Genomic DNA, 136745 nt, shown 5'->3' with positions numbered 1-136745 from the left:
GCATCCAAAAATAGATGTTGGGGGCCATAACACATATAATTTAATTAGGATTCATACCCTTCCCTTAAATCCGGACCAACTTGGGATTCACGAGATTAATGAGAGGTTATTATAAAACTGAGGAAGCGTACCTGCAAGAACGGGCAGTCGCCTGAACAATCGCTGGTTGGTCCATTTGGTTACTGAATTGCAGCCTTGCAAGCCACATATTAAAATTGGTCATGTGACTGCATCAATAGATAAAATTCTAGAGTCCTATTTGATCAAGACAAATCTTCTCACTTACCAAATGCCTATCTTGCATGAATAAGTGTGTAGTTTAGGAGGATAACCATGGGAGAGAAATAAAAATGAAAATGCTTTGGGGTAGCAACTCAATACTCCACTATAATATATGTAGCATGGGTGATTTTTTGTATGTAGCATTACTCAAATGAATGACACATACGAGGTAAAAAAAATATTTATATAATTCTAGGAAATCTACAACCTTAAAAAATATAAATAAATATAAAAATTTTCAAATTTTCTTATCGCAATATAGGAAAGCAACAACATAGAAATAGCAACCGTAAGAACTCTGAACAAAATTAACCAAGTGATATCAGTGATGACAACCCTATGGTCCTTCCATGTATCCTTGTGATGTCAGGAAAATATGTGAAGATTTTAAAACAGTTAATGAACTATTAAAGATTTCTGCAATACCATACGACATGTCATTAGAATCTGATGGATGAAAAATAATATCATTAAGTAGAAATATTCTAATATAAGGAAAACTATGTGACGGTAGTTTTTGCCATCATCTTGAGCACTAACTTATGTTTCTGAAAAACATGCAATGTATTTCTTAGAGAGGATATCTAAAATTTAGGTTTTCGTAATCATAGTACCTTAATTTCAGATTCAGTAATTATGATTTTACCATCACTGTATCTGCAAGGATTTTTGTGCACCTGTGTGTGATAGAGAATACATAATCTTTATATGAATAGTGTTTTGGTTGTATATCGAATTTTACACAGGCGCACAAGCACGCATGTACACACGTATATACGTACATATAGTATATATTGAGACGAGAATGAGAGGAAACTCAACGGAGTTTTGGTGAGGGCAATATTCAAAGCCAAGTCAATGGTATCAATAATCAGTGACTTTATCAATTAAGTCAATATGTATTGGATTCAATATATCATCGCTCACTTAACAGCTTTCTGCAGTTTAATACAACAAGAGAGATTTTTAGGCCCGGCTACACAAATATAGCCACTGACTTTGGTATAATTGCGAGTAGCAAGGGAAAGAGAGATAACATGAAAAATGATAAAATCTTATAACCCCAATTTTTGTCCAACGTAATAAGAGATCTTAGTAAGAAGAATGGAAGATATACATAAATGGATGTATTTATATATATTTAGTTGGTAGCATGGCCTCGCGTCCTAAATCTGATAGCAAGAATATTTTTACTTAAAACTAATGCACCTATTTTAGAAGCCTCCCCAAAATTGGAACCTTCACCAACTTGCTCAACACTACCTTGCTCCAAATGCTATTGAGGTATCCACTTCTTTGCTTGCACACCTGCACAAGCTCTTAATTCCTATTGCTGCAGCCAAGCCCTAAACTATGCTTTGATGTGTAGGATCAGGATAATATCTTGCATGGTTCGGAAGGACCCAACTAGAAATATATGGACTTAATTGAGACATAAAAGTGAGATCTAATAATTTTGCAACAAATTATACATATTGTGTGAGGACCCGTACGTGCGTGTGTTTAATCTCACATCGGTTATTCGCTGGATAGATCTTGGATACTTATACAGGATTAAAAAATCCAAATAATACATTCCGGTTAGTCATTTTGGGTAAGGTCTTGGGTTGTTACAAATGATATTAGAGCGGATCCGACCCATAACTTATGTGAATTAGGGGAAACTGCAGTACGGATCTATTAGGGCTGACCACGGATCAATCGTGGTATTTGTGATTAGATTTAAATGGATTTGAACCCTTAGCCTGACGAGGACGTCAAATCTTGAATGGGGAGAGTATGTGAGGACTCGTGCGAATGTGTGTTTAGTTCCACATTGGTTATTCGCTGGGTAGATCTTGGGTACTTATATAGGATCAAGAAACCCAAATAATACCTTTCGATTAGCTATTTTAGGTGAGATCCTGGGTTGTTACATATTGGAAGTTCATCAAAGTAGCGGTTGTCGCATCAATTAGATTTTGATTCCCCTCAATGACTATTGCACCTCTTGATTATATTGTTTAGTCAACTATGAGACTGTGCACCTTTCTCAAAATGCTATAGGATGATGTAATTTGCTACCATTGTGTAACATGTTGAAGCATCCAAGCACCCATAAAGTATGGAACCAAAAAAAGCCATCTTCAATCATATTAGATCAATGTCACATCTTGAATTAAATGATGAAAGCAGCTTTTCATGTAGAAAGGAGTAATAGTTATGAACTCCAACAGTAACTCAAGTATGGGTATTGGCATATTGTCGCATTGGTGGACTTATGCTCCAACTTATCTATGGGAGAAAAAAAGCTTCATCCCTTCCAAAATTGAAGAAAAATCCTAAAAAAAAATTATAAAAAAAAATCAAGCATACCATGGCATCAATTTCAAACTAACTGTATTCTTTTTAACAGTTTATTCCCTATTAAAAAATTAGTTTTCCATATTATGAAATTCTTAATAGTTTCCTTTCTAAGCTATTTTCTCTCCATGTTTGAAACTATTATGATTTAAATTTTTGTTTTTCTCCTTATTAGAGTCTTTGTGTCCCACCGTTCCATTGCAGGAGAAAATGGTTCCTAAATTAATGAACGAGCTCGTTAGGTGCCCAAGCCACATGCATGGGATGGAAATCCGACCTCCATTATTGGTGTCTATCTCAACTCTTAACCTTCAATTTTAGGCTTACTACTCCTTTAATTCCTGAGGGTTGTTGACATTGGATCATAATTGATGCACCTAAAAATAAAGTCTCATAGTATGGGATTTTCCAGCTTTGCTTGATCCCCATGTAATTTTTACCATAACTTGTCTTCCTTTCATGATTGCTCTTAGTCTGCTAACTTTCAAACTCCCTATGAATATAATTGGATATATATGGAAAGATAAAAGAGAGATTTGGATGGCTGTGAGGGCTTCTTTCAAAAAGATAAGGGAGATGAGAAAATCAGGGATCTTCAACAATGCCATGCATGTAGTGAAGCTTGGTAGGCCGTCGCCATGAAAATCCTCGACTGGAAGTGCATCCAATTCCTCAAGATCAACAGATATTGATTTTATTACTATTAGAGGCCTTTTTTTGGAAGAAACTTTTCTTTCATTTTAGTTTCTATTCTCAAGATTCTCCTCAAAGTTCAATTGTGAGGAGAGAGAGATGTTGACATGGAGAAAGAAATGAAGGGAGAGCATCGAATTGGAGTTTGTGATTTGGAGGATCCTTGTTTTTGATAGCTAGTGATTGGAGAGATTTTTGGATTATCTGTTGGTACATGTTCCTTAAGTCTTTATAATTTTTAGGGTAAATTAAGCTTTTGGTCCTCCAAATTTAGATCGAATATTTATCCCTAAATTTCAAAAAGCTCAAATTTTGTCCCTATTTTTTTCAACTATTTTAATATGGTTCTTCTCTCACTAGACATCCCCATTGAAATTTTCTAGTGATTACGTAGCCAATTATATAGCTAAAACCGTTTAGATAAGTGGTTACATAGATGATTGGTGATGATATGATATAATAGATAAAAAATTTTATTTTAATGACGCGTCATATAGGTGATGATGTAGTATATAGGTGATAATGTAGCACATAGGTGATAATGTGACACGTGTTTGTGAAATTTTCTGCCTAAAAGTATCCAATTATCAAACACCACATCATCTCCCATATACTATAAATTATGTTTTTGGTCCTCTGAGTTTCATAGATATTCTTACATGGGTGATGACGTAACACTCGGCAACTAGATACTTTTGGATAGAAAATTTCAAAATATATACCATATCATCACCTATATGTCATGTCATCACTTATATGCCACATCATCAAAATAAAAATTTTCATTGTTTCTGCTGCATCATCACCTATTAATCACATATCTAAGCAATTTCCGCTATATAATCGACCATGTAATTATCAGTTAATGCCAACAAAGATTTTTGAAGAGAGAAAGTGGCTAAAATCAGAGGAAAGAACCATATTAAAATAGTTAAGAAAAAATAGAAACCAAATTTAGGCTTTTTGCAATTTAAAAATTTATAAAAAAATGGACCTAAATGTTGGAGGACCAAAAGTATAATTAGCCCTAATTTTTATTTTCTTCTCTTGCTTATTAATGAGACTGTATTGTTTCTAATATAAACCGATTATAATTTTTTTCTCACGAATCCTAAAAATTAGTTTGTATATCACATATTTCATGAAGTATACTATTTTTATATGATATTTAAATCATATTTTATTTTTAATCTTTTATATTATATATTTTTCCTCTTCTGTACCACAGGGGTATTTTGCTTGTATTCCATCAGTCAAATTGGAGCAAATATAAGATTTTATGAGCCTTGCTGGCACTCTTTTTTACCTTTTTGAGTAAATTAACCATGAGGCCAAAATTTATCTATTAAATCGGGTTAACCCTCTTCTAGTTAGTTCAATGGGATGCTCAAAATATAACCTATCCCATGCATGCATCCACTACCTTAAGTACAATAGCAACAATTGAAGCAGCAGTAACAACAACAACAACAAAACAACAATAGCTATGCTCCTAAAAAGAAGGCAAACTATATTAAAGCACATTTTGAGCAAACAATGGGTAATCCTAAACTTCATCTTATTAAAGAAACATGAACTAAAGAAACATATTTGTGAGATCCTTTAAAAAAAAAAAAAAACTTATCCTGGAACACACAAGAATCAAGCCTAGACATTAGCAGCCAGTCCCAAAACAAAACTAGACCCCTTCAAAATATTAGGTTTTGCAGGATCTAATAGAATGGGTAGACAAGAACTTGGGCTAGTCTTTTCTCCTTGTTGGCATCTGTTGGTGAATTAGATACCAGCAAACAGTGCCAGGTAGCAATTAGCTCCATAGCCCCTCAAAACAGCATTCTTCTTCTACAACCAAGTAAATCCAACTACATATGGACACCATATTGTTGTCCTTCATAGTGTTGCAAGCATGCCCAAGAACATGCTTGGACAATAAAAAGAAACATCCCCTTAATCTCTCCATTAAGCAATCAACTGTTCTTGTAAGTATGATACCAAAAAGAAACATGTTGCATGAAACCACGTATTAACACCCGATCGTTATCTCTCGATGAATCGTAACCAATTGTTGCCTTTCGAGTGCTGTACATCTACAGAACATCCCCATGGAGGTGTACATCCACTCTTTCGCATGATTTTGGTGATGTTAGATGGTTAATCTGGACTCAAAGCATCATCTTTGCCATTGGGTGTTTCTGTAAAAATTTTTAGTTTTCATGTCCATGCATTAGCATAAAGCACTAGAACACATCCCTAATATCCAAAAGGGAGATCAACATATGACTTCTTAGGCTCGAGCATAATTCGCCGTCACAACGGTATCATGCTAATTTCCATCAAAAAAAATAATAATAATATCATGCTAATCTGAGTCTTCTGAAGAAAAAAAAAAGATTAAATTCTCGAGCTAGGGTTAGCTAAGAACATTTTTTTTTCTAAACTTGTTGAAGCAATGAAGTTCAAGCATGAGTTACAGTACCGAGGTCTTCTCAATTTCATCACCAGCCATTCATATCAAATCCGATGGCTGCGATGGCCCAACAAGATCCGAAATTCCAGTGAGCCTAAGCATACTTATTACACTTAAAACCCACACTAATCTCTCCCAAGGAGCAGCTGGGGCCTTCCAAAGTAGCCCCTTCTCTCTCTCTCTCTCTCTCTCTCTCTCTCTCTCTAACCGCTGGAGCGAGAGAGCTACGCCCGAATCCACTCCCGTAGCCCTTCACTATATTTTGGGGTGGCGGGGAGCAACCTCCCGGATCCCTCCTCATCGTTTTTCCTCGATCCGGCGGTTAAGTCTCCCGGGGATTTAGACGGGGGTTAACCGCGGAATGCGTTCTCCTTGCCTCGAATCGAAACGAACACACTTAAACCTCTCCGTTTAGATTCCAAGAACTCAGCACCAAAGTACTCTAATGGGGGACTCCGATTGCTCCGTTTCGCTCTCCAACCTCATCTGCCAGGAGGATGGAACAAGTCTTCTCCTTGGCGATGATGGTGAAGAGGCAAGGTGCGATGTGGTAACGGTTTATAATGACGGCTGTATTCTCTCGGAAACGGAGGAGGATGACTACATCGAGATGCTGGTCTCCGAAGAAAGTGGCTGCTTTCATAGCAGAACCCATGATGAATCCTGTGAAGATTGGCTGAAATGCGCTCGCTCTGATGCCATCCGATGGATTCTTAAAGTTGGTATCTATCTGTTCGAATTTATTCACCCCTTCCATCCAGAATCTCTTATCTTCTAATAGCATCTGTTTCTTGCCGTCTTGTGCTTTGTAGCAGACTACGGTTTACTTTGGCTTCTGCTCGAAGACAGCCTACATGGCTGTGACTTATCTCGATCGGTTTCTTATCCGCCGAACGATTGATGATGTAATGATTTGTCTCAGTTTCTGATTCTTTGTGTTGCTTTGTGCGCTTTTAGTTCTGTTTAGTGAATGGTTTTGGTGGATTGATCAGAAGCGGAAGACTTGGGCAGTTCAATTACTGTCGGTGGCTTGTTTGTCCCTGGCGGCGAAGATGGAGGAATGCAAGGTGCCGGCGTTGTCGGAGTTCCGATTGGAAGAATATGATTTTAATAGCAATGCGATACAGAGGATGGAGTTTCTTGTTTTGAATACTTTGGAATGGAGGTTGAGTTCAGCGACTCCATTTGCATATTTAGGTTATTTCGCGTCCAAGTTACAAGAACAAAAATCGAATAATTTCATGGCAAAAGCCACTGGATTTGTTTTTGCAGCCACCAGAGGTTGGTCACCATCGATTTATTAAATTCAAACTCTGGGGGCTGCTCTGTTCTATTTTAGTTTATAGGTCAAAGACTAATATACTCTCTCTCTTGTCTCTCTTTTATTTTCAATGGACACAGTGATAAATTTAGTGGATTATCGCCCATCAGTCATAGCAGCAGCAGCAGTTCTAGCCGCATTTGATGAAAGATTAACCCAAAAGTTGGTGGAGTTTGAGATGAGAACAATCTCTCTATGTGGATCATTGCAAACCGTAAGTTTTGATATTTGCTTGAAATTTATGTTGATTTAATGTCTCCATGGGGACAGGAGAAAAAGGAAGTGATGAGTAAATGCATTATTATTATCCTCTGCAGGAGCATGTGTTATCCTGCTATAGACTGATGATTCAGGAGTCCCACAAGGAGGCGCTGAAACCATCAAGGAATTTATTTTCCTCGGATCTATCGGCAGCCAATTGTGTGGGCACCAACAGCTCCTCTGTTGATGCAAATGACACCACCTCTTTCACAGCGAGAAGCAGCAAGAGGAGAAGGTTAGAATCGCCGCATGCAGAGTAGAAATCAGAGACCCAGGCACTGGTTTTTAGTTTGACAGTCAATGGGGCATGATTTGATTCTCTAGTTAAGGCAGATTTGTAGTTTTGGATGATTGACTTAGCTCGAAGAAGGTTTGGCTTTGAGGTTCTGAGAACGTCTTTCCCACACAAGTTGGTGTAAAAAGAAGGGAAAGACAAGAAAAAGAAAGGCAAAAGTAACTGCTCGAAGTGAAAAAAAAAAAAAAAAGTCTGACTGAAGTTTAAAAAAAGCTAGGAGGAGATCAACCCCAACAGGCTACAGAGGAGTGGTTTTTGGTTCATAGTGTTGCAAGTAATCCTTTTGGTTTATAGCCCTTGTTATTCATTTATGAATACTTAAACAGTATTCATTGGAATTCCTTCTTTGTATTTGTTTCTCCCTAATGTGTGATGTGGTGAGACCCATGAGGCCAGTGGAGAGAGTCTTGTAAACTGTAGTCTACAATGAGAGAGAGCTGGTATGATCAGATGCACTTGGGATGCATGCTGGCCAGCTGGAAGTTTGTAAAAAGGTGGGTGAAACCGTGATTGGATTTGGTTGTGTCTTGGGAATGAGATGGTACTGTCTCTATTGTTTTGCTTTGTGTTGTGCCATTAATCAGAACCTAGCTTTGCTTGTGGTATCCAAGTAACTGTTCAGGAATGTGGATTGAAGTATTTGTCTCTTTTATGATTCATGGCATCCCTCATGATGTTTCAGCAAAAGATAATCTGTATCGAGATCAAATTTCTCCTTTTTTTTTTAAACTCCCACACAAAGAGTAAAAGAACGATGGTGAAAGCCATACAAAGTTTCTGACAAAAAACGAAAGCAAAACATACAAAGCCTTACTGAAAAAAGAAAGCCATGCAAAAAGGACTCAACTTTATAGCATTACGAGATATAGATGCCTCTCTCCATGGCTAAAAAATAGTCCACTAGTACCACCCTTCAAAACATTGAACATATCATCCATATGATGATTGATTACTATTGGTTACTAGTTTACATCTTTTTTATAAATAGTCCATCTAGGGTTTGGTCCGCTATCCTAGGGTGGCAATGCTTAACCCATCTAACTTGATTCAACTTACTGTAAGTCAGATTAGATTATCTATTCAATAAAGTGATCGAATCTGGATTTGAATTTTTGATTTGTTTAATAAACAAGTTAGGTCTAGATTGATAAATTTTTGACTTATCTTTTATCTGATCCAACCCGATTGCCAACCCTAACTTAACCATACTTAACCATCTCAGCCTTACCTTAGGTTTCATCGTACGAAAGCACTGGATGATGGGTGATGAAAAAAGCCGAAGGACGACTTCCGAGAATCTCCCACCTGCTGCCTAGTTTCTTTTTTATCTGAGGTTTATTGACCAGTACAGCATGTGGGTGTGCTGTTTTTTTTTTACTTACTTCAATAAGGACACTGAATCTCTGTGAGTCTTCCATGCCTCAAAGTTCGTGTGGGTCCTTGTCCCTCACCACTGTCTGATCTTTGATCAGATAGCTGGGAATGAGATGGACTTGTTTAATCCCTATGGGATCCCTTTTTTCCATGCAGTCAAAAGCAAAACTCAAGACGTAAAATGGTTGGATTCAATGGAGTACCACCTTGGTAGTGAGTGGTACCTCTCTTGCGGGTTGGCTGGCTCTGGCACAGCAGCAGGGAAAAGAGATAATAAAAACAAGAAGAAGAAGAAGAAGAAGAAGAAGAAGAAGGAGAAGAAGAGGTGCCTAGCCTGTGGCAGCTGGAATTTATGCATGAAGCGTGCGGCTCTAAACAAAAGTCTACTTCAAATGCTGGCCTGCCCATCACTGCAGACCAAGGACAGTAAATAAACAACCGAATCTAACAAGGCTCAAAAGGAAAAAGTGTTACAATGCCTCACTTTTAGGGCTGTGGTGAATGATGAACTGTTGTTATATAATGATAATAATAATTCAGCAAAGCTGGAGATGTTATTGCATCATTGCTAAGATTGTTTGTGATGGTTGCTTGCTAATATATATAGGGGTTCTGAGTGCTATTCAAATAGTTAGCAATCTGGTGTTTCATGAGCGTGTCAAATATAATGAGATTGATCATCATTTCACTCAGCATCATTACATTGCTCGGGTGCTCTCTATGCCATCTATCTCTTCTATACACCAGTGTTCTGACGACTTCATCAATTGCACACCAAGCAAAGATTGTCTTTCCTCCCTAGCAAACTCTCGAATGATCCATGATGAGTTTGAGGGAGGTATTAGAACATGCATGCATGGCTTCAGTATTTGTTTGGTGGTATGTCACCATGGTGGTGGCTATAAATCTTGTGTATGTAGATCATAAGTTATAGCTTGAAATGAATTGCACTGTTAATCTTAAACTTACGGCTCATGTTCTCTAACCTAACATGGTATCAGGGCCAAAGGTCATGAATTCAATTCTATCCAAAGGTCTCGATTTGTTCCCGGTTGAGTCATTCTTAACCCGTTCATATCTTTAGTCATTTTTTTACTCATTGTTAACCTCTTTCCTGATAGCTAAAGCTAGCACGTCATGGTGCCAGTTACTGATACTCCTCTGGAACAGTAGCAGAAAGAGAAGAAGAGGAGGAAAAGAATTTCATTTCATTTCAGTCATCCCAGAATGGAATACAGGGGAGATGCTTATATAGACTGAAAGATGAATCTTCCGGAAGAAAGATCTGTTACAGTTTGTTAAGGGAAACTGATTCAGTTGTTGAATTCCCATGTGAGGAAGATGCTAGAAGGTGTGATGCTTGCTATGCAGCAGAGGTTGATTTGGATGAGTGCATCTATGAGGCTGGTGACAAACCGGAGGGTTGTAACATCCCCCTGCAAGCTGAAGATTGGTTGGCCAATTTCAGCTTGGAGCAGAGTGCACGATGACGTTGGACAGATAATGACTTTGTAAAGATATCTGCCGGTTGATCATCGGAAGCAATGTGTGACATTCGAAGCTCGCCGGAGTGCACTTTTTCCCGAACGAAGTGATAATCCACTTCGATATGTTTAGTTCTGGCATGAAATATAGGATTTGAGGCAAGGGCGAGAGCAGATATATGGTCACAGTGTATTGGTGTTGGTAGGGATGAAGAGATCTGAAATTCAGAAAGCAAGCGGCGAAGCCAAATGACTTCGGAGGCAGTCACGGCCAGTGCTCTATACTCTGCCTCTGTGGACGATCGAGCTACTGTTGGTTGCTTCTTGGCGAGCCAGGAGATGAGATTAGGGCCTAGATAAACACAGTAGCCAGTGGTCGACTGTCGATCCGTTGAATCTCCTGCCCGGTCAGAGTCAGAGAATGCAGCAAGCTGAAGAGACCCTGGTTGAAAAAACAGAGTTTGTGCTGTTGTTCCCTTGATGTATCGAAGAACTCTCTTAAGTAGTTGAAAGTGAACCTCAAGTGGATTGTGCATAAACTGACACAGGTAATTGACTGCAAAAGATAGATCTGGCCGTGTAACAGTTAGATATTGTAGTGACCCTGCGAGGCTTCTGTAAAGTTCTGGATTAGAGAATGGAGCTGAGTCGAGTGAGGTGACTAAGCTTTTCAGGGGAAGAGGTGAAGCAACTGGTTTGCAATCCGCCATCCCTGCCTTGTTGAGAATTTCGAGAGCATAGGAATGCTGACTGAGAGTGATGCTAGATGCTGTAATGGAGGCCTAGATTCCGAGAAAATGAGACAGCATACCTAGATCTTTCATCTGAAATCTACCTTGCAATTGGAAGAACAACTGTGACATAGCTTCAGGGCAGTTCCCAGTGAGTAGAATATCATCTACATAGATTAAAATGTAGATGGAGATGTTATTCCTATGGAACAGAAATAATGATGGGTCGGCCACACTTGCAGTGAAGCCCTGTTGAAGTAGGAAGCCAGTGAAGGTGGCAAACCATTGCCTAGGCGCTTGCTTAAGACCATAGATTGCTTTGTGAAGTTTGCAGACATAATCGGGATGAAGGGAATCAATAAATCCCTAAGGTTGTTCCATGTAAACAGATTCTTGTAAATCCCCATGTAGAAAGGCATTGGACACATCCAGTTGCCTTATTTTCCACTGCTTTGTGATGGCTATGGCAAGTAGCAGCCTGATCGTTTGAAACTTAGCAACAGGACTGAATGTCTCTGTGTAATCAACTCCAAATTGTTACTTGAAGCCCTGAGCCATAAGACGTGCTTTATACCTAGCCAGTGATCCATCTGAGTTTCGTTTAAGTATGTATGTCCAGCGACATCCCAGAACTTGTTGGGAAGAAGGTCGTGGAACAAGCTCCCATGTGTGCTGATGGAGCAGTGCATCAAACTCAACAGACATGGCTTTTCTCCACTCTATATTAGTGACAGCTTTGGTGTAACAAGTGGGTTCAGATGAGTCGGACGATGTACTCAGAAGGGAGAAGATTCGTTTTGGCTTTAAGGAGCCGGTTTGCTGTCTGGTAACCATTGGGTGATGGATGGCTGGCAGTGTAGTGGGAGGAGGAGAGGAGGACGGTGGAGAGGGTAGTAATGGGGGAGAATTGACAGGAGATGGATTGACTGGAGTGGCCGATTGTGTGGAATAAGAGAAGGTAAGAGTAGGAGACAAAGATGAAGGAACTAAGCAGGAAATGGGTAGCAGTGGAGGCTGAGTTGAGGTGATAGATTTGGCTAAGAAAAAAGGAAAACAGCTCTCATCAAAGCATACATGTCTAGAGATGATAATGTTGCCAGTTGTTGGGTTGTAACACCGGTACGCTTTATGTTAAGAGGAGTAGCCCACAAAGACGCAAGGAGCTGACCGAGGGGAGAGTTTGCTGGAAGCTTGAGGGCGGAGCCAGGAAAAACAGTGGCAACCAAAAATTTTAAGGGAGTTGTAGTCTGGGGAACGATGGTAAAGAGCTTCAAAAGGTGATATATGTCCAAGAGATGGTGTAGGTAGCCTGTTTATAAGAAAGGTTGCAGTGAGTAAGGCATCTACCCAAAATTTATCAGGTAGAGATGAGTGAAGGAGAAGACATCGAAGAGTTTTAAGAAGATGTCTATGTTTTCTTTCAGCTAACCTGTTTTGTTCAGGAGTATAAGGAGTTGAAAATTGATGAACGATCCCAAGTGAAGAAAAAAGGGATCTGAATTTGCTGTTTGCAAACTCACCTCCTCCATCAGACCTAAACAGTTTAATTGAATGAGGGAGTTGTTTTTCTACAAGAGTCTTGAATGTAAGAAAGGTATTATATACATCTGATTTAAAAGCAATAGGATAAACCCAGGAGAAGCGTGTGAAATCATCCACAAACAGAACATAAAAACGAAAACCATTATCATTGCTGAGAGGAGATGGGCCTCAGACGTCAACATGAACAAGTTCCAGTGGATGGTTTGTGGATACAGAGTGGGAACTGAAAGGAAGACGGTGACTCTTAGCTCTGCAGCATGATTCGCAAAGACTGGAAGAGGTGGAAGGCTTGGAAAGTGGAAGACGTCTTGACAAATGAGTGAGCATTGCATCAACTGGGTGTCCCAAGCGATGATGCCATAGAGTGCGAGAGGTAGTAGTTGATGCTAAGTAGGCTTGAGGGGAAGAACACAGCTGAACGAATGTGAAAGGGATTTTGTATAGTCCCTCAGAGCATCATCCTTAAAAGAGAATCTGATTGGTTGTCTTGTCCTTGATAACACAACCATGGGAGTCAAATGTAAGAATACAGTTGTTATCAGAGGCTAACTTATGAACAGAGAGCAGGTTATGAGAGATGTGGGGAGTATGTAGCAATGTGGAAAGATGAAATATGTGAGAGGGAGAGTGAAGAGTACCAGAACCTGTATGACTGATAGAGGTGGAGGAGCCATCGCCCAGAGTGACAGATTCTGAACCGGAGTATGCATGGAGTCGAGTGATGAACCAGGGAGGAGTCCGGTGTCATATGTATGGAGGCGCCACTGTCCATGATCCATTCACCCGGGGACGATCTGGAGGATGATTGAGCTAAATTGGCCCGAGGACGAGAATTTGGCTGTGGAAGACTCTGATAGCTGGTATCCAGTCGAAACCAGCATCAAACTGCAGAATGTCCCCTCTTATGGCAGATCTGACATTCAACAGGAGTTCTGTATCTTTAGCCTGTCCAGAATTGACCCATCCTCCTTGTCGAGCTCGACCGCGTCCCCGATTTGCATAAGAGAACCGTCCACTACCTCATCCTCTGATAGCCATTAAGGCGAAGGAGGAATCAACTGCAGATGTTTGTTTTTCCTTTGTGTTCATGATGATTTCTTCACTGCACAGGAGAGCATATAGCTCATCCAGTGAAATGGACGAGGACCGGACTCGAATTGCAGTGGCAAATGAGTCGTAAGAGGGAGGTAAACCATTGAGGATGTGAAGAATGATATCTTCTACCTCAGGATTGGATCCAGCCGTTGCCAGTGCATCAACTCTAGAGCGAACTTCATTCAAGAATTGTTGCATTGACAAGTTGTTTTTTCTGATGTTGTGAAGTTCGTTTTTCCATTGAATTATATGAGTTCTGGTAGCTGAATTCAACCTGTTGTCTAGAGTGGACCATATTTGATGACAGTGATCAAGGTTGATCACAAAAGGCAGTAATGGCGAGGAAATGGTAGAATTTAGTGCAGAAGATAGGAATTGGTCTGTAAACGACCAAACATCATATTCCGCCGAGTTGGAAGCAGACGGAATTGATGTTCCAAGCAAAAACCCAAGAAATCCACTTGCCTTGAAGATTCGAATGATCTGGGAACGCTATGTGAGGTAGTTGTCAGCTGCTAGCTGGATTGGAACCAGTGATTGAATCCTGGTAATGAGAAACCTAAGATTTGGAGAGATGGCTGGGTTGGAAAAGCTTTGGGCTGCTTCGTCGGATCTATTTATGGATCCTGGAGACGCCATTTCGTCATCAAGAAGGGTGGGAAGAACTACTTCAAGCTCAATTGATTCTGAGGTCATGAACTCTCTGCAAGGAAGAATGGAAGGAACTTGACCGTCACAGGTTCAGGGACCTGCTCTGATACCATGATAGAATAAGGAAACTGAGAAGTTCACAGCTGAAACATTAGTGAACAGTAACTAGCACGACATGGTGCCAGTTACTGATACTCCTCTGGAACAGTAGCAGAAAGAGAAGAGGAGGAAAAGAATTTCATTTCATTTCAGTCATCCCAGAATGGAATACAGGGGAGATGCTTATATAGACTGAAAGATGAATCTTCCGGAAGGAAGATCTGTTACAGTTTGTTAAGGGAAACTGATTCAGTTGTTGAATTCCCATGTGAGGAAGATGCTAGAAGGTGTGATGCTTGCTGTGCAGCAGAGGTTGATTTGGATGAGTGCATCTGTGAGGCTGGTGACAAACCGGAGGGTTGTAACAGTTCTAAGGCAAAGGTTGGCTTTCTCTTCCACAACAGTATAACATCAAAGCACAATTTTTAAAATAGTTTAAAAAATATTATAAACACATCATTTTAATTTTTCGCGATTTGCACTTATGTCTCAAAAATTTTATTTTTTAAAAAATAGACCGTAAAAGTTACGAATTAGTTGCAATGCAGGGTTGAGAAAATGTATTTTGGCGAGAACTGAAGAAGATCATATGGCGAGAAAATGTTCCTTTTTCTCGTGAAGCCCTCCAAAGTGTATCAGCAACAGCTTTAACACCTGGGTTCTCAAGGATTAGCTTGGATGGTGCAGTAGTATCATAGATGGTTGTCTTTAAACTGGGTGAGATAAAAGAAGTGCTCTTGCACATTGAAAGGGGGAAAATGTCAGGAAAAAAATACATGCAGCAGGCAATTTCAATTTCCATGTCTAACTCGGCCCTGCAACAAAATCTCAACTTCACCTTACCGGATCCAAGATTGCGAAGCCTAATCTCAACTATTTGTGCTCTGATTTTTATTGGTTCCTTTTTAACCAAACATTTATATCAAACATTACATCAGGCATCGCCATTTCCTATGATCGGAATCAGTCCTGGTGCTTCTTGTCTCTGACATTTCATACCATGGTGCCTGACAAGCACTCAGTTTTCATATTATAATGAATCATACAATGAACCAGTTTGATTTGCTTCAATTTGCAATTTGCTTCTGAACTAACAAATTAGTCAACTTCCTGCGCTTCTCTTTCTACTCCAGTATACTCAATTCTCATCTTTTTGTAACGCCACAACAAATCTGCCTTGACATGAAGCACAAACTAAGTCAATGTGTGCCAAAGACATGGCACCACCAAATAAAACATGGTGAATGCCGAATCATGCAAATCAGAATTATCTCTTATTGGTTCATCTCTCAGCTATGACCCTGAAGCGTGAGGACATATGTAAGCATAGAAGTTGAAGTGGTGTGAGGTCAAGCAAATTGTTATACAAAGAGAACAGCGGAATGGAAGTGAGAAAGCACGATAATGAACAGGAGGTCAATTAACAGAATTCTGTCTTTGGTTTCTTTCCAAGCACATACACAATCAGAGAGCAAATCAAGAAAATGCACCGAGAAAAAACAAGGCCTTTTACAAGTTTGAAATTCATCACTTAACAATAGAAAAGAATGTATCTTTTAAGGAAATTTGAGCCTTCTTTTATGAATGGCTGCTCAAAAACCTAGGATTGTTAGCTCTCTAGGCCTAAGTCCAGTACAAAATGAATTCCGATGACATGGTATTTCATAAGAAATCGTTAAGACAAGCTCCAAAATATGAGCAGATTATTTTCTTTGTTTTCATGGCCTTTCTACATGGCTTGCTTCATAATCATCTCTGCTACCCCAGTCATGGAAAAGGCCATAGAGCTAGTAATCTGAAAACGCCTTGAAAGCATGAAAACACTTCGCAGGCACCAGTTTTTTGTCATTGTCGATCTTTCACTTGGATCCCACAGGAATCGTTTTGATGGCAGCAGCAATAGGCATGCCAAGAAAACCGATGAACACAGTAAAAAGCCACTGCTTGAATGTAAGTGGAGTTGTGCTGGCAAAATCCCCAAGGAATTGAACGATAACAAATTGGAAGATAATGGTGCTAGTAATGACAGCCAAAAACACATAGTTCTCCAAGATGCCATGAAACACATCTATTTTCTCCATCTCTCTAGAGCTAATCTCATTGAAAACCTGCACAAGAAGCTCTAGAAATCAGTGTAGTTTAAGTGTCTTTGTTTAATCCATCAAGAACCACTTGCCAGCCATTACTAGCTAAATGCATGTACTGATATAATAATATGAATATATTCTTTAAGTTAATGGCAAACATATAAGATGATGCACATAGTATCTTCCAGTCAGGTCAACAACTCAGCTATTCTCATGTCCATCCAGACCGTGTTCAAGTTTCCAGTAATGTAATTATGATGAGGTATATTATTTAGGGCAAAAGCTAAAAGAATAGTTTATCAAATAGACTTTAAGATTCATTATCTAGTCTAAGGTGAATACCATATTAAATGTGTTTATTTGGTCCATCCAAACCGTGTTCAAGTTTCAAGTGATGTAATTATGATGAGGTATATTTTTTAGGGTAATAGCAAAAAGAATAGTTTATCAAATAGACTTTAAGATTCATAATCTAGTCTAAGGTCAATAATGTATCAATTTGTGTTTATTTGGTTTAAACACTGTTAAATGGAACTTTGATAAGAGAAAATAAATTCTATGTTGGATTTCATGAGTAAGGTTCTAAGCATATGGATCATATCTTTTGCTCACTATTCAACATAATTTGGAGAAACTGATAGACCTGAAACCAAAAAGATGAGAAAGTTCCAAAGAAAAACCGCAGATGTCATGATTTACCTGACAAAAGACAAAGGAATTGAAAATAAGCGTATTAAGAATAAGATCAGAATCAGGGCCCTCAAGTTGAAATAGCCCTTTTCCTTCTGTCTGGAGATACCATATTACGATAAATTGATAGAAGGCTTGTCCCAGGATATTTCTCCACATTATGTTGCTGATAAAATTTCCATTCCTTCCTACAGGAGCTCTTTTCATCAAGCCCTCATTAGGTGGCTCAGTTGCTAATGCAAGAGCTCCAAGTGTATCCATAATCATGTTGACCCAAAGCAGTTGAACGGCGGTTAAAGGAGCATTTCCTATAACGAGATATAGCAAGATCAAAATAACTATGAGGATTAATTCAAAGCATGTGAATACTCAATAACTTTTTAACAGAGGTATTATCTACCTGTTAGGCAGGCTGAGGAGAAATTAACAACGAGAGCGACCACATTAACAGTCAACTGGAACTGCACAAACTTTTGAATATTTATGTACACAGAACGTCCCCATCTTGCCACAGTTACAATGGTTGAAAAGTTGTCATCAAGAATAATGACATCAGCACTCTCTTTTGCCACCTGCATATGAGAATACGGTTGAAAACATGTGGATGACAAGGCTCAGTAGAATCCTCCTAAACAAGTGCACTAAAAGATGCAAGAATTTACTGCATAAATGAGAATTTTGCTTCATTAGTAGCAAAGTTAATTACTGAAAAAGTTGAACCACTGGAAAGCAAATTTTATACATGAAGGGACAATATTCAATATTCATGAGGAACATTTTCAAAGCACCAGCAGTATCATGCCCCTAGTTCAAGCCATGGTTTGAAAATGGCGAGTGCTAAAATAATTGAAAGACATGTAAGGATGCAAAAGTGAGTTCCTAGCATGTAATAGATAATTTACAAGGTATATGTGATTCAAAGAAGACAATTATGTAAATAATAGCCGAATAACTGGCGCATTTTCACTCTTCTGGCTGTAACAGATAAAGAAGCTTCCATGCGGGATATATAACAGCAAAACCAAAAAGGGAGTAAAAATACCTCAGTTCCTGCAATACCCATAGCAAGTCCAATATCTGCCTCGTGAAGTGCTGGAGCATCATTTGTGCCATCACCAGTCACAGCAACAACTTCATTAAGTATGGTGCGCAGGTGTTTTACCAAGGTATGTTTGTCTAATGGTGAAGATCTAGCCATTACCTGGTAAATTAAAATATTAGAAAGTCGATGAGGACTAATTAACTAACAAAAAATATAGTATATAGATTATTATGCAAATAAAAGAAACTGAAACCTGAAGTTTTGGAATCAAATCATTCATTTCCTCTGGAGTCTTATTTCTGAACTCTGGACCTTCAATAGCTATTCCGTCAGCAGTAAGAATACCACATTCCCGAGCAATCGCCTTTGCTGTGTTTATGTTATCTCCGGTAACCATTCTCACAGTTATTCCAGCAGACCTGCAGATTGCAACTGACTCCTTCACACCTGGACGGACAGGATCTTTAATACCCACAATTCCAATACAAGTATAACCTTTAACTGGAATTTGATCCTCAGCTGAAAAATTATTTGCAATTTCTGTATAGGCAAGGCACAATGTACGAAGAGCTTCACTGGCAAAACTTTCGATTATATTATTGAGATGACGGACTGCTGCTTCATCAAGGGGAACAGCATTACCTGCAGGATCTAAAACTTTATCACAAGCAGCCAATATAATTTCTGAAGCACCTTTAGAATGGGCACGGAGTTCTCCTCTAGGAAGTTGGATAACCACCCCCATTCTCTTCTTTGTGGAATTGAAAGGTTCCACTTTTACCAGTTTAGTTTCTTGGCGCACTGCCTGAAAATCTCCTCCAAGTGATAAGGCAAACTCCAACAAAGCAGTCTCAGTTGGTGTTCCAAGAATTTCGAGCTTCCCATATTGGTTGATCACAACTTCTCCACCGGTGTTATTGAAAATAGACTGCAGAAGAATTTTCACTACAACATCTGGAAGTTGGGAGCCCATACTGCTCACCATCTCAGGATTTCTTACTTCTTTAATATCTCCACAAATACAAGCCTTCACAACAGTCATGTGATTGGTTGTCAGTGTACCTGTCTTATCACTGCAGATGGATGTTGCTGAGCCCATAGTTTCACAAGCAGCAAGATGCCGCACCAGTGCTTTATCATTCATCATCTTCTTCATGGCAAAAGCAAGGCTCAAGGTCACAGCTAAGGGCAGCCCTTCGGGAACTGCGACAACAACTATCGTCACAGCAATGGCAAAAAACTCCAACAACTCCAATGCATCATCTCCTGACCAGCTCAAGTATGAACCATCTAGAATTTTGTGGCTAATTAGGCCCTTTGCAAGCACTGCAAATGTCACAACTGCAAAGAAAAGACCAATTTTCCCAATGATAGTTGCCACTCCATTCAGTTTGACCTGCAATGGAGTTTCATCATCTCCTCCTTCACTAAGCGTGGCCATCAGCTTACCCCATTGGGTTCTCATACCAACAGTTGTTACCAACATTATACATGATCCATCTTGGACCTTAGTTCCAGACAAAAGAAAAGGATTTTCTTTATTTACAACGACAGGTTCGCTCTCTCCTGTTAAACTGGATTCATCAATCAATACAGAGAATCCAGAGACAAACAACCCATCAGCAGGGACTTGATCTCCAATTGATAAATGCACAATGTCACCTGGAAGAAGATCGTATATCGACATCTTCTGTCTGAATCCATCCCGTGTAACTTGTATGGATATCTTCTTCTTCTCCTTATCCAAATCCTTGAACTGTAAAGATTGCCGGTAATCACTTGTTGCAGTGACAAAGACAACTAGAAGAATGCTTGCAGCAATACCAAGGCCATCATGGGCACCTTTTGGCCATCCTTCTGTGGAAATGCCAACAATTAGAGATACAAAGGCACAGACAGCAAGAATAATAAGAGTCATGTCCTGAAGTGCTTCCCATACAAATACCCAAAAACTTCGAACTGGGATTTCAGTAAATTTATTTATTCCATAAATCTCTTGCCTGCATTTCAGCCTATCCTCAGAAGCAACAAGTCCATTAGTTGTTGATGTACAAAGCTTATTTGCAATACCATCAATACCACCATGCACTTTTAATTTCTTCACATCATGGCCTTCAACAATTGAACCCAATTCATCAGCACAAATTTGAAAGCCTGCTGCCTTGACTTCTTCAGGTACAGTGTACTCACTATGTAATGTGATACCTAAACACATTTGCCGATGTCAAACTTACAGAGACTTCTATATGAAGCTAAGAAAATATGACACAGTCAGCTTGAAGACTAGAACTTGAGAGAAATTGCAATTTACCATGTATAAACTGAAGTGCCGCTTTTGAAACCAAAACAGCGACCCGCAACTTCTCCTGAACAACACCATATTTCTATGTCAGTATATGCCAAAGGTAAGAACTACCACTAATTCATACAATAACAAGTGTGCTAGGCTGCTAGTGATCTACTCGGAAAGTAGCATCATAGTAGTTACTCGAGATAGATCCCTTGTTGATACTGACAGTGAATGGTGCAGGAGTAAAGCATATCCTGTGCTAATTAGGGCTAATGACGCTGCAATTTTTGAATAAAGATGGATGATGGGAATTAGGGTTTGAATTTTATTGATTTTTTACATCTGAAGTTGAAGTCAGGTCCTTTGAGTGCTGGGAGAAACAAATTAAATATATTTGGCTTCATATCAAGACTTCAAAGGGTTGAAAATATGGTAAATGTTAACCAAAAATAATGGTTTAATGGGATTGAGAGTTTAACCAGAAAATTTTAATGGTTTAAAGGGATTGAGAGTTTAACCAGAAAATTTGAAGTATCAAAAAATATAACCAAGGTAAAAGATCATGAGAAGTAAAACTAAAGTATTTGTGAATCATTTTAGTTTCACACAACTTATATAAAACTCTAAAACTAATCCTAGAATCAACCATAATAGAAGAGGCATTTTGGTAACCAAAATTCATAGAATACAGATGAGATGCTCTGATTGCTTGCTAAACCTTTATTGCAACGATATAACTTCTTTTATCAGCAGGGGTATGCATGCTGACCTTTTTTCCATTCGCAGTATCAAATGAATGCATAAAAGGAATGTTGGAATCCTTTCTGGTTCAGCTTTCACATTGGGAGGTTCATTAGCCTTCAAACACTTGAGAGTAGCATGACAACTCAACATTCCAAATTATATCGTACCTTTTGAGTTCATGATCATACTCATACTCCCATGACATAAAGATGGTAAATTTGTTGCTTTTGTGTGAATTACATGATATATGAAGAAACTAGGTGACAATATCCTCCTCACATCACGATAAATATGTAAAAGGTCCTAAGTTCAACAAGCAATTTTGACTTGAACATGTACAACAACTTGATCTGCAAGTGCTTGCAAGCTTCTTCTCCTCGTTCTGAATAATTCATCCCATCTAAGTAGTTAAGCTCTCATATTGCTAATTTCTTGTTCAAGTTAATAAACACTTCAACATATGTTTATCTCCAAGTTTATTATTGAAGTTCTTATCACTTCCTGTGGCCATGACCAAAGCCCAAACCTAAGCTTTTAAATCAAAACTAAAGCAGGAATAGAACTTACATGTGCAATTAAAGTATAAAATGTTTAATTATTTGGCTAAGATGAAGGCCAAGGGATGGTTCTACAGATTCTATAATTTGGATGCTAAAATGTTGTGAATTTCTGATTTCCGGATAAGTACAGTAATAATGAGCATGAAAGCTGTTGTCAGAAATTTGGAAATATAGCGTAAAACATAATGGCATAGTTAGAAATAAAGTATGCTGTACCGGTACCTGTAGGTGTACCGGTCGCCTACCGGACCGGTACAGTACCAATTTGGACCGGTTTATACCGGTACCGAATCGGCTAACAGCAAACAGCACGCGCGGCGCGCTGTGGCCACTCTTGCCACTCGGTGGCATTTAATGCCACTGTGGCATTGTGGCAAATGCTGCAAAGTGGCATTAAAGCCACTCTATGGGATTAAATGCCACTCTTTGGCGAACCGGATGCCACAGAGTAGCATTAAATGCGATTCTGTGGCGCACTGTGAAATGCCACTCTGTAGCATCCAGTTCGCAGGCTGAACCGGACGGAACCGGTCCACGCTCTTGCACCGGCCGGTTCAGGCCAATACAGGCTCTGTACCACTCGATTTTGGCCTCATTGAGGCCGAAACCATTTTTCACTACGGAACCGGACCAGTCCGATATGGGCTGAACCAGCTGATACAGGCCGGTTCAGCATACCATGGTTAGAAAGATGTGCTACATCATAATGAAGAGTTAAAAGCACCATAGATAAATTGCCTGTCTCAATTTGAAGAGAGGCATTCCGTACCTCTTGCTATTTGATTAACAGGTTTTGATCAAATTCTCTAGACACATTCCAAAAGGATGAGTTTTAAGTTGTATGAGAAAGTACCATCATGCATTTATCTAGGGTATGTTGATGAGAAATCTATACGTACTACTGAAAATAAGAACTTTGCTAAGATAATTTTCTTTCTTGATGAGCAAAATGTGAAAAACTCAAAGAAGTCTAACGAAAACCACATGATGAACTATCAAGTGCAGTTAAGGATCTTCACAAGTTGTGCAGAAAAATGATTGGCAAGGAGTGCAGGAAGAAGGAATGAAGCACATGATGTAGGTGAACCAACATTGAGAATACGTAGCTTGAGGAACTATTTGTTGGAGAAAACTCACTTATAGATCAGTCAAGGATATCTTAGAGACAATTTAAGCTTTTTGTAGCTACTTTCCTATTAAATAACCAGCTCACAGATGCATCTGAACTAGAAAGCCCCAAGTAAGCCAGGCTGATGAACAAAAAAAAAATATACCAAAAAAAAAACACATGAAAGAAGGAGATGGAGACTAACATGGAAATCACAAAACATAACCTGGTTAAATAGTCGGATGGTAAGAAAGTACTTACTAGAAGGTAACTTAAATTGTTGAATGAACAAAAGAGCTTGCTACGAAGTAATAGAATATGACTTTCTGACCTATAATGAGAGTGCCAACTTGTTGAGTACTATCAAGCTTGACCAAAGCATGTATGGCAAAATTGAACAACTGTGGGAAGTTTGGAGGAAAATATATAATGAATCGTCCAAAAATTTTCAAATCAAAGGCGCCCTAATTATCTGAAAGTCAGAACCAAGTGAATATAGTATTCATGGTACGGTAGATTCTATACAAACCTACAGCAAACACTGAGAAATGGTCCAATAGTTTTGACTTCATGCTGTTGGTAAAGAGAAATTTGTTAGTCGTTATAATACATTAGTTATAAAGAGAAATTTGTTGGTCATTATAATACATCAGTTAAATTTCCCAACGGATTTCCTTGGTCACTTGTTTATAAGACACTTAGAGTTCGAATTGTTCAATATGAACAATGCAAAATCCATCAGATGTCATCTTATTTATCATTGCAAGTCCCTTTTTCTTTTCCTTTATGAGGTGTAGAAACCCAACCACTCTAAGAACAATACAACTCACTGCATCAGCCTGTAACATGGGAACCAGCTCAGGATGTCAGGATGTAAGCCCTTGAACCACTGGAAACTGAATGCCAAGTCGGTGTCAAATAAACTAATTCAAGTAAATTAAAAGGTGTTCCCCGAAATCATAAGCCGCTGTGGTTACAAGACTGAAAATAGCACACGTTTCAGTTTTATTAGTAGATTTTTCACCAATTTGGTAAGGAACATTTGACAACGACGAGATTTTTTTGATATCTAACAGATCCTTTTAGGTGTCCTAATCAAACTGGTAATACACATACAGATATGGCTGAAGATGTTAAGTGGGAAACATTTACTTTGGTTTTTCATCTTTTTCTGCAGGATAGATCTGTCTTGGGAGTGCAATTGCAAACTGTCAAGCATGTTTTTAAGCTTGCAAGAAGAATTTGTGGAGGAGATCTTTAACTTGGTTTGCTATGAGGATAATATTTCATCATGATAATCAAAGCATTCACTTGTGCAAGAGTTTACATTTTCACCTGTTGATTGCAACACCTTAATATAGAAAGTAACATGCAGACCCAGGGGGAGAGGCATAAATGGGAATGCAGGGCCTTAGAATTGTTCAGTACAATAGGATGAGAGAGAGAAAAGAAAACTAGGGAAGAGATAGAATGCAAGGTAAAATGAGTTAGGAAAAAGACAGCAAGGCAACATTTGGTCGAAGGGATAACTTTCGGAGGGGTATTCCTGCTAATGTTAAAGGGATAGGCTATTCCTTGGAATAGCAATTCCTTGCTTTTGGCTGCAGAGATAATTCGTAAGTAAGTGCATCAGTTTTCACAATGATATGTATTTTATAAAAGGACAAAATCGCCCCATCTCATACGACTCCCAACCTTCCAAAATGAGAGACTACTTCAATCTGCCAATTTGTTCTCATTGGCTTGATGCATTCATGGAACAATGTAACCATAAATGGGATCGAGTTCCAAACCAGTATCTAAGATTGAACTATTAATTCTCCCAACAATATCTAGCAAATGAAGTACTAAACATTTCATGGCAAATTCACCAACCTAACCAACCAAAACCAGACAAATTCAGCACAGGGCACGGGCAGGATTCGAACCTTGTTGGTTTTCTTCATGGCGGCCGCCTCGTAGCGCTTCGAGAGGTTGGCGGTGAAGCGGAACCGGCGCTTCGGGTTCTTGACAACGCCGCAGAGCTTCCGCCATCGCTCGAGGGTCTCGGCCGACGAGTTCTTGGACTTCACCCCACCAAAGTTCTGGTTCAGATAGCTCTCCATTTCTGCTCTCCCTTCCCAAAATCCAATCTTTCTTCCCCCCCTCTACCTCCGGGGCCTTGTTAGGCTCTTGTAGACGGCTTGGAAGAGCTCTCTCTCTTTTCAAGAGGGTTCCAAGAAAGATAGGCAAAGCGCGTGGAATGGCAGCAAAATGGCTTCTTGGCAGAAACGTCCATGCGGATGCTTCAATTTGCTGTCGCTCAAGGAGTTGATGGGAAGCGGAAAATGAGAAGCCTCACGGCATGTGGTTGGAAAGAGGAGAGAAAAGGAGGAAACTTTGGAACGGCGAGAGCCGAGGAGAGAGAGGAAGGAGGAAGGAGGAATGGGATCCGAAATAAGTTGAGAGGAAGGATTGGTGGCAAAGTTTCCTTGGGTTTTGGGAACAGACCGGAAAATTGGGGTTCAAAACTGACCGTTATGAGGAAGAAGGTAAAAAAAAAAAGCAAGAAAAAGGACATGCATTATTTTTAGCTTCCAGCGATAGTGTCTGCAAACTTTCTCGGTCTTTGCAAATCGTCCTTTAATTGCCGTGAGAGCATGTGGCTTTTTTCCCGCATGCTTCCATTGCCCCTTCTTAGTGAGTCCTTTTTACACCATGACCATGTCGTGTAGGCCTTCCCGTCATCCCATGGAAGTAGTGGGATTGGTTTCCTTTTATTTTTTTTGTACGAGTTGTAAGTGAATCGAAAGTGACAGGCAATTATAGTATTGTATATTGTGTTGCCGTCGGATCAAGGCCGGAATACAGTTAGGATGACTTTGAGATCGGTAGGAATCGAAATGAACCGGCTGACTGAGATGTGGATAGCTGATCTTCTTCGAGAATGGTTTACAAAAAGTCTATTTACCGGAGAGTTTCCGACGGAGAACCCTCTGATACGTAAGTTAGGATAGAAAAAAAGCAATATGAAAAGAAAAGATTTCAGCATAGTTGAATGATATTGCATACCTGAGATCCTTCGGGTTGTCCCTTTATATGTAGAATAGCCAATAGTACGAATACGGTGTAGGCATCATTCTATGTGGGCAGCATGCGGCATTTATTGTGCATCGAATGCAGAGCTGCCATAATTGTAAGTGGCTGAAACTGTTAGTTCCTATCGGCTCTTGCTGATTGGCTCCTCAGCTGATCGGCTCCTCAGCTAATTGGCTCCTCAGTTGGGGCCAACATTGTTTACCTCGATTTATACTGAGGTCAAGAATGTCGGTTTGGTTAGAGATTGAGGTGCCCAATATTTTCACCATCATTTTGGACTCATGGGAGCAAGATATTTTATATTGGTTTAGCCAAAGACGCTAGTTCACAATGCCTTTTATATCAACCAAACCTCTCTCATTGAAAAACTAGGAATTTTGAATGCGATTCTTGAATGGTATATCTCTAAAATACTGGATCTAAATACCTATAGCATATATGAGTCCCACCTTTCTCTTTAAAAAAAAAAAAAATAGAAACAAAAAAAGTCTATCATATCCCTATAGCATATATGAGTCCCACCTTTCTCTTTTTCGATATTAATAGGCTAAACATGACAACACTCCTAAATCTCCATAATCTGGATAAAGGCAGGAATCGATCCTAAACACTACATTTGTACATTCGTTAAGATACTTACAAGACTCCTAAATCTCCATAATCTGGGTAAAGGCAGGAAATGATCGTAAACACTACATATGTACAATAGTTAAGATACTTGCAAGCAGGTTAGCTTGCACCTTCAAATCAAGTATATTGTTGTTTGCCAACCAAAATCGTCTGCGTTATTGATAACTGGATTATGAACAGATTAGAATAGAATTAGGACTAATTAATGCTAGTCATATATGTACAAGTAGGGCTTTATATAGGTGGTGAGATCACTAACAGTTGTAGCTGAAACAATTTTAGTTTTTATTCAGATTGAGTGCACAGCAAATCAGCAATTATAAATGCTTCCAAACGAAAGTTTAAATTCTAGGATTTAATTTAACGGTTCATATTTCTACATAATAATAGCCTGCTTTAAAGTGGTTAAAACAACAGTTCAAGCAAAGGTATAGCCAACATTCATAAAGGAGACAACATCCTCAACAAAGACTCTGTGAGAGATTCAGTTATAAAAGTATAACCTATTACAGTTACATGTTGCTACCTCTTTATTCTTCGTTACAACTCTATTTCTTTCCACTTTCTGGCTTATCTGAGGATTTTTGAAGTATAAGATATTTTCTTATCATAAATTAAAGTATGGTAACAAATCCAATAGCAAGAGCACTTTGCCAGCCGTTGTCACGCATTTAAACTTCCACATTAAAGTATAAAAGTCGTTTACTAAATTTGCCAGTGTTTGGATGATCTTTTCTAGTGTTGCTTTAAAATATAAATTAAAAAAAAAAATTAGTGGTTAAGCTTCCCTTATTGATGCTATAAAGTAGTGTCAAAAGATCACCAAACTTGATGTAGATCATTTTGGCTATACTATAGGTTGGGTTGAACAGGATTCAAAAGCAAAATCCGCTATATCAAAAAGACGAACCACAAGCCAAATTTCTAAAGGCCATAACTTGATCATACAATATCCGATTAAGATGATCTTTTGTTTTGAAATCGGATAACTTTTTGAAACCTATGACATAGTGTTATCCTTAAAAAGAGTTGTGCCTACAATGATCAAGCTTAAATTCCATTATTTGGATCCTAAAATGGGTCAACCAAACCGAAAGTTTGCTTTTTGGGAAAAACTTTAACCGGATTTAACTCTCAATCCTAAAAGAATTTGGCAAAATGACAGAAAAAAAAGTTCATGTAAGAATCGGGATCTATCTCCTATAGAATTTTAATTTTTTTCCAATTTATTTTTACTATGTATGTCCATTTAGGAAAGTGAGTTTATTTTTCTAAACTTCTTTTAAGAGATTCGAGTTAAGCAGGTTGAGAAAAAATTTTCTTCCTCCCAATGGGATAAAAAATTTAGCTATCTCTTTATGACTAAAAAAATATTAATTGATAATCAAATATAAAATTATTGGTAAGTTTTAAATAAAAGTAAATAATACCAACCTAAACATACATTTTCATCCAAAAGCTTTTTAATATAATTTAAGATAATAAACATTCTTAAGCTAACAAACTCTACTTTTAGATAATACATACTGCTATGTTTGAAAATTTTAATGAAGAACCAAACAAAAAATATTTATATATAATTGAGGCTACTTGAATGAACAAATAGGAATAAATAGCCGTTGGGGTTCCAGGTTTAATTGTTGCTCCAAGCACAGTCTATTGAAGTATTAATTGGGTCGGGTTTGGATTCGAGCAACAAATATATACACTGGATTCTGGTCGGGTGGGAATCGAGCCTAGGTATCCATTGAGCATCAAACAATGTAGATAGAGACTTAATCAATTCATGTTTTTTTTTTTTTCAATGAAACATCCAATACATGGTAGGAAGATGAAATTATGAACAACTCCACCCTGTGCAACCTTCGTCCAACCCTTAGAAACCAATATATTATCAGAAATACGTGGCGTTCTCCCTCCCTCTCCTCCCTAACGGATCATTGTATGGGAAAATAGGGAGGGAGGAGTGTGGGACCCAGAGGACGAGGTATCTGCGTCCAGATGTGTCTCGGTCACAACAATTATCCTGGAGCACCAAAGAGCCAATGGTATCTAATGTGCATGCAAGTTGGCACTTGAAGCTTATCATGAAGGAGATGGGAGAAAATAGAAGAAGGACCACCACGCATTTACTAGAAAGGCTTTCTGTAGTTCCTGGGATTCTCTTTCTTTTGAGATAGTATTACTTATGGATTAATTGAAGTTTTTTTTTTTTTTTTTTGGTCTTAGGCGATTCAGCTCTCATCTCATCCTAAAGAAAAAATCACATTCTTTCATAGCACATAAAAAAGAAAAAGAAAAGAAGAGAAAAAAACATTTTAGGAAGGTGGAAGAAGAAGAAGAGGATACCTTTCTCTTGGTTTGCTGCACTAGAGGAGAAGTCCATGGTTTTCGATTGTTGTGAAGCGGAAACCTACAGTATGCAACACCAAAAGAAAAGATGCATTAGATTTCTTGAAGGTTGACACATGGAAGAAGATTTGGGGAAGAAGAAGAAGAAAACACCTTCCTCTTGATAATTTGTTGTCGAGGAGAAGCTGGAACTCTCTTCTGCTATTCTTTATTTGTTGCTGTGTGAGACTTAAATCAGCTGGAGGGGAAAGAAATTTTTTTTAAAAAAAAAAGTACAGTAAAAAGAAAATAAAAAAGGATAAGAAGGGTCCACTTTTTCACCCAAAAATCTTTTTTGCTTGCCGTGGATGAGAAACTCAGAGCTTTTCCTCCCCTCTTGTGATGTGGTGGAGAAACTTAACATCCATAATTTCTCTCGGTTTATTGTATTGGAGGAGAAACAGAATGCTTTATTGTAACTTCGACTGCCATGGAGGAGAAACCGCATCTTTCCTTTTCTTGTTGTTTCTTGTGGAAGAGAAACCCGTCTCTACCTCCTCTCCGTTTTCTATGAAGGAATAGTTTAAACGTCACCGAACAATACATGCTATTTTCCTTCTATAAGATTTAGAAGTGTTAGGAAAGATAAATTGAGGAGAGAACATGGTCAGGATATGTTGATTTAATGGAGAGCACACACGGTCATGAGATGAAGACCACCATCCTATGGATGGGGAAGATCCTGCATGTAGGTGAAGTTGTCAAGATGGTTGCGGAGATTATTTTTTTTGGTGAAATTGATTTATTATATCAATCCAAAAAATACATTTATGAGCATGAGAAAATAAAATATATAAAAATTAAGAAAGGATATATATCCTAAACATTCAAAATGTGGATTCCATATAATTAACAGCATATATGATGTCATCCAGTAGCATTGATAGCTTCTCTACAAACAAATTTTATAATAAAAGAATGAAGAGCTACTACTATTCTCCAACAATCTTGATGCAAAAGATGGTTAATGATGCCTGAAGTAGTCTAACCAGAAAGCTACCTAATAACTATCAAGAAGTCTCATTCTAGTATAATGTGTGAAGCTTTTAATATTTTTGTGGCGTATGCCATAACTTTAGTACGAGAATTTTTTGTTTCATAATACAGCACTACAACCACAATCTCTTTATTTTGATTTATATTTGTATTTTTGTTTTTATTGAAGCTATTGCCAAGTTATAAGCTAGGTTTATTATAAAAGTCGTTGGAAGGATGGAAACCACCAGCCAGTTATTGGTAGGAGTGGACAATTCCCCTTAAATGATGATGGATAGATGTTGAAGGAAGGAATCCAGTGGTTGTCTTAAACTTTTTTTATCTTTTTTTTTTGGATAGATTAAGAAATGGCCATATTAGATCAAAGAGACAAAATATGGAATTACTTCACATATAGAGTTGCACCCATTATATATGGAAGATAGGTTAAATTTGGCGTGAGATGCATGTGAAAAGAAACATGGATGATTGTAATATCTCTATTTGATTAAAGAGAATTTTTCATTTATACTTTTGTTTAATTAATAAAGAGAGAAGAGAGAGAGTTTACTAAGATCACATAAAATGTTAATCTATGGAAAATTCTATACCTTGGAGATTTCACTACCTCGATCATCTTATTTAAGATTATGCCATTTTTTCTCATGGAATATTGATCTAGTTTGTTTCTAAGAAAAATATGTGACAGAACTGAATGTTCACAATTGATGTTGTCATAAAAAATCTGCTGCATAAAGCAATACAAATTGGCATGCCTAGAGTTGGATAGCTGATCATATGTATATCCCAAGATGAAAATTTTTATGATCAAAGCATGTGGCAAATTACTATTGGTTGTGCAACTTGGACCCCCGGCCAATACTTGTAGATGGTTGTTTCAAATAGAAATTGAATCTTACTGATGTAATTGTTTGGTCTATCAAAATATATCAAGCACAAAATGAATATTTTGAAAAATATTATTTTTGCAAATATATTTAGGTTGATATGGGATTAGACTCAGACGTTGAGATTAGTGCAAGCAGTATTACCTATTTCATTAATTTGTTTGTATTCTATCAACTTTAGGCAGATGCACATCCTTCGAGCTTTCCCAATTGCCTACTTTGGGCAGATGAATGGTCATACCCATCCATTTAGCAGCAAAAGGTTCTAATTCGAGTCTTTAATAATATATTTTCAATGATTTAGGTATAAATAATTATAATATTATAAATGCCCCTTCTTTTATCTCAAAATTAAACACCGGCACAGCACACTTAGAAAGACCAAAAAAGAAAATATTTATTTTATTTATTTTTGAAAATGTTGACTTAGCTAGCTATTTTAATTTTTTAGAAATGCCACTAGGCTTCCCATCGAGGTTGTAATGTTAAACCGAGAATAAAATGCCAACTTTCAGCTTGTTGGTTGCTTTTAAACTTTAAACCATGGTTAAAATCATTCCTGGAACAATATTGAGGGAGACTGCCGGAAATGTAGAAAGATACCTTGGTGACATTGGTTAACATGATTGCCTTGTTTGTAAAGTAACAATGTTTCTCCTCTTTTCTAGGTATACAATAGAATTGATTAAAATTTTGAATTGTGGATATCTTTTCATATTATGTTTCACAAAACCCACTAACAATCACTATGGACCATGCATAGAACTCATGATCATATTTTTATCATTACTTCTTTACATATAATTAAACTTTATCTGAATGATGCAAGGATGGAAAATCTAAGGATGAGTCTCAGTGTAATGGTAAAGTTGCTCCAGATAGTGTAATAGTAAGGTTGCTCTATTGTGATCTGGAGGTTATAATTTCGAGATATGAAAACACATCTAACTCTTTTCAAGCCTTGCCAGGGCAAAAACAATGTGTAATGAAAAATTCTCTCTTCCCCTAATGCTGGCCCACAACTTAGACTATTAGCCACCTTAACACCAATTGTTTGCACCATTTGACAGGAGGCAATTTTCATGTGCATGAAACGAGTGCCGAATAGCACATTTCCATTAGGGACATAGGTATAAACTTATACTAGCTAGAAAATAAAGCATGTTGCCTAATTTTAGAAAGTCTGATCCCTTGATAGAATCTTGAACTTTTAATTAAATTTTAATACTTCATTAATACAACTATCTTTATAGTTTAGGAACGCCTTGGTGGCATCGACTGATTAGATCCACTTGTGTTTGACTGTATGTATCTCTTATGAAACTGCAAGCAATGCAAATAGGATCCTTTTTGTCTCTCAAGCTTTTTTATTATTATTATTTTTAGAAGAACAGGGAGGGGCTTCTTCTCGTCTACATATTTTGCACTGCAGAGATTGGTACACCATTTGGCTGGTCGCCACGTTGCCGATGTTAGAGATGGACAATTGTCACCCATGTTTGTACCATACCAAACAAGGCAAGTTGAGATATTTGCTAAGCCATCCATCTCTATAAGTCACCTATCCAAACATGCACATGACCATGGTGCAAGACACCTAGTGCATAAGACTCCTTTATAGTGCAAAACTAGAAAAGACTTCAAACAAATAAAAGTTAATGATGGCATATGATGACATGACTAGATCTGTTTATGCACCGAGCCAAGTTGGGCTCAGATCGGGCTTTACCTAATGATCAATACAATTATTTAGGCCTGGCCCATCTTTCCCTTCAAGCCTACCTTGCAAGCCCAAGCCCTCAAGCCCTTACTCAGGCTCGAAGCTTTGGGCTAAATCTGAGACTTTATCTCTTTTTAAAAAAATTCCCAAAATGCTTTAAAATATTTTTAAAAATATTAAATATAAAATATATATCATATTTATTATCTCATTTAGTTGACATATCAATAATAATTATCAATTAAGTGTAAAAATCTATAAAATATAAATAAACAACATAAGAAAAATAATCTTGAAGTCTGAGCTTCGCCCATTTATTAAACAGGCATATTTTCTAGGCGAAGCCGGGGCCAGCCCATTAGGCATAAAATTTTTGCCCAATCCTGCCCAAAAGGCTTGGGCGTGAGCGGCCGGGCAGGCCACTAGCCCGTGAACAAGTCTTGATGGGATAAAAATTAACTTGTTCGCATACAAGAATGCTCGCATTCACTTATCATCTATTCCATGCACACTAGCATACACCTAAGCGGCAAAAGTTGTGAATGTAGGGCCAAAACTGCTAGTCCCTTGAAAATCCAAATGCTGTGAGGCATGCTCCTACAGCTATTGGGTGGTCCCCCAAACAACTGACCCCATTGAAGGGCACTATGTGGGACTATTTATTCACACCAAGGTATTGCTTCACGCAATCTTAGCCAACCTAAATGTTGAAATATTTGAAGAAGAAAAGAGAAAAAAATAGTGATTTTATTTTCCTGTTTCATCGCATTCGATATATCTCAAAACTTATATATACTCGTATATATGATCATGCTAACAAAGAAAAATATTATGGGTGATACAGGTTGTTATGTGATCTCTAAAATCACTCTAATAAAATCATGCTAACAAAAATATATATATATATATATATGTTAATATAGGACCACGCTAATAAAAAAAAATTATGGGCGTTGCAGGTTATTACGTGATCTCTAAAATTATGTTAATATCCTCCCTCAAACTTAAGATGGTTCTGTAGGTGCCAACTTGAGTTTGGAAACTAGATTATGAATGTACCTATAAACTGTAGATCAAAAGCTGAAGTAGCAGCTCAAAAACTGACATGATAGACTAGAAGCTGACATAGCAACTCAGAGGCTGACGTGGTGATAGATCAAGAGCTGATGTGGCAACATAGAGCATGATATGACATAACATAAGCTATTATAGTAGCTTAGAAGCCAATGAGTAGATAGGAGTTGACATAACAACTTGGAGGCTAATATGATAGACTGATGTGTCAAATTAATGTGCCGATACAGAATTTGATATGGAAAAATGGAAGCTAGCATAGCATCTTAGAAATTAATACGACAAATTAGAAAATTAATATGGCAAACAGATGTGTTTGGCAATACTGATATAGCAAACTGACACAACAGACTAATGCGTCCATTGATATGACTGACTAACATAATAAACTAGTGTATCTGTCCATGTGTCTGATTGACATGACAGATTGATGTGTTTGCTGATGTGGCTGATTGATTTGTCTGATAATGTGGAAATGAGAAGACACATAGAAGATGGTAGTTGCAATGAGAACAGAGCTTCGAGAGAAAACAACCGAAAGTCGACGATCCTTGTAGATGGAGGCATCATGAAAGAGGAGTAAGAAACCTCGAATTCGACGATGAAAGAATCGGAGGTAACAAATAAAATTGAAGATAGAGAGAAAGGGCCTGAGTGATTGAGAGAAGAGACGACCGAAGATCTAAAGTTGGGGAGAAAAGTGGTGGAAAAGAGTTATGGATCTATAGAAAATAAAAAATCTCCGGATATTAATCTACCAAAAATAGAAAATATACTGATCTACCAAGAAATATGAGATCTTCGAATGATGATTCACTAGAAAATAGAGGATCTGTAGGAAAATAGAGGATATGCGGATCCACTGAAAAATAGAAAATCTTCGGATGTTGATTCACTCAGAAACAGATATTGATAGATTGGCAATGGGGGATCTTCAAAGCTTCTAGATATGGCAATGACGGCTACAAAAAAGGCGGAAGAGATGGTGACAACAAATTAGATGATCGGTGGTTTTGATACGATGTTGAAATCTTGGCAGAAGAAAAGAAAAACAAGAGAGAAAAAAAAGAGAAAAGTGATTTTATTTCTTTATTCCATCACATTTTGTACATCTCAAAGGTTATATATACTCGTATATATAAGAAAAATAATATAGGCTGATATGTGATCACGCTAACAAAGAAAAATATTATGGGCGATACAGGTTGTTATGTGATCCCTAAAATTATTTTGACAAAATCATGCTAAGAATAGAAGATAATATAGGTTGACACAGGATTACGCTAATAAAAAAAATGCTATGTTGGAGTATTTATTCTCATATGAAGGTATTACTTTAGGCAATCTTAGCCAACCCAAACTTAATGATGAAGTGACCAACCCACTAGGAAAGCTTTCCATGGGACTAGAGACGGTATTGGAAAACATGTTGTGCATGAGCACAGAGATGGAACCCCATCTATCTGCAAATGGAATTTCCAAGGCCTTGTTCTTTAAGGAATTAATGTTGGGATCTCGTCAAGTTGTGGCCCACATTGACAAATGGCGTCAATATGGCCCATGAATCAAGGTATGATTTATAATTCATTAAGTTAATCATTCCATCAATTAAAAGATGCAAGGCGCCAAAAAAAAAACCACTCAATTTTTCTCAAGCATTTTCCAACATAAGTCAGCTTCTGCTTCTTGATTAGCAAGGAACAACCATTAAGCAAGAGGATTTAATCTATCGAATTGTGTGTAGCCCCATATGCTTCTCATCTCTAAGGACTTTTTATATCTTTCAAGCCATAATCTCCAAATAACTTTTATTAAGGTGAATAACTATAAGACACACATAGAAACCTCTAGAGTTCTTTGTCCTCCTTGGTGCAACCAGGAACCCCATGAGTTTATGGAGACGATTCTTCTGTATTTCTCTTCCACTTCTGTTGCTAAATATTCTGTATATTTTATTCTTCGATCGATAAAACTGGAGGAAGTGTCTCATTAATTTCCTCTATTGTTCTTTGACAAAAAAAGACTAGAAATCTAATTGAGGAATTAAGTAGGGTGATGTTGATGATGAAAAAGGAGGTCATTCACTAGCTGGCCACTCACTAATAAATGTAAGGGTTCTCTTCTTTCCACTAGTCCTTTACCTGTGACTCTATTCCAACATAAGAGACACTCGAATCTCTAGATGCTTAAACTAGTTTTAAAGTAGAAAAAGGATAGAGAGTGGCCCATGTGGAAGATAAGGCAGATGAGTCATCCAACCATTCAAAACCAATACCTTACATAAAGGGCTCTCTCTTTCAACCAGTAAGGTCTTTGTCTGGCTAAATGGAAGGGCGAGGGGTGGGACCCAGAGGGCAAGGTTATCAGCATGAGGCACCCATCCACTTCGAGAGGCTTGGCCGGCATTATCTTGAAGAGCACCAAAGAGCCAATGGGATCTGAAGTCGAAGTTTCTACTTGGTGGACAATCTTGCATTGGATTCGTCTCAGAAGTCTACTGATAAAGAGAACAAGGAAGCGCATCAAAACTCATATATTAGGTAGAGGGAAGATCTATGCAAAAACTGGCATCTAAAATCTGATGCATGGAATTGATAGAATGGTGCTGGCGATCCACACATAATGCTCTTTAACTTCCAAGTTGCACCAAGAGGTCGGTCGGTATGCAAGGCAGCATTGTGACCAGGATGTGATGGCTTGTTTGAGAGAAAATTATATCACATAAGTCACTTTAAATAAGAAATTAATTATATCCTACACGGCTTACACCATGCACCACATCAATCACCTTGTCTCTTTTTCGTGATCTTTTTCATCATGCGCTCATTTCAATGATTGGCTCATAAAAAGAAGACGAGCTGATTAGCATGGTGTATAGCCATGCTGGTTACGCAGTGTAGGGTGTAATTTACACCTTAAATGCATGCTCGAAGCTTGATGTATGTTTGCCAAAGTATTCATAACATCGACCTAACGCGGCTTGCATTAGCAAAAATTTGATTAATTCTTCCATTTTGGTGGAGATAACTACCCTTATCCTCACTTTGGACACTATAGTGCTGCCATGCATGGAGGGTGAGGTGTGACTTCACCCCACCACTAAGGGCACAATTGCACCAAATATGTACCTTTTTCATAAACTATATATCTAAAAGCTGTACGTGATTAAAAGGTCATGACATGCAATGCGGCCTTATTGCTATGGAGATAGGCATGGTTTATGGAATGATCATGCCTTTGTCTTCTCAAAAAAGAAAAGAAAGTGCCCTAGACATCCACTCTAGGTGTGACCACCTATGGTCAATGACATTACTCCCCATATGAATTCCCTAGTCTCTGGTGAACGGGATGCCTTTTTGGAGCTCTTTTCTGGATGTCTCAAGCATTGCTCCATTGATAGATTAAAGTGCCTTTATTCACCACATAAAACAGTACCTAGGTCTATACCTATCCTACAACCTCCATCCGAAACACTAGATGATTGATGGCACTAAAAGGCTTGCACAGCCATGTGTCATTATAAACAATTAAGCACTTGTATTCACTTGTTTTTTTTTTTTTGAGTCATTTTTTGGATCATTAGCAATTTTTTTATCACTTGCAAAGTACAATATTATTCTAGATTTTCAAAAAGATGCAAGTCAATTAGGAAACACAATCTAGCGACCAGACTGCATAGAACTAGAACTATAGAATAGTATCAATCAGCATAAATTTGGTTACAGATGAAGATAGCAAAGCCCTTGCCTGTGCCTCAATTACTTCAGCTAAACATGCATTAGATTTAATGTTAGCCTGGCTTTTTGGCAGAATATTAATGTTAGTTCGGCTTGCAGCTCAGCTGCAGTAACTGAACTTGCACATTCTGCTACTTAAATTATCATCTAATAGTTAGAAAAATTAACTCTAATATGGTAGATTTTCCATGGAGAAAAGTAGCCCAGCTGATAAATGCGAGTCTCTCTCTCTGTATAGTATGAGAGTGGTACTGTGGTACTGTTTAAAGTTTCTCCTGGCTAGAAAGCGAAGGCCCACCTTCCACTATGCTCACTTTTTTTGGTAGTACATATCATGTGCTAATTTGTCTAGAGGGCCGTCAACCTTGCGTTAACATGAAGCTGAGTCTGACCTTGTACTGTTGCACTGCGAGCAGTTTGCAGATAAGGAATAGAATGGACAAGGTGATCTTGATAAGGAGAAATAATGGTGGTCCTTCAGGAATCAAGTCTATATATACCACCAACAAAGAAGAAGAGGGAAAGAAAGTGGAAAGAAAAAAGTGAACATGTGAGGACAGGAGTGAAAGGGTCAATCCCCATCAACGGTCATGGTAAGAGAAGGAAGTGGTGAAGAAAATAACTGGAAGAATGGAGTGAAGTGGTGTGCTTTTCTGGTGGGAATTTAGGTGGATGCGGCTACAAGACGGGGAGGGACCAAAAGCAGTGGGCACTATGAGGGAGGGGGCATGTGATCAGACTCTTGTGAACGTCATCCATTTCCTGCCGTCAGTACTCTTATGTTGGTTTTCTATTGACCATTTATTTCACTTTTCATGCATCCTGGGTCCTATGATCATCTATTAATTCACTTTACATGTTGTAAGTGCCATGGTTCCCATGACTAGATTGTTAGGAAGCATCATCTGAGCTTGGTTAAAGATGAACTAACTGTGCCCTTATCTGAGGATATGTATAAACTTTAGTAAAAGCTAAGCTTAAGTTTGTAAGCCTAATGTATTCATAACGATGCACCTATCTAATTGTAGTATGCTCATCTATAATTAATGAGAAGTTCATTAAAGATCTCATGATTCTTTTGATAGGTGCGTTTAGTTTATATATCAAAAAAAAAATTCTATGGCAAAATTGTGGTAAATGTTGGACTGTAGTTCTTGTTTTGAGCATAAAGTGCTACTAAAAATTTTTACATACAGTGTATTTAGCTTTTATTGCGATTCTGATCAGGAATCTCATTTTATCAGGATAAGTGGAAATAAAGAAACAAAAATTTTATATGTGATTGGACTTTACCTAACTTCTATAGGGCTGGGTTACTGGTGGGGCCAGAGAAGAGCAAATGCCTCTCCTTCTTCTTACAATTGCAAAAACCTAATGCTGCCACTCATTTGGTTCGAAGGATATGGCTATTTTTTGAAGGAAAATTTAGTCTCTCTGAATTGTTCAGCATTGGCGAGTATATTTTGATTCTTATTGAGTCATCATATGCATAACCAGGATTGATCCTAACAACGGTTATAGTTGAAGCTATTTCATCTAACAAGATTAAAACTCTCCTACTAGAACTCTATAAACGTGCATTATCAGAATTCTATCTTGATCTTTGATCATATCTCGCATTTAGAGTACCCCTTTTTACTCTCTCCCTCCAAATACATCTTATCCATTGGGTATCACAACCAAGGGTCTTAAACATGAACTTTCATTTAGAGATTAGTGTTGTTTTGGTACTGGTTTCATGATTGAGGTCATTCAAAAATAAGTTGCTTATTTCAAGAACAATTCTTTGTCACACTAGATCGGTGCCTATGGCAATGTTGACTATAGGAATGCAACTTGTGAAACAATATCTATTGGCTTATCTCTGGTTTGCTAGAGGCGACTCTATCATAGTCATTTCTTAGATTAATGGCATGAGAGCTCTATATATATATATTGGTAGAATTAAAATTGTGGTATTCTAAATAGCAACTTTTTAACCGTCTCCAATCCTTACAAAAGGTGATCAAATAGATAGCCATGTAGAATGATGGGTTGTTTTACTAATTGAAGCATTATTTGGAAATGTAACTTTCCATCTAGTCCAGGAGCCAAACACTACTTGTAGTCTGTATGGCCATTTTAAAAAGGGTTCACACTCCTCTTATACCTTATCATTTACAACCCCCAAATGGCATATATATCAAGATAGCGACTTTTTAAGCGTCTCTTATCCTTAGAGAAGGTGATCAAATAGATAACCATGTAGAATGATGGTTTGTTTTACTAATCGAAGCATTATTTGGACATGTAACTTTCCATCTAGTCCAAGAGCCAAACACTACTTGTAGTCTGCATGGCCATTTTTAAAAAGGTTCACCCTCCTCTACCTTACCACCTACAACCCCCACATGGCCACATCCTCAAAGAGTGGGGAAAAAAAGAAAATGAAGAAGACAAAAAGGGAAGAAGGATGTGAGGGGTAAAATAGCAGGCTTTTATCATCCTTTCATATTTATAGCATTTTAAATTTAATTGTTGATACAATGAAATCTTTTTTTTCCCCCTATGCAGTAAAGTTAGTTTTTGCATATAGTTATATTTGTTTATATTTTCTTTATAAATAAACTATTTCTATATATGTTTATATACGAATCGATGATTAAGTAGAAAATGATAATAAAAATTTAAAAATAGCATAAAATTTTAATTCAACAAAAATTTGGACAAAAAATGGTAGTCAATTGGAACCTCAATTTTTTAAAAAGAAATCCAAAAGGTATAGTTATATTTTTATAATATAAAAGCTAAATTTCTGATCCAACATGATCACAATTACGAAGATGTCTCGTCCAATCAAGAGATTTTGTCTTTGTATTCTATATCCTCTCTATTTTTTTTTTGCTCTCCTTCACCTCTTGGTCCTATGTACGTCACCTCTCATTTTAATCTTTCATGAAATTGCGGCCAAGCACCTCCAACGGCCACATTTTCATTTGGCCATGCAACTCCTTGCAATCCACGTGAGACGGTCTTCTTATATGCCAACTTTAATTAGTATCTTCAAACCTTAAAAGTGATACTAAAAATTTTCAATATAATGTTATTGAGTCCACTTGAAAATTAAACTAGCAAAGCAGCTTGGCTCTCCAAATTTTCGAGCCAATGCAAACCTTGATTCACTATGTACAGATAATTATTATTATTATTATTATTATTATTATTATGATAAATTATATTTTATTATATCAATTTAGAGTAAATATATTCATAAAAATTAGAAAATAAAATATACAAAAATTTAAATAAAAATATCTATCACAACAATGCACAATATCAATCATGTTATCTCATATGAACGTAAACATGTTTTTATTCATAAGAATCTTGGTTATAGGCGCCAGCTTTTCTAAAAGAAAATAAAAGTAATTTAAGTGCCAATTATGCCAATACGGCCAGTTTCATTTAGAAAAGTATTACTTTCTTTTCACTTTTTCTACGACAAAAATGAGTGGTTGCAATTTATGGAACAGAAGTATAAATGGAGCTACCCACAGAATTCTGTTCCCAGGATTTCTGGCCGTCGATGGTTGTCCTCCAATGAGGCGAAGGTCACGCTACTCGTGAGCCATTGGAAAAAGAGGGAACTTTCAGTCAATCATGGTGAGCAAAAGGAAGCTTTGTCTTTGCAGGTTGCCAGGTACGGTGATGCCGGGTTTCGGACTGAGGTGGCCTTTTGAGGGGCAAACTGATTGATTGCACGGGACAGTTGATTTGATAGGCCAATCGGCTGCTGACTCATACTCTCCAATTTTGTGGAGTGTCACCAGCCGTTTGGTTACTATATTAAGCTTCATCCTATAAACTTAAAAATGAGATTATAAAGTAAGTGCATGGATACAAAAGTTTCGAAGTATAGAGATTTTTTTTCCCTAAAAATATAGAAAAATAGTCTTGTTTAAATAAGAGGCTACATTAACAAGCCTCAGCCCAAATACAGCTGCTCAAGTGGAGACTAGCGTATAGTATCGTCGGACGTATAAAAGGCTATCCAATTTATGGTACTCTTGATCTTACCGTCAACTTGGTTGTTTTTGAAGAAGGTGAACAAGGAAATAAGTTTCGAGATATCTAATTATAATTGATGAGCATCCTTCTTTTGATTCGTTCGGCTGGTTATCTAAGTATTATTTTTGAATCTCCTTCCAATACTATTTTATCTACTCTAAGGATAAAAGTAGCATGGATTAGATCTTCCCATACAACTTTCAATTTAATCGAAGAAATCGCGGTACTGTAAAGATGAATCTTGCTTGCAGCCATAAAAAATGAGTAAAAGTTTTATGTAAAAAAATCAATACCATCATTCGGTGCTCTTTTCTCCCCACTATCATCAAGTTAATTTTAAGAAGGCTAGAGGATGAGAACTTTCAAGTAAGCTGTATCACTTGAGAAGGTGAAAAAAACTAGAAAAATAAAGTTCCATGTTTTCCTAGCTATGGAGCTCCTTCCTCGAGCATGCTACGAGCATGAATTCAAAAGCAGGAGAAATAGTTTATTTCATAGGTTTCTACCTGTTGCAAGCATGGCCTCTTCTGTTTGAAAAACATGATTAGCGCATGTTGTAGCCCTATATATATGTATATTCTAATTTTAAATTTATTTCTTATATTTTATATATATATAATATAATTTTTATGTTTAAACTTAGCCTAGTCTATTTAGTCTAGTCTATTAAAGTTCAATTCTATATAAAATAAAATTTTATGTTTAGATATAGCTCAGTCGATTTAGTTCAATCCATTAAACATCAACTCAATAAACCGAATCGAAGCGAATCAAAATTTTTAGATTGATTTCAAATGATTCTTATAAAGTATCAGTTCAATTTCGATTTTGATATCAAACAATCGGTTTAAATTGCTTTAATTTCAAATATATATCTCCAAACCAATCCGACACACACACCAGTACTCCCCACACTGTTATTCTTGTTGGCAAATGATAATTGTACCTTGGAGTTTCATGCTAGGCTGGTGAAGGCATGGATTTTCTTACAATGGGGCCATATTGCTATTTAATAAAGAATTATTTTGCAAATGATGATCAGATTCGTTAGCTCCCTACCATCAAACCTAGTTTATTAGGAGCTTTTATATGTTCTTGACACAACATCAATAAAAAAATGCAAATTATGGAGGTCTTTGTCGTCGAGTTATGACTTATGACTCTTCAACCAATTAAAGAGACGAAGTTCCATGAGGGAAGACCAGAATTGCCCAAGTTTTTATTATCTCTGGTGATGGATGATGAGGGGAACAAGTCCTAGGTGGATATATTTTTAACCCAAAACAAATAGCAAGTAGTTCGTACCATTTTTTTCTCTAGAATTTCGTGCCAGTGTCCTCGCACCCATGTGAAAGTGAGGGAGGGACGGGACAGTTTCTCAGAGCCTTGTACCCCCTGGTAGGTCATTTATACCTTTATCTCTGCCCCATCTCTAAAGATATGGAAAAAAAAAAAAAAAAAAAACTTTGAAGGCATTTTTAAAATAAATTATAAAAAGCTCCTTAGGGTTACGTTTACTATATTTACATTTATCTATAATAAAAAATTAAAATTATCTTTAGATAGACAGGACTTAGAGGAGAATACACATTTTTTTAAAAAAAATTTGGATGGCTATCATGTCATTTAAAATTATTTTAATTATTTTTTAATTTTTTATTATGATTTTTAGATTTTATTTAAAATTAACGATTTGATTAATATTTTGTTAAATTACGATATAGAATATTAGATAAAATAAATCTTAAAAAGGTAAGGAACGATTTTTCAAACTATATAGTATAAATATAATTTATATATAATCTTGGAAAAAAATTTAGAATTTATTTTTTAAATTTTTAAATGAGAGAATTAAAATTTTTGATGTTACTGTTTTAGACTATGTAAAAGACTTCAACCTATAAATTATATAATTAGTGTACATAATTTATTTTTGTCATAGCTAGCCTCTTTTGCTTTTTTTTATAATAGAAGAAGGAGATGAATCAGAGAAATAATGGACAAAGTTATAGAAATCAGACAACTGGAATGGCTGGCAGAGCTCGATCAATACCACCACTTCCACCATGGTTATTATCAATACTTAACTATTATATCTCTAGGAATCGTGCAAAAATCTATGATGTCTCGATTTCTGAAGTAGAGATGAGGATTGTATAAAAGAGTATCGCCTATGCAAAAAATATAATAAGAGCTGACAGTATCAAACTTGAGGGGGGATTCAGCGACGATGACTGGCTGGATTCAGAATCTGATGGAAGCATGGGAAGCATCTGCTATTGTAGAATATCTGCAAGATAGTGATGGATCGTGTCGATTTTCTGATCAACCATGTGTATCGGGTAGCGAACAAAGCGGCTGATTGGCTTATCTTCTACGTGGCACAATATCCGGATGGTTGTTTGTGAGATAGATTTGAGGGTCCTCCTTTTTCTTTTTATCTTATTGTATTCTCTAACTTAGTTAAATATATGGTTGCATGATATATTCTATTATAAAAAATAAAAACCCGGTACCTCTGCTCTCAGAGAATAACGAAATAACGGGAAAAACCGGACATGAAAGTGGGTGGAAAGGAGCAGGTGGGGCGAGGTGCACTACTTTAATTTTATCTAGATCTAATTAGGGACATCTGAGGATCCACAGGGTCATGGCCTGTTCTCACATGGACCGTACTCTAATCGATGTGCATTATAGGCATAAATTCGAATATAAGGATCACTGGATTAATGATAATAGCTTTCCATACGTATAAAGAACAATTCTGCTCAAGTTAGGTGATGTCCGAACTCAACTTTGCTAAGAAGCTACTTGTGATATGGATGATGGGAGGCCTTTTTTTTTTTTTGGTTTGCTGTGTTGCATTGTTATCTAGAGGTAACTCTTTTCCCTTCCAAAAAAGAAGGAACCCTTCTCCACTGGTGGAGAAAAAAAATTAGAAAGTTATATATGCTTTCCACATGGAATTTCTCTAACTCCATATCATTTATATATATCTGAGTGCGCGCACGCGTGTTTGTGTGCGTGTGTTTTTGAAAATCAATATAATTTTTAACCGCCATCAATAACTCACTCTCTATTTCTAATCTATGATTAGAAATTAATAAGATGCATGAGATTTTTGACGGTACTCCTAGTCAATGGTGTAACCAATAAGAAGCAAATATTGCTTCTCAAAGTACACAATTTATATGATTGTCGGTCGGATAAAAGAAAAATCACTCATGTGCCTTTATGTGCTAACACTACTTCTAATCAGAAAGATGTATATATGAAAGCAGCATCATGTTAGTACCATCCTATGCTGGAACTATATCTCTTGTGCTTGATAAGATTTTGAGGAATATATATATATATATATATATATATATATATATATATATATATATATATATATATATATATATATATGACATGTCTTTATGTAAGAAGTCAATCATCAACTAAATCTTCTTCACAAAGGAAACTAACCCAAAAAAGAAAAAAAAGAAAAAGAAAAAGTGGACCCTTTGGTGTAGAGGCCAGAGGAATAGAAGGGAAGGACAGATAAGAAAGATACTGTGGTTTAGATAATTAGCCATAAAAAGCTGGGAGAACAGGAATAAAAGGGTGGGGGAGCAGCAGCAGCCCTCTATCCCACCCCCCCAAATCCCTCTTCCTCCCCCCAGTATATATGCCCCCTCCCTCCTGATGCCTATCTAAGCACCAACCAATCTAGACCAAAAAATTTGAGACGATAGAGATCAATCAGTAGGAAGGGAGTCATATAGAGGGAGATGGGAGGCAGCAGCAACTGGAGCGGCGGCGGCGGACCCGCCGGCAGCAAGCTGCTGGAGATCCTGAACGTGAGGGTGGTCGGAAACCCCGACCGACCGGCGCTGGTGCTGTCCCACGGCTTCGGCACCGACCAGTCGGCGTGGAACCGCGTCGTCCCTTACTTCCAGCGCGACTACCGCATCGTCCTCTACGATCTCGTCTGCGCCGGCAGCGTCAACCCCGACCACTTCGACTTCCGCCGCTACACCACCCTCGATGCCTACGTCGATGACCTCCTCGCCATCCTCGACGCCCTCCGCATCGACCGCTGCTTCTTCGTCGGCCATTCCGTCTCCGCCATGATCGGCATCCTCGCCGCCATCCGCCGCTCCGACGCCTTCCTCAAGCTTATCCTCATCGGCGCCTCTCCCAGGTACGGTATATCATATCTACTAGTTATCTAGGCTACCAGTTTAATTGATCTGGTTTTTTTTTTTTAGCTCGAAAAGAAAGTAAGCTCATCGATTCTATTAATGTTGATGAAGGTTTTTGAATGATAAGGACTATCACGGAGGATTCGAGAAGGGGGAGATAGAGAGGGTGTTCGAGGCGATGGAGTCGAACTACGAGGCCTGGGTGAGGGGGTTTGCGCCGCTGGCGGTGGGAGCGGACGTGCCGGCGGCGGTGAGGGAGTTCAGCCGGACGCTGTTCAACATGCGGCCGGACATCTCCTTGTTCGTGTCGAGGACGGTGTTCAACAGCGACCTGCGGGGGGTGCTGGGTCTGGTGCGGGTGCCCTGCGTCGTCGTCCAGACGGCCAAGGACGTGTCGGTGCCGCTTTCCGTCGCCGCCTACCTCAAGGCCCACCTCGGCGGCCGGACCACCGTCGAGATCCTCAACACCGAAGGCCACCTTCCCCACCTCAGCGCCCCCGCCGCCTTCATCACCGCCCTCCGCCGCTCGCTCTCCCGGTGACCGGCGGCGGTGGTCGTGCAGTCTGGGGCCCGCCCCCCCCCCCCCCCACCGCGGAGGCCACCATTTAATTGATGAAGTGCCGGACTTTTTGGCTGATGACACGTGGAGAATAAGGTGCGGTGCTTGCCGGTTGTGCCTGATAATTTGAGAGAGGACCCCACGTGGAGGTCACGTCATCTCCTTTGTTTTTTTTTCTTCTTTATTTTGTTTGTGCTTATCTTTTTCTCAATGAATAAGGTGGAAGAAACGGTTGGGATTTCCTTATCCTTTACCTTTGAACCTACCTTGGTACAGGAACTTCTTCCGTTCGCAGGAAGAAGAATAGGAAGAGTACAATTAATAGAAAAATAAAAAAATATTTTATATCTAATTAATTTTTTAAAAAATAATATTTTTATAGAAATATTTTTTATATTTTATAGAAAATAAAAATTTTTGTGGAATATAGAAAAATTCAATTGTATTGATTGTAAATTGTGATAATTTTTTTTCCAAAATTCTTGAATAGAATAAGATTTTTTATATTAAAAATATAATAGATATTTCACTTTTTTTAAAAAAAATATATGCTCGACTAAATATAAGCTATTTTAGAATGTTATCACCAACTAAATATTAACTTCTTAGAAAAAAATAATATTGAGTGGAAATTTTTTCCAAGTCCGATCAGAAATATCAAGCAGAAATAGATGTATGAATTTGCCTAGTGATTTGATGACCAGGGTGGCCATAAACTTCAGTTTTCCTTGGGGGGCCACCATTGGTGCAAACCTTATCCCTTTGTGGGGTTCATTGATAGCTTTTACTTTAGGAAGGTGGATGGCTATGAGGGGCAAATTTGGTGGTACCACTGCTTAGGTAGTTTTCTCCCCTTCCTTTGGACTACCTAGGTTTAGTTTAGAATCAGGGCATTCAATAGTCAAGAGGGTGGAGGTTGTAATCTATGGGATTTATGTCAACCTAGATTAGATGCAAATGTCCATCTTTAACCAAGACAACTCATCTTTTAATGGTGGAAGTGAGTCACTTGCGCCGATTTTAGTATAATCTTCTATAGTTCTATCACTGATTCATCTTGACTATAGTTTTATGTGGATGATAGTGCTATGCATCTGCTTGAATTAGAGTTGCTCCCTGCTCTTTTCTTTCAAGCTTTGTCATGATTTCTTAGGTAATGGCTTTGAAAGTAGTGGTCCATGATTCTTGTAGATGAAATTTTTGGACCTACCTTTGGTTTTTGAAATTCCAAACTATCTTCTTTCTTGGCCATGTAATGCCTTCAAAGAGAGCCCAAGGAGAGAAAATTGATATCCTTGCTCTGGTGAGACCATTTGCCCACAAATCTTCTTGTATAGAGTTAGATATGTGTCAGATATTGAGACTTTGAGTAGATACTTGCCTCTAAGCACTAGGGTGACAGCTGATATATCTGACCAACGTGTGATTCTCTAGGATTTGGCATAATGTATTTTTGGACATTGATACAAACCACGTTGCAAGACAATGTTAGAGGGACGGTCAATGTTTAGCCAATACAAGGGATAACTGTTAACTCGGGGCCGGCCCAACCCTTAGGCAAGGCTTTAGCCCCAAAAAGGCCCACTGCAGGAAAGGTCTCAAAGACAAAAAAGAAAGAAAAAAAGATCCTCCTGTGAGTTTGCTTTAGGCCGGCCCACTGCAAGAAAGGCCTCAAATACGAATGGCCTTAGGCCCCCAAATATATTGGGCCACTTCTACGTCAAATTATAGGAGAGATGGCAAGACTCTTGACAACAATTCAACTATTCATCAACATATATATTAAAGTATTAGAATTGTTCTTCGACACAATTGATTACATATTGATCTATCTACAAAGAAGGCACAAGTTGTCAGAAGCCATTCAGGCTATTGCACTGGATAAATCTTAGGTAGTCGTACAGGTTTAAGGAATCCGAATAACATTTTCTAACTAGTTTTTTTAGGTGAAGTTTTGAATTATTACAAATGATATTAGAGCAGATCTGACTAATAGTCCATGTGGACTAAAAAAACACAGCAGCACGTGCCTAGATAGATTAATCACAGACCGAACGTGATCTTTATAATTGAATTTGTGGTATTTGATTTTGGATTTAAATGAATTTGGACTCTTAGCTCAGCAAGGATATTTGGGCTTCAATAAGGATCCATGCGGGCATGAGTTTAGCTATGCACTGCATAGATCTTTGCTACTTATACAAGTTTACTATAAAAATTTTGCATGAGTTCTTGGGTTGTTATACAAGTTTCCCATAAAAAAATTGATTTCCAACCAACCAAATTTGCCATCTTACCCTGGGTACAAGGCATCGAATCCATGTATTCCTGGTGCTCTCAAAATTCTCTAGAAAGCATCCACCAATGTTACACGCTGCAGTATCTGAACCCCCTATGCCTCTTTAAAAAAACTCCCAGCAAGCTCGGCTATATGAGTCGTATCCTTATCCATATTGGAGCATCTGGCATATGAACCATCTACAGACTACAATTATACCTCCACTCTGAAAGAGTGAAGTTGAAGGCAGTTTTCCCCAAGTAGCTTTCCACATAAACTCTTGGGCTCATATTCACTTTCCAGATCATCTAAAATCTTGTGCTTCAATCTCTCATCAATCTGTTCCAGCAGTATAAATTGGTAAGCTTCCTTTCCCACCACCCTGGTAACTGGTAAGATTTTGTTTGCCCCATCCTATTGTATCAGATGCAGAGAATCAATTTTCGGGCTCACTTTGCTATATTTCTTATACTTTTGATTCCTAATCCACCTTCCTTCTTCTGCTTAGAACAGTGTCCCTGATAACTAGGCAATGGAAGCCAGCAATAGGTTCTTTCCCTTTTTAAAGGAATGCTTGTCTCATTTGATCAACGCTCTTACAAACCCATGTTGGAAGCTTGAAAATAGACATGTAATAGGATGGAAGGCTAGGTAAAACCGAATTGATCAAAGCGATTCTACCACCAATAGAAAGAAGATTCCTTCCCAAGATGCTAATCTTGAAGCAAATTTTTCAAGAAGAGACAATCATAGATGTTAGGAGTTTTCCACCACTAAGTGGGAGGCTGAGGTAACTGAAAGGCAAGTGACTCTATCTAAAGTTTATTAGGGTGGCCATACAATTTGTTTCCTCCTCTTCCATGTTGATGCAAATAACTGAGCTTTTGCCAAAATTAATCTTTAATCCAGATGCACTTTCAAAAGCTAGAAAATTTGCTTGGATAGCCAAAGTACAATTCCTTTGTCTTTCACAAAATAAAAGTGTGCCATCCACAAAATGGAGGCTTCATGAACATGAAAAGCTTTGATTGTTGCGAATGCCTTCGACGAGTCCAATGTCTCTGGCTTGCTTAGGAAAATATCTATCACAAGAATGAAAAGAGATGGCGAAAAGGAGTCCCTTTTTCTTAATCCTCACCTACATTTGATCTGATTACCTCGGGAGCTATTAATACAAATTGCAACTAAGGAAGAAGAGAGGAGATTAGAAATCCATAAGAACAATTTTGAAGGAAAAACATCTAGCCTTCATCATATCAAGAACAAAATCCCAACTGATGCTATCAAAAGCTTTCTCAAAGTCCAATTTGCATAGAACTCCTTTGCTCCTTGATCTTTTGCAGTAGGCAAGAGTCTCATGGGCATAAGAAAGTTTTCAACTATAGGTATGCCTCTTATAAATGCTAACTGAGACTCATTCACCAAAATAGGCACATACTTGGCGGGACATGCAGCCAAAAAAAATTGATGATGATTTTATAGAGGCTATTAAGCAGGCTTATAGGATGGAGATCTCGAATTGTGGGGCCTTCATTATTTGGTATGAGAGTCACATAGGCAAAGTTGAATGTAGATAAATCCAATTTGCCTTCATGGAAATTATCAAGTAACACTTGCAAGTCATCACAAACAAGATTCCAGCATCTCTAAAAAATATAAGTGAGAAACTATCAGGATCCAAGCAGAGATTTCTAATACACCGCATTCCTACGAAATCTTTTTGGCTTCTCTTGCTCTTCTTCCTTCTCAATAAATTGAACCCTTCTTTATGCTGACTCTTTAGTTGATTTATCTTCTATGGATAAGTTTCTCTTTAGATAAAATCATGCAGGCAGTCTTTCTCTTACTTAAAAAGTTTACTTGATATGTGACATATAGCTTTATCCTTATATTTTTACTAATTATACAAAAAGATCATGCCATTAATGAATAATTTTGAGCATATAGAGTGGATTTGGGATTTTTTAAATAATACGACTCACTTGAAATGCTAACCTAATTTATGCCTGAGCTAGTTTAACAGTGACTAAATCCTCGCTAAATCGAAACCCAAGCTAATTCTTAGATATATAAGTTCTAGATTAAAATTTAGAACTGATTAAAATTTAGAGTTGACTGCCTAAAAAGATGTTGATTTAAGATCAATAATTACCCAAACTTTAGCCAATATGATAGAACCCTTGACATAAACCTGATTTTGATGAAATTACCATAGCAACCATAAATTTTAATTAGACAAAATGCCAACTTTACCATTTGTGGTTCCTGAAAAATTTTGCAGCAGGTGTGATGCTAAGAAACTATGACATATAAATGTGGAACTTGTCCTTGTAGTAAAGATTAGGGATATTTGTAACTTTTCTTGTCATAACATAGGGATGGGTATCAATTGGGTTTATTTGGGGTTTGATTAGGTCATGTTGGATGGGTCAAAAACTCCTTCAAATTGAACCCACCAACAAAGTCAACACTTTATTATCAATTACATATCTTACCATACAAAATGAAAATGATCAAAAATAGGAGATATAGAGTTGCATATCCAAATAAAGTGAGAGTAGGAAAAAATTTAAGTGGATTAGTATATATGATAAATCCTAATAAAAGTGGATTAATTTCCCAACTTTTGAATTCCCATAGTAACCTTAATTATATTTTTTTTAGAAATTCAAAAAACAATAAATTGTAAAAAAAGATCCTAAAATTTCTGGAATTTTAGAAGTCCATGAGAGAAACTTGACACGTATAATAATGGTCCTGCATCTTCCAAAAATAAAAATTTGTAACATTTATTAATCATAGAAAACTTAAACTTATTTAGATTAAAAGCAAAACATATCAAGTAAATCCTAAATAATTTTACAAAAAAGGTATGCTAGAACATGATCCATGCTAAAATTATTTAAAAAATATATTATTTATCCATATTTTTCTAGTATTCATATGTATTTCATGTGTATTATAACTAGTCTTAAAATGTTTTCTTTTCTTGATTCATCATCACTTACCTAAAGATTTAGTAATAAATTTTAGGGATTTATCACTCCATCCCTATTCCTATCACCTTATTGGGCTCCGAGGCCCACTACGTGGGAATGTGGACCCATCTAGGTGGGTTGGCGGGTACCAGTCAAAAAAAAAAAAATCCAAATTTACAAGTCCACACGAGCGTCGGTTAACACACGTGTGACTGAGCAAGGGAAGCAATAGAGGAGAGATGAAGGCGTGAAGCGACGGAGCCCTAGCTTCTGTTGTTTAGCTACTGGGGAGTAGAGCCGGAAGAGGAGCGCGTCGGAGGCGGTCATGTCGTCTCGACGGGAGGGCCGCGATTCCCACGCCAAACGCCCCCATTCCCGGTCCGAACGAGAATCCAGGTGCCGCCACCCCCCCAACTCCTCTCTCTCTCTCTCTCTCATTTTTTTTTTGTTCCTCTTTCGAATCGGTAGGGCAAGGAAGAAAGAGAGCCTTTGGAGGCACTGAAATTTAATCAACCCATCTCGTTTTCGACCACCAAATCCGATCCCTTGCGGTGTTAATTGGTTGTTCCTGTATTAATAGGGCGCGTAAACCGATAGATTTAAGCGGTTCCTGAAATGTGTCGTGAAGTCGAATTCATCTCCGTGTTTGCTTGATCCTTTCTTTACCTTTGTCTTTGTGAAGAGAGATTCTTTTGTTGGTTTTGGCGCAACAGAAGCCAATTCACGTTTAGATTTCGGCCTTGTGGTTTAATATTTCAACTAGGTTGATCAGCTTTTCAAGTTTTTGGCTAGGATCAGCTAACTGTGCCATCCTTCTTTTTCTCCTGAGATTCTCTAGATTTTTTGATACATGATTGTATCCATGGGTTCATGATGCTTTAGAAATTGAAAGAGAGAATTATTACTCACTTGAATTCTAAATAATAATGTGGTGATGATTAACTTTATCTTGTGAGAAAATATTGATTTCGCTGATATTTAGAAATGGTTCAGATTTTGAACGGCATAATTGTGAAATTGGGTGTCAAAAAGTTTTCACCTTGTCATAGAGTTATTTGATTCATGTTGTTCAGACCACATTATTTTCATCTGCTTACGTGATTGGTCAGTTTATTTTGATGGACTATTGCAGTTGCAACAAAAAAAAGAAAAAAAAAAGTCAAGGCAAACCAGAATTGGCTCTGAAACCGAAATTTTATCTTGGGTTCAAGGGGAAAGACATTGTCCATGTTGTTCCAAAAAGACAAATATGATCACGTCGATGAGAATGCTGGAAAAAATAATATCTAATAGAAAATGAGCTAGTATAAGATAATAGCTTGGTTTCATGAATTTTTGTTGGGTGAATTTGATGGTTCCCTTATAATCCTCCTCTTTGTTACTTTATGCTTTTAGTGCATCATTTGAGGTCACAAACTTAAAGCTTTGGACGATTGAAGCACTTTGATATATCAATACATTGACATCCACATGCTGCTTGATCTAATGATTAATAACTATTGTTATGTCTAGTAGTTGCTAAGACTATCAGCAATAAGGACCCTCGAGCAACGATGCCTTCTATCTATTGATTTGTGGGTTGTGAATGCGATCTGAGCGAAATGCATATCTGACACGATGAATTATTTTCATTTTTCAAAGATAGACCCATGACTAATGCGTGCTTGGACACTCTGAACAATGAAAGAGTATTTTTTTTTCTCTGTTGTTATTAGTGATGTATGCGTGTTTCAATCCATGCAATATTTTGAGGTTAGGGTTTAAGGTTACATAGAATTATAAAGTTGAGAATGCACTTGAAATAGTTGAAAAAGACCAGTAGAGGACAATTTTCTAAACTTTTTGGATTTCCATATTTTGCTACTTCCCAAAGACAAAACGTGGTGGAAACTCATTCTTTTGATGTGCTAACTGTTTGTTAAACATCTAGAAATTTCTTCTTGAAGGCAAAACTCACTGGAAACTCAGTCGGTGCTTGTTTATTTCATCAGTCAATCAATATTGAAAAGCTGATTTCTTTCCTTGGGACTTTAGAATTTTGAATACATGGTTAGCACACAAGTTTCAGTCATATCAGAAGTTTTGCTTTAGTGCAAGCTGAAAAATATATACTAATCTTTCTTGTGGTAAAATGCATCAATAGATCAGAGGAGTTCTTATTTTGCATGGAAAGATTTTAAAGGGATAGGGGATGATATAGGCTTCTTTATGACCACCGTACGGGTGAGTTTGTTTTTAAAGTAATTGAGTTTCCTTGGAGTTGTTGCTTGTCTTTGTATCTAGGGAAGCTACATCTACACATATATGGTGATTGCCCGCTGTTCCCAAGAATGTATGGTGATTCTACAAATGCTTCTAATTTTATTGTTTATGATAATATCTTCTGCTGGATTAATGGCACTATATCTCCTATTGTTTTCTTTCTTTTCTTCTTATTTATAGTGATCTGTTATTTTTTGCAACCATTTTTATGGAGGATCCCCATTGTGAGCCCACTGGTTTAGCTAGTTGTTGATTAAATACGGAATCTTGCTAGGAGCAATAACAAGCTCTTCACAGAAGCTAAATAATTTTTTGAAAGAAAAACTTTTATAAAAGAGTTCGTAAACAAATTATCTCTTATAAGCTTAAGATTTTTCTTCAAATATTCATTCTTATAGAGAACAACTCACTCAATAGGTTTATTTGTTCGCTATAGGTTTTTCTTGGAGCACATCATGACCATCTCAACTATTGAGATTTTAATAGTCTTTTGGCTTTCATCATTGCAAGCAATGTCTGTTGTGCCGATATCAGGCCCCGTACCGGTTGTCTGACGGCACAGGTCAATACGGCCCAGTACCGACACAGTAGAGGCGGGAGAGAGGGAGAATGAGAGAGAAAGAGAGAGAGGGAGAGGGAGGGAGAGGGAGAGGAAGAGAGAGGCCGGCTGGCGATCCGCGTCTCCCTGGCCTCCGCCTCCTTCGCGCGGAGGCTCCCCGGTCTCGGCCGGCCTCTCTTCCTTCCTCTCCCTCTCCCTCTCCCTCCCTCCCCCACTCTCTCTCTCTTTTCTTTTTTTTCCTTCTCCTTCTCTCCATTCGGCGACGGCGTCTTGGTTTTGTTGCCGAAACCGTCCCGTTACCGCTCGGGACGCCCGGAACCGGATGGTTCGGGATAGTTCCGCCGATCATGATTGCAAGTTTCCTTTTTATGAACATATTTCACTATCAGTACTTGTATATTTGATAGAGATATGCATATTGCCAATGAAGATCAAAACTTCTTCGATACAAATAACTATAACACAATGATTTCGCTTTCTAGAGAGTGTGCGCTAGGTTTATCAACCGGCCAAGCTAAGCTTGGTTTGACACTGCTTGTCTCCAGCTTAGAATCACAAGGATGCTTGGCTCTAGATCAACTTGATTTTTCTGGTTTCCATCTTTCTTAGCTCAAGGCAGGGCTTATTTAAATCTTTGGTCTTTTCTAGGCTCAAGCTGGGTATGACTGCAGCTCGTAAGATATTTAGACATGCTTAAGCCAATTCTATTTTAGAGAAATAGTAACACTGATGACCAAACATCATCAATGATAATTAAAGTAATCAATAAAATTAGGCACGTGCAACATGCATGATTCTTCAGCTAAGAATATTCGCAGCTATGTGTGGCTACATCACAATCATCACCAGAGTTGAAGGTTTTTATGTCATAATATTAAAGGTATAGCTGAATGCATCTGAAAACAAATTTCAAGTTCTAAATTATACAAGTAAAGGTGCTCTCTAGTCACTGTTACTATGTTAGCAACATGTTTATGTGCACACGTTGTATGTTAGTCTACCCTAGCATCTTGACATAATTTAAACTTTGTCCATGAGGACCCTCAAAGTGCTATAAATTTTATTGTTGGTTTGTAGGTTGTGATGCAATCTGAGCCAAACACATATATGACATCATGTATGCTTATTCAGATTTCCAAGATAGACACATGACAAAAGCATTCTTGTTTAATGCTGTATGCTCTTATGGATCGATGTGTTATTTCAAGGCTAGGTTTAAATTTGCATTGAATTATAAACTGGAGGATGAGCTTGAAACAGTATACAAGACTGGTGCAGGACAGTTTTCGGCACCTTTGGATTTCTTTAGGAGTTATATTTTGGGTAACCTCCATCCACAAATTTATCTTGATTTGCTTCATATACAGGACCATCTGTTGCCAAGAAGATAAGGTGATTTTAAATATGATTTTAATTCTATTAATTATGATAATATCTTCTACTGGATTAGTGGCACTGATTTTTCCTATTCTTTTCTTCCTATTTGTAATGATCAGTTATTTTTGGGCAACCTTTTTCATGTAGGACCTGCTGACCTAGCTAGCTGTTGATCAAATATTGAATCTTGCTAGGAGCAATAACGAGCTCTCTAAAGAAGCTGAATAATTTTTTGAATGAACATATTTCATAAAAGAGTCTGTAAAAGAAATTATCTCTTATAAGATTAAGATTTTTCTTCAAAATATTTGTTCTTATAGAGAAAAGCTCGCTTGATAGCTTTATTTATTCACTAGGGGTTTTTCTTGGAGCACACTGCAACCATCTTGACTATTGAGATTTTCAGTTTTGGTTTGCATCATTCAAAGTTTCCTTTTGGTGAACTTATTTCACTAACAGTACTTGAACATTCTATAGAGATAAGTCCTTTCATTTTTTTCATCCAGAAGTGCAAATTGCCAGCGAAGATTTAAAATTCTTTGACATTTGCTAGAGATAATTGCCAACATGATGTTTTTCTTTCTAAAAAGTATGAGTTAGGTGCGTGGCTCTAGATTAACTTGAGCTAGTCTCTTTTCTAGTTTGTTAGGTTACAGCATGGCTTATTTGGATGTTCATTCTTTTCTAGGATCAAGCTGGGTATTGTGCAGCTCATAAGATATTTATAAATGCTGAAGCCAATTCCGTTTTAGATAAATTGTAACACTCTTGACCAAGCATCATTAGGAAAAATTAAAGTAATTAATAAATTACACATGTGCAGTGCACATAATTGTTCAGCTAAGAATATCCGTTGCTATTTGTGGCTTCACTACAGCATATGAAGTTTCATGTCACAATATTGAGGTATAGCTGTATGCATCTTGAAAAATCCAAGTTCTAAATCATACAAATACAGGTGCTTTTTAGTAACCGTTATTTATTGGTGATTATGTGTATATTATTGCTTATTAGTCTATCCTGGCATCTTATTATAAAGTAAACTTAGTCCAGCCTAGCTTAGCTTAGGTTCTATTGCATTTAAGTCACCAGAAGTTGGTGCAAGTTTGGGTGTGGGGAAGCAGCAAGGTTTAAAAGTTAGGGGGTGGAAGTGTCTAGGAAGCATCCGTGCAAATTTATATGTTTAAAAATTATTATATATAACTTATTACAATTTTAGCTTTTTCCCTATGTTTAGAATGGCCAGCTTGTAAAAATTTGTCGTTTAATAACCATTAAAATACGAAGGTAAATTTGCAAAAAGGCATTTTTTTAATAAATAAAAGAAATCCTATTAATCAAATCAGCTATGTATATTTTATTCTTGATATTTTGTCTGCTGCTGCAGTCAAATAAAAAAAGGCTGTGCATATTTCTATAACATAACATCAATCCTTTTTTCTTCCCTAGTGCACCTAATCTCATTAAATAAATCAGCATGCTACCATCACCATCAAACCTTCTCTCATTGCATCATTTCCTTTTTCCAAAGAAAGAAGAAATATCCATGCTTGCCGACCTAACCCCACTCGCCAATCTTGGAGAAAACATGGCTTGTGGGGTTGACCCCTCCCCTTCCCACTCTCTTCCCTTTCCCTCCCTCCCTCCCTCCCTCTCTCTCTCTCTCTCTCTAAAACCTAATAGCTTCAAGCCTCCGAAAGTGTCCCACTTTAGGATCCCATTGCAGCAGCCATGGTCGACATCATTGAAACCCCTATCCACATCGCTTACTGATACTGATCTTTGTAGCAGTTTTATCCTAGAATATTACAGTACTGGTGCAATCAGTAAGTATCGAGATTATCTGAATCAATAAAAATGAAAAACAATTGGTAAGCCATCGGTACAAACTTTTAGTACTGTCTAGTACGGTTGATATGCAGTGGCCAATCAGTTTTGGCATCCCCGAGTGTGATATCTTTTTTCCATTTAAATTGTATGGTACCAATGGTATCATCCCATCCCAATCGTATTTCATTCCTTGTCGCCGGCCTCTGCTATCTGTCCACCCATGTTATCCTTTTGCATATCTTAGATGAATATATCCCTTACGCTATTGCTTTAATTGCCTGTTGATCAAATCCCCAGTCTCTCTCACCCACCTTGCTAAGTGGACATGATTTGGGTAGTTCTTCAGACTAGCAATGTGGGATGGTCAGATTTGCATGTCCTAGCTAAATATGATTCGGAAGTGTGGAATTGCAGTTTGGAGTTGGGTGCAATAGGGTTATTAGGTGGCTGTGTCTTCTACGGCCTAACAGACTCATGCATGTCTCATAAGCCTGATATGTTTGCTTAAGTTTTAATTGTTGTTGGAGATATTGCATTTGTGATGCTATCATCAGCTTAAATGTTCGAAAGTCTATCTATATAGGTGTAGTAACTAGTAATGTTGTTGTCCCAATATTCATCTCTGGCACTGTGATTTGAGAAGACTTGATCGTATCAGAACCTAACTGTTTGGATGTGATAATTAGATGTCCATACATGGATTTTCTATGGAACTGTATAACATGCCCCTCCATATTCTAATTTTCATATGGTGTGACCTGATTGATTGAAAGGTGCAGTGGAATTTTTCAGACGAATTGATGCTGGATCTGATCCACAATAGAAGAATGGTTGAGAGAGAAGAATGTTGAAGAAAGAATAAAGAACAAAGATTTAATGCCCTGGGGATATGGTTTAGTGAGTGATGGGGAAATCACTCTAGAGAGATGGTTTTAGATACACTAAGACACAAGATATTATTTAATATGTTCAATTTATTTATTTATTATTATTATTTTTGCATATAACCTCTCCCTTTGTAGATTAATTGTATGTAAAGACTCTTTTACATAATTTTGCATATCAAGACCTTCCTTATCCCAGATTTTGCACAATAAGACGTCGCTTTAACTTTCCATAATCTGTAATGGTATATTTACTGCAAGCCTGTTGGAGCTTCTAACTATTCTGCCATGCTATTTGTCAACACTGGTCTTCAAATTGAAATCTAGCATTGGTGATAATGAGATGCTCGAATCCAACAATGCTAATGTCAGAAATCATGACTAGTTACTAGCTATAAGCTCCAAAGGGATGAGAAAAGAGTGGCATGGGAAGAAACACAATAAATATTGTATTATAGCCGATGGAAAGTGAATGTGGGGTCCTACTTAGGAATTTCTGGTATGAACGATATGTTGAAAAGAGGGGTCTTTATTTGCAATTTATCTATAAAGAGAGGGGGGGGGGGGGGGGGGCTTATATGCAAAACAAATCTTTAAGTTTGCATTTTGGTGGCTAAAATCTAATCACCTACATAACATGCCTAAAACATGCCTGATGTTACTCAATCACATATGAGGTTTGCACTGTATGTCATCGGCATTTGAAGACATTGAGAGCAACCCTAAAAATGATTTATAAACAACTTTGTTATTCAATTTCCCTAGGTGCTTCAATTTAGACCTTGAGAAACCTTTTTAGACTCTTTTAGGAAATTTTGGAATTAGACCAAATAATAGTATAGTCCAGAAATGTGACAGAATAAGTAAAAATTCCTAAACGATTCCCAATGACAGATCTTGCAGGTATTGCAAATTTATTCATAATCAGTGTAAAGGGAGAGATACCTAAGTTTTCATAGTTGTCTATATGGGTCAGCTTGTCATATGCAGTAGTGATAGATATCTCCGATGGTATTGATGCTCTTGTGAATGCTGATTTTTTTGCTTAATAATTTTTTGTAGCCATAAATTGGTTTTCTATATTTGAAATTTTCCTGTACTTCGATATGTTAAGGTTCTTGACTTTTATAACCTCGTGTTTGGTTTCTGTATGTGCGTGAATGTGCATACATATTTTGTTATATAGATATATAAATTTCATACCACTCTCCCTCAGGTTGATCTGACTGATTTTTGTGATATATTTTTCAAATTTTATTGCTTTATGGCCATGTAATTTCATTTGTTTTAAGGGGTCATATATTTCATTCTTTTAATTCTGCAGCTTAGTTATGTTTTATGTTATTAAATGATAGAAGATACCTCATTATGGGCAATGTATGCCTACAGTACAATATTCTCATTATAATAATTATGTTGCAACTTGTGACCATTGACACAGCGGACTTCATGGATAAACTTTTTGAATATGAAAGTGTTTGTAAATCAAAAAAAAAATCATGATAGTGATATTCTTGCATATGTATGCATGCAGGCAGGCAGGCATGCATGTACAGTTCACCTTCCTTGCAATATTCTGTTTTGAAATGTTCTTAAGGGGAATGGTATTTTTACTCTTTTTTACTTCTTTTCTCTGTTTATTTTTCATCTGTATTTCTGGTAATCATGCTTGGTTCTTCTTTTCCGTCTTCATTTTTCACTTGTGGTCATTCCTGATGGTCATGCTACTGATTATTAAATAGATCCTGACTTTTGTTTTTCTTTCTCACTTGTCAGTATGCCTATTCTTTAGAGTCTAATCTGCGGTGTGCTGGTTTTAACCATTAAGTGCCGCATTGGATGCTGTGACATGTTTTTATTGACAGCAGGACACCTTAGTATGACTTGTTTTTGATCTTAATCCCCACTTGACCATTTTTCTCAACTTTGGCACTAGAAAACATGATTGTTGTATCAAACTTCATTTTATCGTGTGCCAGTTATGCACAAGGAAGCAGATTTTCTAACTGTCAGACATTCCTTTTTCACATTGTGGTTGTCATGATTACAAAAAATTGGAATTATAGTATCATACATTGAGTTACTCGAACATGTTCTTATTTGTAGGTAAAAGTGTTGTAGCTTGCCTTAATTTACCTTTTTTTTTCTTTCACTGGTCTGAGGTATCATACTAAATTACTAATCATTAATTTTGTTTTATCCATTCTTTGTATCTGAACTTCTACTCTGTTAGCCTTACTACTGAATATGTTGTTAATTTTTTATTTAAAGATTTTGTTATTCTTTGATTTATGTTAAAGTTTAAATGATCAGAATGCTGCATGGATTAAAATCTTGATACTGTGTAGAGTCTGGATTCTGAGCTGTGCTAGGATTTGATTTGGGCTTCGAAAGATATTGTGTTTAAGCTTAAAAGCACTTTTCGTTCCTAAAATTTTAGGAGTATGCGGGGCCTACTTTATGCTCCCTGTCAAGTTAGAATTAGTTTAAAATCTTGTAAAACTAATGGGCCACAAGAATGGCAATTAGTAGTTTGTAGATTGTAAAATAAAATTCCTTCCCTTTTTAGTAACCCTTAGAGCTTATCTATTTTCTGCTCTTGCCATCTTTTTGCCAGCAGTACAATTTTCAGATCCAACACTTTGGTTTGAAAGTATGCCATATGCATTAATTTGTCTTTAATTGTTATATGGTATGTAGTCCAAAGAAAACAAGAAGAGATGGAAAACCAGCAACAGAGAGAACGAACCGTGATTTGTACGCTGACGGCACAGCTGATCAGGATCAAAAGCAACGTAGGCGTCTGCAAGATGTTTTGCCACTTGAGGCCCCTCCAGCAATTGAAACCAAGTTGCAGCCTGATAATGTAAAAAAAGGTTCAGACAGAAAGTTTGATGAAATCTCTGATGGAACGAAACACTCTTCTGACCCAGCTGAAGTGCCACGTTCTCGATCATATTTTCAGGTGGACATCCATTTCATAACTTATGAAACTGTTTCTTTTTTTAAAAGAAACTGTATCCTCCCCACTATCAATTGCTTCAGCATGTTTCCCAACTAATGCAATTTGGTGTTTCTTGAGTATGAATAATCTAATCTTTGAGTGCTTTTCTATAGTTTAAGCCAAGTGAGGGCAGCTTGAAGTGAGGGTTGTTCAATTCTCAAGTGTGGCTTGTTTCTTAAAGGCTGAGGTTGGTTGTGGAGTAGGCTAGCCTAGAGTAAATGAGTTTACTTACAGCCTATTTCACTCTGGAATGACCAATATTTTGAACCTAGTGACCTAGACCAAACTATTATGGTCGCTTGGTCTTGGTTCCTGGCTCAACCTCAAGTGAACCGAGGTCATACCAGCCCCCATATATAATCTAACTAGTTTATTCTCCTTATGAAACTCCTCACTAACCCATCCACCTCCTCCTAGCAATTAAGGGCAGCAATTTATGACCCAAGATGTCAACCTGACTTGTAAACTTCCTGCTTTAAGCAATTTCGGATTTGATATAAATAAGTTTGGATCTTAAATAAGTCAACACGTCTAGACCCATTTATTAAGTGGGTCAGGTTCAGGTTTAGACCTTTGATCTGTTTAATCTATTTTGATTCGTTTAATGATTGGGTTGGATCATAACCTGACCCATTTAACCCGTTTAAGGATTGATTAACCTGCTTTTGTCCTATTTAACCCAACCTGCTTAACTTGTTTAATCTGTTAAAAGCCTACTTAACCTGTTTAATCCGTTTAACCTAACTTGATCTATTTAATAAACGGGTTATGTGAGTCGAGTCAGGTTACATGTTTAATAAACAGGTCGGATTCAGATTTGAATTTTTTAACTTATTTAATAAACAGGTCGGGTTCGGGTTGACAAATTGTTTACCCAATTTAGCTCCCTTCTCTAGATGCTCTTCCTCTCGTTCTCTTTTTTGACTGCGCCACCTCCATTTCCTCTATTTTGGCTTTGCCATCTTTATTCTTTATAGATATGTTAGTGCTTCCCTCATTCCAATTGAATTGGATCACATCGCCTTAGATTTTGTCGTGACACCTCTATTGGCCAAGGGAATAGGTTAAAGATCGAGAAAGAAAGGAGTGAGAAGGGAAGAAGTCCGATCATGTTCCCTTTTTTTTGTTTTGGACAGGTTGAGATGTTTTTACTCGGATGTTTCAAACAATTCAACTGTCTGATTCACAAAGTCAAACGGGCTTTGTTAGGTGTGATGGATGGCCCGGTCAACCCATTTAGGTCTTAGAACATTTGAATAAACTACATTTTGTATCGTGGAGTAGATCACTCCAATTCAAGTGGAAAAATAGCTCTACTTTTTAAAATACCTATTTTGCTCTTAGAATAAATAGCCTGCTTTTCTAGTATTTGGCAAGTTAGAGTAAAGGGGCCTTATTCCACCAGCTAAATGCATCCTCGAGATTCAATTCTAATGTTCCAACATAATTTTCTGTGCCAGTGTAATCTTTTTAGATCGCACAAATTATAGAGTTTGAAACTTGAATTTCGTTTGAAGACATACAAGATCGTGAGAAAGTGAAAAGTAAACCATAACTAAAATTTTAAAAAAAGCAGTCTTGATTGATTGATATATCCAAGGCCATCAATCAAATATGCCTGCAAATATCACCACTTTGCAAAGTTGTAGTGTATCACGTAACATTTTACTAACTACCCACAACATTTTTCTCTTAGTAATAAGTAGGTTCTTCTTGATTTCTGATTAATTTAACAATAAGAAAAATGGAGTTATTTAACAATATTTTGAATGATTAAAAGGAAAGAATGCATTGCATATAATCCTAATCAGTTTGGACCTAGCAAAAGTGATTGACACACGCAAACTGCACATGTTGACTCTTTCAATATAATTAAACATTAAGATGCATTCAAGGTTTGCTGTACCGGTTGATACCGTACTGTATCAGACGTACCGTACTGACACTCGGTGCGCCTCACCGCCTCGTACTGTATCACATATCAATATTGTAGTAGAATACTATCGGTACGGGGTCCGGTACATATTATAATTGTTGAACAGTCGTGGTATCTCATATGAGTGTGAACTACAATATTTTTTTTGTCAATTTTCACCTCAATATATGTTAGCTTTACTTATTAAAGAATTTATTTTAACACTATTCTTGGTAATTGGGCCACTATGTAACTGCACTTAGACTTATCGGTTGTATTTGGAAATTGCTTGAGTGGCTAGAAATTTGGTGTGCCATCGTTAACCATCTTAAATATGCCACTCATTTGTTCATAGATAGTTGAGGTTGCATGCTTCATGGGGAATGCCATTGTTAACCATCTTAAATATGTTACCCCTCATTTGTTTTTAGATGGTTGAGGTTGCATGCTTCATGGCGGTTCACTTTGTGCTATGTTGTCATTTATTTGGGACTAGTTTGGTTCGCAGAAAAAAGAAGTGGGGAAAGTGTGGTCAACGGAAAAATGAAGAAAGACCTCTTGTTTGGTTGGAATTTTCAAAGGAGAGAGATGAGTAAGTAGCATTCCCATGGAAATAAGATTTTCATGTTTCATAGAAAAGAAAAACCCATGGAGACATGGGAAAGCTACCTTCCCATTGGTTGGGAATTGGTATCGTTTTTTTTTCCAAAATTACCGTTAAGCCATCAAAATCCATGGATAAAGTCTTTCCCTTTATTAAGGGTATAATAAGTATTTCACACAACTTTTTCAGAAAGTATATGCTCAACCAAATATAAGCCACTCTGGAATGCGCCACTTTTCCATGGTCAATCAAACATGGCAAAACTATTTTCCCAACATCATATTCCTAGGAAAAATATTTGAGAAAAAATTCTTCCTACGGATCAAACCAGTCCTTGAAGTATCAGTTTGTTCTCTTAGAATTACATTATTTTTCGTCATTGAAAGTGGGATGTGACCCATTGTTGACTCATTGTGCAGGTTACTTAACGTCACCAAGTGTTTATTCTTCATACTTTGCAACTATGCTTCTTTGGTCCACAATTTTTGACCATTTTTTTATGATCAGTGGGCATATGTTGCAACATGATGATATTAATAGTTGGCTCCCCATCATATGTATATTTTATTGATGGAAAAAACTTTAAATTCAACTATACTTATTGTCAACAGGGAACCATTTTCACAATAGCTTTCAGTTTTTTATTCTCCTATCTGATCCAAGATTGTAGGACATGAATAGTTGAGGTGAGAATTAAAAGGCCCACATAACATTTTTAAATATGTTAACTATGCATTGTAGCTGTAAAAAGCACATTAGATTCTGAAAAAAATAAGTGCATATGGTGGAAAAAATCAAGAAAGGAACTTGATGAGTAAGATGCTGTAGTAGAGTTAGATCACATTGGTACAATCCAAGTGTTATTTGGAATAATCTGTCCATGAATAAAAATACACCTTTCTGAATCTTATGGAATGGACATTCAGACTATTAGAAACTGTTGATTGCTAAAAAAAAAGAAATCTTATTCATAAACTAATAGAAAGTGCAAAAATGAAAAAAGTGAACTTCTTAAGCATGCTAAAAACATCAATATGGTAGATAAGAATACAATGAATTAAGATGTTAGTTTCTTTTCTTTCAATTAAGGCCTATATCTTTCATCAGATTTTTGGATTTTGTTTTATCTTGTATTGAATAAAAAATGACTTTTGAAACCCTAATTTCGTGCTTCTGTTGAGTCTTATTTTTTGAAAACCTGATAGAATTTGGTTAATTCCCGTCTCCATACAATATATAACATAACATCAATATATACAGTTTCTTCAGATTCAAACACAATTTTAAGCCATCATGTCAGAACCTACATATACGCTCTGCAATATGCAACCCATGTACAAACTCATTCAGAGAATAAAAAAGCACATATTAAATAGCACATGAAGCATGCATATGGCGAAACCCATCTAGACAGCTAATGCAGAGTGATACTCGAATTACTTTCTCCTGAGATCTTGATATTAATTTTTGGTCTAGTCTCTTAGATCTATCTTTCCTGAGATTTTAGACAGAAGTCAACAAAGAAAAATGCCTACATCACTTAAGAGGCAAATTCTCAGTCGGCAGGTTTGACCTTAAAGAAAGATACGGGAGGGGAAAAAGGGTTTAGAGAGAAAGAAGATTGAATTTGCTTTTCAAGAAATGCTAAGTTACACCACTTTATCTCCAATTTTAGAGCTCAAATTTGACATAATATTAAAATACTGTGATTAGATAGTTCCAAATAGAAGTAGGGATGCCTCAGGGGGCCATGGTTCACCAGTTTGATTTTTCTTTTTTGCCCTCCTTTTATCTTTTACCTTTTCCAATGCCTCTTCGGATATGCTCCTTGCATTCCTTCTTTCCTTCCCTCTGTTTCCTCCCCTTCTTGTATGTTCTTTGTATCTGAATCCCTCATCTGCAAACCTCCTTGGCTGCAGTATGACGGGCATGTGGCTTCTAATGCTGAAAAGTGAGACAGACAACAGGCAGGCTTCATATACCATCTGGCCTTATATAGCTAATGCGTATAGGCTCTATCCCTTAATCTAAAACATGGATTGAACCTAGTAAAAGCAATTGCTGTGAGATGGTAAATCTCAGTTGCAATCACTGGATGAAAACAGCTTAAATCTTCCGGTTAAGTCCATCAAACATAAACTAAATCATGGAAGAACATTCTTAGCTCTCAAAAACACCTCTAATAGCGGGTTCAATTTCAAATAAAGGAACATACCAAACCTAGGTTTGAACTTGAGTGCCCATTATCAAACTTCTATTATCCCAATTATGGAAGGTGATACTACCCTGACCCGCTCGGTTGGGTTGTACTGAATCATACTGGAGGTGGACCGGCATGGTTCCATCTCTTGGTTCAAGAAGTCCAGCAAGGAAGGGGTAGAGGGAGAAGGAGAGGAAGAGAGAGAGAAAGAGAGAGAGGAGGGAGGAAGAGAGAGAGGAAGGGGGAAGGGGGGGAGGCCAAGAGAGGGAGAGAGGGCTTTCAAGCTTCTTGCAGGCTTCATTTAAAAAGAAATTCAAAAAGAGGGGGTAGAGCCCATGTTTCGTTTCAAAATAGGGGCTCCGCTCCTGTTTTCGTATAGCTGGAGGAGATGGGGGCTCAAGAATCCTCTCTCTCTCTCTCTCTCTCTCTCTCGTTTCTTCTTCCTTCTCCCTCCCCCCTCCCTCTCCCTCTCCTTCTCCCTCTCTCCCTCCCTTCCTTCTTCCCTCTCCCTCCTTTCCCTCTCTCTCTTCTTCTTTCCTTCTTCCTCTCCCCCTCGTCGGCTCAGGCTGTCGGTACAGGCTTTGAATGGAACGGCACGATACCATACCGCCGGGTAACTGGTATGGGTTCCACTATCGGTACAATGTACCTTGGTCCCAAGTGCATTATCTTTAGTTTGGACTACATCATCAACACGAGAACATGTTGTAGGCTCGCTATAACCATGGTCTACAAACTTGGTTTTCGGTTATGGTAAAATGTATTGGAAAGATCTTCCTCATCAAATCCAGTGTGTTTTCATGAGCATGAGTCAATGCACACTAAATAACATTTGAGGCTGTAAATGAAGAAGCTCTAACAAAAATGCAGAAGATTAGCATCCTGCAAACAATGCTCTTGGCAATCAACATTGTTTCCACTATTGCTGCCTTCATTACTAGTCAATTTCATCCCAGTGTCCAAGCAAACTAATAATTTATGTTCTCTGCAACATTGTCTGCCAATTCTCTTTTTGACCAAGCAATGGTGTCTTTACCTTTACATTCTAAATGATTGCTTTCTTTTCTTATCACTCTTATCTCCTGAGTATCAGCTTTCACTAGTTTTATGGTGATAAGGAAGTTCCATATCTTTTGGTGCACACCTTCATTGCGGATTCTTGAAGTTTCCAATAGAGTCCTTTCTTGCAAACTCCAAATTTATTTAAGAGGGAAAAGTAGGGGGTCTTTAAACGATTCAAGATTTATCCATTTCATTTAACAAACATGCTCTTACCTTTTGAAGTTATTCAATAATCAGGAATGCTCCAAAATATCCTCTGACAGTAAGAAACTTTCGTATTTATGTTCTCTTGTAAGAGAATGGAGAGCGCCGCCATAGTGAGTCATTATCATTTTACAACTTGATGATGGTATGAAGGTTCTGTCATGTACTTAGTTTTGCTAGTTAATGATTATATTCTCATGGAAAATCTAGGTTTTAATAACAGTAATTCATGTTTATAATTTGTGATTTCAAGGAATTACTCATTGTGGGGAGGGGGAATCAATAATCTTGTTTGCCTACATCAATAGAAGAGAATATACAATATGGAGACTGTAATTTTCTTACAGCAAAGGACTAATACAAATAGCGAGGCGTTTTGAGAATACATTGATTGTTAGCCACCATTTAGAATTGAACCCTCGAGAACCCTCATTTGAACATAAGTATCCTCGAGATCCACTATAGAGGAATCATAAAAATTGCCACCAAATCCCCTAGATATGGATGACCTGACCAAGGTACGCCATCTCGGTACCAAGCTCAGTACCGGTACCATCTTGTGATTGTGTCGGTACACTCGGTACCGAGGCCTGTCCGGTGTACTGAGTATCGGTGTGCCTTCCATACTGTGTATCGATACCGAACCGGTATGGTACGATACGCCTTGTACTGTCCGGTTTGGCATGATATGGCGTACCATGGATCTGACTCTGATACTTCATTTCATGTTTTTTGGTTGTCATGTATAAAGTTCTTGGCTCTTAGTAGATGACTTTTATAATATTCATCTTGTTTATATGCATTGTTGTTATGTGCTAATATTTTGTTGCAGAATAAATAATCTGGGTGCTGGGCTAACTAATACCATTATTTTGTTACTATTGTCATTTGTTACCTGCAAACCATATTTTTCTCCTGATGTAGTGGGGATTCTTGTTTGCACCCATGCTTTCAAGTGCCTCATTGTATATAACAATTTTAGGCTACCTATGCAGCATGATGAACGTGGCAGTGCTGGGCAAGGTGGTCGAAGTTACCGCAAATCAAATGGTGATTAACCATTGTATTGAACAGTGTTTTTGTTTGAATTCCTTATTTCTTTATGCTCATGTATCTCTTTCTTAATTTGTTTAGTGATGTGTATGATTTTTCACAGATCATGGATGGCGGAGTGATCCGAAGGAGCAATCTGGTGACAGGGTTAAAGACAAGGCCGAACCATATGATTTGCAGAAAAAAGATGAGAGGACCCGAGCACGTGCAATTGAAAATAATGAATGGAAACATGATGGATTCTTTGAACTGGAGGCTGAGAAACCACCTGCTCGGAAAAGACCGGCATTCAGGGAACAGAAGATGCCGGCGGAATCAGAATCTGCAGCAGCTGAAGCAGCGCTAGAATCAAGGTTACCTCGTCGTGATCAACCTGTTTCAGGTTCTTCAAGGAGGGAAGAAAGGGGTGGTAATTATTCTCGTGGACTGGATAAGCCTGAAAGACCATTCAACAGAGATGATGAGAGAAATGATAGGAGGGGAGATGTGCATAGAGCTGGCTATCAATCTAGGGATAGGTTTGGTGGCAGGGGCATGAGGGGGAGGGAAAGGTTTAGTGGAAGGTATGGCGAGGGAAGCACCTACCGCCAAGGTGGTTTTCAAGTAGAAAAATGGAAGCATGATTTGTTTGACGAAGCAAATAGGAGCCCAACTCCAAAGAACGAGGAAGAGCAGATTGCGAAGGTTGAAGCACTGTTAGCATTGTAGTGCTTGTTTGTGTTAGGTTGATGGATTGATGGTGTGCCTAATGTTCCTTGTAGAAGTTGACAAGCTAAACTGGGTGCCTGGCCTACTCGATGTTGCCTGTTCATTCTCTCAAGTAATGTGATAATGATCTTAAGTTTAATGCTTCTAGCCTCTCCAAAAGAAAAATCATCTTCATTTTTCTTGAAACAGTTTCTAAAGAGGCCACTTCTGTTACTAGAAGAGTTGATTGTTTTGAACTGTTGATGTTTTGTTGATTTTGCTTATCATGTGATTCTTGGCTCCAAATTTTTCTTCTTTCTACTTTTGCCATTTCCTTTGATTTGATGAACACCCTAATGTTGCAGAAGGCATTGACCTATGTGAAACACTGTTGGGTAGTTATTAATCCCTTGTAGTTGTCTTAAATTTGTGATTCTTTCACAAATTTCAAAAGGCAAGCGTTTTTGTGAAGCTTATGGAAGGCAGGGCATTGTTGCCATTCTTCAGCCAATTAGCCATTCAGAGATTGGGCTGGTGATGGAAGCTTGCTGCCTGGTATCTGCGCCGCTTGCTGCCCTTCTCGTGGTACTGCCTACTGAATGCTGTTTTGAAGTTTTGTTGGAACAACTAATGGTGCTCTCGTGGAAAATTCTTTGGGTCCCCTGTATTGCACCTATTGCCAGAAGTCACACCAATCCTCACTTCTGATATGGCAGGAGAAACTCTTTGTTGACTAAGGATTTCCCCTAGCATCAATCATGGAATTCTTGTCATAAATATACCACTTAAATCTCCTTCCTTTTCCGTCCTTGGACTCAGGAGTAACCATTGTGTTTCCCAGCATCCAGAACTTCTTGTATGACTAAACTGTGTGCAGCTTCCAAAGCTTTTATGCCGTATGATTGGTCTTCTTAGGCATCAATTCCTTTTGAGTTCTTGTTCTTGTGTGACAGTTTCAGAGCGTTTGCCTTCAAATGGGGTTCTAATCCTCTACATATTTATATTGGGTCAAAATTTCGACTTAAACCTTCTTTTATATATATATATATATTTTTTTTTTTTGTGTGTGTGTGTGGGGGGGGGGGGGGGGGGGGGGGGGGGGGGGGAGATCCACTGTGAGCATCAATCTTTGGACAGAAAAGGCAAGGAAATTCTTTGGCCTGGTGTGATTACACAAACAAATTTTACACACAATGGTGCTTCCCATGAATTACTCCCTATCTTCAAAAGTTGATGTATTTTGATTATCTTTAATATAATGGCCTTGCATGCCCAATCAAGGAGTTGTTATACAAGGTCCGGCTTTAAAAGCTGGTCATAACCAGAAAAGGGCCTTTTCTTCAAATTAGACTTTAAAATCACATCCTAAAACTAATTTTTAAAGCCAACTAGCCTCTGCAAGGAAATATAATGGAATAGGGCCAATATGCCAACTCCATTCCAAAGATCAGTTTGATGAAATGGGCCTCAATGTATTACTTCCGAAGCGGGTTCATTTTGGAGATCAAAAAGAAAAAGAAATTCTACATATGTGCCATTATTTTAAAGTTTTTTAATGTCATTTCAGTGGATATTTTTTTTAATTTTTTATCAAGCTTTATATGCTGAATTCTCATCCGATATCTAAAAGAAGTTTACCCACCACTCTACTTTATCAACGTTCTCCACACATGCCGGCAAGGGTATTTTATGCAAATTGAAAAATTTACCCCTTAAGCGGGTTTATTGGATTAAAGGAAGAGGTTGCCGAGGGACACGAAGAGAGAGAGCACTAGCAATGGAGGCATTGGAGATGGAGTCCAGATTTGGGGCAGGGGACTGGGGTGGGTGAAGTTGGCGACATGGTCAGAGGCAAGATGGCAAGCCATGTCTCCCAGAAGGAACACCGGCACTATATTTTTCATGAAGCTAATGGGGTTACAGACTGAGTGGTTGCTTATATAGCCAATCACTCGGGTAGTATCCTGTGAGCTGAAGATGGAAAGTTGCCTCTGGCACTTCGAGGTATTTTATTTTTTGATTTTATTGGGTGCATCCATACTCGTCAGGTATGATTCATCCATCATAGTAAAAAAAAAAAAAAAAAAGTGAGGAGCATTTGCATTGTCATAGTGCTTGTATATCGTGGAATGATTTGCTAGGTCTAAAATTTTTTCTATGAGTCTGAGTTGATTCGATAAAGCCGGCTCATGAGTTGAGTTTGGGCTCGAAATCATGGTCCTAATATGAAATCTGGTCGGGCCTAGGTCGAGCGTGCGCAGGCCCGACCCTCCCGTGTGCTTTCGTTACTTGTTCCAGCCTCGAGAAAGAGAGAGAGCGCGCTCTCCGCAGCAAAGAAAGCAAGTCTCCTCCCTCCGGCCAATGGCGTTCAGCTCCGTTTTCGACTACGGAGCTCTCCGAACCGAGTTCGAGAATGCCGGCATCAGAGCTCACTTCATCCCCGTCATATGGAAGTAATCCCCTTTCCCTTCTCTCTCTATGAAATCCTAGCTACTTCGAGTCCCTAATCTAGGGTTTCTTCTTCTAATGGCGTCCCAGGTACGTCCTCCAGAATCCTAGTTGCGAGCTGGACGAGGTACCCTCCCTTCCTTCTTCGGCCTACCCTCTCCTCCGCTCCAAGTTCCGGGCCATGACGTCGGCCATCTCCTCCACCGTGGACTCCACGGATCGGGTCACCACCAAGCTCCTCATCAACCTCCAGGTGCTCCCGATATTTCTCATCCACCAAAATCTCTCTCTAATCTTTCTTTCTTGCTGTTCTTTCCTATGTTTTGCTTTCCCTGTTGGTGAATAATGGTGTTTTACGATGTTTTACTCCTCACCGGATGAATGGTTTGAGTTCCCTTGGATATCTCAAATGGAATCTTCTCTCTACCTCTTTTTTCTGGATTTTTTTTTTTTTTGAAGATTGGTTTATTTGATTAGTGGTATCGAACATGAGTTTACATTTTAATTGAAATCTTGAAATATTTAGGGTTTCAGTTCGCTTCATTTCGTCTTAGTCAGGTTTATTGGTTTCTTGAGTAGTTGGGATGGATTGCTCGTCTTTCTCTGAGCAGTGTAAGAAATGTCGAATGGAGAATGGCATTACACTAGAGATTTTTGAGGTGTTGTAAGAGGTTATGTTGGAGCTGAGCAATTTCTTTGGAGGATTGTTTCTCTGTGGAGACAGATTTTAGCAAACATAGACTCGTGTTAGAGTTAGATTTTTAATTTTCATGCTCTTATGACATGTCAATTTGTTTAGATTTTAATTAAGGTAAGCTACCTCTGGAAGAACCATTGTTGGTGCTCATTGCCTAAAATATGAACCAATTGATGTTTTGAATTCCGAGTCTGTGAGATGACAAAATCTTCTTATTTGTAGGATGAAATTGTCTTTCTGAATTTTTATTTTGTAGGCTTCATGGCAGTAAAGAGTTGTAAACATTAGGCACTTGCACTAAGAAGACCATGGAGATAGGCTTTCTGTATTTTGAACTTTAATTGTGATCCGTTATGTGTTGCTTTAAAAAGTGTATATCATTGACAATATGATATAATGTGGAAATTATGGTGAAATATTTTAGTTGTCTCTCCTGGTTGTGCTAATGCAGATGAGAATGTTCCCTGCTTTCTTCGTATAACAATCTATGTAACAATTTACCTTGTTGTCATTTGTATAATTGACAAACTTTAACTTCAGCAAAAAAAAAGGATTTCTCTTAGTTAGGTGGTATATCATGATTATTGTTACACTTATAACACCATCTGTGGCTAGGCGGTGGTCTGCTTTGGCTTGTTGAGTGTGAGAGAAGGATGCATCTGTAGGAAAGTACAAATTGGGGTATTTGTTTTTGTAGTTTATTGTTCTCCACCACATTTATTGCAAGATATTATTGACTTTATAACTAATGCATAACCATTGGTCATTTCAAGCTACTCAATGGATACCTGAAAATCTTAGTAAACCAAACCAGCCCATTCCAGTGGCTGAAGGTTATTCAGATTTTTTTGGATTTCCATGGTCCAGGATGTGACATAGTCCTGTTGGAGTTCTGATAAATTTTGGACTTCAATCTGATTCTTGAATCCTTCTTATCAATCCTTTAAGGACATCGTAGATCAGTCGTATATGCATCTGGCATGTTTGAGCTTGGTTCCTTAGTTAGAACTTTTCCTTTATTTTCTTTATTCTGCTGTGAAAGCAAAAGGAAGAGAAAAAAAAAATCAAAACTTACAATTTTCCTGTTACCAGAATGGCACTTCTGTCGAAGCTGTAATTATGAGGTATGATACGCGATTGGGGAAATATGATGGGAAACCTCGACCTGGAGGTCCAAGATCAACCTTGTGTGTGTCATCTCAGGTAGGCTTTTGTTAATGAAATGCTTCTTTTGATTTTATTAACACTATTATCAGGTTAACTAGACAAAGTTTTCTGCTTCAACTTATGATTTATGAGATTAGTTATCTTTTCCCTCCAGATCATTAACTTTCTGCTTTTGCTATTTTTTTAAGGTGGGTTGCAAGATGGGTTGTAAATTCTGTGCCACTGGGACTATGGGTTTTAAAAAATAATCTGTCATCTGGAGAGATTGTGGAGGCAATTGGTCCATGCACATCGCTTCTCACACATACGAAATGTTGTTTTCATGGTATGGTATATGTAACATTTGTTGGTCCTTGTTACTTGTTCCTGCTGTGACTCATGTTGAAAGTGTCAATGTAACAGGGATAATTTCTGATTGACTTCCTTTGGAAAAAATTAGTATGCAAAGGGTTTAATGAAACAAGGGGTGCGTTGTTATGGCATACTTTTTCTGAAGTAATTTTCATGTGGATACTGTGTTTTTTCTGTTCATCTTGGTTCTGTCTTGCATTTACACTTAAACATTTTGTTTTTTCAATCATAAATATTATTTATATTAAAGAAGATTCTGTATAACTTTTTATTTTGCTCCTGAATGGTGTAAAATATTGATCTTAAGGGCTTTTTGTGGCTGAGATGCATTAGCTTGTATTTTTTCTTTCTTCTGTAGCTTTAAATTTTCTTTCAACATGCTGTTAGCTGCATAAGCTTCTGTTCTGCTATTCTAAAATCCCTACTCTAGCACATGTGACAAATAAACACAAAGTTGTATTTGCATATTGAAAGTGCTTCCTGGGTTTATATTATATCATGCTTTATAACCTTGGTACAGCTATGATGGATATGCAGGGAATGGGCGAGCCATTAAACAACTATGCTACTGTTGTGGAAGCTATCCAGATCATGACAGGATTTCCATTTCAGCTGTCACCTAAAAGAATTACAGTTTCAACTGTACGTTCTATGAACTGATTCACTTTTGGAATGTTAGACTTATAGTTATGCAAAAGCATTTGTTTATTATATGTATCTGGTGTTTGGATTTGTTTCTTCAAAATCTTCTTTAGGGTTTTAGATGGATTGATCAAATAAAAAAAATCTAGATACTCCCTATCCCTGCACATGATTTCATCAGAACTGATGATTATCATACTGTTGTGAAGTATTTGTTAGAAAAGTTTCCTCCTATTGAAGAGTCAATGAAATATGGGAAAGTTGGATTAGTTTGATAATTAAGGATCAATTGTTTAATACAAATGGTGAAGTCAATTTCCACTGCAATTGTCCTTGATCTGATCATCTTTCGCCAAAAGCTTTAAGAAAAGAACAAAAAATCTTTCACAAGAAAATGTTACTTCATTATTAATAGCAAATTATCTGATCAATCTCTGTACTCATCCATCCTCCTTCTATGTCATTTTGTAGATATCCTCCTCAGCTTCTCATTTGCAAGTTGTATAATCTACTTTATTATTTTTTACAGCCTTAGCTTTGTAATAGCCTTAGACGTTCTTTTTTTTACATTATTAATATTATATGTTCTTTTGCCCATTCTTTCAAATGGCCTTAACACAATCAGAGAATATGTATATTTTTGTACCAGTTGCTAGTAGAATAAGTATCACTGAAAGGAGGCCTAGGTGAGATTTGGAGAATGAGAAGTTTGCAATTGTTTTTCAAATGTTAGTCTTGTTGGTTTTGCCGTAGCCAAAGTTTTGAGCACTGAATGGAACATAAAATGAAAACAAAGCGAGGCACAAATTTTTCTTTGTTTGTGTTTCAAAATTATGCTTGATGACAATTTCTAGGGGATTTATTTCTACTCCGAAGAGGCATATAATTGGAAGCTTCTTTTAGATCGGGTATGGAATGAGTTTTCTCTGAAACATAGAACTATTTACAGTTTTTTCGCATGTCGTTAAAATCTTAAGATTCACAATCTAGATCAAAATGTCCCTAAACAATTCCGGATTCCATCCTTGGATCAGTATCAGTGTATTTAGATTCATATTTGTGAGACATCATCATTAAAGACATGAAAGTGCTAGTATAAGGTTTACTAGACTGGTCAATACATTAGTATACAATGTCTGGAGGCATAAATTGGATGTTATATTGAACTCTATAATTATTAAAGATAACCACCGTTGCTTGTGTTCTTCATGACATTTTCAAGAAACCAGGTTAGACACAGGTGTTTAACTGTTTTTTCCCATTATTACGTGGACATTGGGTTTGCACTATAAATGTGTAAGAAGTGTGCTTTTGATCTCCTATGGATGATTCTTTATTTAGTAGTAGTTAAATGCTGTATAAGTTGATATCTTTATATGCGCAGAACTCTAGCATGAATTTTTATTTTAGATGTTCTCTAGGTTGGGATCATTCATTCCATCAACAAGCTCCATGATGACTTGCCCAAGGTAAACCTGGCTGTATCACTGCATGCGCCAGATCAAGACATCCGTTGTCGAATAATGCCTGCAGCACGGGCTTTTCCCCTAGGAAAGCTTATGGATGCATTACAGACATATCAAAAGAACAGGTGAGAAATAGGAAAGTTGTGGTTATATCCCCTGTCTATGGACTTTTTGTTTTGTACATATCTATAGACATTGTTTAATGGTGAAATCTTATGCATGATCCTTGTGCAGTCAACAGAAAATCTTTATTGAGTACATCATGCTGGATGGGGTTAATGATCAGGAGCAGCACGCACATCAGCTTGGTAATCTACTAGAAATGCTTAAAGTGGTGAGCCTTTTCTTCCCCCCTTTTTATCTCTGTTTTTTTTTTCTTTTTAATTTCAAGCACTGCATTTTTTTCTATATGAAAGCTTGACACAACGATTTGCTGAAATTGATCAAATCTTCTGGTGATAAATGAGTTAGCAAATTCAATTTTATGCTTTTGAGTAGTATATGTTGTTAACACTTGAGGTAGACTTTATTTGGGTGTTGATTATATTTGCATGGTTGCTTGTGCAATGAGCCATCTGTTTTTGAATTTAGGATTTGCACTGGAGGGTGTTATGTTATTGTGCAGTTTACATGCATGCTTGTGCAATTGGCTCATTTTCTTCGGTTTGGTTTGTTGGATTTACTGGTGTGATTATGCCTATTTCCCTGCATGCATGTATTAATAGATCTACTGAATGATGGTTCAGTGCTTATGTTTCTGTGGGATGGCTTTTGGTTGGATGCTTTGAATATATGCTCCGTTTATGTACTGTCAGCTAGATATTTTGCATATTTGCTGTCATATTGATTGAAATGATCGCTATAGATGGGAGCATAGACTTAAAAAAGGATTACCTTCTGGTCTCTGTATTTGTATGTATAGACTTCCTGTTTTGTTCTTCTGTACATACATTCCAGCTGGTCTGATTTTGAAAAGAAATCTTAGCAAACATTTTATTGACTTAGACTACTAGCTGTTTTATGTTGACTTCACTGTCTAGTGGCTATAACATGGTGATGACAATCTTTATGGTGGATCAGATTTTTGTTAGAATTGCAATTCTTCTAGTTTTCGGCACCTATTTGAGCTTAAGTTATGCACATTGTCAGATAATGACGAACCTGTACATTAGAACTATAATGATTCATCTTAATTAGTTGTTGTCTTCATTTGATTTTTGATCTGATGCTGGAGAATTCTTAGTATATCTTCAATTATCACCTCCACATTTGTTAATGCAATTGTTTCTTGATGGAAACAGGTTGTAAACTTAATACCTTTCAATCCAATTGGTACTAAAAGTTGTTTCAGGACCAGCACTGAACAGAATGTGAGGAAGTTCCAGAAAGTCCTAAGAGACATCTATAATATCCGGACAACAGTTCGTCAGGAAATGGGTCAAGATATAAGTGGGGCTTGTGGCCAGCTGGTGGTGAACCTTTCAGAACAGAGGTCGGTTGGTAGCGCAAGTCTTTTAACTGATATTGAGGATTTTCATATCTAGTGTTGCTATTTGCTGTTGTCCAAGTTTATTTCAGCAGGGCTCTTCCTTTTCGTAAGTAGCTGTGACTCACCTTTTTTTTTTTGGGGGTTGGTGTTCTCTATAACCGTGCCTATGCAAATTTGGCATGCTTCATACCAGTTTCGTTTCTTCATTCATAACTGAAAGAATACAAAAGAAACAAAACTTTTTGGAGTCCATGCTGATCTCTTCTGTAAGAATGTAGATGCAAATTTTGTCTGTTTGTTTAGATGAATCCAAAGACTGTAATTGCTATGATGAGACCTTCGTGCAATCATAATACTTCATTGAAGATTTCGATGAGTTAATCTTCTGGCCAAAATTTTTGTTAACAATGGGTGTGGGCACTAATGTTGTGCTAAAAAGGTAAAGAGAGAGAGGACATTTTGCTTAGTTATTTGTACTCTTATCTTGACATGTGTCACTTACTCTTTTGCATTTATCTGACAGGTAGCTCCTACTCTATTTACAAGTTAGAGCACTTCAGTTTTACCATTGGAGCTTCCATGTAGTTTTAGGTATGATCATGGGATTTACATAAGATAAAAGAAAGTTCTCTTCTTCCTATAATTTCCCAAAAAAAAAGCCATCTCCGGGCATGACGCTGCTGCCAGCTCTTTTGCATTTATCTGACTGGTAACTCCTACTCCATATACATGTTAGAGCACTTCAGTTTTACCACTGGAGCTTCCATATAGTTTTAGGTATGATCATGGGATGTTACATAGGATAAAAATGTTCTTTTCTTCCTAGAATTTTCCAAAAGAAGCATTCCAGTGCATGATGGTGCGAATAGATTGTTTCCGTGTTTCGAACCTGTGACACAGGTTACAATGGAGCAATTTTATTGTTGTGCCAACGTCGGCCCTCGCCTCCTTGAATTTCACTATGGATTATATTTCTTTCAATTGAATTTCTTGGAACAAACTTGCATGATGTTAGAATGCATTACTGCTGAAGGGGGAAAAAATCTATCATACCAGGTTAATTGCTGCACCTGCACCATGCTTCGACTGGTGGTGGAACCTTAGTTGATATTAATGATTTCATCATCTTGAAAGAATCTACTACTTCAGGAAATTTAACTAATAAGCCTCCTAATTTGCAATGCTCTCTGCATTTTTCTTAGAGCAGGTTAGGTTGACTCAGAACATGTATTGGTATACAACAAGTTTTAAGTCTTTATATTGTATGACAAGTCAATAGGAGAATTTTGCAGCATTGCGTTCTTATGTGAATAAGTGGGAGTATTTTTGAAGGTGGTGTTGCATAAAGCCATGTGAATTTCTGTTCATCTCTCATCAGAAGGTTTTGTTTTCGTTCTTGTTTGTCTCCTCTTGTATCAATTTTATTTCTAAACAAAATACGGGTTTGCTCGAAAGATTCTCTCATCAGAAGGTAGGTATATATTTTAACAGCGTGTTTTATAATCAGACGAATGTGGTATGGTGCAGTCTGGTGTTTGGCAGAGTATCCATGGTGCAGGTTTTCTAGTGCTTACCCTAAAGGCACATAAGCTTTTTGGTAGCTGTAAGGAATTCGAACAGCTGGTAAAGAACACGGAATGTTTCCTTTTCTATGAAAATATATGCTTTGCAGGTATATTGGCTGCATTTGGCACAATAATTGTTAAATTATCAGGATCTTGATCAATGGGATCCTATGTGGAAAATTCCTGTGTTGATGATTAATTGCCTGGATCAACAGAAAACTGTTTGCTTCTGTTCTGAGTATCCTCGTGGATTGGCCTCAATGACTTTGATCATGCTTTTCATATTTTCGTTATAGTTTGTTGAAGTGACACTCCATGTTATTCGTGTCAAGTGGTTTTAGCAACTAAGATAACTGCAGTTCATTACAATGTTCTTGTATTGGCATCATCATTTTCTAGGAAAAAAAAGTCTACCTTTTTTGTGTGTGTGTGTGTGTTTGTGCATGGTAGTTTATGATCAAGTGCGTTGATTTCCTTATAGAAAGATCATATAATGAGACTTCAATCTTCTAGGGGGGAAAGTGAGAGAAGATTGATGACCAATGTGGAGGTTATCTTCATGCGTTGTGAGCCTCACTTGTTCCACTCTTACATGGGCTTTGTTCATCCATTATGGAGGGTCCGCATACGAAGGGAGAAGGGTGACAGGAAAGGTTTAACCCTATGAAGATGAGACCACATCAACATGCTTGTAAATTTTGCACCACTCTGGAAGCAGTAGCCTACGACGTTATTCTCCTGGTTCTTACAAGAATTCAGGTGGCAATCAGCTGGTCACTGTGTTCTTTTCTACCCTTTTTTTGACTTGATGCCTATTCATTTTGAATGAGGCTACAACATAGCCAGTAGCAAAGGGCCATATGGCTTGGTAATGTTCTTCTCAGTTTTTGCACCCCACCTAACAACTGATCAGTCCATCCTCCCAAGTTGCAGCTAGTTGAGAGGTTATTTAGTAGCTGTGAGTTTCACAAAACTAATGTCTCAGGTTTTTTATTAGCAAGCATATGGTGTTCTCATAAAACTAACCATGGTTTCATGGTAAAGGGATCAAATAATATATCTTCGGGTAGCACTGCTAGAAAATAAAAAGTGGTTACACTCCGCTGCTTGAAAATATGTACATGTTTTTAAGGGAATTGAGATTATGTTTCTAGGATCCTCCTTTCCAACCAATTAAGTTATAACATAATAGAAAACTAATTGATTTTTTTTTTTTTTTGTTGTTTCGTTTTGGATAAAGTGCTACATGCCCGACTTCCATGGAAAGAATTTTTACCCTATGAATTTTCTCATTAAGTATTTGGCTAGAGACATGCTGCCACCCCTCCTAGCTGTAATAGAAATGCCTTGCATGGATCATCTCGTGACGTCCATAATACCAGCGCTAGACCTACTTATACACATTCACAATTATTTCAGAGTGTGCACACCCTTCCCCACGTAATATGTGTACCTAGTGTGAATTAAGTGTGACATCCTACTTTGAGAGGAATGTGTGTATAGCTCAGACATGCGGATGGCTATTCGCTAGTGTAGACGGCAACACCATGTTTTTTTTTTTTTTTAAGAAATAAATAACACCATGTGAAGTCTAGCCTTCTAGGAAAGAAAATAATATATTGCCACTGAGGTGGTAGCTCAGTGGAACTGGGCCTTACTTTCAATCATGTGGTTTCGAGTTCGAAACGCACGGACGTTGATTAAATTAAGAAGACCGGATACTTTCTGCTCGGACATGTGGATTGGGAGGGCTTATTGGTCCGCTGATAGCCTTGGTGGTGCTGAGGTGACGTACTCACATGTGAATGTTGATCCCAGTGGGGAGAGCCCACGGGTCGGGGATGGCACGCGGAAACTTGCAACTCGCATTGAACATTTTCTGATAGAATGGGGGCCCAGTGGGGGCTGTTATGCGGATGGGTTCATCCCTCCATCCCTCCTATTTTTTACCAAAAAAAAAGAAAAAAAAAAGAAAAGAAAGTAATATATTGAAGAAGACAGGCACCTAATCAAAATGTGGTACCACGATCGAAAGTGGAAAGATGTCCTCAGTATGCCCACCCCGGAGAAAGAAGAGAGACAGAGAAGTCTCCGGTTGAGTGAACTGGTCAACTAAAAGCTAAAGCTTTCCTTTTTCAATTGTTTCTAAAAGGAAGCACACATGTTTGCTTTTTATCCGTATGCATTTATGATGAAGGTAAGCCGCACCAAGCTGGAGTAGTTCTATTTCTGCCGGTTGCCTTTAAGATTAAGAATTTTTTTGCCTCTGTTCTCTATACAAAGTACAATGATAACAAACACATTATATGCAATTCTTTAACCATTATGGCCTCTAATTTATGCATCAAGGAGACATAGCTTTTATAGTGCTGGCATACTGAACTGCACGAAAAAAAAAAAATAAATTAAAAATTCATCTTGTTGATCATAATCTATATATTTAATATATATATAATTGAAGAGCAATAAATAATAATGTTAGATTATTGAAAAAAATAATTTTATATTATTTTAACTGTACATTCATTTTTGCACTCACTTGATGTGTAGACTAGAGGCTTTCCAAGCATGTCATTTTTGCTCTTTATGCATTTTCAGTAGTATAAATCATAATCAACAGTATGGATTCTCACATTTAGATCCGATCAATCTAAGAGGAGTAAATAATCTCTTTGCTCGAGTGGAGAGTAGTCCATCTCAAAATATAATCTACTTATGCTTAGAATATGATGCTTGTTTCAGCAAATCTATAGGCTAGACAATAATCAATTTGTCCATCTAAGGGAAGTTAAGTGCTTTGTGTTTCCTAATTCTAATGGTTTTGATGATGTTGTAGGTGATTGCAATATGATGGCACATGATCGATGCAGGGGCTAATAGAGCTGACATGGGCTGAGCCTATTTCTTCTAAAGGACATATAAAAAGCATAGTCCCAAGATTTATAGCCCTTGTGTGCTTATTAAAATGATAGATCCAAAAAAAAAAAAATCATGTTGTTAACTCAATTCTCCACATCATCTTAGCATACTTTACCTATCATGCTGTAGTCAAAGTACCAATCGAAAGACATTCCAATTATCTTTCACTTTCTAGCACCATTTTTTCCCAGACCCATATTCCCTTAAAATAAAAAAACAAAACAATCATATATTGACTAAATACAGTTGCCTTTTTTTTTTTCTAAATGGAAAAACGCACGGCAATCAACACGGCAATAAAGGGACGAGCAGATACATATCTCCTACTACAAAAGTGACCCTCTCAGATAATAATCTGCATCCATATTGGAAGCCACAACTTTTGTGTGAATAGTTTCAAATTTTATAACTCGGAGATGTGATTCCTTTCTTCGCGTTTTTCACGAAAAGTGTTTTCCTGCATTAATCAATCCCAAGTTGGAGCTTCAATCAAGCAGTCAAGCCAAAAGAGGCCAAACTGCCAAACTGCCTCCCCTACCATTGGTTGCTATATGGGGGTTACATCATCTTATTATTTTATAGCTTTTGGAAGAGTTAGTGGGCGGCTCCATCTCAATAATGTCACAGGTTTCGCCTAACACATACAAAGCTGAAAGAAAAGTCTAAGAAGACACGATCTTCACATTTTTGAAGTGCTCATGATTGTAGCCGTTTGAGCACCAACTTCATTCTACTTTTCATCTAATTCTTGGCAACCTACCATATCATCTATATGACAGCAAGTGAGGTGCTCAAGTTGGTTCTGAAGGCAAATTCTAAGTTTATCCCTGGATTCCAATTTCCATGTACAAGTTTATTCCATATAAGGATTATGAGAGGTTGGAAAGGAAGGCAAGCCAAGAAACCAGTTGATTTCAGCTTCATTTGTAAGATGACCATTTCTTTTTCAGTGAATTGAGTGAAAAATTTCTACCCTCTCTTCTTGAATGAGAAGATGGGTTAGCAGGGATAGCCCCTAGTGCTCGAGTAGGATGAGGCAATCTAGTTGGATAAGCGGCTGATCAACTGACTCTTATACATGTTTGCATGCCATTTGGATATTCAGTGAAGGATTGGCATCTCTTCCTTTGTGTTGGCTTGAGATTTGGATAATTCCATCTTGATAAAATGATGTTCCTCCATCATCCTGTCCGTTCGAGGTGCAAATTATTCAAGAGGAGATTTTTTGCTTTTTCTTCCATCTCCTTAGATGGGTTCGAGGATGCTTTTAATCCAATCAAAGCACTTAAATTTAAGTGTTTCAGATAGCAATTAAACTTCAAATTCTATAAATATCAATGTCGCTGAATTCATGCCTAGACTAAAATATATGATAACCATATAATCATCAGAATAGATTTTGATACAAGGAATCTTTTAGGATAAAGTTTCAAATGGTTTGGACATCAGAGATGTTGTTGGATTTTTCCTTTTTTTTCCCCACAAAACCAGAAGGGGAGGATGGAGCCTAACAAGATGATGGATGTTAATTAAGGTGGTTAGTCATGAATTCAAATTCCATTTAAGCCATGTTTTCTTCAAAACTAGCTTGAATGCCTACACATGACACCATCCAAATAATTTTCTGTTTCTTTTATTTAATATGCCATGTTAAAAATTGTAATTACTCTTGCGATTCATGGAAATACCAAGGAGCAATATCAAAGAATCATGGATGAACTTAAATTGAAGGCTAAGCATGAATGTGAGGAGTGTTGAATTAAATCAAATAATTTAAAATTTGAAAACCAAAATTGGTTAACGGCTAAGTGGCAAGCATCCGTGCACAAGCAAGGGAGCAAACATGGAAGAATTTCTAATGAAAGCAAACCATGACAAGTGTCATGTATCCAGCGCAGGAGCAAACATGGAAAGGCCCCTCGAAGAAGGAAGGAAGCATGAACGGCCAAGATGCAATAAGCCGAAGAATCAAAGGAGCACAAGAAGACACGTCATCAATCCGCGGGAGGGGAATCTTCTTCTTTTTGACGTGCCTGAGCCTATATAAAGGGCTCTAGGGATCATTTCAAAGTACAATCAAAATTTTCTCTTCTCCCTATTCCAAGAGTCTAGATAAAAAAAAGGCTCTAAGGATTATTGGGGAGAAAAGAAATAAAGAAAATTTTTCTTCTCCTCATAATTTTTCTAAGTTTCTTTTGAGCTATCTGCAAGCGTGAACGTGCTCTTCTTTCTTCCCTGGAGGCGCACTGACGGGAAAGACGTGGTTCTGTATTGGGTCGTCGTATCTCTAGGAGATCTGTGCCAGCAGACCCGTGCGTGGGGGGCATAAACTTTCCTGGGACAGCGCATCAGCGTGCTTCGATCCACAGGCCATCTTCTCTCTCTTTCTTCATTTTATTATTATATTGTCAAGTTAGTTATTTGCTAGTTTATTCTTCTTATTTATTGTTTTTGAATATTAGAAATATTTAATTATATTTGTGCATCTAGGCTAACAAGGAGGAACTTAATTCATAGGTCTCCAAGAAGCTCAAATATTTACAGTGATATATCATTGGTAGCAGCCATCTTAAAAGTTCACCAATACTTCAGATATAATTTCGGTACGAAACTACTTCTATCAAATCCAATGTTGAGTAAGACTTCTAATGTATCCTGAATCACATTAATCAAAGATCAGACAAGAAAAATTTATAGGTGAAAAATCGAATACACCTGACGGAAATACGATTATCACCAGAACAGTTTAGATGACAAAAACTTGCTGTCATTTGGGTTAGAGTTTGGATGATTCTTTTGGTCTTTTAGTACAAGGTTTGTGCAGGTTAAGGGCGGGTACCATTGAAATTTCAAAAAAGGTGGCAGACGCAATTCTTTCTTTAATCCATTTTAACCATTTGACTAAGATGTTCGAGTAGTTTTACATTGATTTTATCCAAATTTATTCCTCCATTTTTGCTTTAAATTTCTCTCCTATGCGAATGCTTTAAAACAAATTATGCAATGGCTAATATAGCCTACCCCACTTTGTAATAAACTAAAAATAATGTAACAACCCAAGATCTTACCTAAAAAGATTAGCCGGAAGGTATTTCTTGGCCCAGTATAAATATCCTGATCTTTCCAATGCATAGCTGATGGAGTAAATACACACGTGATGGTCCTTATATATTTATTTAATTTTAAGCCTAAACATCCTGGCTAAGGGTCTAAATTAATTCAAATTAAATTATAATTATCACAAATCCGATCATAATTACTACGACCAGCTTGTGGTCAATTAATCTAAAATGGACTCATGTTATGGTATTTCCTAATTCATATAGACCATAGGCCGAGAGCTCTGGCACCATTAGTAAAGATTTAGAATTTCACCCAAAAAATTAGTGGAAGTGCTACTTGAGTTTCTTGGTCCTGAAATAAACATATGCATGGTCCTAAAAAGGAAAACTAAGATTAGCTATAGCATTTTCCATAGAAAGAGCATTGCCAATATATTGTAAGAAAGTATTAAAGTAAACTAAATTATTATTATAATCTTATATATAATGAAATGGCTATTTGGAGCCGTGGTCTATTGGAACTCAAGAATGAATCGAAAAGATCCGATTCTATAATCCACGGCTTTCGGGTATTGTCAATACATGGACGGTGGGCCCTCACTGAATCACAAGTTATAAAAGGCATCCTTTAATTTAAAACCAGACATCTCGATTTTAATAGTAAGAATAGCTTAACTCGCATCAAAAAATACTGCTTCGTAAGACATTTAATAGTAAGACATTTAATGTTCCGATTGATGCTATGCTGATCTAAACTATTGGTTAATAGTATTGTTAACCTGACTGCACCATGTTAAAATTTTTGGTGAATGTTACCTAACATATCCAAATTTAAAACATGATCGTCTATAAAACATTACTCCCTCTTTTTTTTTTCAGAAAGCAAGGGGGGATTGGAAGGAACATATTTATGTGTTCGTTTAAAAAGATTTTATAGTCATAGTGCTAAGTAAGAAGTTGCAACATCATTTCAAGTTTGTCCCATTTTAATTACTTACAAAAGTGCCTCTCATTTAATCTATTTAACATGCTATCCCATGGATAGAGGAAGTAAGATATTGTGGGTAGGTAAAGAAGGGCAAATCGCAAGGTTATCAAAGAATTTATGAACAAGTTTACTATGTTGGATGTCCATTACTTGTTCTACTTATATTAGAATTTTTTTCTGAGTTTATCTTTGTTTCTTATTCCTACACTAGTTAGAATATTTTGTTTTTTAGTGCTAGTCCACTTTAAGTTAGATTAAGTCTCAAGATTAATATAATTGAGTGTTTTTTAGTTGGAGTATGATATTAATATTTTTATCTTTAGTGGGAGAGAGGGGATGGTTATATATATAGGAGAAGAGATAGGGCTAAACACGGATCGGATATGGATCGAAAACAGATCGGATATTGATATATTTATATTTGTATCCATATTTTTCAATTAATATGGATATGGATACGGATATTAAATAGATATCAAAATTAATATCTATATTTATTCTAAATAGATACAGATATGAATCGGATATTAAGTATATCTATATTTATTATAAACGAACACAGATACGAATCAGATATTAAACATATCCATATTTTTTTATTCGAATACGGATATAGATCAAATATTTTTTTGGATATTAATCAAATTTGAGCAAAATTGAAGAATGGAAACAAACAATAAAGATATGATCATAAAAGAATAAATTAATTTAAAAATATAATTTTAACAAGTATTATCAATAATAAAAACTAACATTTTTATAAAGAATATACTATTCAAGGATGCTTGTCATCGAAGTAGAGGAGATCAACGGCACCTCCAAGGTATCTCATGGCTATTGCCAATTGTAATTGCCGGGTCGAAACTAAAAAATGGACAGACCTTCAAAACCTTAGTTGGTTGAAGACGATGAAGAGAAAAAAGGGATGAAACAGATGGATGAGAAGTTGGTACTTTTCAGGCATGTGGGGTGATTTGAAGGATCTTATTCGAATCAGGTATTCCATATTTGGGTTATTATTTTAAGTGACGGTCATCCGATATCTGGATTTTTTTTAGTTAAGGTTTGGTTAATTTCTTATTTGGTTCTCTGATTTAACTTAACTTAATCTTCTTCTTTTCACTTATCCATATTATACGGATATCCGAATCTAGATCTAAACAAAAAAAAAAATCAAGTATATTTGCATCTTTATCCATATCCGAAAGATTTTTGAACTAACTATTCGAAGAATTTCAGAAATTCAAGATGCCGCAACTTCATCATCCCCTGAGTCACAGGCAGTCCCACGACAGGACCTGATTTGTATCCAGATCTGATCGGATTAAAACAATAATAGCTGAATTCGATCTGAATTAGATATGGAAATGGATACGGTCAGATATAATCCGACCCATTTTCATCCCTAGAAGGAGAGTTATGTGAAATAATACGGAGAGAATTCTTTTTGTGTGTGGAGCCCCTTTTATGAGACCTCTTTCTAATAGGGAGCCAAACTATCAAATATCATGAAGGCTTCATTTTTTCGGCCTATATTTTCTTTTGAACAGATTTATTTTTTCTTCCAAATTTTTTCTTTCACTATTATTTTCTTCTCATAATTCTTTGTAAATATTTTTTTGTGTTTGGTATTTATTTTAGATCTTGGGTTGGTACTGTCAATCTACTTTGGGTAGCATACCATTCCACATGGTATCAAAGCCATAGATTTTGAGATTGGTGATTTATGTGTTTATCATTCTATATTGTATCAGAGTCATAGGCTTTAAGGTTGGAAAGTAACCAGACGGTATGCATCTTCGATTAGATTTTTCAGAGCTCAATTTTTGAAACGGCAAGTTGATTATTGATGGTTACTATGTTCGTAGACCAGCCTGGTTAAAAAAACTTCCAATCATTCTCTCTACAGTGGTGCAAGCATATGAACTCTTATTTTAGTGATTCAAGAGGTGATCATTATGGCTGATGCTACTACTATCTATCTCAATGGGTTCAACATGTCTAACCTTACCAATATCAATATGATTGTTTTCGCTACAATCACTTTTTGCAATAAGTTAAGAAATATACGTTTTTCCAATTTGGAAATCTATTGTTAAGCTTTATTTGATAGAACAAGATTTGTTGATCATTTTGAATGAGTCAGAGAGAGTGCTAATAGATACTCTCAACAATGAGGTTGCGAGAATAAAGTGGAATTTAAAACTAGAAAGGTGATGTAAATTATTCAAGATTTAGTCGATACAGAAAATTATCTCTATATTCAGAATGTAAAGGAGCCGAAAAAATGTTGGATATTTTTGCGGTCGTCCACTCAAATTTTAGCAAGATCAGACATCACAAACAAAAGTTGCTTGAAGAGTGGATGTTCATCGGGATAAGCTGGATGCTAGGAATTTCAATATAGTGACAATGGAGTCAGTGCTAAGGAGAAAAATTGGAGGACATCGGCAATTTCAATATATGTATCAAAGAGTATGAGCTAACAAAAAATTATTGTTTGAGCCACTAAAAAAGTTCCGCTATTCAATTGTTTGTTCGACAAGTTGTTATGTATTGTTGTTACTGTAGCAATGATGGTAATAGCTACTATGGCGTTTCATAATATCAACAAGTTCAACACTATTGGCATGGACTTCACAATGGTGAGGAGTGTTGGAAGTCTATTGCTTGTCCTACTTATATTAAGATTCTATTCTTAGTTTATCTTTGTAAACTATTCCAATACCAATTAGAATAGTTTGTCTTTTAATGTTAGTCCACTTTAAGTTAGGTTGAGTCTTAGGCTTAATATATTTGAATTTATTTTTTAATTAGCGCATGATATTAATATTTTGATCTTTTAGTGGGAGAGAGTGTGTGGTTTTATAAATAAGGGGAGAAAGTTAAATTAAAAAATTGGAGAGAAATCATTTTGCATGTGGAACCGCTTTTACTAAGCCTTTTTGTGAGATGGAACTGAACTCATTGTTTCAGCCTTTATTTTCTTAAATAGATTTATTTTCTATCCCAAATTTAACTTTTCACTATTCTTTTCTTCTTGTAATTCTCTATAAATATTTTTTGTGTTTGGTGTTTGTTCTAGATCTGATCCAGCATGGTTCATTTACTCGCGTGTTATTCTACATACTCCACCCAAGGATTTAAATAGGTTGGAGATATAGACAATTCAACTTTACACAAAATTATTTTGATTTTAACTATTTTTCTATTTATTTTTTTTATTAGGAAAAGGGGATAACTGGGCTGGTCTCTTGCGTGTCTCTCGTGATATCATCTATAATTCTTGATACGGTTAATCTACTCCAATCCTGTGACTCTTGAAAAATAAATGACCCAAGTCAAGCTCAAAAAGAAGCACTTGACCTAGTAAACCAGCCATTGAGCTGTTTGGTTTGTTTCTGTGCAAGTATGTGTACCTATGAAGTAGTCCAATTATTGTTCCAAATTTCCAATTAGTACACTAGACCAATGATGTGAAAGGTACCAATTTGACTCAAAACCGAAGTATGAAAGGACTACATTCCTAGATTCATTGTAAGGAGAAAAGTACAAGATACTTAATCATAGGAGTAAGGTGAAATTATGTAGGTGTATAGGAAAACTATTAAGATATGGGAATAGATACTATGATGAGGTCATATGAACGTGTGTACATAAGCTAAATATTCAAGTGGAGAGAAAGGGTCCCGATTAGAGGGTCAATGAGGGAAATTGGGTAAGTGACCAAATACATAGCAAGACATGGAGCCGAACCACATAAATATATGGAGAAAGACTTCTTTACCTTTTGTCATTACATGCTTGGCTTCACCTCTCTTACGTTGTTAATGCTAGTATCACTACTCTTATTAAAGGAGGTGGTGAGTTGAGTGCCGATTGATGGGGACATCAGAGCCCTTCATCCAGATGATCCTGAGCCTCCGGATTGAGCCAGACGCATTTATTTGCATATTTATTTTATTTTATTTCTGGATTTATTTGCATTTAGGGATTTATTTGTGGTTTATTTTATTTCTGGGTTTATTTGCATTTTAGGGCTTATTTATGGTTTATTTGTGTTATTTGTGGGCTTATTAGGATTTATTGTTGTGTAAGGGGGTTTATGCAAATTGTGTATTTGGGCCCTATATAAAAGGGACTATTCTCATGATGAGGGTTTAATGAAGAATTAAAGATTTCTTTCCCCCACGTTTCCTCTTCTTCTCTTCTCCTCCCTTCTCCTTCTTCTCTTCTTCTTCCTCCTTCTCTTCCCCTCTTCTCCTTCTTCCATTTAAAATTTGGTCCGGCATCAACTTGGTATCAGAGCCTTGGCTTTGCCACTGCTGCCAAAGCCACGATCCAGCGTTGTCTTTTTTTTTTTTTCTCCCTCTTTCTCGGTGTTCACCAGGCCCTCCCTCCCCTCTGCCGGTTTTCACTAGAAAAAAAAAAAAAAAAGAATCTCTCTCTTTCTCTCTCGGTTCAAACCAGAGGAGAAAGGAAAACCCCCTTTCCACCGTCAAGCCGCACCACCTCCATCCTCCGCCTGCGCCACCGCCAGACCTCACCCGAGCTCCAGACGTCACCCGAGCTCTTGTGCAACCTGCTCGTGCCGCCGCTCTCTTCCACGACCACCTTCGCCGACGTCCCAGTCGACGCCGCCGCCGCCCGCCGCGCTCCGCCTCATCTTCTGCACCACCGCCGCCATCTGTCGCCAAAAGTCCGCAGCCGCCACCAGCCGGAGCTCGTGACCGGTTGCCGTCCGCGCCTGTGACCGCCTGCCCGAGGTCGGCCGCCCCCGTCGCCGCAGAGCCGCGGCCGAGATCTCCGCTCCGCCCGCAAGCGCCGCCGCGAAGAGCGGCACGCCCTCCTGAATCCGTCGGGAGGTTGAAGAAGACCGGCGTTAACGGGTAAGGGCCAAACCCATTAGCCTGTTACCCGCTAGCCCGAGTCCGGCCCCAACAAATCAAAAAAAAAAAAAATCGCACGTGACCTGCACGTGTTCACCTCACGGTTATCGGAGCGGGTTGCAACCGAAAACCCGTACCCGTTAATCCGAACCCGTTAAGGTTCAAAAAAAAAAAAAAAAAAAACTGCTTACCTTTGTTCCTGCCGAAAGGAAACTCTGGGGGTTTCCACCCGCACCGCCTCTCCCGTCGCCGCCGAGGCCTCCGCCGCGGCTTCCTCGCCACCGCCTATGCCGCCGCCACCCCGCCATCTCAACTGCCGATCCGCGCCGTCTACGCACGACTCGCCGCGCCGTCACCGAAGCCGAGCTCCGCCTCCTCTTTCAAGTCGCCGCCGCTGCTGCCGCTCTATTTCTTTTTGCGCCACCTCCGCCGGGCTCCGTCTCCACCGAGCCTCGTCCGCCGCCGTCGCCGAGGCCGTCTCCTTCTCGCCTGCGCCGTTGTACCCACCGCCGTGCACCACCTCCTCGGCCGCCTCCTTCTCGCGGTCGACCGCAGACGACCATCGCCGAGTCGCCACCGCCGTTGCCGAGCCGTGTCACCTCCGTCCGGACGCCGCCTACGCCGAGCGCTCCTCTGACGCATCCACCTGAGCCGTTGCCGCCCGAAGAACCTCCTGCACTGTTTCTAGCCGTCACGCCTCCGCAGCATCTTCCCGATTTCGGCCACCATCTCCGCCGTCACCTCCCTCATCTCCTCTCCCTCTCTCACTTTCCCCAAATTTCCTCCTCTCCAAAGCTCCGCCATCTTCCCCGGCCCTTCCACGCTGCCGACCACCCCTTTGTGTTCCTCCCATCCAACCCCCCCCATCTCCCGTTTAGACTACACCCGAGCCCAACACTAGAGCCCCTCTTTTCCCCCACTCCACTCCAGCTACCCCATATTCACAGGTCCACCCGCTTAGCCATTCATCAGGCCCAACAAACCCGAAGCCCAACCCCACAGTAACACCCCTCCTCACGGGCTTAATTCCTTAGGGTCGCGCCAACCTCGCTGCCTGTTCCCCTTTTCATTACACGGGCCTAACTGCAGCCACAGGCCCGCAGACCTTTCAGGCTCACACTGTACAACTACTACAGGCCCACAGCAGCATCCTCTTAGTGTCCATTTCAACTCAACAGCTCGGATTCAGTAATCAGCCCCCACTGAGTGTCGGCACTGTGTCATCATCTCCACTGCTTGGGAAGCCACGAGCAAACAATTTTGGTCGACTACTTCACGACAGGTGATAGGTTTCTACTTTTCTTGGGCTTGTTTATCTAATTATGTTCTAGTTCTCTTGCATGACAGTCCTATTTTGAAAACTTACTTTCCTGTCAAACTGCAAAACCTAGAACATCTACTTTCAAACCCATCCTATTCGCTTTTTAAAATCTAGATATTAAATTAGCACACCCTAGCAACTGGACATTTCTCAACATTCTTTGATCAGATTGATTTAGGATCAGAACAACTGTACTATTTGATTGCAATCTAATTTCTTAAATTGAATAATCTTAATCCTTAATTCTGAATAACCGAAGTAAAAATCAGCAACATTTAAACTTTAAGTTATTGTTGTGACAACTTGCTGATCTCTGAAATCATAATAGATTGCATTAGTAGGTTGTCGTGCATCAAATTTGATCTTGCATTTTATTAGGGTTTCATTAGTGACACTGTATTTCACATCATCACCCAGTGTCATCATTGCATGCCAACCTGTAGTGATATGGAGTACTATCTCAATCAACCTAAAACCCCTGTAGCTACCATGAATTCCGACATTTTAAGGTCTCTCCTAGAACAGATCGTTGCCATGCGGGCTGGATACAAGGAATTCAAACAAGAGATCCGTGAGCTCGTGCAAAATTCTAGGACCCCTAAATCGCCAACCTCTGTTACAAATCAACCTAAAATCGGTTTGGTCGCACCACCTGTAGTCCTTCCCCACTCTCCTAGGCACCAAACCCAATACTCTAGGTGTCAACAATTCGGCCACATAGCGCCCCAATGTTCCTCTAAGACCTACCCGATTACTGAACCAGATGTTAGGAACCAAGAGGCCGAATATGTCGAAGAAGTCTATGAACCAAATATAGAAGACTATGAAGAAGACTTTGAAGACGAACCTACAGAATTAGACTTTGTCCAAAATGATTCCCAAAGGGAGACTATTGATCTAAGTACAACCAAGCCACTTCACATCACTACTGTGGAAGAGGTAGTGACAGATATTGAGAGCCAGACACCTGAATTGGCACTTGTAGCTAAAGATACCCGTGTGGAGTCCAATCTTGAACATTCCCCTATAGTAGTTTCCCTTCTAGAGGAGTTTAATAATGTAGTCCCTGATGATCTTCCAGATGCACTTTCTCCGATGTGTGATATCCAACACGCAATTGATCTAGTTCCCGGAGTATTTCTGCCCAACCTTCCACATCATAGGCTCAACCCAAAGGCATATGCTAGGACTTGGGATTTAATATTACCGACAGTTGAGTTTGCATATAATAGTTCAGTTCATAAGTCCATAGGCATGAATCCATTCGAAGTGGTGCTTGATTACAAACCTAGGCAACCCATAGACCTGTTTTTCATGTCTCATCAGTATAGAGTCGTTGAGTCTGCACAATCAATTGCATCACATCCACATTCATTGCATCAAGAAATCAGCAATTGTAGTCACTTTAATAACTTAAAATATAAATTTCTTGCTGATTTACACGGACGTTATACAGAGTTAAGTGAAAAAGATTACGTCATGATAAGAATTAGGCTTGAACGTTTTTCTTCGGAAACATTTAAGAAATTGCAAATTTGTAGTGCAGAACCGTTCAAAATCTTAAAGAAAACCAGTTCGAATGCATATGTTGTAGATCTTTCTGATGACTATGGGATTAGTGCGACATTTAATATTGAAGATTTAGTCCCATACAAAAATTTAATATTCATGCCTTCTGACCCCTTTATTGATTTACCTACTCATGTTGGACACCCTGACCTCTTACCTGCTGTTGAGCCACCACCTTCTAAATCTCATGCACGTAGAGAACAAATAGAACATATATTGGATGAGCAGGTTATTTCAACCAGGAATGGTAGTTACCAATGTTACCTTGTTCGGTGGAAAGGTCGACCAAAGTCTGATGTGACGTGGATTTTCAGAGCACAGTTGCAGCGCCTTGACCCCGATCTTATGGAGCAGTACGACAGCCGGCCAGACTTGTACTCGACGGGGTCGAGTTTTTCTCACCCGGGAGGAGTTGATGGGGACATCAGAGCCCTTCATCCAGATGATCCTGAGCCTCCGGATTGAGCCAGACGCATTTATTTGCATATTTATTTTATTTTATTTCTGGGTTTATTTGCATTTAGGGATTTATTTGTGGTTTATTTTATTTCTGGGTTTATTTGCATTTTAGGGCTTATTTGTGGTTTATTTGTGTTATTTGTGGGCTTATTAGGATTTATTGTTGTGTAAGGGGGTTTATGCAAATTGTGTATTTGGGCCCTATATAAAAGGGACTATTCTCATGATGAGGGTTTAATGAAGAATTAAAGATTTCTTTCCCCCACGTTTCCTCTTCTTCTCTTCTCCTCCCTTCTCCTTCTTCTCTTCTTCTTCCTCCTTCTCTTCCCCTCTTCTCCTTCTTCCATTTAAAATTTGGTCCGGCATCACCGATTCTTTTTTAAGAGTAAGGGGAGCATGCATTCAATCCTATCTTTTTAATCTTATAATAAGAACTATCTTCTTTTTCGAAATGGCATATAGGGTTAAAAATTTTGTCTTGGTTGTCACTGTGTCGTCAACAACATTTAGCGGTTAATGTGTATGTAAATTATTATCTCGAACAACCTGATGAAGGCAGTCCCTCTAGTATTAAACTATTTTTTTCTTGAATTAGAAAATCTGAGGACCATTATTTTTGCTCCTCTTGAAAATGTCAATTGTAATGTTAGTCATGCCAAAGGGACCTATCTTATGCTTTTTTGAATGATGGAGAAGTAGATTTTGTTCTAGTAACACACCCCCCCCCCCCTCCTTTTTTTTGATAACAAATGGTCAACCTGATGTAATTCTTGATGACCATATTTGCTGATATTTGAAGTTAATATTGATTACCATCTCACCATATTAATATTTTTGGAGTTTTGCTTAGCACAAGTTTTAGATATTAAAATGGGCTATGTTTTTTTGATGAATGACAAATATAATTGATGTATTATGTAGACAGAAAAATGAACATTTTCGTCATGCTAGTAGGTTAAAATATATAATAAAGAATTTAAATTGAAAATCCACCTAATTAATCATGAGCTATACGTGTTAAACTATATAGATTAAAAATCAATAGATTTTAATACTTGCATCACAGCAAAACAAGATCTCATATCATTTTAATAATGGGTTAGATACTATCAAAACACATTATTTTTTATTTCTAAATATTTTCAATAGTATAGAACATGTTTAATAGTATAGATATTTGATTTGGATGCCTCATGATTCATTTTGGAGCCATGAAGAGTAGTTATCCTCTCTTCTTGATAAAAGCATGTGAGAAGATTAATAGTTAGGCCAACATTTAGCAATAAAATCTCATAAAAAATACTATGAAGATGTAAAAAAGTTGAGAAATATTTATTTTATATATTATTAAGAGGATAGTTTTAGATAAGCTCTAGAACTAGAACTAATATAAGCTGATCATCTCTTTGTCGGTTGACCTCAAACAATCTAGCTCAGCTCAAGATATGTTATTTATGAGCAGCTCAACTTATTTCCCATCCGTTCTTTGCTGCTCTTTGGTGTAATATGATATTCTCTTTAATTGCGTAATCTTGAATAAAATTGGAAGCATGTGTATATAAATATATGTATATATGTATGTATGTATGTATGTATGTATCTGATCTGAACAGGCAAAGAGCATGAAGCCAAAGGGACGGCCATATCTACATCAACTAGAGAAGACAAAGAATGGCTCTGAGACGACATAGTTGACACGCACTCATTAAATTAATAACCATGAAATAAATAGACCTTCACTTTCATACTGAAAAGGCCAGAGGGACGAGACTTCAGCATTTTTCTTGCAAGAAGAAGATATTTGCCTCCCAGTATCAATATTCCAAAACAGAGGACAAGAGAACGAAGACCCTGCGAAATGTCCGCATGCACTTTGTCAGGTCCCTTCTACTTTTCCACAGCTGAAACCCGCGGCAGGTAGTAGACGCCTTGCTTTCTTTTCTACCGTTGAAAGATAAGCTGATAAAGAAGGCCCCGGTCACGAGCCAAGTTTTCCAGAAAAGTAGAAGACCGGGACCCACCACTCGGCATTGGATTTGGTTAAGTAGACCATGGATTGAATGCTTCCATCAGTGTAAAATATCAGCCACAACGTCTCGTTCCATGGATTCTGATGCAACAACTACTGAAGACTGAGATGGATGGGTGAACAGATTTGTGGGTCTCACAAGAATCTATAATTAAAGAGATGACTACTCCATTGTTCCTACTTCCTACTCTACAACGCTTGCCCCCAATTGGCTGAGGCTTTCTTGTGTGGTCAGGAATAGGAAATTTGGGTCAGCACATAATAACTTGATTTAATTTTGTGGGGATTGATGTTTTGGCACATACAAGTGAATAGGAGACCGAAGATTACCACATGGGTAGTAGCGTGGTTCCAGAAATTGATTGCAGTTTAAGAAGCAACATGGGGCAACTTTTTGAGATTGGTTCAAGGCAGAGGCATCTCCAACAGTTCGACAAGCATCTAGTCTCTGTACTAAGAACTTCCATGGAGTGTACTTGTATTCATCGATCAAATTAGCTTCACTTATCTATGAGTTGTTACTCTCATCCTACTAGAAATTGTGATGCCCTCTTACTAAAGCAAGACTAAACCTTGTCTCATGGTAGATCGAAACCACCGATCACCTGCTCGATCTAGCATGCTGATGATCCAGTGGACCAATGTTTACTTTCTCAAGAGACAATAGATAAGTCCCATTCTTACTATCAATCACTAAGAAATGAATAGTATAGTAACATAGAAATGCGACAAAAAAAATGCATCAGGATTATCCATTCCTGATAATTTAGGCACATAAATCAGGGTTGAGAACGAATAATAATGGTAAAGCAGATTCACTAATGGACAATCTGAGTATAGTTGTTCCCTCATACAAAACATTAGATCTACATAAACATCATGGGACCCCCCTCAAGCCATGGGATCAACCCAAGCATAAGACCAGAGTGTTGACTCAGTCATACCTCTCTGTTTATGGATGGTGGTTCCAAGGTTTGAGAGATGTTATCTCTTAAGATTTCCACCTCAAATACAAGTGGAGTGAAAATCCTGATTCGAGTCTTGGAGTAGCTCAGATACTCGTACATGCATGAGACTTCCTCCTGAAAGGAAACCGCATCAAAGAATTGAGATGCAGGCCTTTATGAGCCGAAGCATATATAGCTGCCATCTGAAATTTAGACGTCTAAACTATTCCCCTTTTTTTTATTTATTTACTTAAAATAGAAGTATCATACATATACGAATACGATCAAAAAAATTAAAAGGTAAAATATTTCCGAGCGCACTTCTTTCTACCGTACAACACCTTCCATTGAATACTCACCAAGTATCCACCAACCACAGAATCAAATATTTGATAGCAAACGCACCATCAGTATCCATGGCGGTTGCTCCTCCCTCGCCAGGCCAACTGTGTCCCACCATGCCCCAGTATCAACCAAAGAGTAGAAAGGATAAATCCCATGCCCCAGTGATGAGATAAAAAACAAACAACCTTTTTTTTTTTCCCTTTCTTACTCTTCATTTTCTTCTTCTTCTTCTTCTTTTTTGTTTTTGTTTTTTTTTTGTTGGTACAACGGTGGCGCCGTGGCGGACTGGCGGGCGAGTATAGCCAATCGAGTCAGAAAGGTACGACCACCTTGGTAATGGGAAATCCTGTGCTACTAGTAAAAGTGGCATAAATGTCTCTAGAATCTTATCAACCTTATAAATTCCTTCAAACGTGGCTTCTCCTCCACTTCCCCCCACTCATCCCATCCGATAATAAAAAGGAATTCAAAGCTTAGAGTCCCAGAGTAATGGGCAAGGCTACGGCTCTGGCCCTCGTCATTTATAGCAATTTAAAAGCCCCCGCATAACGCCTCTCATGCGGACACGTTCCCCACCCACCTCGCACACCATATACATCGACCCAATTTTTTCTTTTTATTTAAAATTTCAGCTAGTAGTAATCACAAACTAACAAAATATCTCAAACAGTATCACAAATTCACAATGTTTTCAACCCTCACTTGAGAATCCTCCTCCTCTTTTTTGTTCAGAATTACACAAAAAAAAAAGTAAGAAAGAAAAAGTCCTTTCAGCGCTCTGGAAATGTACACTCACTCTCTCGGTCGCACATTTACATTAAAGTACCCAGCCACGTGGCACCACCGAGCCGCCGGGGAGCTCATCCCCTCCACTGCCGCCCTTCCCCGCCCTCCGCCGCCCTCGGCCGCCGTAACATCTCGATCAACGCCTCCACCTATAACAATTTCCATCCCAATAAAATCAATCAATGAATCGATTAATTAAAGCGCATGAAAAATAAAAAACGAACAAAGAAAGCGAGAAAGTATTAAATTGGCTAACGGAGACGTTACCTGCTCGGGCTGGGTGGTGCCGGACTGGGAGAGTGCGACGAGCGGCGGGATGGCGCCTTCCCGGGAGACCATCGTCCGGTAGGTGACGCTCTCCTCGCAGATCTGGAGGAGCGTCGACGTTGCCTTCTCTTTCTGTCGCCGGCTGCCGAGCTCCACCATCTCGACGAGCACCGGAATCGCCGCTTCCTCCACCGCCGCCGCCCGCCCCTCCGCCACCTCCACCACGGAGTTCAGCACGTACGCCGCCTTGTCCACCATCCCGGACCCCGGGTCCGCCATCAGCTCCAGCAGAGGTCGCACGATCCCCTCCTTGACGGCCCGGAGCTTGTTCTCCCGGGCGGAGCACAACAAGAAGAGCGCCGTGGAGGCGTCCTTCTTCCCCCTCAGGCCGCCGGTCTCGAGGAGGTCGACGAGGTGGGGGATTGCGCCGGCGCGGCCGATGGCGATCTTGTGCTCCTCGACCTTGGAGAGGCGGATGAGAGCGCAGGCGGCGTTCTCGCGAGCCGCGGGGGTACCGGTCTTGAGGGCGAGGATGAGGGGGCGTATGGCGCCGGCGGCGGCGATGGGATCCTTGTTCTCGTCGCAGAGGGAGAGGTTGAGGATGGCGGTGACGCCGTGCTCCTGGAGCTGGGGGTCATGGTGGGAGAGGAGGGCGACGAGGGGGCGGATGGCGCCGGCACGGGCCATCTTAAGGCGGTTCTCCGATTTGTGTTTAGCGAGGAGGCGGAGGACCATGGCGGCGTGTCGCTGGGATTCGATGGGGACGGAGGGGGATTCGAGGTCTGAGATGAGGCCGTGGACGACATCGTCGGAGTATTCGACGTCGCAGGAGATGAGTAGGCGGTGGTGGGCGGCGACGCTGTTGGCGGCGGGGATTAACTCGCCGGAACGGTCGCTGTTGCATTCGCTGAAGGCGCCGGAGGGGTCGACGCCGTCGCTGAAGGAGCGACCCATGTACCTATAATTCGCGAGGCTCTCCGTGTCGATACAGCTCGATCGAGAGAGAAGAGCAGGGGATGCCACGCGTTGGAGAAGGGGAGAGGAGATATATAACTATATAAAGAAATAAGAGAGGAGGGATGCATGGAACGGGGTGGGGGGAGAGGTGACACGTGCGAGGGGGCCGATCCGTTCGGAATCTCAGTGGCGGGCGCACGTGGGGAGGAGGGAACGCGTGGGACTTTTTCCTTTGGCGAGAAGGATTAAAGGGTGGGAGTGGGGCCGGCAAGGGCAACCGCGTCTGCAAGCAAACCATCAACCGTGGCAAGATGACCTCTCCCTTTCGTTCTCACTCTTCCACACAGAATCTCTGAGACTACCACCTTCATGGTCTTAGAAGATAATAAATGAAGATCTGTGACGATGAGAGCTCGGATTGACTGTGACCGAACCCAAGCTTAAATAAGAGAAAAATTTCTGATAGAAATAAAGGAAGAAGAAAGAATAGCAAAAACATAAAATCTTCCCTAGTTCAAATGAGTTCCCTCCTCCTCCCTCTTGAGAAATTTTGGACCTAATCTTTTTTGCTGGAGCCTGGAATCTCCTGAAATTGTATTCCAACAAGCTTGAAGTCGTGCCGCAACATACGGTTGATGTGGCATAACAATTTTGGGGATATGCTGTAACAACCTAGCACATGATAGAATTGTACATGCTTTTCAGATGAAATAATTGAGGTGCTTTTTTTCACAGGGATGGTTTTGCTCGGCTTCGATCAGTAGCCAAAGTCGCTAAGGTAGGCTGAGAGGTGTTGGCCTTAGAGTTTGGCCACTTCTGGTCTGCTTAGCTCAGCTTTCGGGTTTACTCGACGAGGCCCAACCAGAACATGTTGAAAAATTTTCAGGTGCATCGAGATTGCCGCATGAGTTATAAAGTAGACAAATATTTGCGCACCATACCATCCCAGATATTTGCTACCACAATAAGTTCATTAAACTAAATTTTCCACAATGTTTGCTTCATTGCAAGGCAAAAGACCAAGCTAATTATCTTCTAAAGATGCTTATTCATTGTTGTTTGTTCATATTTATTGAAAATTTTATCTTTTTGCTAAAACAGAAAGTTACAATTTTCTAAATTATAATGATAGTCTTTTCATTTCTCAAAAGAAAAAACTTTTTAACAAATCAAACAACGAGAAAATGGTTGACATTCTATTTTTCGAGGTAAGCTAGTTGGATTGGAGCATTTTATTCCATGATCTTAGGAATGTCTTACTCCTTCCAAAGTACTTTATAGACCAATAATACTTTCAAGACTGAATTCAATAGAAGCCCATAATTTCATTAGAAACAAGCACAAAAAATATATGAAATATCGTAATTTTATGATCCATGAACATTTATTATACTTTATCCTTCAGAAAGAACCGCGTATAATTGCTATAGCTCAGGAATTTTATATTCCCTCCATGCAAATCATAAAATTAAATGGTTGAAACTAGCCTCTTTGTCAGTCATCTGTATCAATTGATATCCCCCAAATCCACACACTGTTTGATGTGGTAGCTAGTAGGAGCTGTTGTGGTTGAAATTTGGCCTGAGGGTGTCCAAGCCGGAGGAAGCCGAGAAGATGCCGGCCGGGATGGAGAAAAATAGAGCCACCTCCTGCGCTCCGGAGTACTTGCACAAAGCCTTGGCCGGAAATTCCGGCGAAGGTCCTCCGATGGTTAAGTTAGCAGAGTTTCTGAAAAGGTACTCCCTCTTTTTTGAATTGCTTTGTATTGCTATTAATAGCTTTCTATTGCTTGTAATGGCTTACCGAGGGCCTTTGCCTACCTTCTTTTTATAGGGTGAGGGTCTCGACCGTTACTTGAAGTCTAGGGCCGAACTATGACCAGCTGGCCATTAGCTGGAGGCGGTGTGAATCCCAGAGATCAATCCCGCTGGCGGAGGATTTAGAAAATATCTTTTTAAATTATTTTGAGGATCCGCAGAATCTTTGACGGAATCAAGGTTGATAGGGCTGAGGTCGGCTCGGCCTTCGTCGGGGTTCGAGGTCAGCCTGACCTCTGGCCGAGGTCGGCTCAGCCTTCGACAGGGTCCGAGGTCGGCCTGGCTCTTAGCGGGACCGAGGTCTAGCCTGCTTAGCTCTGATATCTGTAAAGCCGGAATTAGGTGGCTCCACACTAGAGTAGGACTATGCATTTTGCCTCCCATCAGATGCTATGATTAGTTGGACTACCCCGATTTTCACAAGAATTAGTGAGTTGAGCAAAGCCTTCGACAACCAAATTTTGTTCATTCTTCCTATGTATTTTTCAATAGAAACATCCCTGAACTTTGTAGAATTTCTATTTTTGGATTAAGTAATTTTAGTTTGTTTTTTATTGCTAATATTAATGTGATTTATGTATCTAGTTTAATGCCCAAACTAGGGGTTAGGGTATTTTATATATATATTTGATATATTATAATAAGACTTGGCTAAGTATTGCATATTAATAAAATCTTTTTGAAGCCCAACTTTTTTATTGAGCAAAAATTCTTTAATCTAATTTCTCTTCAATTGAGCGTTTGACTCTAAGAACTACGGTTCCCTTCACTTGCATTACCCTCCAACTGCACACTATCGAAGAGAAAAAGAAGAATATGCATTTTTTATAAATTATTTTTTTCACATTTCTCCTTAATGAATCATTTCTTTATTTTTTTCTTTTCTTTTTACTTTTTTATATTTGAAATGTAGGATGGGAGAAAGCTGGGTCTAAGTTGAGTGAGGGTGACATCCAAATCCGGATCACTTTATCAACACCTAATAACTTTACCAACTAAACCAATTGGCAACCTCAATTTATTTTGACAAAAATAGGCCTATTGGTCAGTTGAAATTTATAAGTTCTAAACCCACGTTGAATCAGATCTCGCTGTAGTTTTTAGCAATCAGGGAACTCTTTGAGGTGAAGTAATAATACTTTTTTTTCTCTTTTTTTTTTATATTTTTCATTTTAGATTTATAGCAACAGAGAGATCGATTACATATAAGAAGGCGTGAGGCAATGAGAGAAAGATAAACATGGGGCATCAAATAGTGATGGACAAGGGATCCAAATGGTTAATTACTTAGGCTGGTGTCAAGTGATGGAGTGGGCATCAAATAGTTTTGGGCAAGGGATCGATCTAAATGGTTACTTAAGAGGTGGTAGGTGTCAAGTGAGGGAGTGCAAACGCCTTAAATAATAAATTAGTGGAATTAAGTCCAAATTAGATGGATAGTACTGCAGTAGAAATCTCTAAACTATAATGATCGGAAATCCTTTCCATTTAAGTATTTAAAATTTGATTATTTTTTCAAGAACTGCAATACTTAATATTGGTTTTTCTATAATTATTATTGATACTATTTGACCGCACAAATGTTGAACGTCTAACTTTATATCAGGACTTGTTGAACTTAAGAAAGTTTTGTTCTTTCGCACAAATAAAATCCCATTCCTTTCATTGAGAGATATTATCACATAAAGTGAAGATAGACAACAATCTATGCAATTTGAAACACCCCGGTTGCCTAATATGAGGTTAAATAGTCTTCTAGGAGGTGGCAATAATTAATTTGTGTGGTAATAAAATCCTGGTTATGATAATTATATTAATTTTAAAATATTACAATTTGATAAATCTTTTTTACAAATCCACTTTGATATCTAAATAATTCATATATCCTAGAATGAAGTGCTATAGTTTGGAGGGTTGTATAAAACATCTTATGTGTTTCTCTTTGTATAAAACATCTCGATGTGAAGAGAATTTTGAAATCACTGGCTTAAACTTTGTCATCTTCCTGAAGGAGGATGCCAAATTGATTTTTGTCCCTTATCCACATGTCCACTTCAACTATTTCTCCACTAAATTTTCTCAAAAAAAATATTTCGAGAGAAACTTTTTTCAAAAACTATTTCTCTGCTAAATAGGTCTTAGATTAGTCAAGCCCTAAAGAATTAATTACCTTATAAAACATCTTATGTGTTTCTCTTTGACAACCACTCACAATAAAAAGGTAAAAAGAGAAGACTTGAGGTCCACTGCAACTTATTGAAAAGTGAAGATAAGATCTTTTATTTTACAAGTGGTAGAATGAGTCATTCTTCCTCCTATTACAAATAAAAAGTAAAAACAGGCAACGTTTTTCTTGAGAAGGGGAGTAAAAAAATATGGAATTTTTATAAAGGTAAAAGAGTATCGAGAAACCCTGGATACTTTTTAACCCTGACTTGACCCCAGGATCGATCTTTGATGGAGTCGTTTGCCGCGTCGTCAACCCGGCTGAACCTCACTCTCGGGTTAGATTTGGATTTGGAATTTGTCAGCTTCTTTTTATCGCAGGAAGTGTTAATTAATTGATGCTGGTGTAATGGTGTCGGACCTTGCAAAGCTAATTAGGATACTTTATTGACTATGAGCAGAAGTGTACGTGTACATCTTTTTTGGAGCAATGCTACGTGACATTGGTATGATTTAATAAAAAATGTTCCACAGACAAATGGCTGAGTTTTTGCTAGAATCGCAGCATTGCAAGTGGGTCAGATCAGGTTGGTTTGGGTCTGGCTTTTATAAATTTTATATTAGTTAGAGTGGAATGTAAAGATTTGGAGTTTAGACTAAGTTGCATTGGCTTCTTATAGATAGATTTATCTAATTATTCCTAGTATATTGATGGTAGGACTTCGAGCTTAAGGGGACCAAAAAATGACGTGCTACAATCCATGCATAAGCTAATAAAAAGGTGTCGACATCTATATATGTTCCTAAGGGAAAACTTCATTAGCCTCAATTTTCCTAGGATAATGAAAGAAAAGTATTAGAGGACCTTAAAATTCAAACAAAAGCAAGTCATGGTTAGAGAATAACCTCCCAAAAAGCAAAAACTGAGCAATTGCTTAGCTTTTTCTTAACCTATGAAGAAAAAATTCGTGATTTTCATATTATGTAAACCTTCAGACCTTCGTCCACACATAAAATGAATGGCCACTGGTAAACATCGCATATCAGCATGCATTTACATTGGATTTTCTTGGTAGGGATTTGCATACTTAGTAGTGTTTGACTAGTAGTCTTGTTATAAGATGCTTCGAAACTATATGATCGTGTAACACACACTCACACACACAAACTATATATGTACATACGTACGTACATATGTATAAAAGATCTTTTATCGGATAGAATTTAAGTTAGAAAAGCTTTTATATTCTGATGGATACTTGCAATTATCTTCATTTTGGGTTATGCCAGTCTATTGTGAATCTACCGAAGCATGAAGCTCTTCCACAAATTGGATGATGCTCAAACCACAATTATCACGTTCTTGCAAATAGTCAGTGCATACTGCATATAGAACTGCTTTTAGCAAAGTTTTGAATTGGGTGCTACTTGGAAAGTACTTTTTCCAAAACATAACATGATTGAGTTTATAAAAGTCAAAAGGATCATTGACGTTTGCATATTAACATATCCTAAGAGTCATATAAAACTCATATAGCAGGTGACACAGGATTTTCCTTTGCAATCCGAGAAATTCATTAAATATGAAGTCCAACATATACATTGTAATGAAACAAATAAAGTTGTCGATTGGCTGGTAAATAAGGAGGAAGAAAGAGTGTAGACTAGAGAGGGCCAGTCTATCAATCATAGCCATCAATGTATCGCAGGATAATCTTGATTGAGTAGATCCTGCACAATATATGGACAGCATATTGTGTGAGGCCTACTCAATCATGGTAGACTACACCATGACCAGAAGGTTGTGATTGGGTTGGCTCTCTTGACTCGAGGATAGAAGCTAGATCATGGTTGATCTCACCTACATGTCTAATTAATTACATGAGTTTTTTGTTTTGTTTTTATTTTTTTATTTTTTTGAAAGAAGTAATTAACTACAGCAACACTTGAAATTTCTTCAAGACCTTTTGAAACAAATTTTTTTTGGAAAATATTTTATAATTGCAACACACTCAAGTTTAGAATCTTTTAATAAATTTGCCGAACTACCAAGAGTCCGCATGAAGACATGCCAAGCCACCATCTGCGATAGTTGAAACCATCTCAATGAATGATTCAACTAGAAATACTGGCCTATCAAACTCCATCCCCAAGTTGGATCATCAAGTACTGAAACACTGGATCAAGCCACCAACTAAGCTTTTATTTCAGTTGCTTTTGTTATTAATATATATGCTTGCCTCGCAAAATAAGTATGTGCACCCCAAACGTCCTCAGAAAGGCCATGCAAGACTTTGACGTGTGGGTTCTCCGCCCGTCGACCTCTCAGCATCAGTGTCACGGGGTCTCCCTCTGAGTCCTCCTCTTCACGGCTTTCAGGACGCCATTGCTTACTTGCGCAGCAAGATGCCAAGATCTAACGCAAGACATTATTTCTCACAAAAGTCAGTGCTTCAATTCACACCACATTTTCCACTAGAAAGCTCCCTTTGAGAAGACTACTCTTTTCCCAGCCACGTCCTACTCCTGCCCCTGGAATAGAGCCAACCTCGTGGTATAACTACGTCAAGGATGACATCCAGACCCTGCAAGCCACTGGAGACCATTCTCCCAGAATGGAGCTTCTCTTCTAGTCCACAAGTGAAGTGAGTAGCTGTTGGGACCATTTGAACCGATCCAAGATGCTTTTAACTTGCTAACGTCCGAACGCTCCTGCATGCATCTTGACGGGCACTGGATTGCTGCTCGTCCGTTGATGGTCATCTTTTGGAAACTTGTTCTAGTTTTGCGTTGGTGGCTTCTGACGCCACTCGATGCAAGTTGCTGTTATTCCATGGCCGTATGAAATCAGAGCTGACCGTGCTGCCACTACAGAAACATTTGGCATTGCTGAGACATTTCAATGTATTTGGCGACACAGAGAAGCGTTGTCTGATAGATACCGAACGCTTTCTAAAATGTCGCAAAAGCATCGGCAGTGCAGTCATGAAAAAACAATTTTACTACATTTTTGGTTTGCATCATGCGTTAAGAAGAATGAGGCATTTAGGCGTCGCTAATTGACGACGCTTTAGCAAGGATTGGCAATAAAGTGGATGGATCTAATAAATGATGCTTATTTACATTGCTAATTAATGATGCAAATTAGCATCGTTAATTATCAACTGATGACACTTATTTGCATCATCTGTGTATCTTTTAACGTTGTTTTATAGTGTTATTAACTTTAAATATATGCATTAAGTAATATGAGGTCAAATATAATAAAATATTTAAATCATAATAGGAATAAAAATATAATATTTTAATTAAATTATTCTGGATCTAGCTGCAAGTCATCCATACTAACCTTCTTGCTTGAAAAATTAGTAGGAGCTCGTGCTGAGACTAGGGCTCATGTTGTTGGGTCCTAGGACTGCAAGGATTAATCAAAAGCCTGAGAATGTTGAAACTCCACATCTCTAAATCATTTCTCTCGGCGCATGATATTATCTAGGATGCATAAATAAAAATTAATATTAGCTAAATAAAAATCAATACTAAATAAAATGCTAACAAGATTTGATATCTATTAAACAAACATGATAAAAGAAAATAATATTTCATACAAGGTATACATCATAAATATTTCTTACTAATAAGAATCAAGAATTATTACTCTCTCCTTCAGCATCCATCCTAACCAAACTTATTATAGCATTTAGTCATTAGTTAGCACAATATTATAAGGCATACACTGAGTATAAATCTCATCATCCTTTTGTTCCAACTCTTTCTCCATATCATATAAGTCTTTAGGTTTAGTCTTAATGATAATAGCACATTCCTTATCTTTTGAGTCTTGCACAAAAAAACACTTGTTGAGCTTGAGATGAAAAAATGAATGAGTTATCCTTCAATAACACACCAGTATATACCAACCTTAGAAGATTCACAAGTGTGAACTCATTTATGTCTTGCTTCAAACATCTAGATAAGTTTATATCAACTCAATCACATCAAAATAATACTACCTTAAACTTTTCATAATAATCCAACTCATAAATATCTATAAGGGTACCATAATAAGTTTTTCCATCCGCTTCTACCATAACTCTACTATTTTAGGCTTTTCTAAATTTCTCACGTTATTTAGTATAAAATTTAATGCCATTGATGATGAAACCATTATCTGTTGACAATATCGTTCGGACCTCGAGTAATGACTATTAATTCATCGAAACAATTTCTCTCCATCATCATTGGTACCTAAAAATATGATACAAGTAATGATTAATTATTCAATGTTAATGTCCACCAAAATTCAAAAAAAAATCCTAATGTATTATACGTCTAACTTGTTTGAAAAGCCATTTAGAAAATAACTCAAACAACCATTGTTGCTCAATCTTTGGGTTAGGATGAATTTTATGGTTGACTCATCACTGAGCAACTAAAAATTCTCTGCAAAATTATTAAATCTTTAGTTAAGAATATTATATATGATATGACATTAAATTAAATTATCTTATAACACTACAAGAAAATACATATTCAGCGACTAAGATTCTAGTCGCCGAATAACCATATTTGGTCGCCGAAACCTTTTCGCGACTAGCATACCCTTCGTCGCCGAACCCTAGTCACTGAAAGGTTTTGGCGACCAATATTGTGTGGTCACCTAAGGTACACCAACAACGACCAACATTTGGTTGCCGAAGAAAATTATCAGCGACCAAATCTGTTGTCGCTAATTTCAACACCGACCAAATAGTTGGTCGTGGAAGGTTTGTCTTCCGCTACCAAAAAAATGGTCACTGAATGTCTATCTTCCCCCACCAATAGTTTGGTCGCAGAATGTATTTGAATGCATTGGCAACAAACATTTTTTAGTGGCAGAAAGTATTAACCTGTATTTAATTAACAATTCAAATTATAAGCTTAATATTTATTTTTGGGCTCGTTCCAAATTCTGTACAACCAACACAGCCTATCCAATATCCATATTGCACAATACATTTTCTCATCCAAATAGAAGTATACATAATGTTGGAGAATCCATAATCATTCATTATAAATATCATCATCTATAAGTCTAAAGTCAAGCATACCTATTAACCATACATCACAATGTTTCATCCATACCATATGTTAAGGTGATAATCATCACCAAACACATTAAAATATAAATTAAAAATTCCAAAAATATCTGATCTTGCTATTCATCCAAGTGCCTGCCTATACATCTCCTCTGATGTTAATTGCACACCGGATTGGGAAGATTCTTCTCGCAAGCTCAACATCTTTGACTGTCCATGCAAAGGTAACAACAGAATTAAATGTATATAACCTTACAAAAGCAGAAACTGATTTAAATAATTATTGAGATTTTAGATACCTACATGTTTCACGGCGCAAATAGGATCAATTCACTCTTTATTCTTCTTGGTATGAGTTTTCTTATAGAATTCTGAAAATTCAAGATTTTCAGAACTATTAAACTCCAGCTGCAAAGTGTAATTTAGATTAGCATATAGCCACTACAAAATAAGAAAACTAGAATAACTATCAGATCTACTTGCATAAAAGGATTCCAAAAATATACTTGCAGCAAACTAGAATAAAAAATCTACTTGCAGCAAATTGTCTATCTTACAATAGCCAAAACTATCCCATAGACTGTTTCACAGGCAGTTCACTAAAAATATAACCAGTACATACTCAAAAACATATTACCGGTATAATCATTGTTGTAACAAATGACCGAGATCCTGAACAATGATTGTACTCAAACCCAGCTGAGCCTTCTCCAAGTCTGATGGCTATAACCACAAAGACAAAATAAACAGAACAACATCATCTTTACATGAAAACCCAGTATAACTTATAGCAGATATAAACTACTCAATCAGGTGACAAAAATCCAACCTTTAAGTCTTTAATGAACCTATCAAAGTGCAACCTGACACCATGAAGGAGCTCGAGAACAAACTCATTGCTCTGGCAAGGAATCTTGGTCACTTCCTGAGACCCAAACTTGGGCTCTGCAACGCCGAGGCTGAACTTAGCCTTCTTCCCCTCTTTTGGTTTCAGAAGGTTGATTTCCAAGAAGTTCCTCAACGCATCGGTCATGAGCCCTAGAAGCCCGCAACAAAATCGAATAAATTTAACTTCGAACCCCAAATGGGCAGCAGATGGGGGGGAAGGTAGGGTTCGGAGCTCACCTTCGGAGATGGCGCTGCATTGGTTCAGGGCATCGAGGGCGGAGGAGAAAGGGTGGAAGGCGACGAGCTTGACCACCTTGCCAAAGCGCGTGAGGTCGAGGACCGAGTTCCGGATGGCCTCGGTGTTCTGGCCGATCTCGTCGAGGCCGTACGCGTGGAAGAGGGTGTAGCCGGAGGCGGATTCAAAGAGGAGGTAGAGCGCCATCGCCCGACGGAGCGAGGCTTTGACGAGGAGAAGGTTGGAATTCTAGGGTTTCTCCTCCCTCTCCCCTCTGGTTTTCAGCTAGGGTTTTGGAGGCGCGAGGAAGGAGAAGTGGAGGTAGGGTTTTGAGGAGAAAGGGGAAGGGAGCTAGGTTTTTACGGGCCTCAGTTCTCCTCCCAGTTTCCCGCCAGGAAACTTTAACTCGATCAAGAAGGGGGTTGGGGGGGGGCGGGGGTTGGGGGGGAGGGCAGGGTTTGGGGGGGGGGGGGCGCGGGTTGAGGGGCGGCTGCAGGGTTTGGGGAGGGGGTGGGGGTGGGGGGGGGGGGGGGGTGGGTGGTGGAGCGGCTCGTGAAACCGCTTCGTCGTGCAGGGGGTTTGGGATTTTTGTCGAAAATCGGAAAGGAAAGGCCAGCGGGCGTCCCACACAAGCACGTGGCGTCCACCAACACTAACCCTAGCACCCCACCCCACCCCACCCCTTCTTTTTTTTCTTCTTCTTTTTACCTATTTTTCTTTATGGCAGTTTGTCGTGTTCACATTTTTGCAAAGCAAAAAATGCATAGGCTTTTTCTAGACATAAGCATTCCATGGGCATTGATTCCGTTAAAATATAGGAATTATGATTAGAAACAATCTTGCTGTGTTTTGTGATTTGGGGGGCATGGTGTTTTGTGATTTTTGGGGGGGGGGGGGGGGTGCAAATTATTCAAAAATAATATTTTTAATATTTTTAGAATTAGAAATTAAATTTGGTGACGGAAATTTCTGTCAATAATCCGTCACTACCAAAAATAATTTTTTAAAAATTTATAAACACTTGGATTACAATTTGTGTGACGGCTGAATTTGTCACTGTCTGGTTGCAATTTTGGTTACCAGTTTTGTGACAGATACCCCGTCACTACGATGCAGACTAAGTTTTAGGGTCCATCCTACCCGCACATTCTGTGACCGGTCTGTCATTAATCTGTCACTAAGTTCATACTACGATGACTAAATTCCTATCTGTCACTACTCCGTCACAAATAGTGACTGATAACGGGCCGTCACTAGTTTTCCGTCACTATATGCTTGTTTTCTGGTAGTGTGTTAAACGGCACCGTTTGAAAATAAACAGTTCTTTTTTTTGAACTTAGAAATTAGCATCTTACAGGGGCTAGTACAACATCGTTCGGTTTTACGGGAACCTTCCACTACCAAAAGTTTGGTCACTAAAAAACTCAAACTTTCTGCCCAATTTTTTCATTGGAAAAAGGCGCTATTCGTAAAAGTTTTCCTGGACTAATTTTTTTTTTAGTCGCTGGAGGTGAACCTTTAAGGACCAAAATTTAGTCGCCAAAAGTTTTACCTCCAGCCCGCGCGAAATATTGGACTCGTGCCAACTTGGTATTGCTTTTTCGCGACCAAATATGCATTTAGTCGGTGTATGACAATTATTCAGTAACTAACAAGAATGTTGGTCGCAGATAGCCTTATTTTCAGCGACCAAACTTTAGTCGCCAAACGTTTTACCTCCACCCCGCCAACTTGGTTTTGATTTTCCGCGACCAAATATGCATTTAGTCGGTGTAGGACAATCATTCAGTAACTAACAAGGATGTTGGTCGCAAATAGCTTATTTGCAGCGACCGCTATTCATTTAGTCGCCGAAAGTGGTCGCTGAAAGTGTATTTTCTTGTAGTGTAACCATACTTGCGGGTACTAGGATATTATGTCACTCTGAAGTAAGGCATAACAATGTGCTTGTGCCAACAATTTTTGGTCAAGAACAACACTTTAGATCTTCCTTAAAACTATTCCAATCAGACGGCGAATTACTCTGATATCATAGTTTGATGCGGACTGTGCAGGGAAAAAAAACAGCAGTAAAGATTTTTTTTTAAGTTTTAGTTTTACTATAAGGTTCAACCTAAATACTAAGGTACTAATTAAATCTAAAATTATACTAATAACTCAGCTGTTCCCCAGCAACGGCGCCAAAAACTTGACGCGTTCGTAAAAATGCTTTCGCGAAACTAATCTCCCAAGTATAGGAGAATCATGCAAGTAGTAAATTATCAGAAGTTCGAGGTCGAATCCTCAAGGAACAAAATATATATGAGATTATTTAGTATAATTTCAGATTAATTAATTCAATAATTTGTGGATTAAGATGATGTTTTGCAAACAGAAAATAAATCAGTAAATAGAGAATCGAAGTTTGGATAGATTAAGATGGTGTAGGGATCCAGAATCTCCTTTGATAATATCAAATTCATGCGATAAATTCTATGATTCTTTTGTTTTTTTTAGAATTATAAACATATAAAATTTAATTATGGAGTATGTTCTTGATAATACGAATTCTCTTTCTAAGTATTCAACGTGCCTTATAACGTCAACGATGAATCAAATAATCGAGGAAGACATGTATCAATAAGCATAAATCATAAAAGAATTTTCAATATATAAGAATCATGGCATAATCAAAAAGATAAATCGTATAAAGCTAAGGAGTAGAATTTACATCATGAACTCGGTACATCAAAGGATCTTCCTTCACCCATCACCTAGGAAATCGGCATCTCATTAAAGACATTAGCCTCCCTCTTTTTTTTCTTTTATTTTTGGAAAACAGAGCATTGCTCTGTTTCTCCCTTTTCTTTTTTTGAATGGCAGAGCTCTATTTTTTTTTCGAATGAGAGATGAGCTCCCCTCAGCCGAGGGAGAGATCTCGCTATCTACCCCCGATGGATTTCCTGATCACACGGGATGCTCCTCTCGTGCTAGCTGCCGAGTATCCCGGACGCTGGGATGGAAGGATGGGAACGCATGAGAGCTGGACGTGGATGTTGATCGCGTGCGAAAGATTTGGACTGCTAGCGCTTGGGATGAGATGCGGAAGAGGCAGACGGCGGAGGAAGCTGGGACTCGTGAAGATCGCGATCACCTGGGGGATCTGATCATGGATCTTGAAGCATGGGATGCGGAAGGGAAGATAGGACTCGGATGGACACGTGTGACCTTTGCTGGGGGCTGAGACACAGATGCTTCGGGCGGACGCGTGTGACATGGGCTCGACTGAAGCACGGATGGCTGAATATGGAAGGAAAGTCGATCGCAGGATGAAGTCGGGACTCAGGGCTTGGGAAATCCACACGCGGATGGCTGGAGGTGCTCGCGAACGCTGTGGATCACTCGCAGGAGAAGAGGATGGGCTGCATGAGGGCTCCATTGGGATGAGATGCACGGGCTGCTGGCTGCTGGAAATTGGTTGCAGTGAATTGGATGGCTGAACTTAGCCTCCTTTCAGTGTGCAACTGGGGTTGACCCATGTGGTTGGCCGGTCACTTGCGGTGATGCATCTTTTTGGATCCAATGCGTATTTTAGCTTTGATTTACGATCACCTGCATCCCACAAAAATATAATATTAATGTAGCACTTTTATCATTATTTGTTAGCAATAATACTAAATTAAGTGATGTGTAGATCGCACTTTTGTTCTCTCATCAACAACACTTGAAATTTCTTCAAGACCTTTTGAAACAAATTTTTTTTGAAAAATATTTTATAATTGCAACACACTGAAGTTTAGAATCTTTTAATAAATTTGCCGAACTACCAAGAGTCCACATGAAGACATGCCAAGCCACCATCTGCTATAGTTGAAACCATCTCAATGAAACCATCTCAATGAATGATTCAACTAGAAATACTGGCCAATCAAACTCCATCCCGAAGTTGGATCATCAAGTACTGAAACACTGGATCAAGCCACCAACTAAGCTTTTATTTCAGTTGCTTTTGTTATTAATATATATGCTTGCCTTGCAAAATAAGTATGTGCACCCCAAACGTCCTCAGAAAGGCCATGCAAGACTTTGACGTGTGGGTTCTCCGCCCGTCGACCTCTCAGCATCAGTGTCACGGGGTCTCCCTCTGAGTCCTCCTCTTCACAGCTTCCAGTATGCCATTGCTTACTTACGCAGCAAGATCTAACGCAAAACATTTCTCACAAAAGTCAGTGCTTCAATTCACACCACAATTTCCACTAGAAAGCTCCCTGTGAGAAGGCTCTTTTCCCAGCCACGTCCTACTCCTGCCCCTGGAATAGAGCCAACCTCGTGGTATAACTACGTCAAGGATGACATCCAGACCCTGCAAGCCACTGGAGACCATTCTCCCAGAATGGAGCTTCTCTTCTAGTCCACAAGTGAAGTGAGTAGCTGTTGGGACCATTTGAACCGATCCAAGATGCTTTTAACTTGCTAACGTCCGAACGCTCCTGCATGCATCTTGACGGGCACTGGGTTGCTGCTCGTCCGTTGATGGTCATCTTTTGGAAACTTGTTCTAGTTTTGCGTTGGTGGCTTCTGACGCCACTGATGGAATGATTAACTTAATGAATTATAAATCATACCTTGATTCGCTAAATCCATCTGGATTAAACTTTGAAATGCGTGCGCAGCCTCGATCACCGATGATCTGAACAAAGATTAGCGAGAGACCTTCTGGAGAGAGAGCTCTTAATGCGTGTATTAGAGAAGGGGTCTGACAGGCTATTTATAGCCCTCTCCAGGGACCAAACGCCGTGATTAGTTACACACGTGAAGAGTCACCCCCCATCAAGGCAACCTTTCACTGCCGTGCAATTACCTTAATGCCCTTGTGATTATCAGGATTTACAAGTGACACTTGTCAAGATGTGGGTTCTAATTAAACGGGATCAAGGTTTAATTAAACGGGATCCAACATTCTCCCACTTGGACCATATTGACGTCATTTGTCAATGTGGGCCACAACTTGACGAGATCCCAACATTCTCCCACTTGGACCATATTGACAAGTGAAATATCCTTAGCACTTGAATGTTATAATCTTTATACGCGTGTTCTTTCTATCCTGATATCAATTTGGGCAAACTTTATGTTTGATTACTTTGAGAATAATAATACGAACCATGGCGGAAATAACACCTATTTGATCGGCGTATAACCTTCCATGATCACTATATTACTAAACCATCATAACCAAACCCTTATGAATGAACTTCTCATAAAATTCATTCTTTGGTCACAATTTCTGCTACCATAGTATGCATAAACCATATGAATTCATTAAAGCAGAAAATACAATATATGTGATTTACAACTGTTACGGGGGAACTAAGCCGCCATGCTCCACGTGACCGGCACGCGCGCCCATGAAGACTACGGCTGTCCTTTGATCCAGCAATCCGACCCCGAGTCGGACATCTTCGGCTCCACAGCCCGACCTCGAGTCGGCTGCCCTTCGATCCAGCAGTCCGGCCCCGAGTCGGACATCTTCGGCTTCGCAGCCCGACCCTGAGTCGGCTGCCCCTTAATCTAGCAATCCGACCCCAAGTCGGATATCCTCAGCAACGCAGCCCGACCCCGAGTCGGCTGCCCCTTAATCTAGCAATCCGACCCCAAGTCGGATATCCTCAGCAACGCAGCCCGACCCCGAGTCAGCTGCCCCCTGATCCAGCACTCCGACCCCGAGTCGGAGATCTCTTGATAACGACAGGCTGCTTCCCAGAGGCACGCCGAGGCCTCCTGCTCCACTACTCCCTGCAACGGCTGTATCCGGATGCTGTTCCACGATCTCCTGTATCAGCCGTACAAAGCGGAACTCCACTACGCCCTGTCATGGCCGTACCCAGCGCTGCTCCACGACGCCCTGTAACGGCCATGTCAGTGGCTACTCCATCGCGCCCCACGATGACAAACCCCCTGAGAGACCCCCCAGCCAGGTATATATGCGGCTGGGGGGAGAAGGGGGGTAAGCAATATCTTCCAGAGCACTCTCTTGCTTGCTATTATCATCTCTCCTCCTCCTCCAATCTCCTCTGACTTGATCGTCGGAGGGCCCCCACTACCCCAGTGATGGTGCGAGGCTTGCTTGCAGGTTTCCCGGTGGAAGGTGGAGCACAATCAACATCGACCAAGGCAGCTCAGACGGAATTCCGTTCACACCGCTGTGCCAATCGTTCTCGGTTTGGACCACCAGCAACAGTTGGCGCTAGAAGGAGGGCACCGAATCTTAGAGCGATCGTAATGGCACGGCGAGGTGGTCGTGGAGCTTCCAATGCCTCCAGTCGCGGGGCCTCTCGCGCCTCCGGCCGGGAGGCCGCTGCGTCTCCAACACATTCTCGAGCAACACTCTACCGTTCCACCCCCGATTCAGATGGTCGAAGCCGCTCAGTTCGACCAGTTAGCCCAGCAGGTCCGCACCCTCGCGGAGGCGGTGCAGAACCTGCAGGGTGTGATGTCTCGGGCGCCGCAGCGGGCCCAGGAGTCGCTGCTCCCTGAGCGCTCACCTGTCCTCCTTAACCCGCACTCCTTCCTCTCCCATGGGGAGGAGCGCCGGCGCGAGGAAGATTCTCGAGCACGGTCCATTCAGCCGGGACCGTCCCATCGAAGCTGCGCGGGGTACAAGAGGCGGGCCCGGGCGCATTCCCAGACCCCCCCAGTCCTCAAGGAACCCGCGCTCCAGTCGGTCCCCCTCTCGGTGCTCCTTGTCTCCCACCCATCGGTCGCGCTCCCTGGACCGGCGGGTGGACGATCTCCACCGACAACTCCAGGTCCTGAAGGGCCACTCTAAAGATCCCTTCGCCGACTTGGAGATCTCCTCCCAACCGGCGCTCGCCTCGAGGATCCTGCGGACCCCGAATCCGCCGGGGTTTAAAATGCCGGCGATCGAGCTCTATGACGGGGCGGCGGACCCGCGGGATCACGTCGAGAGTTTCAGGACCCCTTATGCTCCTCCACGGAGCATCAGGTCCTCTCCTCTGCAAGGCTTTCCCGGCGACCCTCCGTGGCCCGGCAAGGGCGTGGTTCGCCGGCCTGGAGGCTAACTCGATCCAATCCTTTGATCAGTTTACCCGCCTCTTCATCACCCATTTCGCCGTCAGTAGCCGGCGGCGACTGGTCTCCGACTCCCTCTTTGATGTCCGGCAAAACGAGGGAGAAAGCTTGCGGGATTATCTTACCCGCTTCAACAAGGCTACGTTGGAAGTCCGGAACCTGAGCCAGGAGGTGGCTCTTTCAGCCCTGAAGCGTGGCTTCCGAAAGGGCAGACTCACCTTCTCCCTGGACAAACGCCTGCCGCGGAGCTTCCCGGAGCTGTTGTCCCGGGCGAACCAGTATGCGGACGCCGAGGAGGCGGCCGCCCACCGGAGCAAGGAGGCCGCCGAGATCCCTCCAAAGCTCGGGAAGAAAAGGCGAAAAGAGGCACGCCAGGGGAGGAGCCCGACGCCTCAACGTCGGCGCAGAAGCCCGTCGCCGGCGAGGAACCACGGCGCCCTACGCCCTCGTTCTCCCGCCCCGACGTTTCAACCGGTACACTCCTCTCCTGACTCCCCGGGCCCAGATCCTCATGGAAATCAAGGGGCGAGAGGACCTCCCGGTCCCGAGACAGATGAAGAAGATCCCTGGGAGGAGGCCCTCTCGGGCGTACTGTGAGTACCACCGGGACCACGGCCACGACACCGAAGACTGCTTCCAGCTTCGGGACGAGATCGAGGCTCTCATCCGCCGAGGGCGTCTCGGTCGATACGTGAACGACCGACGTCCCCCCGCAGACTCGCGTCCGGCCGACCCGGCCCCTCCGGAGCCTCGGGAGCAGAATCGACCCGTCGCGGGCGTGATCCATACTATCACTGGGGGCTGCCCCCGGCCCGAGAGGAACGCGGGGGGCTCGACTGAAGCATCAAGGGCAGCCGTCGCAAAGAGGCAGAGGGTCGGTAATGTAATCACTTTTTGTGATGAAGATGTAAAGGGGGTTCAGACCCCCCATGATGATGCCATGGTGATCTCCCTCACTATGGCGAACTATGATGTAAGGCGTGTTCTTGTGGATAGTGGAAGCTCAGCGGAAATTTTTGATTGTTGCAATCGACTACTTCACCAAGTGGGTGGAGGCAGAGCCGCTGGCCACTATCACGGAGGTGCAAGTCCCGGAAGTTCGTGAAGAAGAACATCATTGTCCGATTTGGGGTACCTCGGGTCCTCATCTCGGATAATGGGCGACAGTTCGACAACAAGCATTTCCATGATTTCTGCGAGGAGTTCGGGATCGAGCATCGGTTCACATCTGTGTCGCATCCCCAAACCAACGGCGAGGCCGAGGTCACAAATCGGACAATCCTCCAAGGAATCAAAGCGCGAATCGGTCGGACGGGACAAGCTTGGGTCGAATAACTCGAGAATGTCCTTTGGGCGTATCGGACCACGCATCGGACCCCTACCGGGGAGACGCCTTTCAGCCTAACCTATGGCACGGAAGCCGTTGTCCCCGTGGAGCTCGGACTCCCCTCACCTCGGGTGGCCGCGCACCGACCCGAGGCCAATTCGGAACAACTCCGAGGGAACCTGGATCTCTTGGAAGAAGCGAGGGAAATGGCGCAGGTTCGGATGGCGATGTATCAGCGGAGGGTGGCCCGATATTATAACTCCAAGGTCCGACCGAAGCTTTTCAGAATCGGAGATCTGGTGCTAAGGCGAGCTAAAGCATCTCGACCTGCGGAAGGTGGGAAACTAGCGCCAAATTGGGAAGGCCCATATAAGGTTCGCTGGCTAAACCGACCTGGCTCCTACCAGTTGGAGGCCCTAGATGGTCGAAAAATTCTAAGGAGCTGGAATTCCACTAACCTGCGGATGTATTACCAGTAGAACGACGATGCCAGAAAGACAGTTCAAAAATGTATAACACTTTGCATTTCAATAATTTCTGGTTACAACGGCGTGCTCGTGTGATTACAAGGAATTCCCAGAGGAGAATTAGGGTATAAAGAAAGTAAAGAAGAGGTGGAGACTCCGAGGAGCTGAAGATCTGGGATCCCGAAACCTCCATCTGAAGCGGTTGCAATCCCGTCGGAAGTGGGTGCTTCCAACCGGAGGCGCCATCGGCGTCTCACGAAAGAGACGAAGAGCCGGCGCGGATGAAGAAGAAGTGGACGAAGGAGAAGTCCACACTGCCTCCAACCGAAGGCGCCATCCACGCCCCACGAAGAGGATGAGGAGCCACCGCCGACGAAGCTCCCGCTGCCTCCAGAGGAACGCCACCTCCAAGGGATATTCCGGTCCTCCCCAGTGTTAGGGGAGAGAAGGAGTACAAGGGGGAAGAGCATATGGAGGCGCGGTCCCGGATCAGGCGTCTGGTGCAAAGCTCAATCGGGAGGCTGAACTTCAAGGAGGGGAGATGTGATCCCGGATGAAACGCCTAGAGCGGAGTTCCGCCGGGGAGACCCTCCTTGCTGATCCCAGATGAAACGGCTAGTTGGCTGAAGTCGCGAGGGGCGCGCCTCCCGTTCCTTCGGCAGGAGTCTCTCAGCCATGCGCCAGAGAGAAGGTCCACGATCCATGGCAACTTGAACAGCTCCGGCTTGGCAAACTCCATCGCACCTGCACCTGTATTTATAGCCAAACTGCAGCCCCCGGTCGTTCCGATGCGGGTGGCTCCCATAAATGCGGACGCATTGAATCCGGAGCCGTTCTGGCTCTCGAGGCGTATCTTCCCGCGATTTCCTAAGCGTCATTCTCCTTAATCGCATTCTTTGTGCAGGACACTCCGGGTGGCACGTACCCCTGGGTCCACATATCTCCGCTCGCGCCCAGGCCGCATCCGCCTCGAAGAACGCGCGCATCGCGGCCGCTTAACTGACACTCCTCGCAAGCAGCAACTGGCGATCCGATTTCCCAGGTAACGCATCAATTAGCGTTTAATGCCCTTCTGGTGTTCTCCAGGCAACGCTTGGAGAAGAGGAGAAACACGATCGCAGCTGGCCACGGAGAAACCCCGTCGGGCTGCAAGCGACAGGCGCATGGCCAACGAGCGGAATTTCTCGAGGCACGGCCCTCGGATGCCAGGCTAACCCGATGATCATCCCGGGAGCAGACTAGCCTGAAGCCCCGACCGGTCGCCTTGGCTTGCGCCAGCCTTGGCCGACCAACGAGCGGAATTTCCCGAGGCTCGGCCCTCGGATGCCAGGCTAACCCGATGATCATCCCGGGAGCAGACTAGCCTGAAGCCCCGACCGGTCGCCTTGGCTTGCGCCAGCCTTGGCCGACCAACGAGCGGAATCTCCCGAGGCCCGGCCCTCGGATGCCAGGCTAACCCGATGATCATCCCGGGAGCAGACTAGCCTGAAGCCCCGACCGGTCGCCTTGGCTTGCGCCAGCCTTGGCCGACCAACGAGCGGAATCTCCCGAGGCCCGGCCCTCGGATGCTAGGCTAACCCGATGATCATCCCGGGAGCAGACTAGCCTGAAGCCCCGACCGGTCGCCTTGGCTTGCGCCAGCCTTGGCCGACCAACGAGCGGAATTTTCCGAGGCTCGGCCCTCGGATGCCAGGCTAACCCGATGATCATCCCGGGAGCAGACTAGCCTGAAGCCCCGACCGGTCGCCTTGGCTTGCGCCAGCCTTGGCCGACCAACGAGCGGAATCTTCCGAGGCCCGGCCCTCGGATGCCAGGCTAACCCGATGATCATCCCGGGAGCAGACTAGCCTGAAGCCCCGACCGGTCGCCTTGGCTTGCGCCAGCCTTGGCTGACCAACGAGCGGAATCTCCCGAGGCCCGGCCCTCGGATGCCAGGCTAACCCGATGATCATCCCGAGAGCAGACTAGCCTGAAGCCCCGACCGGTCGCCTTGGCTTGCGCCAGCCTTGGCCGACCAACGAGCGGAATCTCCCGAGGCCCGGCCCTCGGATGCCAGGCTAACCCGATGATCATCCCGGGAGCAGACTAGCCTGAAGCCCCGACCGGTCGCCTTGGCTTGCGCCAGCCTTGGCCGACCAACGAGCGGAATCTCCCGAGGCCCGGCCCTCGGATGCCAGGCTAACCCGATGATCATCCCGGGAGCAGACTAGCCTGAAGCCCCGACCGGTCGCCTTGGCTTGCGCCAGCCTTGGCCGACCAACGAGCGGAATCTCCCGAGGCCCGGCCCTCGGATGCCAGGCTAACCCGATGACCATCCCGGGACCAGACTAGCCTGAAGCCCCGACCGGTCGCCTCGGCTTGCGCCAGCCTTGGCCGACCAACGAGCGGAATTTCCTGAGGCCTAACCCTCGGATGCCTGGCTTAGCGCCGGAAGAATTTCCTGAGGCCTAATCCTCGGATGCCTGGCTTAGTGCCGGAAGAATTTCCTGAGGCCTAACCCTCGGATGCCTGGCTTAGTGCCGGAAGAATTTTCTGAGGCCTAACCCTCGGATGCCTGGCTTAGCGCCGGAAGAATTTCCTGAGGCCTAACCCTCGGATGCCTGGCTTAGTGCCGGAAGAATTTTCTGAGGCCTAACCCTCGGATGCCTGACTTAGTGCCGGAAGAATTTCCTGAGGCCTAACCCTCGGACGCCTGGCTTAGTGCCGGAAGAATTTCCTGAGGCCTAACCCTCGGATGCCTGGCTTAGTGCCGGAAGAATTTCCTGAGGCCTAACCCTCGGATGCCTGGCTTAGCGCCGGAAGAATTTCCTGAGGCCTAACCCTCGGATGCCTGGCCTAGTGCCGGAAGAATTTCCTGAGGCCTAACCCTCGGACGCCTGGCTTAGTGCCGGAAGAATTTCCTGAGGCCTAACCCTCGGATGCCTGGCTTAGTGCCGGAAGAATTTCCTGAGGCCTAACCCTCGGATGCCTGGCCTAGTGCCGGAAGAATTTCCTGAGGCCTAACCCTCGGACGCCTGGCTTAGTGCCGGAAGAATTTCCTGAGGCCTAACCCTCGGATGCCTGGCTTAGCGCCGGAAGAATTTCCTGAGGCCTAACCCTCGGATGCCTGGCTTAGCGCCGGAAGAATTTTCTGAGGCCTAACCCTCGGATGCCTGGCTTAGCGCCGGAAGAATTTCCTGAGGCCTAACCCTCGGATGCCTGGCTTAGTGCCGGAAGAATTTCCTGAGGCCTAACCCTCGGATGCCTGGCTTAGCGCCGGAAGAATTTCCTGAGGCCTAACCCTCGGATGCCTGGCTTAGTGCCGGAAGAATTTTCTGAGGCCTAACCCTCGGATGCCTGGCTTAGTGCCGGAAGAATTTCCTGAGGCCTAACCCTCGGATGCCTGGCTTAGTGCCGGAAGAATTTCCTGAGGCCTAACCCTCGGATGCCTGGCTTAGCGCCGGAAGAATTTCCTGAGGCCTAACCCTCGGATGCCTGGCCTAGTGCCGGAAGAATTTCCTGAGGCCTAACCCTCGGACGCCTGGCTTAGTGCCGGAAGAATTTCCTGAGGCCTAACCCTCGGATGCCTGGCTTAGTGCCGGAAGAATTTCCTGAGGCCTAACCCTCGGATGCCTGGCCTAGTGCCGGAAGAATTTCCTGAGGCCTAACCCTCGGACGCCTGGCTTAGTGCCGGAAGAATTTCCTGAGGCCTAACCCTCGGATGCCTGGCTTAGTGCCGGAAGAATTTCCTGAGGCCTAACCCTCGGATGCCTGGCTTAGCGCCGGAAGAATTTCCTGAGGCCTAACCCTCGGATGCTTGGCTTAGCGCCGGAAGAATTTCCTGAGGCCTAACCCTCGGACGCCTGGCTTAGTGCCGGAAGAATTTCCTGAGGCCTAACCCTCGGATGCCTGGCTTAGGACCGGAAGAACTTCGAGAGTCAGGAGTCGGCAAGACGCTGCCAAGAGTTAAAAAGAAAGAAAAAAAAGAGGAGGACGAAAGCGAGATGAAGAAACATTCGACTTGTATTAATTTTCATTGTTTCAGGGCCAAGGCCCATACAATTTGGCAAAACGCCGACATACAAAAAAAAGAGGACAACGAAAGGTACAAGAGGTCAGCTTGGAGGAACCCCCGGGTCGGGAGCGTCAGGCTCGTCCGCAGGGGGTAGGGAGGCGGTAGGAGAATCAGCAGGCGATGGCGCCGGAGAGGAGTCGAGAAGGAAAATTCCACTCAGGTCAACTTCGGGGTACTTAGCCGACACCCTTGCCAGGCCCTCCTCGAAGCCTAAGATGAAGGATTCGGACCCCGCGTCCGACGCGTCACGGACGAACTCGTCAGATTGACGATAGGCCCGTACCGCCTCCGACATATCACGGGTGAACTCGGCGGACTGACGATAAGCCTGTACCGCCTGGCGCCCGATCTCCGCTCTCTTCTCGGCCAGCGCCGCCTCTGCTCGCTCCGTAATCTGAGCCTTAGCCTCCGAGACCTTCGCCACAATCCGGTCTTCAGCCTCGGAGGAGACCCTCAGCAGATTAGCCTGAGCCTCCTTATGCTTCGCCTCGGCAGCAGTGCGAGCGGCCTCAGCTTCCTCCAGGCGCGAACGGAGCTCTTGGTCGTTCGCGCGGGACCTCTCCAAGGCTGACTCCAATTCGCCCAGTTTGGCTTCAAGAGACCGGATTCGGTTGCGGGCGCTGTCGGCAGACCGCTGAGCCTTCTCCCACCTCTCTCGATAGTCCGCGACCTTCCGGGACTGCTTTTCAGCTCGTTCCTCCGCCTTCTTAACCCTGCTTTCGAGGCCCGAGGCGACTTTGAGTTCCTTCCGAGCTTCCAACAGTTGCTTCTCGAGGGCGGCGAAGCCGAGTGCCCGCTCTTCGGCCTCCCGGAGCCTCGCCTCGAGGTCCCCGGTCGTCCTGCCCGCCACAGCCTGGCCTCCCTCTTCCACTGCTTTCAGTCGGTCCTCGGCCTTCGCCAGAAGCCCCGCCTGTTCCTTGTAGCACTCCTCTAGACGGATCATGTACTGGGCGAGCTAAGAGATAGGAAAAGTGAGGGCGTCAGGCGGAGAACAACAGAGCTAATAAATGGTGAAAAGCGGCCAGAAGAACACTCACCGACATGAGACAGACACAGCTGGCAGCCCCGACGTCAGAGACCCCCAACTCCCGGACCCGCCGACGGTCCTTCTCCAGCAGCACTGTTTCGATGAGGTTTCGGGCGCCATCGGTAGTGAAGGCCGACCCCGATTTCTCCCTGGAGCCGGATGGTGGTTCTGCAGCCTTACCCTTATCCATCGCCTGGGGAAGAGTCCTGCTGACTGTGCTCGGGGCGGGGGTCACTCCAGGAATTGATAGGGCCCCGCTCGGCCGAGGCCTCGGCGCGTCCCTCCTCGAATCATCAGGAGCCGGCTGAGTCGAAGGCCGGGCCGGGGACCGATCACGTCCGACCCGCCCGTCTCGAGCGGGCTCGGATGATACCTCCGGAATAGCGGCAGTCTCACCACCGGAGGGCTGATACAGCGTCAGCTGCCGGTCCGTGCCCACGGCGTCTCCCTGATCGGTGGGCCCGGACTCGTCGGTCGGCGTCGGAGGCACCTCCTTGCGGGACTTCTTCGCCAGCGGGGCCCCGCTCGGAGGAGCTCGTTTCCTCCTCCGGACCGCTTCCAGTAGGGACGACCTACCAACAGCCGGTCCCTTGTCCGACCGCATGACGTCGTCAATCTCTGCAACAAGAACGAGATGGTCGAGGGCTGAGAAACCGAAGGAAAGAACGAGACGAAAGAGGAGAAAAGAGTCAAAAAAGAAATGGTGGCGGGCTCACGGTCGGTGGGGACCGAGCTCAGACCGACATTCACCAAGGTATCCTCGGAAATAAGGCGGGCCACCGGGGGGAGCTGGCCCTCGGCAACCAACCCCTTCAAGGCGGCCAAGCCATCGGATTCCTCCCTCGACAGTCTCGATAGGCCGATCAGGGACTTCATCGGCGTCTCCCAGGTCGCCCTGATTTCTCAAGAGGGATCTACATCGATGAAGAAGAAACGCTCCTTCCAGCCGTGAATGGAGGAAGGAGCCTCTTTGACGAGGCCGCACCCTCGCCGCGCCGCAAAGCACCACCACCCTTTGTCCTGGGGGTGGCCACTCAGGCTGTAGAACTCCCAAAAAACATTCAGAGTGGCGGGAATCTCGTGCATGCGGCAGAGAACCTGGAAGACCGTCAGGGCACGCCACGAGTTCGGCACCAGCTGCGTCGGCGCAACTCTTAAACCCCGGAGTACCTGCACGACTAAGTCCGAAGGGGGAAAGCAGAACCCGGCCTGGAGAATGCCCTCATTGATGGCGATCTTCCCTGGAGGAGGATGGGACATCCTCTCCTCAGGCCCCGGGAGCGTAACGTTGCAGGCCTCGGGAAGGTGGTACCGAGCCACGAGTTTGTCTAAGTCTTCGGCGACCAGCTCCGACTTAATGTGGTCTGCCCTCACTTCGCCCATTCCTAATGGCCAATAAACCTACGGTCAGGACGGGGACAAGAAGGGGGGAAAGACTGGGACAACTGGGGTACACTAGTACAAAAGGAGAAAGTATGGAGAGCCCTAAGTAGAAAAATGGGGTAACTCATCGGAAGAGAAGGAAGAACGGCCCCGAGAGCGTCAAAGGAGAAGCAAGCGAACAGTCCGACGGCAACAACGGCAGCGCAAAGGGGAAACTCGAAAATGTCTGTAAAGAGGAAGACGGACGGGGGAGGGCCCCCGGTTAAATAGGCGGAAAGGCGGGTGATGCCTCGATGACGCCAGAGGACGCCTGGCCGCCGAAGGGTCGCTCGCGCCCCAAAGGCGAATCGACACCATTAAGGAAGGATATCCGCCGAAATCCTCAGACTGCCAGATCAGCAACAACCGCCATACGCCATAAAGAAGGCGGGGAGCTCGAAGCGCGCGCGCCTCTCCGAGGGATGGCGGCAATCTCGAAGCATCACTCCCTTCACCCGTTCTCCTTCTGGTTCCAGGCTCGGAAGTGGGGGGCTACTGTTACGGGGGAACTAAGCCGCCATGCTCCACGTGACCGGCACGCGCGCCCATGAAGACTACGGCTGTCCTTTGATCCAGCAATCCGACCCCGAGTCGGACATCTTCGGCTCCACAGCCCGACCTCGAGTCGGCTGCCCTTCGATCCAGCAGTCCGGCCCCGAGTCGGACATCTTCGGCTTCGCAGCCCGACCCTGAGTCGGCTGCCCCTTAATCTAGCAATCCGACCCCAAGTCAGATATCCTCAGCAACGCAGCCCGACCCCGAGTCGGCTGCCCCTTAATCTAGCAATCCGACCCCAAGTCGGATATCCTCAGCAACGCAGCCCGACCCCGAGTCAGCTGCCCCCTGATCCAGCACTCCGACCCCGAGTCGGAGATCTCTTGATAACGACAGGCTGCTTCCCAGAGGCACGCCGAGGCCTCCTGCTCCACTACTCCCTGCAACGGCTGTATCCGATGCTGTTCCACGATCTCCTGTATCAGCCGTACAAAGCGGAACTCCACTACGCCCTGTCATGGCCGTACCCAGCGCTGCTCCACGACGCCCTGTAACGGCCATGTCAGTGGCCACTCCATCGCGCCCCACGATGACAAACCCCCCTGAGAGACCCCCCAGCCAGGTATATATGCGGCTGGGGGGAGAAGGGGGGGTAAGCAATATCTTTCAGAGCACTCTCTTGCTTGCTATTATCATCTCTCCTCCTCCTCCAATCTCCTCTGACTTGATCGTCGGAGGGCCCCCACTACCCCAGTGGTGGTGCGAGGCTTGCTTGCAGGTTTTCCGGTGGAAGGTGGAGCACAATCAACATCGACCAAGGCAGCTCAGACGGAATCCCGTTCACACCGCTGTGCCAATCGTTCTCGGTTTGGACCACTAGCAACAACAACCATCTAAAATGTGCACAATAATACATCAATTAATTTATACAGAAAAGACCCATTTGACTGACATGCTCCTTATGCAATCCCGGGGTTATTGCTTTGGTCAAAGGATCTGCCAACATAAGCACAGTATTGATGTATTGAACTGAAACTTTATGGTCTTCACATTTTTCCTTTATAACAAGATATTTCACCTCCATGTGCTTATTTCCATTGGATATCTTGTTATTCTTTATTGAGGAAACTGCTGCTAAATTATCACAATATAATTTTATGGGCCTTGAAATAGTGTCCACGATCTGTAGGCCCGTGATAAAGTTCCTCAACCAAATAGCCTGTGTAACTGCATCATAGCATGCTAATAACTCAGCTTCCATTGTTGAAGCAGCTGTCATCTTTTGCTTCGAACTCTTCCACGAGACTGCCCCACCAGCTAGTAGAAAGATATAACCTGATGTTGATTTTCTACTATCTGGACATCCCGCAAAGTCTGAGTCTGAGTATCCAACTATCTCCAAAAGATCGGATTTGTTGTATGTGAGCATATGATCTTGAGTTCCTTGAAGATATCTCAATACTTTCTTTGCAGCTCTCCAATGTTCCATTCCTGGATTAGCTTGAAATCTCCCCAATAATCCCACAACATATGCTATATCAGGTCTGGTACAGACTTGAGCATACATTAAAGTCCCAACTAGTGAAGCATATGGAAAAACTTTCATATGCTCCCTTTCAATTTCATTCCTCGGAGATTGTGATTGGCTTAACTTTTCACCTTTAGTAATAGGCACTGGACTTGGTTTGGAATTTTCCATACCAAATCTCTCCAACATTTTCTTAATGTAGGCTTTTTGAGATAGACAAACTTTTCCCTTAGATCTATCTCTATGAACCTCAATGCCGATGACATATGAAGCTTCACCCATATCCTTCATATCAAAATTACTGGAGAGAAATTGCTTAGTCTCCCTAAGCAATGCCAAATCACTACTAGCAAGCAAAATGTCATCTACATATAGGACTAGAAAAATAAATCGACTCCCACTGATCTTAAGATAAATACATCTATCAACAACATTTTCTACAAAGCCAAATGTAGAAATGACGTTATTGAACTTAAGATACCACTGTCGGGATGATTGCTTGAGTCCATATATAGACTTATTTAGCTTGCAAACTTTTTGACTCTGACCTTCTGAAACAAAACCTTCAGGTTGTTTCATGTAAACTTCTTCCTCTAAATCTCCATTAAGAAATGCAGTTCTCACATCCATTTGGTGCAGCTCTAAGTCAAAATGAGCCACCAAAGCCATAATTATCCTTAAAGAATCCTTCTTTGAAACTGGAGAGAAGGTTTCATGATAATCAATACCCTCCTTTTGAGTAAATCCTTTGGCAACAAGTCTGGCCTTATGTCGCTCTACCTTGCCTTTGGAGTCTCTTTTGGTTTTAAAAACCCATTTGCAGCGTACTGCAGTAGCTCCAGGAGGTAGTTCAACTAGATTCCAAACATTATTTTTAGCCATAGAATCTATCTCATCTTTCATAGCATCTAGCCATTTGGAGGAATTTACTGAACTTATGGCTTGTGAGAAATTTATTGGATCATCTATATTTCCAATGTCATAATCATTTTCTTGAAGGTATACTATATAATCTGGTGGAATTGGAGATCTCCTTACCCTTGATGACCTTCTTAAAGTTGCTTCTTGATCCACTGGTTCTATAGGTGGAGGAGCAACATTCTCAGTGATAACTGGCATAGATTCAAGTGGAACATTAATAGTAGACTCATCCTCCTCCAAATCATTATCAATGATAGGTAGAGGAATCATTGGCTGCTTATTTGAATCTTGCACATCATACGGAGTTTGCTTTTCCTCAAAATTAATTTCTTGAGGTGTTATACTCCCACTGATTTGGTCATTTTCAAGGAATCTAGCATTTCTTGTCTCCACAATCCTCAAAGTATGATTAGGACAATAAAATCTGTATCCCTTGGACTTTTCTGGATAACCAATAAAATAACAACTAATGGTTCTAAAGTCCAACTTTTTCTCTTGTGGGTTGTACACCCTTGCCTCAGCTTGACACCCCCAAATGTGTAGATGTCTTAAACTAGGTTTCCTACCTGTCCAAACTTCATAGGGTGTTTTTGGGACAGCTTTAGTAGGAACCCTGTTTAGAATATACGCAGCGGTTTTTAAGGCATCACCCCATAGAGAAATTGGGAGAGTTGAGTGACTAATCATACTTCTTACCATCTCCATTAATGTTCGGTTTCTTCTTTCCGCAACTCCATTTTGATCAGGAGTACCAGGCATAGTGTATTGTGCAACTATACCTTGCTCTTGAAGAAATCGAGCAAATGGACCTAAATGTTGTCCTGTTTCAGTATACCTACCGTAGTATTCACCACTTCTATCTGATCTCACAACTTTAATCTTTTTATCAAGTTGTAACTCTACCTCTGTTTTGAAAAGCTTAAAGGCATTTAATGCCTCAGCCTTGTCATATAACAAGTAGAGATACCCATAGCGTGAGTAATCATCAATAAAGGTGATAAAATATTTATGACCAGTAAAACATGGGGTCGAAAAGGGCCCACATATATCTGTATGTATGACATCCAATAAATTTGTGCTTCTTATAGCACCTTTCTTAAACTTGTTAGTCTGCTTTTCCTTGATGCAGTCTAAACAAGTTTCAAAATCACCATAGTCAAGAGTTGGTAAAATTCCATCATTTACTAATCTCTTGATTCTTTTTATGGAGATATGGCCTAATCTTCGGTGCCATAACATAGAGGAATTTTTATTTATTAGGCTACGTTTTAATCCATAATGATCTTTATTTTGCAGGGATAAAAGGGATAGTTCAAAGGATGTATCAAGGTCTAATTTAAATAAACCATCCTCTAACAAGCAATTACCAACAATAATATTATTCAAGGAAAGGTTTACAAATGACCGTCCAAATGAAACGGTATATCCAAAGGAAACAAGTTTTGAAATAGATATTAGGTTTCTAGAAAATCCAGGTACATAAAAGGTATTTTCTAGGTACAAAATATGGCCAGTCTTTAAGGTCAATTTGAACGTTCCAACAGCTTCCACATGTGAACGCATCTTATTTTCCATTATGATGCTTCGCTCACTTTCCGTTGGAATTCTTTTGTTCAACAATCCCTGCAAAGTTTTACATATATGGATAGTAGCACCAGAGTCAATCCACCATGTGTTATGAGGTACATCAATAAAATTTGATTCATAACACACTAAGGAAAGAAAAGTACCTTTCTTTTCGAGCCATTTCTTGTACTTGATGCAGTCCTTTTTCAAATGTCCCTGTTTCCTACAGAAGAAGCACTTTATTTGCCTTTTGTCAGTCACTTTGGCTGACACTTTCATTTTCTTCTTCTTAACAGGAATATGAAGACTGGTACCGCCAACTTCTTTATGTCCTTTTCCCTTATGAGAGGTGAGATAAACGCTCTCTTGCCTCTCTTGTTTTATTCTCTGCTCCTCATCAACACACATGGCTAGAAGTTGATTCATAGTCCATTTTTCTGTATGTGTGTTGTATGAGATCTTAAATGGTGCATACTCCATAGGCAGAGAATTAAGGACAAAGTGTACAAGAAAAGTTTCTGACATGTCTACTTCCAATGATTTTAATTGGGCAGCGATGTCACGTAATTCCATAATGTGCTCGCGTATGCCACCATTATCATTATACTTTAAGGAAGCAAACCTTGATATTAAGGTGCTGGCTAGGGCTTTCTTTGAACTCACAAATTGCTCTTCTACTGCTGTTAAGAATTCTTTTGCAGTTTTGCAATCTGGAATTGAGCCCCTTATCTTTCTGGAGATATGATTTTGTATGAGTAAAAGACTTAAGCGGTTTGACCGCTCCCACCTCTCATACAACTTTTTCTCCTCTGGCGTAGTTTCCTCCGTGGGGACAGGTGGCATGTCCTCACGAAGTGCCAGATCAATATCCATGCACCCTAAAGTAAATGTCAGCCTTTCTTTCCATTCCGAGAAATTTGAACCATTAAGTATTGGGATGCATGATGTAGATTGTGAAAAAACTGTCGGAAACAAAGCTGCAAAACATATGCTTACTATCAATATGCATGCTATAATTACGCTAAAACCTTATCTAAATCACTAACCCATATTAGCAATTTAGTGAGTAAATCAAAATTAACTTTACATGATTTACCCCTTTACGATAAAACTAATGCATTAAGTATGATATTTAATGAACTTTATATATCTAGTTGAAAAAATCCAAAGAATAACAGCCAGATCAGCTCCAGATCGGTGGTGGAGCACTAGGCTCACTTAAGTACCAGCCTTTCTTAGGCACGTATGCCTTTTTGACAAGCTTTTCTTAGACACCGTTATTCAATGGATAAAATTTTATTAGATATTGTTCAATGTTAATGAAGAATTCAAGGCCTTTGGGCAACAAGATTTCATCATAAATATCATACTAATAACATAATTTCATCCCACCATTAACTTTGTATAATGATTTTCCTTTGGGGCCGGTTCATTATATATGATGCAACTATTCAATTTCATGAGATGATGATAAAAAGACTCTTTATTGATTAAATTAAACTAAAGCATTCTAAAATTTATGGGATGCTTTGGCTCGTCACCACAAATATGCAAAAATTTAATCATTTATATGTCTTTTCCTACATAAGATGCTTTGGCTCGTCTCATGCATATATCATCCTTTTATCATGAAAAATATGAATAAATTTAAATAATCATGTATCATCATAAGAAAGCATATAAATTGATCAATTATGCAATAAATTCATTACATGGAGTAATATATAATTGTCAAAGTACTGTTCTGTAATGAAACTTTAGCAAAGGGACCACATAAAAATATTTTAGGACCCTTTTGATAATTCAACTTTCGGCTGGGGACCATATATGAATTTCAAAAGCCCCTTTTTTCATAATAACATATTGTCAGGGGTTCAAAAGGATTCGGGTTTCGGGTTGCTGGCCGATACCCAATAACCCGAAACCTGTTAATCCCTTCACCCTTTTTTTTTTTTTAATTAACCGGATTCGGGTTTCGGGTTAAAACCCGAAACCCAACACTATTCATCTTCCCCCAAACGAAAAGAGGAGAAGGGGGCCAAAACCAGTGGGCCCCTTCTCTCCTAAACGACGGCGGCGCAACTGCCACCGCCGGCCGTAGGCACGGCTGCAGGCCGCGGGGCGGCCACAAGGCGGGGCCGGAGGCCGGGGTCGGCCGCGGAGGCCGCGGGGTTCGGCCGCAGGGTGCGGCCGGAGGCCGCGGTCGCGGGCCGCAGGGGCGTCGGCCGGGCGCCGCTGGCAGCGGCTGGCGCCGCTGGCAGCGGCCGGGGCCGCTTAGCGGCGGGCTGCAGGCCATGGCGGCCAAATTATTATTATTATTATTATTATTTTTTTCTTTCTTCGCCCGCGGTGGCCATGGCGGCCACGGCGGGTTGCAGCCGCTGCCGGCTCGTCGGGGGGCGGGTCGCAGCGGCAGCCGGGGAGTCGGGCCGCTGGACAGTGGCCCTGTTGGCCACCAGTTGGACGGGGAGGGCCGCGACCGAGACCCGCTGCAGCGTCGGTCATGGCAGCGGCTCTCCCTTCCTTATTTTCTTAGCAAAGGTGGAAGAAGGAGATGAAGGTTTTAGTCCCACATCGCCCAAATGAAAAGATTTCATTTCTTTAAGTAATATGGGCAAAACATTTCATTTCGAAAGAAGCTTTTAGTCCCACATCGGTCAGAAAAAATTCTTTCATATGGGTAAATAACATCAGGGTCCAAAGCACTACCGTCCAGCGAATCAAACGAATATGATTTATTTTGGAATCCAATCCACCTGCTCTGATACCATTGATGGAATGATTAACTTAATGAATTATAAATCATACCTTGATTCGCTAAATCCATCTGGATTAAACTTTGAAATGCGTGCGCAGCCTCGATCACCGATGATCTGAACAAAGATTAGCGAGAGACCTTCTGGAGAGAGAGCTCTTAATGCGTGTATTAGAGAAGGGGTCTGACAGGCTATTTATAGCCCTCTCCAGGGACCAAACGCCGTGATTAGTTACACACGTGAAGAGTCACCCCCCATCAAGGCAACCTTTCACTGCCGTGCAATTACCTTAATGCCCTTGTGATTATCAGGATTTACAAGTGACACTTGTCAAGATGTGGGTTCTAATTAAACGGGATCAAGGTTTAATTAAACGGGATCCAACAGCCACTCGATGCAAGTTGCTGTTATTCCATGGCCGTATGAAATCAGAGCTGACCATGCTGCCACTACAGAAACATTTGGCATTGCTGAGACGTTTCAATGTATTTGGCGACACAAAGAAGCGTTGTCTGATAGATACCGCACATTTTCTAAAGTGTCGCACAAGCACCGACAGTGCAGTTATGGGAAAACAATTGTACAACACTTTTGGTTTGCATCATGCGTTAAGAAGAACGATGCATTTAGGCGTCGCTAATTGACGACGCTTTAGCAAGGATTGGCAATCAAGTGGATCTAATAAATGATGCTTATTTGCATTGCTAATTAATGATGCAAATTAGCATCGTTAATTATCAACTGATGACACTTATTTGCGTCATCTGTGTATCTTTTAACGTTGTTTTATAGTGTTATTAACTTTAAATATATGCATTAAGTAATATGAGGTCAAATAAAATAAAATATTTAAATCATAATAGGAATAAAAATATAATATTTTAATTAAATTATTCTGGATCTAGCTGCAAGTCATCCATACTAACCTTCTTGCTTGAAAAATTAGTAGGAGCTCGTGCTGAGACTAGGGCTCATGTTGTTGGGTCCTAGGACTGCAAGGATTAATCAAAAGCCTGAGAATGTTGAAACTCCACATCTCTAGATCATTTCTCTCGGCGCATGATATTACCTAGGATGCATAAATAAAAATTAATATTAGCTAAATAAAAATCAATACTAAATAAAATGCTAACAAGATTTGATATCTATTAAACAAACATGATAAAAGAAAATAATATTTCATACAAGGTATACATCATAAATATTTCTTACTAATAAGAATCAAGAATTATTACTCTCTCCTTCAGCATCCATCCTAACCAAACTTATTATAGCATTTAGTCATTAGTTAGCACAATATTATAAGGCATATTCTGAGTATAAGTCTCATCATCCTTTTGTTCCAACTCTTTCTCCATATCATATAAGTCTTTAGGTTTAGTCTTAATGATAATAGCACATTCCTTATCTTTTGAGTCTTGCAAAAAAAAACACTTATTGAGCTTGAGATGAAAAAATGAATGAGTTATCCTTCAATAACACACCAGTATATACCAACCTTAAAAAATTCACAAGTGTGAACTCATTTATGTCTTGCTTCAAACCTCTAGGTAAGTTTATATCAACTCAATCACATCAAAATAATACTACCTTAAACTTTCCATAATAATCCAACTCATAAATATCTATAAGGGTACCATAATAAGTTTTTCCATCCGCTTCTACCTTAACTCTACTATTTTAGGCTTTTCTAAATTTCTCACGTTATTTAGTATAAAATTTAATGCCATTGATGAGGAAACCATTATCTGCTGACAATATCATTCGGACCTCGAGTAATGACTATTAATTCATCGAAATAATTTCTCTCCATCATCATTGGTACCTAAAAATATGATACAAGTAATGATTAATTATTCAATGTTAATGTCCACCAAAATTCAAAAAAAAATCCTAATGTATTATACGTCTAACTTGTTTGAAAAGCCATTTAGAAAATAACTCAAACAACCATTGTTGCTCAATCTTTGGTTTCGGATGAATTTTATGGTTGACTCATCACTGAGCAACTAAAAATTCTCTGCAAAATTATTAAATCTTTAGTTAAGAATATTATATATGATATGACATTAAATTAGATTATCTTTAGTTAAGAAAGATATCTTGCATCAAAATATGACCATCATAAATTTTAGGATTTGAAAGTTTTCGCTTCTTGAGATTTACATATCATAAAAAGTTTGATGCATACCTATCAGAAACCTTAATATTTTTCAGAACTAATAGGCAAAGATCTTTCTCTCGAGTGGATATTATGGAATATGTAGGAGGTATATAAATTTTATCCTTGGCAAGCTCTTTTGGATGAAGCTCTTATCTTATACCCATGTCTTTCAAATTAAGACGTGCTTTCAAGTTATCTTTGGTCTTTCCATCAAGATTTAACAATGTTCCAATCAAATTATCACAAATATTCTTCTCTATATGCTTCACATCAAGATTATGCCGAAGAAGATTAGACTCCTAATAAAGTAAATCAAAGGAAATGCTCCTTTTTTTTCTTATCTTCTTAACATCTCTATGTGTAGATGTTGCCATTTTGTCATCATCATTTTCATGCCTATATACGTTGTCATCATTTTTGAAAAAGTTGTTAGTATTATAAAACACTCGTGCATCAAGATTGCTAGTACTGAGCTTCTCTATTAACCCTTCATTCATTGAGCTTCCAACATCCACCCTTACTTTTTTCTTTTAACATTTGGAGACCTCACCATAACGATAATTGATGCCATGCATTTGTCTAAGAACTTCAGTTCCAGTTGGTGAAATTGGGGTAGGTCGCAACTCTACAGTGCCATCAAACAAATTGTTTTGAAACGAGATGGATGGTTTGCTTCTAACCATCGACGATGTCCCATATGATATAACTTTTCTCCATGTTTTATTCAATACGAATAGGTTGAATCCTCGCAAGAAGTACATGCAATATGCCCCTTAGTGCTCCAATCAGATAAATTAGTATATACAGAAAAATCATTGATAGTCTAAATAAGAGCTGCCCACAATTTAAAATTTTGGCCAGTAAAAGCATCAAATGCATTGATACCCTTCCATAACTATTTCAATTCCTCTATTAAAGGCTGCAGAAAAATATCAACATCATTACCTGGACCTTTATCACCTGGAATAACCATTGACAGAATAAGTAAAAGATTGTTTCATACACATCTATGGTGGCAAATTATACAGAATCAAAATGGCCGATCAAGTATTGTATGTAGAATTCATCATTCGGAATGAATTGAACCCATCAAATATTAAATCCAGGCTAACACTACGAAGATCAGAAGCAGAATCGTGATGCCTATCATCAAATACTTTTCATACTAAACTATCTACTGGATGTCTTAACATTCTATCCTTTGTAAGACTTTAGTCATGCCATCTCATCGATAAAGTTATCTTTGATGATGCATAGATCCTTTTCAATCTAGGTATAAGAAAAAAATAATGCAAAATTTTGGTCAATTTTTTCTTAGTCCGTGTAACATCCACTTCATTCAACAATCATCCTCATCTTCTTTATATTTTTTCTATCATGAAGGTCTACATATATGGCACGACTCTTGGTTAACATTTTCATCATGGTATAACATACAGTCATTTGGACAATTAAGAATCTTTTTATATCCAAGATCCAATACTTTTACTATTTTTTTGGCTTCATAAGAAGATGATAGCAAATTAACACCTTCCAGAAATGCATCCTTTAATAATTGAAGCAACTTAGTAAAAGACTTGCTAGACCACCCATTTAAATGTTTCAAATGGAATAAATGCATAAGAAAAAAACTTCAAAAAATTCTTACAATCCGAATATAGTTCTTGATCACAATCTTTCACCAAGTTATGATAACGAGCTATCTCATCATTAGATAAAGGTATAGGTTTCTCAATATTTATAGAATCAGTAAATGTATGCTCATCACTTATTGCAGCTGCTTTTTATCCTCCACTAGAATCTCTTAAATTTTCAATACCATGTCTATGAGCATCTTTTAGTTAGCCCCTTATATTATCTTCTTCTACAAGATTTTTTTTGTGCATTACTGGATCCAAAACTAGAGATGTGTTCTATATAGGAGAGTTGGTTACATGAAGACAACAACATGGACTCTCAATGAAATACTCACTCAGTATAACTCTTTAGAAAACCATTCCACGCCAAATATTTTTCAACAGTTTTTGGAGCGAGA

General features: G+C 40.0%; 7 protein-coding genes across 10 annotated transcripts; 4 read left to right on the top strand and 3 right to left on the bottom strand.

The window, feature by feature from the left end:
- The first annotated feature begins 5948 nt into the window (after positions 1–5948).
- LOC103705298 (cyclin-D5-3) lies at positions 5949–8263 on the top strand. Of its 2 annotated transcripts, none has more exons than XM_008788959.4 (5): positions 5949–6503; positions 6601–6690; positions 6778–7066; positions 7187–7320; positions 7424–8263. In XM_008788959.4, the coding sequence occupies exons 1-5, from the start codon at positions 6231–6233 to the stop codon at positions 7625–7627; spliced, it is 990 nt and encodes a 329-aa protein (XP_008787181.1). In that variant the 5' UTR covers positions 5949–6230; the 3' UTR covers positions 7628–8263. The 2 variants fall into 2 exon arrangements, with proteins under 2 accessions (XP_008787181.1, XP_008787180.1); XM_008788958.4 differs by having other exon boundaries at positions 6598–6690.
- Positions 8264–16108: 7845 nt separating this feature from the next.
- Positions 16109–30219, bottom strand: LOC103705297 (calcium-transporting ATPase 10, plasma membrane-type). 2 transcript variants are annotated; one of them, XM_026803960.2, is made up of 9 exons: positions 29541–30219; positions 29373–29457; positions 29217–29280; positions 20769–20823; positions 18711–20662; positions 18458–18616; positions 17816–17987; positions 17425–17723; positions 16109–16746 (listed from the first exon to the last, which is right to left on the bottom strand). In XM_026803960.2, exons 1-9 carry the CDS (start codon positions 29704–29706, stop codon positions 16498–16500), a joined length of 3201 nt encoding a protein of 1066 aa, XP_026659761.2. In that variant the 5' UTR covers positions 29707–30219; the 3' UTR covers positions 16109–16497. The 2 variants fall into 2 exon arrangements, with proteins under 2 accessions (XP_026659761.2, XP_008787179.1); XM_008788957.4 differs by lacking the exon at positions 29541–30219 and adding an exon at positions 25088–26450 and having other exon boundaries at positions 29373–29409.
- A 15091-nt stretch (positions 30220–45310) lies between these two features.
- LOC103705302 (strigolactone esterase D14) lies at positions 45311–46716 on the top strand. Its single transcript, XM_008788963.3, has 2 exons — positions 45311–45908; positions 46021–46716. Exons 1-2 carry the CDS (start codon positions 45496–45498, stop codon positions 46448–46450), a joined length of 843 nt encoding a protein of 280 aa, XP_008787185.1. The 5' UTR covers positions 45311–45495; the 3' UTR covers positions 46451–46716.
- Positions 46717–51931: 5215 nt separating this feature from the next.
- On the top strand, positions 51932–69657 carry LOC103705303. Its single transcript, XM_008788964.3, has 4 exons — positions 51932–52120; positions 61337–61601; positions 68621–68675; positions 68782–69657. Exons 1-4 carry the CDS (start codon positions 52050–52052, stop codon positions 69384–69386), a joined length of 996 nt encoding a protein of 331 aa, XP_008787186.1. The 5' UTR covers positions 51932–52049; the 3' UTR covers positions 69387–69657.
- Positions 69658–71617: 1960 nt separating this feature from the next.
- Positions 71618–78479, top strand: LOC103705304 (dual-specificity RNA methyltransferase RlmN). Its single transcript, XM_008788966.3, is given in 10 exon segments — positions 71618–71818; positions 71904–72066; positions 73603–73713; positions 73866–73916; positions 73918–73950; positions 73952–74002; positions 74566–74670; positions 76092–76261; positions 76371–76470; positions 77438–78479. Coding segments are annotated over 10 exon segments (1119 nt in total). The 5' UTR covers positions 71618–71726; the 3' UTR covers positions 77681–78479.
- Positions 78480–98315: 19836 nt separating this feature from the next.
- Positions 98316–99795, bottom strand: LOC120111073 (U-box domain-containing protein 4-like). Its single transcript, XM_039127456.1, has 2 exons — positions 98772–99795; positions 98316–98653 (listed from the first exon to the last, which is right to left on the bottom strand). The coding sequence occupies exons 1-2, from the start codon at positions 99723–99725 to the stop codon at positions 98579–98581; spliced, it is 1029 nt and encodes a 342-aa protein (XP_038983384.1). The 5' UTR covers positions 99726–99795; the 3' UTR covers positions 98316–98578.
- Positions 99796–108696: 8901 nt separating this feature from the next.
- On the bottom strand, positions 108697–110322 carry LOC120111072 (nucleolar protein 56-like). 2 transcript variants are annotated; one of them, XM_039127454.1, is made up of 5 exons: positions 109915–110322; positions 109619–109827; positions 109427–109512; positions 109093–109197; positions 108697–108999 (listed from the first exon to the last, which is right to left on the bottom strand). In XM_039127454.1, exons 1-3 carry the CDS (start codon positions 110117–110119, stop codon positions 109435–109437), a joined length of 492 nt encoding a protein of 163 aa, XP_038983382.1. In that variant the 5' UTR covers positions 110120–110322; the 3' UTR covers positions 108697–108999; positions 109093–109197; positions 109427–109434. The 2 variants fall into 2 exon arrangements, with proteins under 2 accessions (XP_038983382.1, XP_038983383.1); XM_039127455.1 differs by having other exon boundaries at positions 108738–108999; positions 109093–109160.
- Positions 110323–136745: the final 26423 nt, after the last annotated feature.

The sequence above is a fragment of the Phoenix dactylifera genome, chromosome 6, assembly GCF_009389715.1.
Source record: "Phoenix dactylifera cultivar Barhee BC4 chromosome 6, palm_55x_up_171113_PBpolish2nd_filt_p, whole genome shotgun sequence".
Classification (NCBI taxonomy): domain Eukaryota; kingdom Viridiplantae; phylum Streptophyta; class Magnoliopsida; order Arecales; family Arecaceae; genus Phoenix; species Phoenix dactylifera.
This window is presented reverse-complemented; position numbering and strand designations above follow the sequence as displayed.

Excerpts from the sequence above, each read along its gene's own strand:
- LOC103705298 (XM_008788958.4), top strand. The coding sequence starts at position 6,231 with ATGGGGGACTCCGATTGCTCCGTTTCGCTCTCCAACCTCATCTGCCAG. Across the intron at positions 6,504-6,597 it reads CCATCCGATGGATTCTTAAA|CAGACTACGGTTTACTTTGG; the intron begins GTTGGTATCTAT and ends TGTGCTTTGTAG. Across the intron at positions 7,067-7,186 it reads TGTTTTTGCAGCCACCAGAG|TGATAAATTTAGTGGATTAT; the intron begins GTTGGTCACCAT and ends CAATGGACACAG.
- LOC103705297 (XM_026803960.2), bottom strand. The coding sequence starts at position 29,706 with ATGCGGTTTCTCCTCCATGGCAGTCGAAGTTACAATAAAGCATTCTGT. Across the intron at positions 17,988-18,457 it reads TGGGTATTGCAGGAACTGAG|GTGGCAAAAGAGAGTGCTGA; the intron begins GTATTTTTACTC and ends TCTCATATGCAG. Across the intron at positions 16,747-17,424 it reads ATTCCTTTGTCTTTTGTCAG|GTTTTCAATGAGATTAGCTC; the intron begins GTAAATCATGAC and ends CTTCTTGTGCAG.
- LOC103705302 (XM_008788963.3), top strand. The coding sequence starts at position 45,496 with ATGGGAGGCAGCAGCAACTGGAGCGGCGGCGGCGGACCCGCCGGCAGC. Across the intron at positions 45,909-46,020 it reads CTCATCGGCGCCTCTCCCAG|GTTTTTGAATGATAAGGACT; the intron begins GTACGGTATATC and ends ATGTTGATGAAG.
- LOC103705303 (XM_008788964.3), top strand. The coding sequence starts at position 52,050 with ATGTCGTCTCGACGGGAGGGCCGCGATTCCCACGCCAAACGCCCCCAT. Across the intron at positions 61,602-68,620 it reads GTTCTCGATCATATTTTCAG|CATGATGAACGTGGCAGTGC; the intron begins GTGGACATCCAT and ends CTACCTATGCAG. Across the intron at positions 68,676-68,781 it reads AAGTTACCGCAAATCAAATG|ATCATGGATGGCGGAGTGAT; the intron begins GTGATTAACCAT and ends GATTTTTCACAG.
- LOC120111073 (XM_039127456.1), bottom strand. The coding sequence starts at position 99,725 with ATGGGTCGCTCCTTCAGCGACGGCGTCGACCCCTCCGGCGCCTTCAGC. Across the intron at positions 98,654-98,771 it reads GCACCACCCAGCCCGAGCAG|GTGGAGGCGTTGATCGAGAT; the intron begins GTAACGTCTCCG and ends AAATTGTTATAG.
- LOC120111072 (XM_039127454.1), bottom strand. The coding sequence starts at position 110,119 with ATGGCGCTCTACCTCCTCTTTGAATCCGCCTCCGGCTACACCCTCTTC. Across the intron at positions 109,828-109,914 it reads ATGCAGCGCCATCTCCGAAG|GGCTCATGACCGATGCGTTG; the intron begins GTGAGCTCCGAA and ends GCGGGCTTCTAG. Across the intron at positions 109,513-109,618 it reads GGTTCATTAAAGACTTAAAG|CCATCAGACTTGGAGAAGGC; the intron begins GTTGGATTTTTG and ends TTGTGGTTATAG.